Genomic DNA, 144,179 nt, shown 5'->3' on the forward strand with positions numbered 1-144,179 from the left:
AGAATTGATTTTAAAATACTGCTGCTGGTTTTTAAAGCATCACATGGGTTAGACTCAAAATACATTAACGATCTCCTGCCAAACTATCAACCATCCAGGAGTCTTAGGTCCTCTGGGATGTGTCTGTTTTCTGTCCCAAGAGTGAAAACTAAAAAAGGAGAAGCTGTTTAGCTTTTATGCACCCACTACCTGGAATACACTCCCAGAGTCCTGCAGGTCGGCTACAACTCTTGCTAATTTTAAAACCAGACTGAAGACGTATCTTTTTATGGCTGCTTTTGATTGGGCTGTTCATATGTCACGCTTAAGTGTGGTTCTTATTAATGTTTTTCATACCTGTTGTGTTTGTCCCACTATCTTTGCTTCTTAATGGCTGTTTTTAAATGCCACATGATGTGTTTCTGCTGCATTTGCTTCTCAATGTTGTCTATTTTGTTTTGTAAAGCACTTTGAATTGCCATGTGCTGAATGGTGCTATATAAATAAACTTGCCTTGCCTTGAAGCCACTGGTTTTAACAATTTAACAAGCCAGCAAGCGTATAGGTTATTCAGAAAAGTAAACGTTTCATCAGATATACTTTACAATTCTACATTTTGCCTGAAACAACTACACAGAACTTTTATTCTGTAGTGTTTTGGGTTGCCTCTTTTGGCAAAAGTGTTTCGCTTAGGTACCAATGGCTCCAAGTGTAACATTTATTTTGAAGATCTTGGTTATAAATGGATTTATTTACTTATTCATCTCAACTTCGAAGAAATTATTGTTGAACACTTGGTGTTTGTCGGTCATAATGTTAATAATTAACGAAAACTTTCCTGACAAATGCTAACGACAGCTGGATTCAGCTAACTTTAGCCAAAGTGTAGCTTTGTTTTACCTGCCAACATAAATGTATGCATTGATGTATAACCATGTCTTGTAATGTATGATGTTACAATAAGCATATGTACTTTCAATTTGTGCCCTTTACTTCTCTACAGGATCTATTGAGAGAAGTAAAAGTAAAATATATTTTTTCAAAAACGTTCCTTTCCTTTTTTGTTTTAATTTCTTAGTAGCTACAGAAGTTGAACTAATATCTGAATAGGAATCAGGTTGAACTGCTCACTGCAAAAATGTAGCTAAACTAGATTAGTTAAATTTAATCCATCATCCCTAGCACAGCTCTCACAGTGCAGAGGCCTCCTTTAGGGCGTCTGCAATCATGACAGCCAAAAAAGAGGCGAGTTTGACATTCTTTGAGAGGAGGAGTGGACAAGCTTTGGTGGAAACATCACACCCTGCATTCCTGCACAGTGCTCGGGCTGTAGTCTGTTGTGCATGTAGCCCACATGTGTGGAGTTAAACTTCCTCGTCCTGCAGAAGAAGAAGGAGGATAAAGGGCGTGACGTCGCTGCCCGCAGAGAGGCCCGCACGGCTGCAATAGACCGGGGCAGAGAGGCAGGACACCAAGCGGAGACAGCCGCAGAGTACACACCGAGCACCGAACAACCGGCAACTTTGCAGAGGAGACACACAGCCATAATGCGGCACCGCCCGCCGACCCGCCAGCTAATGTGACCGTGCAGACACAGGGAGGAAGCGGCGGACACCACCACCACCTCTCCCCGGTTGCCTCGCATTGTCGCGGTTGTCTGGAGAGAGGAGGAGGGAGGGAGGGGGGGACATGTCCTCGCTAACCGTGGAGGAGGACCAGAAATGGTTACCGACACACGTCCAGGTGACGGTGCTGAGAGGCAGGGGCTTACGGGGCAAGGGCAAGCATGGCACCAGCGATGTGTACACCATCATCCAGCTGGGGAAGGAGAAATACTCGACCGGCGTGGTGGAGAAGACAACCGAGCCCGAGTGGAGGGAGGAGTGCTCGTTTGAGCTGCAGCCCGGCGTGCTGCAGGGCGGCGGGCGGAACGGAGGCTGTCCGGCCGGTGCAAACGAGCTGGTACTCATCGTGATGCACCGGGCACACATGGGGATGGACGTGTTCCTGGGACAGGCTGTGATCCAGCTGGATAAGGTCTTCCACGAGAGTAGATGCGTGAAAAACGAGTAAGTTTAGCTGCCATGAATGTCATAGTTGTGTGTGCATGCTTCTTTCTGGTTTCCCATGTTCATTGAACTCATCAGGGTGTTTCTGGTCAGTTTTGGCCTGTTTTTGAGTTGCTACTCAGTTTGTTTTCAGATATAAACACAGCTGGTGCTGCACCAGGGCCCTGCAGACACACCCTCCCTCCTCCCACAAACTATCTGACCACTATTCTCCTCGCACCAAACACCTTCTAGAAATATCTATCTCCCCTTCTGCAGGGTGTCCACGTTAGGTTGTTTTGTTTTAGGTTGTCGAAATGTTGTGTCCAAATAGCTGGGGCTTGACGTAGAGAAGCAGGGGGATTAATGCCTGTCCCAGTTCCAGGGATTATCTAACAGATTCATGATCCCAGAGCAGCAAGGTATTTTTAGCATAACATGTTGTTTGACAAAAGCCCCACCACCAAAGTAGAGAGGTGATGTGAAGTAAGATGTTTACATTGCAACATTTCAATGGACAATTTCACACACAATATGACCACTGGTAAATCAACTTGTCATGTAGTGTTACCTTGAATTAGTGACTGAAACTTTGTTTTTCTTGCACGCTTTCATGATGAATAAGAAATCAAAATGACAGAGACATTCTTAATGATTGTAAATAGGGGCTGTTTCTAACAACAGCAAAACTATATGTAAACAACTGTTTACAAACTCAAAACACAACTCGTGCTGAATAATCCAAGTCTCATTGAAGAGATACTTCTTTGTTGGTGAAGTATTTCCTTAAACATTTGTCAAATCTCAAAGGCAGTATCCAGCAGTTTATGATCAATATGAATAGTGTGGAAGTGTTTAGCAGTAAGGGACAGCTACGTTTTGGTGACACAACTCTCTATTGCTTCTCACAAATATTGTCACTATTCATTAGGCTTTATAGATTCATCGTTCGGTATATAAAACGTTAAACCATAGGAAAACATTTCAAAAGGTTTAATTGTAGGTTTGTTCATTTGTTAGCATTGAAACACGTTATGGATTTAGTAGAGAGAAGGAAAGCAGACCCGATGTTTACTGCTGATGTTTTAGATAGCTGAAACATTTCCTGCCATCAAACTACAATGAGATGTGGTGGCCTGTTGTTTACACTCTCTAAGACTAACCACAACATCTTGAAAAAGGGTAGATGGTGTTTTTTTGGGCTACTTTATCAGAAGTTTAATCATTTTTGTGTTGAAACTGACCTCAAAAAATGGTAGGCTTAGGCTAGCTGCCTTTTTTTAGCCTTTTCAGAAAGTTGCCATATTTAATATTACATTTTACACACAATAACTGTCATAATACAAACTGAACGTAAGACAACATAATTAAAATCCCAAGACCAAACAGCAATGACAGTATTTGTACAAGTGCCAGAGTATTTTCCGTCCAGCAGTCCAGGATGAGTCAGATTTGGTAGATGATCCAGGACATCCCCCGTCTTCTGACCCCTTATTCCTTTAGCACAGATTGAATATTTTGGCTTGACTTTGAACACAAACTTTCCTCTATTCCTCTTTAGTTTCCCTCTCCTTTATGGCAGCTTTCGCTCAGGTAGACATGTGAATATGAGCTGAAAGGAGAAGCAGTCTCCTGTTGGTCACCTGAAGGTCAGGTCAGTCTGGGATGTTGAACTGTCAGCAGTTTGTTGTCGTGGTACATTCAGAGTCTCCATGTGGTATTCAGTGAATCTGGGCTGGTCAACACTTCACCCAGTAAACACTGCTCATGTGTGTCCACCCAAAATATGGGTCATATTCCAGGTGAAACTGTTGTTTTTGTGCGACTTAAGGGTAGGGGCTACAGAACGAGATGTTAAAGAGAACCCTTTTAAGACACCAAATGTGGATGTGAAGATAAATATAATGGCTTCAGTTCCCTTTTGGAAATGGCTGCTGACAGTAGGGCTGGACAATATATCAATATCTTATCCATCGTAATATGAAACTTGATAGCGTGGTGTTGTCTTTTCTGGGTTTTAAAGGATGCCTTACACTCAAATAGTGTTTCTTTTTTTAATTCAGCACATAGATACTGCTGCTCTATCCACATATTAACAAAATATCTGATTTCTAGAAGGGGATACAAGCCATTTGACTTATCAGGGATTCCCAATCATGGTGTCACGAGCTGAGATCAAGAAATTGTTTACCATCTCAAGTGAAAAAAGGTTTGGGATTGTCTTTTTTCTTTTTGCATCTTTGAGATCTCACTTAGTTTTGTAGTATTTAAAAACAACGCTTTCACTTGAGGATGATTTATGGTTTTGGGCTATTCCCAGTAGCACCTTTTTAAGCAAGTAAAGCTGTGTGATTTGTTTGATCTTTCAGTATAGAGGTATAAAAGGTTCTTCAAGGCTGATATTTCGTTTAAGGTGAGCTTTGTTTGCATAGTGATAAAACCTCAAAGGAGGGAAGCAAAGTGGCAGTATAGTCTGATAATAAAAGTGCAATCAATTCACTGCTCAGACGCTTTTAAACCAAAAAAAAAAGCACCATCAAAAGACACTATATTTACAGATGACCACTATCTCTTTCCAGTATGTGTTTTACGGTGACGGAAGTGTCACATTTATTGTTGCAGAGGTGGAGAACAGTGCAAGGACTCCTTCTCTGCAGTTTCTAATAAAGCTCTTTAGAGGATGTTGGGGGCGTCACTGTGATGTACTTCTCTGGGTGGTACAAATGGAGATGCGTCAGGTTGAAATGGCTCTTTCTTCTGACTTGTTTTATTTTCTCATCAGTTTTCACACAGTGTTCCTCTGAATCAGCGTGTTCCAGGCAGTGGAAATGAGGGATGAGCTTTAAATGTAGCTCTGGTTATGTTGGAGAAGATGAGTTTCTTCTGCAGGTGATGAAGAAAAAGTGATGATTAAACTGGTGAGGTGGTGCCAGAGGTGAGGACTCAAGATGTGGATCTTGTGACTTTAGTCTCTTTAAAATGGAAAAACATCAGAGCAAAAGTGTAAGGAAGAATTTTAAACGGTGTGTTGATGTGCTCTAACATGAGTAGCATGCACAGCTAACTAGCCTATTACCTACAGTAGCTTAGTGTTACTTATAAAGGTGCATTATTACAAAACCGCATATTTGATGCACAGTATTTTCTCACTTTATAGAGGTTGCTATCAGAGTTTAAGCTAGCGTTAGCAGCTCTAGCTTTTTCTTATGTAAGCTAAGCAGACAGAATGGGTAGTTATAATAAAATAAAAGTCATATCCTTATTTCTTGTCTTCTTACATGTATAATAAAACAGCTAGAACAAGGCTGTTTATATACAATACTTCATATGCTGCAGTTTTCCTGGGACGTGTTGGTGGGACCGTCTTTATTAGTCACATACATGCACACAGCAGAGCACACACAGTGAAATTAGTCCTCTGCATTTAACCCATCCTAGTACTAGGAGCAGAGGGCAGCTATCGTGCAGCGCCCGGGGAGCAATGGGGAGGGGGGATTGGAGGTGTCCGGTGCCTTGCTCACCACAGCAGGGCCTAGGAGGTGAACTGGGACCTCTCCAAGTAGCAGTCCACTTTCCATATTTCAAGTCTGTTCGGGGACTTGAACCGGCGACCCTACGATTCCCAGTCCAAGCCCCTACTGACTGAGCCACTGCTGGACGTTAGCATGTTATGATGTATGGAGCCATGACGTGATTATGTTTGATCCCTTTTGCAATATCCTCTATTGTTTAACCTGCAAAAAACATTAAAAAAGTTAGCTAGACACAGTGTTCTCCACCAAATCATGGCGCTAACATTAGCTGGATACAGCTAAGAAAATATGCTAGCAACAGTAATCTTTAAATGTACTATACAAACTGTTTAAACATTTAATTTTGCATCCCATTTGATAATCGTTAGTTGCTGCATGACAGTGAAAAAGTCCAGTATTTACCCTAAAACAATATTCTGTAGCAGAGCGACTAAATAACCAGTGTTATTATTATGAGCATATATTAGGTCACTGTTAGCACAAATTAGCATTGAGAGCTGAAATAAACCTGACAAATGCTTTTATTGTAAACATGTCCCGACACGTTTTGATCTTAGTCGCCCATATGTTCAGTAAATGTGAGCAGAGCAGCTGCCCATGAGTGTGTGTGGCATGGGAGGATGCAGTGGCCGTGATGCATTTGCATGTTCTCCGGAAAGGTGGGTGTTGGGTGCATTCCCCCTGCAGGGTCTGTCAGGAGGCAGCTGCAGAAACACTGTACCACGTTTTAACAGAAAAAGAGGTTTGCTGAATTTTTAACTTCACGTTTCTTCCCTTAATAATCATGTTCTTCCCAAGAGATTAAGGTAACATTTCAGCTCTTTCTGCAGATCAGTGATTCTTCTGTGTTGGTCAGGTGGTTTTTGCAGTGCTGATATTTTAGATTTTAGATGTTAGATGTCCAGCCATTGCTTTTTATGTCATTGCTGCCTCAGTTTAACATACCCATAGTCACATTGTTTATCCGTAGGAAGCAAATCTCTGCTGTTGAGTGAATGTTACAGAGGCAGGCCCGAAAAACTAGACCTCCATCTGCTGATTGTGTGTGTGTATGTGTGTGTGTAATGTGCATCCAGACAAATCCCCTACTAAGAGCAGACAGACCTTCAGTAGCTGCTGCTGAGGGAGAATACGGTCTAATGGACATTAGATGTTATATAACAGCATGACCGAACAATCCTAGATGATAGAAATGTACCTCTGATTGTTGTAAACAGAAAGAGATTTATCGGATTAACTTAAGTAAAAAAACATTCCATAGGAAGCAGGATATACAGCAGGCTACATGTCGCATATATTGCTAGTGTCCGATATTTACAGACTCGTATAAAGGCTGTTTTGTTGCATCACAAATCTCCCATCTGCCTTTATGAGATGCATTAAATAACTGTTGTGGTTTTGGTAAAAGAAACGTAACCACTTTGGGCAAGAAGAGAGACGTGTTTCCAAATCTAGGTCACTGTGACACCATATCCTAAATTGTCTTTAGTTCCTGTCAGTGCTCAGTTCAGTTCAGGTTAGAGCACTTAGCTGCAGCTAGGTAATTAGCTAGCATGCTCATGTAGGAAGAGCAGCCAATGCTAGGGGATGCCAGGCCCTACTAGCTTCTTCAGGATTGAGGGGCAACTTTTAGCTGACAAGATAAACATTGTGTTGCATATGAGCAGTACAACTGAGTGTTTTAAATGGTATTGCGGGGGCAGAGTTGTACAGTAAGATATTGCTAACATTGCTGTCCAAAACTGCTCCAATAACTGTTTGCCAGTCTGAAAAGGTTGTATTTTTAAACTGTAAGTTGCTATCGAAATGATTTGTTTTGTGTTCATCTCCTAAAGGCTCTCAACAGGATTTAAAGCAATAAAGTGTTTAAATAGAGAAACAGCCAAAGTGCATTTAGTGTCACAAGGCTTCTTTGCTGACAGAAGCATCTGAACACAAAAGTGACTGGAATCTGCTTTTTGTAATGCAGAACTTGGCCTTGAACTTCACAAAAGATGTTCTCATGTATTATAAAAACTGCACAGTCCAATGGAGCAAACATTGTATTATATGTAGCAGCCTTTGTAAACACACAGAAAAGCAGCCTGCGATTTACTGTTGCTTTATACTGGGGTAAACATGGGTAATAGGTAGCATGGCATGTAAGGTCTCATTACACCAGTTAACATCAAGCAATAAAACATCCAACAGAGTGAATATTGACATAAACAAAAGGCAAAAGAGCAACATGAATGTGTATTAATGGGCAAATATTTATTTCACGTGTTGTTTTGTTATGACTGCGATTCATTTAAAGAATGTATTATTTTATATTATACTTTTGTATCTAGTGTCCTAGTAATAAAGGCGCATATCTGCTTAAAACTACATACAAATTGCAAACATGAGTTTAATTTACTACTAAACAAATGTATTTACAGTTATTGTGCATTTCTAGGGACCTGTTCCTTGGTCTGCTAACAATTGGTGGCGTTGGTTTATTTTTGTTTCAACTTTTCACTTTTCTCGAAAAAATGGCTTGGGGGTCCATGGTTTTAAGGCACAGGCTGGATTGTGTGAAAGTATTGGGAGGGAAGTTGGTGGTTAGGTTACAGCTCATCGCATCCAGATGTGGAATGTGGTGAGGGTCCCGTCTGCTACCTCTGCTGAAATCCAGGCCAAGTGACCATTATTACCCACAATGCTCCCGCTGGGATTAATTTATATCATTGATAGGGATGTAAAACAGGAAGTGTTCACCTGATAAGTCTAATGAAGTAGCACCTATCGCCTACCTTGCATGTGGTTGCCGTTGCTGCATACTAAGCCGATAATCTGCCTCTTATGGGCGTCGATGAGGGTCTGCAGCTGACTGGGTTGTATATTTTGCTGTCTGGTCAGCATCGTTGGCTTTAGTTGGACCTTGCTGTTGGCTGTTTTGCTGAATCAGCTCTCTGTATGACTGTACCTAATAAGGAACATGATGCTTCACACTTCAAGAGAATGTTTCTGTTTATTAAAGAGGACATGTTATGTATATTTCAGGTTCATATTAGTATTTAGTGTCTCTAATGTAACTCTTTATGTTTCTCAAACTGCCTGTCTCTTTTCACCCTCTGTCTGAAACCAGAGCCCAGTCTGAAACCGCTTAGAGATGTCCCGCCCCTTAGCCTATCATGTACAATGTGTTGGAGCGCTAGCCGATAGAAGTGCGAGTGTTAAGTAGTGATGTTACAGAAGTGAACAAAGAGTCCAATGGAGGCGTTCCAGGCAGAGGGGGGAGTGTGTGGGAGAGAAACTCCCTCTGGAGGGAACTTTTTAACCTTTGCCGACCATTTGCATGCACATTGCCTGTTAAAGTTAAACATTTTAGTACAATTCTTCTCATTATGTGTCAAATGATCTGCCTGTGACCTCTCATTTTACTTGATGAATTTGAAGACCAGTCATCTTTCTCGTCAGTCAATGTGCAATATTCCTTAAGGTCATGTGAACAATGTTTCTCAACAGTGGGTAAACACATCAGATAAAAATAGTTATGACAATAATAGATATGAAACAGCAAAAGAGTCACACCCAAAAAGCTTGCTTAATGTCACAATGTCTCAAGGCGTTTTAAGACGGGTTAGGTGACTTGCAAACATCGCAGCCCAGACTCGCTGAGATCAGTCTGGACTAAATCTTCATTTTGAATCTCATTAAAAAAAACATCCCTATCAGACTCAGCTGTATTTGTGTTCAGATCCAATGTTGGCATGCTAACAAAATAAACTAAGAGGTAAAGGGATACCTGCTAAGCATGATAGCATAATTATTAGCCTTTAGCTCAAAACAGTGCTAATTACAGGCCCATGGAGGCGTTAGCATGGCTGTATTTGTTTTGTTTCTAAATGTGACATGGATATCAGATTGCTGAAGCTCTCTTCTTCATTTGTTTGTCTTTTCTGAAGTTCAAATGAAGTAATTCACTCTCAGGGTCTCTGTAGAGGTCCTTTAGCCTCACAGCAACCTCTAAAGGAGAAGTGCTTCAGAGTGATAGATAACCTTAAATGCCGATATGTTTGGTGCACTCCTAACTCCCACTGTTGACACAGATCCTGCGCCCTTGGCACCAGTTTCATTTCAGACAGTCTCTTCTCTGTGGCTCTGATACCACCCAGACTCCTGGAGCCCCGCAGAGACACGCAGGATAAAATAGGTTGATAGCCTACTTCTACTTCTAGTCTGGTAATTTCAGCCCCGTCCTGCCTTGGAAGGAGGTTTCCAGGGATCGACCCGTTCCAGAGAAGGATTTGTAAGCCGAAACCTAGAATAAGCTTAGGGAAAATGTTCCTATCTACTCCTCGGTGGATGAGAGAGAGGGGTTAGATGAGGAGATGGTGTCACCCTGGGATGGGGTGGAGTGTTGTGATTTCCTGTTTTTGCAAGATGGGGAAGCAGATAGGCGGTCATGCTTTGCAGCTCTGGAATGGGAATGAAAATCTGTGCAGGCAAACACAACAGGCAGAACATTTGGATGTAAAAATAGTTTTTGTACTGGGACGTTCATCTAACTTTTTTGTGTGGATTCAAACCAAATATGCTTTCCAATGTGAGCAGAGCGGCCTCGTTGAACTGAACTGAGTGGGACGATAGGAAACTGGGTCCTCTTCTCTGACAGGCTGTTCTCTGCCTGTGTACGTGGGCTTCAAAATGTAGGCTGCTGATTTTCTCCGAGTTGCAGTTTCTGTATTTAGGCCTCATGTTACTTTCTCATGCGTCACATGACCCACCAGCACAGGTGTATGAATGTAAATGGGTGTGCACATTGTTTTGCATCGTCTTCTAAAACACAGAACAGAGTGTGTGTCAGGAAAATAGGTTTTGAAATGCTTAAAGTAAGCAGAAGCAAAGCTATTTGTATTAACAGTTTTAATGACTAAGTCAAATAAAAAAGCAAGATCAAATAACACAAATGCACCTACATTACAACTTCCCAGTTTTAGCTCCTTGATCTTCTACAAAACCCCCCAAAAAACCCACAGTTTTGTTTTGGAAGATTTTGTGCTCCTGAGGCCAACTTCCTTCATGAATATTGTGTCGGAGCCATCTATGTTTAATGTTAGCATACTGTATCATGTAGTGAAGTGAACTTCATATAACAACCGAAAAAATCTGTTGTCTTGTGTCTATGTCCAATCACTACCACCTAGCTGTGTATTAATGGCAACTGTAAAACATTGACAGACATTGGAAACATGAAATTCCCATTACACAGTCCCCTGTATTACAATGCCTGCATGGTCGACGGTCTGGTGACGGGTGTAGTACCTCTACGTCTACAAAAAGAAAAACCCTTACATAGTGCCCAGGTCCTGTGTTTGGAATTTGAGCCCCACCTTTGGCTGCAGGGAGTTGGCTGCCGAATCAGGAGAACCACTGATACTGTTGTTGAAGCATCGATGTGAAACTCGATTCCACACCTAACAGCGAGGTATGTGAGGAAGAAGCCCTGGTTTACAATTTTAGACACTTGAGAAAGAGCCTACTCATAAAGTCTTTATGTTTTCAACATGCCTCCGCCCTCTTGACGTAAAGAAGAAGGCACGCCATGCTCTGATTCAATTTGTTCACATACAGCTGGATAATCCGGTAACAGGATTAAACTACAAAGTAAACATCTGGATTATAATAACTCTGTGTGTGTGTGTGTGTGTGTGTGTGTGTGTGTGTGTGTGTGTGTGTGTGTGTGTGTGTGTGTGTGTGTGTGTGTGTGTGTGTGTGTGTGTGTGTGTGTGTGTGTGTGTGTGTGTGTGTGTGTGTGTGTGTGTGTGTGTGTGTGTGTGACATGGGATTAGTTAAAACAACTTTCCAGTGTCTGCATTTTTCTATTGTCCATTTATGACAGACGTAATATATGTTGTTCCTGTGGAGCTATAAAAAGCGTCGGCATTCCTCTCTTCCTCCTCTCGCACCTTCTTCTTATTTGCAGTTTGTTCTGAAAGAAGTTTGTCTGCTAATTGTTTTCACTGCCACTTGTCTTGGGTGTTAGCCTTGTTTTCAGGCCCTGCACTTGAGGTCGAAGGCAGGATGATGATGATGATTACATAACAGCCTGTGCTGTGAATTATACGACCAGTGTTTCTTTTTCCACTCTGCAGCCTACAATTACACCCGTGTTTATCCTAGAGAAGGAAAACTTTCCTGTTTCTTTTCCGGTGAAAACAAACAACTTGCATGTTGGAACCGAACGAAAAATGGAGATAAGGGCACTGAGTTTACAGGTCTAATGAATCCAGAACCTTTCAGATGAAGCTGTAATACAGGATTACTGCTGGAGGAGGAAGGAAGAGGAACATCAGTTGCATCTTTTGTCAATATGTTGCAAGTTTGTTGACCAATATCCAAAATAGGTTAAGACCACTCAACGTCTTTTTTGTTACTCTGAATGATTGTGCACTTATTTTGTTGGAAACATATCATTTTTAAAGCTAATTCAAGAACTAATTCTAAACTAACTTTCCAATAAAATGTAAAGGTTATTGTAGTACACATGTAGTTAGAGGTTATGCTAACAGTTTGCTAACATAGCATTCCAACAGTAGCACATTAGCATGCTAACTTGTAATGTTTTTGCTAATATGCTAAAAGTTTGATGCTAACTGTACATATTTTGCATGATAACAAAAACGTATATTCTCAGCACAAATTAAATATAATCATGATTTATTTTCATTGTATTGTTTTACATTTCAAATTTTCAACGAAATATTCTGGATTGATCGTTTTAGTCACTTATTTAAGCAGAAACAGTGAAAATATTAGATTGTTCATCTCGGAATCATAGGGCTTCCTGCTTTTCTTTGTCATAAATTATTTTAAGCTAACTAATGTTTGGTGTGAGGACCACCTGTTTGGCTGTTAGGTTTTTTTTGTTGCCTTTTCTAATTTCAAAGATTAAACGGTTATTCTTTAATCAATAATGAAGATTGTTTCCTTTGCCCTTTGTATAGAGAATATCTGACGCCTTTCATGTGCTTGGGTTTTCCCCCAGATTAGGGTTCATTTTTGCGGAGTTTATGCTTGGTCACACTGAAGGTTTACAGACAAAATGAGGAAATGTTGCAGATGTTTTCTAAGATAGCTGTGCAGTTAAAGAGTGAACTTCCTTTCTCAGGTCCTTCACACATGTGGGCTGGTTTCTTATCTTATTTCATGTTGCAGTTTTCAAGTCTAGTCTTTGAGTTTCGAAGCTTTTCTTTAGTTTCATATTTGGTTTTGTTGTTGACTTAACAGACCTTTTACCATTTCATCGAGCAAAAAGTATGTTTCTTTACATCTAACATCCTGTAATATATTTGTGCATTAACAATAAATTAACGTTATTTAATTGATTTAAAGGAAATCACAATAAAGTTTCATTATTGACCAAGTACGTAATTCATGACAAGGAGTCTGCCTTGGTGTATGGTGCATACATAACCCTATTATAAATAAACATAACTACAGGCAAAGTATGGCAGATATTTTGATATACATCTTAAAGATGTTTAAAAATAAGAATATTTTTTAATGTTCTATATTTTTTTATCTATATTCTCAAAATAGGGCAGGCCTGTATGTTTTAAATCATTTTATTTCACTCGAAATCCTGCTATTTTCACCATGTTATAAAGTTCTTAAAATGAGATACAACTTCATAATCTTATAATTTGTCAAGTATTTAATTCAGACAGGAGAATAAAATATTTATTGAATTACCAGAAATAATGCTATATATCGATATAAGGACCTATATTGTGGCCATTTTGCCAAAAACGTATACATTCGATATTATTTCCGTGAACCAATCCTACGATTTCAAAGAAGGAACTATTTACATATTGAGTTGTGCTATTTGGGCAGATATGTGTCACTCAGCCTCTCCTTTATGAACAATGGAGAAATGCAGTGTGGTCGAGGTGGGAGGTGAAAATAGCCAAGTAGCACAGGAAGTGAAAAAAATAAAAGCAGGTTGTGGTTTCAGACCAAGTTCTCGGTCTTGCTCCCTGTGCTGATAACTTTGTGTTGGCAGCATGCAGTCAAACACATGTTGACTAGGGGACTTTTTCTCACTCATTTTATTCTTTATAACAGAACAGATGAGACTTTCCCATGAGTCACGCTGTTACGCCCACAGGTGACAGCGTTTCTAAGAAGTGGTCCTTGGTGCCCGTCCAGAGTAGGAGTTGGGGGCAAACTGTTAGTTTTAAAGTAGGACACACACTCATTTCCAATAAGACATGAGCATTGTTAAACTCTATTGTTCTTGCTTACCCGGTCACTGAAAAACAAGAGGCCTCCCCAAGGTATTGTTGGATGTCTAGCCACACACAGTGTTCTGGTTTAGTAGGACACACACACACACACGCACACACACACGGACACACACACACACACACACACAGAACCGATTAGCCCCATTCATGGTAACAATTCACTAACATTAATTTCTCAACGCTAACACGGTTTTTTTGTGCACCCTACAATATATTCTTTATTTGCAAACATATTATTACATTTGTCATTTAATACTTTTCCCACGCTGTAAATGTTCTTTCACATCTACTTTTTTATTATTGAACTGTTATTGCCTTTGTCATCATAAAAGAATCTGTGTTGATTCTTTTCTAGATTAATTGTTCTGATAAATAAACTCTCAGAAAATAGTGAAAAAAGTCCAAAATGATGTCTTTAAATATCTTCTTTTGTCAGTCAAAAATGTAAAGATATTCAGTTGAATATGATATAGAATAGAGAAAGCAGGAACCCTCAGTTATTGTTTCACAATGACTTTCACCATATCTAAGTAGTTGGCGTTATTTTTATATTGATCTAATCTTTGCTGCTCTATCTCTCAGAGAACAAGAGAGAACCTTTTTCCATTTCAGCGATAGGTTTATACATGATTCACTAAAGCAAATTCCTTGTACGTAAACCTAATGTACTTCTGTTAAAGTGTTTTCTGGTAATCTCATGTGTGTGTATTTCTCTGTTTCAGGTGGTACAAGTTAAACTCTAAAACAGGGAAGAAGGAAAAAGAACGAGGAGAAATCCAAGCCACCGTGCAGTTCACCAGAAACAACCTGACGGCCAGCATGTACGACCTGGTCATGCAGGACAAGAGCGCCTCCACCTTCGGCAAGCTGAAAGAGCGCATCAAGGGCAAGAGGAGATCCAGCGAGGAGGACTCTTCCTCAGGGTGCTGCCGACCGGCTACGGCTCCCTGTATCGAATGAGGCAGCGACTGCCGAGTGATGGAGGCGGGGAGGAGGACTACGAGGACGACGAGGGAGGAGAGGCCCGGCGCAGCAAGATGAGGACTTTCTTCCTGAGGGGGAAGCTGAGGAAGTCCTCGGACACTCGCTCCAGCACGTCGCTTGGCTCAGAGAGCAGCGAGTCGTCCCGGGGAGGCAGCCTGAGCCCCACCGCCGGCATTAGCGTGGTGGTGTCCGACCTCTCCAACTCCCCCAGCAACAGCAGCAACCTGACTGCTGACAACAGTCCAGGTGAGGCTGGAGAGTATTTGACTTTTAAACTCATTATACAAATTCACAGACATCCTTCCTTAATTCAAGAAGACATATTATGCTCATTTTCAGGTTCATACTGTATTTGCATGTTATGCTTCTATTGTGACACACGCTTTAATGTTCAAACAGCTCTTTATTTGTCTCATACGGCCTGTGCTGCAGCACCTCTATTCACCCTGTGTCTGAAACCCAAGCCCAGTCTGCTCTGATTGGTTAGCTGGCCGGCTCTGTTGTGATAAGTCAACGATTTAGAGAAGTTCCGCCCATTAACCTATCACCTACAATGTGTTGGAGCGGAAAAATGTATAATGATGTCACTATGTTACAGAAGTGAACAAAGGAGTCCGGGGGGGGGGTGCACAAACACCTGTATACACACTACATCAAAGGGAAAAGCACAATAGGGACTATTTGATCAATTAGGGCTTGTAATCTAAACTAATAATAACACCTACTGTAAATGTACTGGTGATACTAATCCCTCCCTCTGTAAGTGTATCACCTCATTAAGCCTCCTGTTAAATTAGTTCATTAATTCCCTGCATTTTTATCCTCTCTCCTCCACCTCCTTTTTTGCAGAGCACACGGCGAACTCTCTGCAGTGTGAGTTTGGGGATGATGCCGGGGAGATCTCCATCGCGGTGCCTCCTCCGAAGGTGTGCGTTAACGGAGGCGATGCTTACAGCGCCGAGCCCCTGGACAAAGGCTTGGTAAACCCTGTGGATTCTCTAGGCCTGCCGTCGCTGCAAAAGTCTTTGCCTCTCTCCGTGTCTCTGCAGAACCTCAGGCCTGCCTCGGCCGCCCCAAAAAGCCCCATGGGAGATGGGCGGCGCTGGTCCTTTGACAAGCCCGACGAGGAGGAGAAGGCAGCCATAGCGGCGGCGCTGGAGAAAAGCGGCCCCATGCTGGGTGACGAGGAGGAGGGAGAGGGACAGGCTGCTCAACTCAAATCCTCCTCCTCCTCCTTCTCCACGGAGGAGTCAGGGAAAAAGCAGAGGAGGAACTTCTTTTCCCACGGGAGGGGGGAGTCTGCGGGGAAAGGGCAGATTCAGAGCAAGGATGAGTCTGAACAGGCCCCCGCCGTCGCCGAGGAGAAACACAAGGGATGGTTTGGATCAAAGGACTCAAACAGCAAACCCAGGTGAGATAAACACTCACTGATCACTGAGGAGAGGAATCACTACTATTATCTATTCTGTTTGATAAAGAGGGTCAAAATCTGCTGAACCACTATTCCCCTGTATCAGATGTTATTATGTGACCTGCATGACATTCATACTTAAACATACTTATTTATTTAAATCCAATAGTAGCTTATGTACAGACTTAGACTATTAGCTAATAAAAAATGGGAAAAACTGATAAATAAACTAACCAAATGAACAAATAACTATTGGTCAATAGCGCGCAGGGTGCGGTAGGCATGCTTCGTCACATGAAGAAGCCCGCAATTTTGGGTTTTTCCAATTCATGACCCAGTTTTTTTAATGCGTTCTGCAGAGAAGGGAGGCTGGCGTTGGTCACGGTTTGGAATGAGAGAATACAGGACAGAGTAACACGGCGAATGTCGCTCATATTTTAATTAAAAATGTTTAATTTTGGAAGACCTTAGTTAGGGCGCTTAACCTGTAAAGTGCTGCGGGAAACCCTGGTTTTGCGAAAATCATGACAACATTTTTACGTCAATATTATCAATTTTGCAATAATATGGGTTAAACTCCAAATCTATAATCAGAGAAGAAATAATATCTCACAAAAAGTTATACATTTATTAGTTTACTTTTCACTTCCTGTGAACCGACATGCCTCAGTCTCTGGTTACAGCTCATATCTGCAATGCAGATGGAGGAGGAGGGGGGGGTGCTCCTGTGAAATTAGCTCCATCAGCCGTTTGCATGGTTCAGTGATAATGTCAGTTTCAATGGAAGATGATGATGTGAACAATATTTGTTCTCTTTCAGGACGTGCTTGTGGGTGTTGATGTGTGTGTGAGGGTTTTGTCAATGCATTTGTAATGTGTGTGTGTGTGTGTGTGTGTGTGTGTGTGTGTGTGTCCCATCTAATTTTATTTCCACTTCTTACAGAAGCACATTCTTTAGTGGGTGATTTATCTGCCGCGTGTCCTGTACTGTACTGTCTCATAGGCCTGCAGCTAATGATTATTTTCAATATCGATCAATCTGCAGATCATTTTCTAGATCAATGGTGTATAAGTTGTCATAAAATAGTGAAAAATGTCCATCCGAGTTTCTTTAAGTCAAAGGTTATGTATTTAATAGGATATAAAACAGAGACAAACATTTAATCTCAGCATTTTCCTCCATTTTTGCATGAATTAATTACTTTGATGAATAGCAAATAATTTTTTTGTGGGTCAATTACTCCATTCATCGTTGTAGTTCCAGATTCATAAACACAATTCATCTTTAAACCACGTCTTACAGAACATTTAACAGCTATATGTTATTTATTGAGTTCCCTGACGAGGACCAAAAAGAAAGCCACCACAGTATCGTAATGTTTCTTTACACCGAGCGTAAACAAAAATATCGGACCTGCTGATTGAGGCGAAGTCAGCTATTCTGGGGTGTGTAGTACACACACTAGCTTCCTGCCAGCTCTGTATCTTTACATTTTCACAGCCCTCACAGTTATCATCACACCCAGCTGCATCAATTATTCGTTTAAAAAGCACTTACCTTTTATTAACGGGGCGACTAGCAGCAATTTAACACATAACATTTAAATAACCACTATATCTAATCGCATCTTCTTTTTTAGGGCGATTATTTTTTTTAAATATGACTACAGCCATTTGTGGCCTCATTTGAAAAAGGAAATAGCTTTCAAATATTAATAACAACGTTTGGTTCTGCTATAAAATGTCATGTCAGTCTCCAAGCTGGCAAAAAAAACTCAGTTAAAGGTATTTTGAAGACAATAAAGCAGCTAAACTGCATTAAAACAGTGTTGAAGGGAATAACGAGAACAATACGTCGTTAATAATTTGGGTTTAACATATTAGCCATTCTGTATCAATGATTGAGATGTGATTTGAACCATAAAAACCTTCCGCAGGCCTAATCACGAGGACTGTGTCCCCTTCCTTTCACAGCCTGGTGGTGTCACCTAAACTAGAGTCCAGCACTGACCCCCACCCACCTCCACTCCCAACCAGTCACCCCCCAGGTCCCCCTGTAGATCCTCTGGTTTCCCTGCATCACACTAACCCCTTCTCACAGAACACCTCACCTACCATGTCCCCCTGCAACCCTTTCTTCTCTCGCATCCAGCAAAACCCTTTCTATGACACCATGCTAGACGCTGAGCCCCTTAAACCTTTGCTGCCTCCTCTGCCTTATCTCTCCAGCGCCCGGCCTCCCATAGCTCAACTCTTTCCGCAGGCGAGTAACCCTAACCCCGCCCTGAACAACGAAAACCCAACCAGACAGGACTCCAGCTTTGGTACAGAGAGCAATGCCCAGAAACGGCCTCTTCCTCCACCTCCTACGTACGAAGAGCAACCGTTAAGCATGAAGATGTCCGACCCTTTTATGTCTGCCGGGGAGCTGGACCCTGAATGGGACGAATCCTTTGAAGCGTTCGCTGCTGGCAGGCTGCAGTCTCCCGAGGATCTGACCGCAGACTGCAAAACACAGCAAAACACACCCAGTGAGCAGCCACTGGAACACTGCAACGAAAAAGCAGCATTACAACCCATAACGGATCCTAACACTAACGTGAATGACGCACTACATACTCAACCTTGCACAGAATTTGTATTTGATGCACAGAAATCTAACGCTTATCCTCTTGACACATTTTCACAATTCCTCGAGACAATCCCAGAGAACACCAGCTTTGAGAATGACAATGTCACTCTAAATACTTCCACTAACTCGCCAGATGCTTTCACTGACCCTCATCAAGCTAACGTTGCTACTAATACAAATGATTTTACTCACACTAAGGTGCATCCCAGCCCCGGGCATGCCTCGTCCGTGAAGCTCAGCAGCAGCTCCCCAGATCCGACTTCTTCAGGTCTCGGCAGTTCTGCAGAAGAGGATTTCCTCTCTTGTGTCTCCTCTTATTCGGACAAATTCTCTGCATCATCCTCAGAGGAAATCGAGGCACAGAACTTTGAAAGCAGCATCCTCGGCTTTGAGAAATCCTCAGATTCATCTGTTGTAAGGAAACCCTCTGAATCTGAAGATGACGTTACTGACAGGTCCATTGATCTGGATTTAGGCGATGTGTCTCGGCAACATGTTATGAAGCGTGGGGATGGTGATGAACACACAGATTTAGACAGCATATTAGCACCAATGCCAACAGTGCTTACAAATCAGCAGCCTGCAACAGAGATAAGAAGTGAATCACCAATCTTTTCATACTTTTCAACAGAACTACACCCAAAATCCTCCATTTCTTTACAGCCTGACAATGAAAATGGAAAGATAAACAATGAGGAAGCCGAGAAACAGAACTTTGAAAGCAGCACCCTCAGCTCCTTTAAAGAAGAAGAATCTGTTGCCCCAGAATCAGAAGTCGACATTACTGACCAGTCCATCTGTCTTTCTTTAGATGATGTAGCTCAGCACGATGTTATTCAGCACAGCGATGGTGCTGAAAAGGCAGATTCAGATGGTAAAGAGGGCTCATTGGCACCAATGTCCCCACACGGAGAGGCAGGAAGTAAGGATGCAGATGCACAGTCACAAAACTTTGCTTACTTATCACCAGAACTGCTGCCAATATCCAACATTTATTTACAGCCTGACATTGAAAATGGAAAGACAGGCATCAACCAGGAGGAAGCTGAGAAACAGAACTTTGAAAGCAGCAACGTTGGTTTTTGTAAAGAAGAAGAATCTGTTGGAGGGAAGCGCTCAGAATCAGAGGTTGACATTACTAACAGATCCGATGATCAGTCATTAGCCCAACACCATGTTATTCAGCACGGAGAGGGTGGTGTAGAGGCAGATTTAGACATAATAGAGGGCTCATTGGTGCCATCGTCCCCAGAGGTAACACGTCAGCTGCCTGCAGGAGAGACAGGAAGTGAGGAAGCTGGCCTACAAACACCAAAGTCGTTACCAGAACTACAGACAAAGTCCAACATATTTTTACTGCCTGACAATGGAAAGAAAGGCAACAGCTCTGCAAAGGATTTTGTGCCCTTTATCTCTCCTTTTTCAGACAAATTCCCTGCATCCTCCTTGGAGGAAGCCCAAGAACAGAACTTTGAAAGCAGCATCCTCCGATTAAGTAAAGAAGAATCTGTTGTACACCCAGAAGAGTTTACCGACAGGTCCAATGATCGGTCTTTAGTTGATTTAGCTAGGACCACTGTTATTCAGCACGGGGATAGTGTTGAAAAGGCTTATTTAGACAGTATAGAGGGCTCATTGGCATCACTTTCTCCAGTGCTATCACATCAGCAGTCTGCAGGAGATACAGGAAGTGAGGATGCTTCAAGCTTTTCAAACTTGCTACCAGAACTACAGACAAAATCAGACATCTTTTTACAGACTGACAACGAAAAAGGGAAAGGCATCTGTGAAATCAACACATCTGTGGAGGATTTTTCTAAAGTGTTAATTGATTCCTCTGTGTCTGGAATAAACACTACGGATGTGATGACTCCAGATGATAAACTGTACTCCACACTAAATATCATAACCTCCTCCCCTGATGTGAGGCAGGGTTCATCTGACTCCCCCATAGAGAGCACTGGTTTACGAGGGCAGGATGACAGCCAGCGTTCAATTGTACCATTTGGGCTTTTTGGTGACTTCCTCAACACCGGTCCCAGCCAAGATTTCGATGACATCCTGTTGCACACTCCTGCATCTGATCAAAGCACCAGCAGCTTCCAAAGCCTTTATGTCAGCACCAACTCACAGGATTACCAGAGCTGTGTGTCTCAACGTTCCTCCAGCGGCTCAGAGCAAAACGAGACGCTGCACTCTGCAAACTCCACGCTGTGTGGCGATCTGATAGAGATTCAGACAACCCCTGATGCTGCTTTGGACCAAAAAGACTCCAGAAGCGAGCCATTTCACGGGGAAATTGACAATCTTGGAGGCTCTTTCTTCGGAGCCAAGGACACGACACCAACTCTTAAACCAAACTTCACGATAGATGATAACTTCGGTTTACTTCCTGCAGCATCAACAGACTTTTACATGAGCTCTAATCGAAAGAATCTCAATGACAAAGAAGCGGAAAGTCAGCATGTCGTCTTCGGTGACATATTCCCGAAATCCCCTCAGGCACAAAGTACTACACTACCCCGCTCACACTCTGAAGGCACACTGACACCTGCGTTTGAAGACCTCCTGCAGCCCTCCTTTGGGAGCGATCCCGGTGCGATACAGGTGTCCCCCTCTGCTCCTCCTCTTAGCCCTGACCACCCCTCTCTGATCTCCTTTGCTCCCTCTCTATCTCCTAAAAGTAGTAGCTCCTTTCCCCTCCCTTTTCTTGACAATGCTATGGCGAGATCACCACCCAGCGCGGCAATGCTTCAGGAGATGCAGCGGCAGCAGCAGGCAGCCAATCAGCAGAACAGGTGAGGTTGCACATGCTTGGGGAAAAAGGTGGAGAGGAAGCACTTTTTCCCACTTCGAGACATTCTTCTATCCTGTCGCGTTTTCAGTGTCCTTCTGCCGCTTCCGCCTGCTTCGTCTTCTGTACCGACGACTCTCAAGGGAATTCTCTTTTTGTGGTGTGACCTTCTCTTTTTTTATCACTTTAAGACACACACACACACACACACACACACACACACACACACACACACACACACACATATATACTGCTGGTGTTAACAGGACTCCTCTGCAGGTGTCTTATTGTTGTTGTGTGTCCTGGCTCTGCTGTAACAGGAGGGGAAACAGAGCCTCGGGCCAATTAGCAGTTATTATTTTACCCTGTTTCTTACCGCACACCCCCTCCTTCCCAACACACACACACACACACACACACACACACACACACACACACACACACACACCCCTCCCCACAGGGACATCTAAGGTTCTCACACAGACACTCATTTGCCTAAATCTCGACCAGAAAACCAGGTTTTGCAGGAGAGCAAAAAAAGGTGTTGTTGTGTCACTGATAGCATTTCCTTTTCTCCCCGGGGTAATAACACATTTTGCACAATTCTACATGTTTGATTGCACCAACGCATGCAATTAAATCTTTCAATTTTCACCAGTATTTCCTTTTTAATGAGGACCCTTACACATGCCTAACCTCCTTTTATTCTTCATTGCTAAAATTAACATTTTCTGGGGATTTTAAAAGGTTGATGTGTTGTGTAGCTTCTACGTTGGCCCGGAGGTCCAGAGGACAACATGTTGTGATCAAGTAATAGCTAAAATCCTATTACATGGAAGAAAAGATATATATGAAAAAGATTATGGTTGTTATAATGGGAGTCACTGCAGTATGTTGATGATTAGTCTGTAGGTGATAGATTTTCGGGTAAATATAGGTCACGTTTCCTGTGTTGTTATTGTAGAGGTGTTGATGTCATGTTTCCCTTAACTGGCCAGCAGGCAAAATGATTTAATTACATAATCTAAGAGCCATAGAGTTGCATCTTTCTAGCCAATGTAGGAGGGTTTGGTTTTATGAAAAACAACAAAAACAAACTCAATCTGCAAAAGAGGAATGTTCTTTCAGAAGCTAGGTTTGTGTTTTGTGTGATTTTCAGAATAAAAGCTTAGTTACAAACTTTTACTTGTGACAGCTCATCACGTTAGGGCCTCCTTGTTGAAATAAGTCACTTATTTTAACTAGAGTTAGGAAAACAATAGATGAGTTTCTCCTCCCTTTTTCTTATTTGAAGATAATTGGGCCTGATGAAGTGAAATAATCAGGTTTTCACAATAAAACTTGTAAGAGAATTCAGGAAATGTACAAAAAAAGATATATTTTATACATTAAATTAAAACTAGCCTTGTGTATTACCCACAGCCACAAGCAGGTGTAACTTATTTACGCAAAGTGGCACCAAAGAAGGATTTTAATGTGAACGCACAATCCATTCCCTGACTTTCCCTCTGGTACTTCAAAAGAAAAGTAACGTCTTTTTAGTTGAATGCATGTTTCTGTATAATTTCAAACGCATCTCTGTAAGATAGTTGGCTTTTTTTTTTTAGCTATGAATATCACCAACTTTGGACCTCCAGGATGACATCCAGATGTGTTTTTGAAACTTTACTAAAAATCCCCACAAATGTTTACGTATAAAGTGTGAAACCTTACTGTATACTGTATGTGTGCTGCTGCAGCCCCCACCCAGTGAAGCCCCTCACCACCACCACGTCGGGTGAGGAGAAGCGGACGGAGGGCCGGTCCGTGCTGGCCACCGGCCTCGAGAAGCTCAAGTCCTCCATCAACCCGGGGAGGAGCAGCCAGATCAGCGAGCACGGGACCAGCAAGAAGAAGGTACCGTTTCTAATTTTAACAAAAATACTGCAACACTGCCCTTCAGAGGCAAACAGGTTCCATGATCACAACTCTTTTATACATGTAATTACTTTTCTCAAGGACAATGGGAGTTTTGGGAACAGATCACTGTTTTATATTTTGAGGTATTTCTGGGCAGAGTTTCAAAAGCACTTAAAAGCTTACCTAACTCTGCGATTGCAATTCTTTCCCTTTTTCTTTCTTAGTAAATGTTGATTTTCAGGCCAGGCATCCTGATAGTGTAGAATTATATTCTTCTTTTTCCTAGCATTATACTTTATCCTTTAATTTTTCTTTAGATTTTACAATTAAAGATTACTTCGCCCTTGTCCCGTTTCTCTTCCCTGAATAAATAACGATAAAAGGGTTATATCTAAATACAACTATCAACCTTTCTTACACCTATGCAACTTAAATTAAGAGTGCACGTTATTAAGACGGGTTTAAAAAAAGAATGTATTAAACTATGGCTATATTTTCTTATACCTGTACTCCCTTATTTTCTCCAGTTTGCTTTTATAATGCTTACTTGTTTTGCAGTTACTGTTGGATACCATATTTGTGGCTGCAAAAACGAATTAACAGGAAATCCAATTAAAGGACATCACATTTTATATGTTTGTTAGCCTTTAACTCCCCTTCCCTGTCTGTCTATCTGTCTGTCTCCAGCCTGTGTCGGAGGGAGCGGGCTCGTACTACCACCTGAACCACAGTGAGCTGGTCGCCCTGCTGGTGCAGCGGGAGGCCGAGCTGGAGCGACAGAAGGCCGAGTTTCAACGTCAGAAAACTCTGCTAGCGAAGCGTGAAGTGGAGCTGAAGAAGTTGAAGCCGCAGGTCAAAGATCTGGAGGACTACATAGACACGCTGCTGGTGCGAATCATGGAGCAGAAGCCGACTCTCTTGCAAGTGCGCACCAAGTTAAAGTGACAAAACGTTTGCAGTTCACTCCACAACAGCTCTTAAGTCTTTTCACTGCTATGCTGTCCTTTTTGATACAAATATGTAGGCACTGAGAGACGTCTGGAGGGTGGCCGTGTTTCCCAGCCGGCATGCTTTTCTGTGCTGAAACTCGTAGAAGGCTTTCGGTTCGGGCGGTTCTGAATATAGCGGGTCCTCAGGTTGTTTTCAGGTTCACAAAGCAAGGTCACAGAGGAGAGCCCGGATGCTTCCACATTGGGATCCTGATTGTAAAAACAATGATTCCTCCCTTTTCCACCTCACCTCACTCCTATCACCTTACCACAAAATGTTTGAGAGAAATGGTAGCGTGTCAGTCCAAAACAGTGTATATCTACAAACCTCTCACACAGCTTTTCAAAGAATATTCTCCAAGAGAGTTGCAGTGCTGTAAGGAAAGGAGAGCCACTCTGATGGTTTTACATGTTTCAGACCATTAACTACAAATTGAATATTCTTTAAATCAAAACCTGACATTTCTGTAGCCCACCATCAGGTTTAGATTGATTTTATACCTTCAAGGCAGCCTCTAGTTTCACTTCATTTCATCGATGCATGAAACTCAACCTGCAGGGAAATTAAACTCGTCAAGAGAAAAATCCCCACAGTTTACATTTTGACGCATCTCTTTTTAATGCAGTTGTAAGAAGGGCCACATTTTTTTAATGGTCTTCCAAGAAGTACGATTAGATCGAACTATAATATAGGTCTTTGGCTAGTGTTATGTTCATTTTCAATTAAATTATCTGCAGATTATTTTCTTTATTAATGGATAAATAATTTGGTCTACATAATATCAGAGCCCAAGGTGACATCCTTTTGTCAAACCAACATTTGGAAATCCAAACATATTCAGTTTATTATAATGTAAAACATATACAAAAAAACACATCATCCTAATTTGGTGAGCTGGAAATTGAAAATGATCAACATTTTGAAAACTGGTTTGAACATAACTGTTACCCCTTGTTTCCAGTTTAATGCTAAGCTAAGCGAACCATATCTTGATCAATATCCATACTTGCAAAGAGATTTAAAATAGGTAACAATCATCTCTTCTAACTATCGGCAAGAATGGTAATAAGCGCATTTCCCTAAATGAAAAGCATATTTTTTAAATGAAAAAAAACTAATGGCTGCTAAGAAAGAAGATAAAAAACATTGACAGTCTTCAAACAGGCTTTGGAAAGTAGTATGCATATTTTAAAGAATGCCCTATAGTTTCTTAATAAAGTGAATTCATGCAAAACCACCAAATGGGATTCATCCGGCTGTGATTTGCTTCACTTCCACATGGTGCATATATGTTGTTTTGGATTGACACTCTACAAATGTTCCCTAATGAATACCGAGTGCTCCGACTAGTTTTTGAAACAACAAACCCAACGTGCACATCAATGGGAACTGACTGTAGCTTCTGAATGTTCAAAAGTGTTCTTAGCCAGCAAGTGAATGGTTTTATTTCCTACGCAGGATAAGTGCTGTTTATCTTTTGCTTGCTCCTTCTTCCAAATTCTTTTTCCTTCTTTCTGTTCTATCGGCATGTCTTGAAATTACCCATAATGCTCAGCCACATAAGCTAAACAGAATCTTGTATGGGTCACGGTGTTATCAGGTGAAGACAGTATCAAGATCAGCCATCAAAAGCTCCTATGATCTCATGCTCCTGCCTTCCCACGTGTGTTATCAACATGACGCCGCGGTTGAGGAAATGCCTGCGACATGCTGGCTCTTGACTCCCCTCCCTCGGTGTCACATCCGCTTCTGCACAAGCACGCAAATCGCTTTTGCTTTCAGGTGTTGCAAAGGGATATACAGTGCATTTTACAGCATATATGCCGTATTGAAATGCCAAATGCTGCCTTATTTTTGTTCTGTTTTGAAAATCTAGCACTTCATTTCGAGGCAGGTTTTGAAGAAGATAAGCCATCTGTTCACTGACTGTTCGTTTTTTTTGTTTTACTCCTGTTAATGCTTTGTTACAATAATGTTTAGATCACTGCACAATATTAAATTGTATGCATATGAATAGAAAATGAGCAGATTTTCTGTAAAATGCCAAAAAAAAGCCTTGAAACTAAATCTATAGAGCAGATTGAGACACCATAAAGTATTCTGATATGATGCCACTTTTAACAGCGTTTGTGGATGTTCTTGCACTACTTAATCGTCAGAACATTACTGTACCTGTCTGTTGATATCGGTATAGTTAGATCTACTTTACACCGTACTGCACTTTCTAATCGCTCTGTGACTTAAGCACTAGGCCAATTTGACACCACATCCTTGATTTTTGCCAGTGAGTTTGAAACATCCAAAAAAACATCCAAACACCGTCTCGTCATCTCAGTTCTGATGTGTGATCGCAATATGAAGTGTGTAGATGACTGTAGAGACATATTAAAAATGTGACTCGGCACTTGTGAAGTGCAAGAATAAACGTCCTCTTCCCACGTCTTCCATTTTTATTTAAGTTTAAACTGATTGTATTTTTGTCCTTTGAGTGTGTAGCCGGTGGGATGTTCTTAAGGTAGTATGTGAGATTGGAAAGTTTACAATTCGTGATGCAATTCTGTTTCACAAATTTTGTATATTTAATAAAGAATATTTTGTGTTTCTTGCTCACCGTATGTTTCGTTGTAAATCTTTCTTTGGGGTGTATTTGTGTGTGTTTTTCCACTGAGCTGATTACAATCACTCTTGGTGTACTGGGTGCTTCTCTGTTTATTTAAGATAACTAGCTCCCTTTTCTATTAGGCTGTAATTTGGTAAAAATCAAATCAAAAAGTAGCTGTTTGTTTACTTTTTGTCTGTCTTTTGGTTTTAGGAATAACTTGAATAACATATCCTACACTGTAGAGATATTTATTTTCAGTTCTTCAGTGAGGAAAACCAAGAAAATAAATCTTTAAAAGTAATGTAAAAACAATGATTCAAGTCTAATTCTTTAATTTCCTTTAAAAATAAATGAGTAGTGGAGCCGTGATGTACTGAAAAATAATATAAAACAAAATATTTGATGATTACTTTTACAAAACCGCCACTAGAGGGCTATGTTATACCCTATACACTGAAAAACCTTCCTTCAGTTCTCTCATTTTATTATTTGCTGTACTTTAAACTCTGTTGCTCAAACGTTCACCGCGTTAACTTCCTTTTTAAGTCACTGTAAACAAAGCATGTGTCCTGGGAAGTGTAGTCCGCTAACAAACGGTTCAAACCACATGCTGACTGAGAAAAGCAACCCAGAAAAACTACATTACCCGTCATGCAACACGTCCACTGAACAGCTGAATATTAACCGCTCAGCCCTGCAGCAGCTGGTTTATGAAGTGTTTGTTGAAACTGTTTTAATTATTATCGTAAAGAAGAAGAAAAGGACACACCTGTGTGTTGTAACTGCAGCATGTCTGAATATGTGACATTTCAACATGGCAAGTCTCGTTTCGACCAGGTACTTTTATTTTCAATACGATAATAGTTTACCACAGTTATTCTACTTTGTTTGTGCTCCTGGCATTCAAAGCTCGTGTTAGTTGAACGTTTGTTTATCTCGGCATTAACATACTTGCACATTTTTGAGTGTAAAATAATAGTTTTCCTAGCTAAGTTGCATTGTCAACATTAGCAAACATAGTGTTTTTTAGTTTTAGACATTCATGCTTATTACATGAATTATTATGTTGTATTAAACTCTATTATAGCTCTTGTGATAACACTTGCGCTTCGTCCATATTATAGTGTATTGGTCAGGTCATCTAAGTTGAAAAGTCAGCAGTGATCCCGAATAACCTTTGACACGTGAACGCAGCGCGAGGAGTAACGCGATCATCACAATTATAAAATACAGTTAGCTAGGAAGCTAAAGTGATAGCTCGCAATTTTGCTAGCCAACAACTAAGCTAACATTTTGTTACCCTATATCTTATTCTCTATGAGCATATGCAGTGTGTAAATTGTAATTGGAGATCTGAAGTACTGCACTTGCAACTTTGAGAAACGTGGCCACACTAACATGTAACTTATCATTTTGAGCAGATTTTTTGTTGGTGATTTTTGTTGTGTTTTAGCAGTATACTGATAGCAAAGGGAAGGCAGAACTGAGTCAATTTCATTATGAAATTCACTAATGCATATTACTTTTTTTCCTCATGTTGTGCAGCCCTAAATGAAAGCACTAAATTCAGACCAAAATAATGTAATCGTGAGTTATGTGAACAAATACCTGGTAGGAAATCTCACAGAATACAGAGCAACACCAACTAATGCAGGAAAGATGAATCTCCTCTAGTGCACTGCTACTCATTTCTCGTTGCACTTGTGAATAATTGAATTTAAGAGATTTAAAAACCACTCCCCCATGCCGTGTTTTACCAACCATCCATATGTTCAGGAAGTCACAGAGCGCAGCAGTGAGTCAGATACCAGATTTTCCTCTAAATTAGCAGTGAGTGTAATTAAACTGAAGTTGAAGAGCGACGGTAGCCTTTCGACGCTGCGTGGTGTGTTCCTGTATCTCCGAAATGATTCCTTATGCTCAGTTATGAATAAATGAGAGAAAGGTCTTTCCTGGCACATTCACAATTATAGAAATTAATTGCAAATGGTGTGAGTGGATTCGAGGTCCCTAAAAGATGCAGATAGGAAACAGTTTGTCGGAGGGATTAATGAGGAGGCTCCACCTGGTGTGTTCAAACATCTGGCACACTGCAATGTTTACTGAGACACAGCTGGAACATCTCTGCCTCTGGCTGCATTAAGGAACAACCCAGAATCAGATTTGTCCGCCTTCATTTGAGCAAAAGTTTAGCTTCATTTTACATGTACAGTAGACAGAAGATTTGATGTATTTTCTAATCGAGACCTATATATTGATTACACATTAGAATGCAAACAATAAGTGAGATAATGATTGTATGATCTATTTTCTTCTTCCCTTAGAACACGTTTTTTGGGCGGTTCAGACACTTCCTGGATGTGATCGACCCCAGCACACTCTTCGTTTCAGAGGTATACACACTGAGATGACACAAACTACATGTCCTTTTTAATGGCACTGGGTATCCATTGGAGTCTAAGGAATTTATCTTTGTCTAAGTACTGCTTTTGTTGCCTTTTAAGTATCTTTTTGTTTTGCATTTTCTTTCAATTGTAACACGACAGAAGCAGTTCTTCTTTAAACGTGTGCAAATCCACACATTTAGGAGCATTGTTCATAAAATGACACCCCTTTCACCCTTTTCTGTTTTTATTTGACTTTTCATTTAAAGGAATACTTCCCCCACAAAGCGAAATAGGGGGAAAAAAGGAAATACTTGATGATTGAAGTAAAAGCAGATGCGAAACACATGCATTTCATTAAGAGTTTTTATTCAATTTGTTGTTCTACGTAGAAGCATGCGAGAAAAAGTCATTCTGGTATTATTTCTCCCGGTCCTTGTTGTGTTTTGGTCATCAGTGCTCCGGTGCCTCTGGGTAATGAAGCTGTTAGCGGGCTCTTTGGTGACAGTAATAGCGGCAGTAGCTCCTGGGATGTGATGAGGTGTGGACATGTGGGGCAGCTGTGAGGGGTGGAGAGTGTGTATACACACACACACACACACACACACACACACACACACACACACACACACACACACACACACACACACACACACACACACACACACACACACACACACACATACACTATGCACCATGCTGGGCCAGGCGTAGCCTCAACTTGCCCTTAATGACGAGAGTGGAACAAGGATGGCCTTGATTTTGCATGCAATCACACACACATGACCTCATACGTGCACAGGAAAAAGTGTACACCTTACACTATCACACACACACATGAGAAACACAAGAAATGTTCACACACACCGGCAAGCTCATTAGAACAAATTGGGCCACATGACCTTGTATTTTGCTCCGCATTAGACACTGATCACACCACAGAAAGCTGCTCATTACTCTTTAGGAAACTCATTTGTCAACTGAAAATCAGCATGAGAGTTTTAGTGAAGCACAATTATCCTGCGCGTTGAACTGTGTGGCTTGGAAAGTGGAATCCACATCCAGGGTAGGTTGTCCTCATTTAACTTTGTATTTTACTGATTTGTCATCAATTTGTTTGAATTAGAAACGTCTGCAGGAGTCTGTGGAGCTGCTCGACCGTTTTAAACAAGGAACTCTGCCTGCAGGAGTTACAGATGCTCAGGTACACACACAAAAAACTGAGTTCACATTGAAATCTTCACGGTGGGTTAAAAAACAGGTGATGTGAAGCTTTCAGAGGTAAAAAAAAGCAAGTATAGCTAGGAAAAGGATGTTCACAATAGCTCCGATAATATCTGTCATATCTTCTATATAGTGATGTGAATGTTGCCATCTTCTGTTTTACATTTGATATATTTAATACTCCAGGTACATACATTCAGCAGTTTAGAGGTGCACTCTTTCTGCTATGTAAATGAAGAAAAGCTTAAATGTTTAAAGATAAGATTAAAATAATTAAAATGAAGGTAAATAGTCAGTAAGTAACCTATAGAACTACTTGTGAGGCTGTTGAGTCCATCATCATCATCACCATCATCATCATCATCATCATCTCATTGAAAGTATTTGTCTCTCTTCAGCTTTGGCAGGCTCAAAAAATAAAGCAGGTAAGATTTACTGTCTTTTTTTATTTACTTTTTGTCTCTAACACTGTCTTTTATCATCTCTAGTTATGGTATGGTTTCAGTGCATTTCAAACCAAACAGACTCCAGTCTTTACACTTTAGCGCAACACTTTTAGCGACAAAACAGAAAAGATTGAGCTTCTTCCTGTGTGTTTAATGTATATACAACAATTTGTTTTAGGTAAGTTCATTGTGTTTAGTTTCCAACAGTTCAAACTTTCCCTCATACAATCCTCTCTTCCTAGTTCATTTGATCTGAACTAACCTGACTCACTCTGTACTCATTATCCGGGTCATTACAATTCCTCTTACAGGCCATCATCCACCCTGACACGGGGGAGAAGATCCTCATGCCCTTTCGGATGTCAGGTACGGCGGCTTGGTGTGGAAGTCTAAAGGGAAGTGGGATGGAGGGGCTTGTTATGTGGTCCAACATGGAGGCGTCGTTCTCTCTGGGAAACTGTCATGACTCCACGGGGTTCTTCAGGTTGTCTCAGGCCAGAAAAAGGTCACACTCAGCTGGGCGCTGATTAAAACCTCTCTCCCACGGTGACGGAGAAGTTCTCGGGCTTCTCTGAAGGAGCAAGTCTTTTGGTTCAGGCTCAAAGCACCATTTTAGCAAAGCGACCTTGAAGTAGGGGAGGGGTTGGGTGGACAAATGAGGGAGGAGGAGATAGTGGCGAATAAAATGTGAGGACCAAAGTATGTCAGACGAATGGGGGCATCCACAATAAGGATATTAAATACAAACTCTGTTTTTGTGTTGTTAGATTAAAACTCTAAATCTGGACGCTGCATAGCACAAACTTACTGTCTCTCTTTTAACAGGTTTCATCCCATTTGGCACACCAGTGGTAAGACTTTCTTTCATAGATTGTTTTGAATTGATCCATAATTTTGAATATGATCGTCCAATATGTCATTCAGGCTCTGTTTTCTGATAATCCATTTGTACTTTTTAATTCTAAGTTATTATCTTTGTGCAGGTTGTTGGCCTCCTTCTCCCAAATCAAACCTTGGTGTCCACTATCTTCTGGCAGGTAAATACCTACATCATCATCATCTGAAAAGCCCAGACTTAAATAATATAATCAAGACGTCTTTTAGTTTCATGTAATTCATTTTATAAATAGGCAGGCTCTCCTGCTGCAGTCCTGGCAAGATGAAATAAAAGTAATGAAGTGACAGGTGGAGAACAACAAACACCTGACAGGAAGACGCAACAGTAGACAACAATGGAACAATAATTACATTAAGAAAGAATATATGATAAAATATCCACTCTTGAATTGTCGAGCTTATGCTAAACACAGTATGCAAAAGGTCACCATTTTGAAGTTATCAAGAGCACTGTTCTTTTTATTTATAGAAACCAATAAGTATCAGTGGTAATCTGAAAAGGAGACGAACCTCTGTGTCTTTCATCCAATCCGTGATAGGAACTTTTCCTGTTTGTCTTTTGCTGTTGTATTTTGCACTTTAAGTCCACTTTAATATCTGTACATTTACTAAAAATGAACTCACTCCTTCATCTATTCCTCCCTTCTTCCTTTACAGTGGTTAAACCAGAGTCACAATGCCTGTGTGAACTACAGCAACCGCAACGCCTCCAAGGTACCGTATTAGTTAACTGTCTCAGGCCCATTTAGACTGATACTGTACAAACTATATAACAATGTGTGCAACACGTTGCATAAAACGCTTTCACATTTTAACCTCACTTATTCTCCACTTCAGCCGGCTCCTGCCTCCAAATTCTTCCAGGGATACCTCGGAGCGGTGACCAGCGCGGTCTCCATCGCTGTGAGATCCCACAATGCCTGCCTCCATCTTAACACACATAATAGAATTCAAGTAGTAGAGAAGCAATATTTGTTAAAAGCATATTTTGTTGAAGATCATTCCCAAGTGCGTTTATTTGAGGGGATTGATCTGCATTTTTCTTGTTGTTCTGACTGGCTATCATCATTTTTTGCACTTAGTCGCTTTAGATAAAATGTCAGCTTAATTAAACAAATGTAATTTAATTAAGTAATGGTCATTAATCTGGGCTTCTGTCTGTTTAAAGGTTTACTGGTGGTCTCCGATCCTTATGTGAAACACTAAAGCATTTGAATTGTTATGACAGGTAAATGATCAAGTGGTCAAATGTAGAATATCAGCCTAACCCTCTGAATACCAGCCATCATAATACCCTTATTAGTTGAACTCTTTGAACTCCTACCTTTAGGTCTTTTAAAGACTCACATGTCAAAAGCCTATGACACACGTTCACACACCTGCCTCACACAGCCTTCAGTGTGGACACAGGGCTCAAACCGAGCCAATTACTGATCCCGCTGGGCGCTCATCCGGCTGCTGCCCTCAGGCTCCTCCACGGCAGCGAGCACAGAACAAAGTCGCAGGGTGTCTGGAGGGCGGAACAACGGCCGGGTAGGGGGGCAGGAGCTCTCCAATTAAAGGTCCGCTCTGCTGATGACCCCCCGCCAGGCTGAGGAGAGCCGGGGTGTGTTATCTGAGAGCACATAGCACATAGTAGTGTGGTGAAATACAGTCGTATTTTTGGTTGTTTGCGCACAGAGCCAGGTGTTCACGTGACTTTTCTCCAGAGCTGTACAACTTTGAGTGCTCAATCCAAATTGTAGGAAGCGTGATATTTGTATAGGGCCAAATATGTGTCAGGTGCTGCAGAGATTTCCTGTCTTACTCATCATTTATATATATTATATACATATTTTTATAAGGTACAGATCCTCATAGGCTGAGAATTGAATATATAAATCATCTTTTAATTGAATCCCATAGAAACGACATGTGGTGACAAACCAAAACATTGTCCAAATTGATAATAACAAGCATATGCTAACTCAAACCGCTCAAAATGAGCTTCTTATTCTATTATATACTCGTGTGATGCAAATATAGTCTGTTTTGATTGATTTTTTCTCTTGAAACTACCAGGAATAGATAACATGCTTTTTTATTACACATATCATTGTTGAGGAATAAAATCACCAAGAATATTGTGTGTGTGTGTGTGTGTGTGCGTGTGTGTGTGCGTGTTATTGTCTCTCTCTTTTGGTTTCCCTTCAGGTCGGGTTGAACGCGTTGATCCAGAAATCGAGCCGCTTCAGCCCGACCACCAGGCTCCTGGTGCAGAGGTTCATCCCCTTCCCAGCAGTGGGTGAGTTCAAAGAGCTCAGTGAACCAACTATGGGATGGATAGGGGTTAGGCACAGCACTCCAAAGAGGCCTTTTAAAGAAAATCTAAATAGTTTGGAAGTTTATAAAAGAGGTCCAATGCAGTCTTATATCAAACATGTACAGAGCATTCAATCAGATTGTTATTTATTGGACACGTGTACAAGCTTTTTGTATGTTTGACGAGTTTGCAATGTACATTATACCGAGTCTTGTACTCACTGGCGAGAGTAGGACATCGTTTCCAGACTTTAGTAGGTGTACTGCCAGGTTTAAATAGAAAATATATATCTGTGCATTTTCTGTTATCTGATGACTAATTGTCACACATTTTGGTACAGCATGAACCGACTCTTATCCTTTTAACATTAATAACCCCTTATGTCACCATCATAAATGGCTTTCCTTTTAAGTCAAACCACATCTGATTTGTTTCTGGTCCTCCCAGTGCGTTTCTCTCTGCGGGTTACGGACGTGTTGTGAGCTCTCTCCCTCAGACGTGTGTGGAGCCACAAAGCTGATTTTCATGCCACTCTCCCCCGCAAACACACACACCCAGGGGGAAAGGCTGATGTCCCAGAATGCTGCTGGCTCATAATTAAATTGGTTGCCCCTCACTCTCCCCCCTCCCCTTATACCGTGGCGGCTCTTTTAATTAAATCAACAGGTTTCTACAGCGCAGCCTTTGCCTTGTAATTGGCTGCTTGTTCGCACTCTGCTGCGGCAAACAAATTGGATAATTACCCCTAAAGTGGCGTCTATGGCAAGGCCTCATTTACCTGATTTATGTTTGCTCATTGTTGTTGCTGCCGTTGTTATGCTTGGCCCATATATAAGGTAATTAAAATGGCTAATTGAAGCGAGCGAATGTAAAGTGCTGTTTGAATTTTCACCTGCTTCATTTTGTTTGCTTACTTAAGGCTACATTTATTTGTAATAACCTAATCAATCAGCGGCCTGTCATTCAATTAGATTATGAAGACTTTGACTGGAGGGAAAATCTGGCCAAAAAAAACATATTGGGATAATTAATTTGCTGTCTTTTTGAAAATATTCATCAATATTTAATTATTATTAATTATCAAGTAATTATGTGAAAAGTTCTATAATGCACTGCCACCACTAGTTATTAGGTGACAATTAGAAAGTACACAAATGTAATTATTTCACATAATTACAAATTACAGCCACATATTTCAGTATTGGGCTGTGCAGACTTTCCAATAATCGATTCTATAATTACTTTGATGCGTTTTATTAATTCACTTTCAAACGTTTTTTGGAGAATTTGATCCGCTTGCTGTGTTTTTCTTATTTCTTGCCAAATTCCCATTATCTGTCCCTCTCTTAATTGGTCTGGATAATAAAAATCCCTTGTAGGTAAAAGAGCTATTTGCTCAGTCAATTGAATTCCCCTCACAAAGCGCCCTGCGTGCCCCGCAGCCGCCAGTGAAGATAACTCTGAACGCTGTTGTCTTAAATTAAAAAGGCTCGCGGCGCCACCACTAAACTCTCTAAAATGACCTTTTCTCATTCCTATTAGAGTCAAGGAGAAAGGTCTGTCTATATTAACATACATTTGTGTTCATTTTGGCTTTCGTGAATAAATCACAGGGTAACAACTCGACAAACACACACACACACACACACACACACACACACACACACACACACACACACACACACACACACACACACACACACACACACACACAAGCGTAGCATTAAGTTCTGTGGATTATGACATGTTCTTTATTTGGGTTTTTTAGTCAATAATGCATTCCTGAATTCAGTTTCCAATTATTACATTATTAATATTTAATAGCATTAAAGTCCAAATGGATGGATGGATCATCAAAGGGGCCCTACTATGCTATTTTGGGCTTTCCCTTTCCCTGTGTGTTATAAAGTTTTGTGTGCATGTAAATGGTCTGCAAAGGCTAAAATCCCAAAGTCCCCTCCAGATGGAGTTTCTCTCCCACACACTGCTTGGTTGAGTTTCCTTTAAAGATATCATTTCTAAAGAAGTCAACAATTATTCAAGATGGAGTCCCTCATCCTTGCAGTGCCTACCCTAGTGAACTGAACCTCATCCTGCTGCAGTGTCTCTTCACAGGCTGCCTGACCTTTAACACCAGAGACACAGTGATGACAAGACAATTCATTTCATTTTTGAACTACTAGATATCTCGAATCCATAGGTGTCTGATACTTCTTTCCATTTGTAAAAGCCTTCTCGCCTCCCTACAGCGAGTGCAAACGTCTGCAACGTGGTTCTCATGAGACACTCGGAGCTGTCGGAGGGTATCAGCGTGCTCGACGACGACGGGAATGTGGTGGGAACTTCAAAAGTGGCAGCCAAACACGTATGTCGCTTTTCATCCAATGTCAACTCTTCATGTACAGCTTTGTTTGGAATTCTTTTAAATAGTTGATTATTCTTTCTGGCTTTCTTTATGTCTTTTTTTTTTTGTGACAGGCACTTTTAGAAACAGCTCTGACCAGAGTGGTAATGCCGATGCCAATTCTGATGCTCCCTCCCATCATCATGAGTGCACTGGAGAAGTAAGACACAGCATTATTTGATCATGTTTTATGAATTTCGCCTTTTTTCCATGAGCTTCTCCTAAGAGGCTCTATGATGCCCATTTTGATATTGCATTACAAAAATAATCTGCTTATTGCGCTGAATAATTATACTTCTAAGCACACGTAACTATTCATGATGCTTTCAAATAAAAAATCTTGATTTAACTATAATCATACTTTATAAATCTAGCTGAGTCAGCGTCATTTTGCAAGTGTAATATAATTCCAATAATCACAGTAATAATGCATGTAAATGTGATAACTCATTTAAAGTATTCATTGTTTGCTTTAAGTGAAGTAAGTGTTAAATATCTATAGGATTACAACTGGGGGATTACAAAATAAAAGCGCTAGTGATACTTGACCGGGTATAAAATGCGTATTATCGCTGATTAAATCATGATTTAGAAGTGAATTATCAGCAAAGACTTCACTCCGATTCCTCCACCCTCAGACCTTCCCTTGAAATCAATGAACCTTCTCCCTCCCTGGGATTGCCAGCGTTGTGTGATGCGACTGTAATGATGTCTTAATGATGCAATGTGTTCATACGGATGTTTGGTGATCGATGGCCTGGCTGAGGAATGCGGCCATCTTTGTAAATCCCTGACAGCACTTGTCCCGACCGCTGCGAGCAAGCGGGCGGCCCAGGTGTGTTTGGGATTCCTGGCAGCTGCATGACTGCACGGGAAAAGAGAGTGAGAGAGGGAGTGTGTGTGAGAGTGAGCAGAGGGTGCGAGGTGGACTGAGGCTCAGCTATCCTCTGTCAGCTCGCCTTCACTGGCTCTCAATGGAGCGAGAACAAGGGGACAGAGCCGGGTCCCTGCGAGGCCCCTCCATGATGGATTACTCCGCTGAGAGCAGGTTTTGGTGACAGCAGGTTCTGTCCTGCACGTGCTTCGCTAGCAGTGAGAGGATACAGAACAATACGTGTTTTCAAAACCTATTGCATTTGTTTTTGTGAGTCTTAGGCTGCATCTACCCGTGCTGAGTATCCTTTGGCTTATACTGTGATGTGTAGAAAAGCTGAAGATACAGTACAAGAAAAACCATCTCATTTTTTTGCAACCAGAAGTACAACCAATTACTGGAGGTCTTAGGCGGTCAACATGTTCAAGAACTAAAAGCAGACGAAAGATTAAGTTACAAAATGAACATTTGTACATACTGTATTGAATAAGAAGTCGGGCATTTCCCTTTAGACTTCAATACAATCTGACCTCTTTTTGTGACCAGTGAAACCGCCTGTTGGTAATCAGAAAGAATGCAGGTTCAAGACACCTCCGTATTAGCTTCACTTTCTCACTGAGGTTTCGGCTGGATCTTGCTTTGTTCTCTTTACAGATTTCTCCAAATATTCCCCAATTTGGTCAACTTGATTAAAGTGTATCTTACAGTCGATTTGTGGTAATGTCAGAAACATTTTGTTTTGAAACAAAGGATCATTGAATTACATTCACACTGTACATTTTAACATGTATATTTTATTTAATATTCCACTCCAATGCCCTGCTTTATATTGGTTTAACTGAAAATTAGCCCTTCATTGGATTTTTTGATCTCCACAGTCAACTGCATATATATTTTTTGTTTTACTCCAATGTTGGTTTATTTCTGTTTATTTTGAGATGTTTATATTTTAGAAATTGTTAATTTTTATTTCTACTCTTTTTCTAATTATGTGCAATGCCTTGTTTTGTTTCATGCTGCTGCAAGGTAAAGAAATCCCAGTTTGGGATCAGTAATGAACATCTTATCTTATCTTTTCTTAATAGAACAAATCCCAAGAACAAAAGCTGTATTTTGAAATGTTCAGAAAAAAACAAATCCGCACAACAGCTACAGAATAAAAACAAAAAGCTTCTTCCGCTGCTGACACTGAAACGCCTTCTGGCATTTTATCTAATTCCGCTATGTGTTCATGTTCATCATCACCCCCACCTCCTTCCCGAGGTGTTTGTTTAGTGTTGAAATTAGAAACCCACTTTACAGTTTATTTGTTCCTGTTAACATACCTCTGTATACACAGAGCAGCAGGCGCAGCAGGACTAGAAAGTAGCTCAACAAAAGGTGTTCATTCAGAATGCACAACATGCTGTATTCTTCTCATTTTTTTCGGACCATGCAAACAGACTCACACTGAGCAAATGTATATTTCATTAAAATGATCCTAAGTAAAACCTACAGGACTACTGAGGCTTTTTGAATTCATAAAAGTAGTGTTTTGTCCCCGACATTAAGTAGCAACATGACGTCAGAATCAGAAATACTTTATTCATCCAAAACTGGGAACCTTTTTCGTTACAGCAGCAAAATACAATATGAAACATAACAAAAACAATTGAAATATACAGGAGAAATAGTGCAATGAAATGGAACATTAAATCAAACACAATATAAACGAACATTTTCTAATTTATATGTTTTAATTATCACTCTCGCTTCAATTGTTTGTGCGTTCTTGCTTCTGTGAAATGTTTGAGTCAAAATGCACTCCAAATATATATTTTTGGAAGTACAGCTGCTACCATAGACTGTGTATACATAAAGCCTGCAGCTAATGGTACACAATTGTAAAGAAATACATCTCTAATGTCTCACTAATACATTTCTCTTGTGTTGTTCTTTTGCATAACTAGGGCTAAAGACGGGCAATAGCAATAGGCTGAGTCAAATGATTCCTAAGGGACATCCATGAGGTCGTCCCCAAAATATTTTCTGTCTTTTAAAGGTCTTTGGCTGAAAAACAATTGTGAACCTCCGACATATTGTTGTTTCTGTGTTTGGCACAACACGAGTCATCAGGGATATTCTATTAATTGGTCTTCTCGCTGCGACAGGGAGTCTGCGTCACGCTGTCAGAGGTTCATGAAAACAGTTCATCCCGGGGTTAAGACCTCACCTAGAATATAACCCACTATCCAGTCATTGAAAATGCGTCGGTCATTTTGGATCAGTTCCCTTTTTTCAAGTAATTCTAAGGTTTTTAAACTTGTCCAGAATCTCTTCTCGTTACTCTCACAACTTTTTCTCCCATTGACTTTTCTCTTTGTAACCCGAGTGCTAAGATGTGTGTGTGTGTGTGTGTGTGTGTGTGTGTGTGTGTGTGTGTGTGTGTGTGTGTGTGTGTGTGTGTGTGTGTGTGTGTGTGTGTGTGTGTGTGTGTGTGTGTGTGTGTGTGTGTGTGTGTGTGTGTGTGTGTAGCCTAATTAAAGCATGGAAGCCATATGTGTTAATGAGCTCCCTCATTAGGCGGCAGCTCTCCTCGTTAGGGGGAGAGGCGTCGCTGGTGGACGAGAGAGGGAGCGGCTCTTTCTCAAGCTCCTGCTGAGTTCACTGTCCCACACTGAAGAGGGGATTATCCTACGGAGGGCAGCCAGGAGAAATATGGGCTGAGGCGAGAAAATATATTTCTGGAGATAGGGCTTTAAAACGTCCTTTAAAACAAAGTGTGTTTTGTGAAGATTAACAAAGGGGTTTCAAACTGTTACATTTGTCTTAGATAATATAGGTTAACACAACAAACCAATCACCATTTATACTTTTAAACAAAGGACAATAAAAGCAAAGATTAAATGTAAACATGGATTTAAATAGCCTCAATAGTTACTAAAAAACCTTTACAGCTGATGCCAGATTAAAGCTTTCACTGAAGCATCACTTTCAAATACAATAAAACAGGAAAATGAAGACATGCTATTTAATCTTTAATTGAACAGCTTCAAATAAAACTTCCTGTTCACCTTCTGGTCGTCAGGAAACACTTCACACTTCGAAATTGAGCCTCTACACAGGTGCCATCTTTCTTACTCTAGGTTGATGATCAAATGAAGACATTATTGGCTCTGATTTGAGTGGATTTCATGTTCATAAAACACAGGACTTTGATTTGGAGATTGAGTGTGAATATTTCTGTGTCTTGGCTTAAATGTAAGGCACCATTTTGGTTGATTTGTCACTTCCTTAGAAGATGTTTTCTGCCAGTAATTGACCATATCTGACGGCAAATTGCCACTGCTTTTAAGATGTTTGTGGTATAGCTAAACAAATCCAGTATTAAATGTCTCTCACTGCTGTCACTTAAACCATGCAATGAGTTGGTTATTGTGTCTCTCTTTATATGAATGCTGAGTTGAATAAAGTGGTCATGTTTTCCCCCTCTGTGTGCCTCCAGGCTTCCTCTCCTGCAGAGACAGCGGCGGCTCGTTCTGCCCGTCCACAGCCTGGTTTGCCTCGCCGCCTTCGGCCTCGCTCTGCCTCTCGCCATCAGCCTCTTCCCACAGATGTCACAGGTGGGTGATCCCAAAATAACTTTATCCTCTGCTACTGCAGAAAAGCTTTCTTTTGCTTAACTTATAACTGTTATTTTATTTGTTTGACTTCTTCAGATGTTTTATAGCGCTTATCTCAAAGACACTTTACAATTAAAACAATCCATCAAGATATGAAAAAACAAGATGCAATGAAATCGACTGGAAATAAAAAAACGATCAAAAGGAAAGCAGCTAAATTGGCAAAGTCTTGAGGTTGGGGGGGAAGGAGTTTATCAGGAGAAGTGGGTTTCAAGGGCTTGTTGAAGGATGATTCTGTGTTTTACTGTCTGATATGAGGAGGTTTCTGGAGGGAGGGTGCAGCAGCCGAGAACAATCATTATCCCAATGTCTGCCATGACTGATGTTGATGACCGGAGTCTCCTGACCTCTTTATCGTCCCCCATTGAGTTTTACAGAGGCTCTGCTAATGAGGCGTAGCCCTCCGAGGCTTAACCTGCTCTGTTATGATCTGCCCACAGTCTCTACTGCCTCCATTCATCGAAGCCATGCAGGTTGAGATCTAACTTGAGCCTTATTGCCTCAGTATGTGTCACTCTACTCATTAAATGCCGTTTTGTTTTTCACTCCATGTCTCAATTTTTTTGTCTCGTCTCTGCCAAATGACTCGCTGACACAAGACAAGCAGCCCTGGCTATAAAATGTTTAGGATTTAATTACCACTGGAAATATCTCAGACAGCCATATGGCACGAAAACTTCAGACATATGTGTCGCTGACAGTCCTGTGAAAAGCTGCCTCCCGCTCCACGAAAAGGGCCTGTTTTTTCTCTCACAAGTCCCTTTTTTTTTTTTTTGCACTTTCGCTAAGATATCAGGTGAAAAAAAGCTCCCTAAAAAGCAACATGAATGCCCTGCTCCCCTGGACCCCCTGCCTACTCAATTTGTCCCACTTCCCCATTTCACACCTACCAAGATGTCTGATTAGAATTCTGCCTCCAACTCCAACAGCCATCTGTCTCTGGTTCAAATATTAGGAGACGCGAACCTCAAATTAGACTTTCATCTGCCAAATTGGCTCGTTTTACACATTAGCTGTAAATACAGAACATTTGAAGCCTTTAAGAATTATTTAGGAACAAATGAAACTGTTACAGATCGTATGTAGATAAGTATGGATACATGTACACATACTGTATGTTAGCAATTTGCAGTACGTCCTACTGCTTTTTGAACGCGTTTGTATTTGCACTGATGACCTTTTTTCTTTCTGCTTTGATTCCCACAGATCAGCGTCAATCAGCTCGAGCCAGAGATCGCCATGGCAACAGATTGTAAGATTGTGACATACAATAAAGGCCTGTGATTGATCTTCTCTGCCAGACGTCTAAAGATAGGAATACAAGTACAAGAAGACCGAATTATGCTAAAATCTTGGCTGCGTTATCCTGTGGAGAGTAAGCATATGTTTGCAGAGAGGACACGCGTTGTCAACACCAAAACAATGTATAAGAAATAACATATATCGACACCTTTTAGGAAGTACTATCCCCTGTTATAACATGCACACCTACCAACAAAATAACATCAAGTGACTGAGCCACAAAAAAGATTTATGGATCAACTCAAATAGTAACTATCAAAACTATTTTCTTTAAGCTTGCCTGGTTTATTTTAGTTTTTCCTGTGAAAGACAATACATTTTGAGGTTCACTTTAACATGTTTGAGGAAGAATTAGTGGATTAGATAGTGATGGACAAAATACTCTAAGTAAAAGTATTAACACCACAGTGAGAAACGCTCTTCCTGCCCTCACAGTTTGACTTAAGTGAAATTAAAGATAGTAAATAATTATACACAATGGCTCATTTCATAATGAATATTATATAAATCATCTTCATGACATTAATGTGGAAGCCGGTAAAGGAGGGGGATATTTTTTGTAATGATATACTGCCGGGTCACTCGTTGACTTCACCAAGGGATCAATACGTTGTTTCTTGACCTATAATAGTTTAGTCCAAATGATTTGTTGATTATACTTTGTAAAATTGATCAGAATCTGAATCATGCACCAGTGCGCAGGAGTGAAGTACAAGTGTTTGGTGATGATTGTAGCTGCGATCTGTATCGTGAATGTAAATACTGTAGATGAAATCAGAAAAATGACTGAATTGTATTTCCTGTGACATAATTAGTTCTCGTTTATGATGATATCACCAACCGTGTCTTGCCTTTTTATACAAAGCTAACGGCAGTCTAACAACCTGGTGTCAGAGGTTGCATGTCAGGAGGAAAGATCTCAAATATTGCTCAAGAAAAGAGAAGACTCCAATATACAAACTTCATTTTGTTGTTTTCTTATTTCTTTACTTGGAGAATCATTTTGCAACCAATCACATTTTCCCCGTGACCCCTTAGGGCTGCTGACCCCTATGTTGGGAACCACTGATTTAATGGATTTAAAAAAAATCAGCCAACAGGAAAAGTTTCTCTGCCTGATTTTGTTACAGTATCTGAAAACCTGTCCTGTAAACTCAAACTGTGAACTGCATTATGTTTTATAACATATGTCTCCTTGAAATCATCCAATGACAATGTGATTGTTGTTCCAGCACATGCATTGAAAACAGTGTCATGTAGTGGAAACAACAGTTGGCTTTAGTTTCATGCCAAGTTAAATGATTCATGTAATTATATATATCTGTTTGTAATCACACAGAGTTAATACTGTATATACACATACAAGTCTTAATGTAAAATATGGAGATTTGTATTCCATATTGTTTATTTTTAAATCTCTATTGTAAAGTGCTGCTTTGTGAATGTACTTGATTTATATAAACTTCCTGTCTACAAGTGTTATCTTTTGTCATGATCTATGTGATGTGTGAGGGAACGCAGCACCTTGACAAGCAGCCACATGCAGGATCAGCGGAGGATGCTGGTTGTAACTCGGGTAAGACAAATGCAAACAAAACACAAATAATTATGATGGCTTTTATGTTTGTAATCACATGTGGTTTTGCCCATAGAAATGTAATGTCATGCTGTACGCTTGATGGAAATGTTACCTGATGGCTGTTTCCTCTGACTATATCTAAACAATTAATTTATAGTGAGTTTGCCTTATTTGCACCTTCCTTCATAAGTTTTGAACAAAGCTTCTCATTTAAAAATGACATACCTTCAGGTTTTGCTTAGAAAACATCTGATCTTAAGCGCATCATCCTAGCTGGGCTCACGGCCGCCAAAAAGATGGTTGTTACGCGATGGAAACCCTCACAGATACTTAACATCAGACAGTGGATTCTTACCTTTTTAGATGTGGTATATTTGGAATTGTCAACTGCTTGTATTCATGGAGCTACTGAAAAAGCTCTGTCCATTTGGCAGACAGCAGCTGAATCTTTTGACAGGCTTAGTGGGGTAACCTTATAACCTTAACTATCATTTTATGAATCCTTCTTTCCCCTGAAGTTTGTGTGTGTGTGTGTGTGTCTGTGTCTGTGTGTCTGTGTGTGTCTATATCATTTCCATTGTGTTTTGGATGCATCCCTTTGCATACAGGCAGGCGTGCATGGGGCTGCTTTTTTGTTTTCATTTTAATTTTCCCTTTTCTTTCTTTATCACACGTTATTGTTCTGTGTTAGTTTTGGTTTGGTTAGATTAGTTTGGGTGGGTTGGGTGGGGGGTCACTATTTCTATTTGCGTCATGTAGTTGTGCTATTTTATTGAAATTTGGATGCATATTTTTGTGACAAATGGCCGACCTTACACTTTTCATGCCCACTCAACATTGTATTGTATTTTTGTATTTTGATGTGCAATTGCTTAATAAAAATTTGGTCACAAAAAAAAAACATCTGATCTTTAGCACACATCATAAATATCAGATAAATAATAGATAACTAAAGAAACTCCAGTCACACTTCTTAGTGCGTAAAGTGACTAAACTGCATGCAGTTTAAAACCAGCAATGAAATAAAGTGTCATTTGTTGCTTACAGTAAAGAGGCTTTTTCCATCCTAAACAGTAAACCGGTAATCAAACAGTAATGATCAAACCAGTTCTTGTCTTCAGGACGGCAGCAGTCTGATGCACTGCCGCTTCACCCCCCACCCTGCATCTCTCTGGAGAAGCTCTTTGTTTTTCTCTGCTCTCTCGTCTCTCTGCTGACTCAGGCGACAGGAGACGCAGCGTTTAGGGAGACAGGCGTGATTTTCCACCCTAATTGTTTTCCTAACAGGCGAATGAGAGGTGCGGCTCTCTGTAATCGTGCTGACCTTTTACCTAACGGACACCTGATTGGCCTTGAACACACCTCCCACTCGACTATAAGGAGCTGGGCGATATGGAGATAATGAAATATCACAACATTTCTGATCAAATACCTCGATGTTGATGCTGCGACGATAATGTGCGGTTGACTATTGGGTGCTTTCACAATGTATTACTTGAGAAATAATCAAGGATATAATGGGTTAAAGCAAACAACGGAACAGTCTGGTAGTTTGAAAGTGACATTACTTTACTGCAATGCATCCTTTAAAAACAGCAAAAGACATTCTTGAAAAATTGATATAATATTGACTTATTTCCAAGCCTTAATATGTTTCAGTGCTTTCAAGTCACTGTAACTGCTCTACTTAAAATCCACCGTTGTTGGTGTTTATGAACTTCTTTTGCTGTGTATTTGCAGCTGCAGGGAGTATAGGATGTCCTGGGAACTCAAAACAAGGCCCCTCTTACAACTGCAGATGTTTGCAAGACTACTGCAGTTTACCTCCCCTGTCTCCCCCTTCCTCTTTACTCTCTCTCCGTGTTTCTTAGCTTACAAAACAAGACATCAGGGTCAGACTTTAGGGCTCATCTCTGAAGCCTCGGGGTCATTAGGAGGAGATTCCTTCCGTTTCTTTTGACAGGTGATTACTGAGGCAGTTTGGTGAAAGAGCCGCCGCACAATAGTAACTACTTTCCCTCTTTCTTTCTTTTTCCAGAGGCTGCACCCTGTGGATGGGAACTTTTTTCGGTATCCCCCACCCCCTTCTGCTGGAATTCAGAGGAAATGCCGGTAACACACCTGACACCTGTGCAACTGTCCTGCACCTTTCTGACACCTTGGTCTCCATCAATGAGTCCCAACCTAGGAAACAGTGCTGTGAAACATATTTGTACCCAGTGGTGGAATGCAAAAAAGTACATTTACACAAGTACTGTGAGTATAACTTGAAGTTCTTATACTTTACTTTAAAATGTCAATTCAATCATTCTTTCTGTTCTTCTCCAATACATTTTGGATGCATGATTTTGTACTTTTTACTCTGCTAGCTTCACATTTTTGACTGCTTTGGCTATGTAGATCATTAATATAACATATAAATCAATTAATGATGGTGTATTAGAATAGGTTATAAGCTACCAACCAATATATGAATAAATAATAGCTAGCCACACCTTAACAAGCTGCAATGTTAAAGTGATAAACACCTAATACCGCCTTTCATCCGTTTTGGAGAGGAGAATTTGGCTGATAATTCTGCTCGCAGTACAAACCTCTTAAGCATCTGCATCTTAACAGGGAAAAGAACTGAGCTAACGTTAGCGGCTCTCCAAAGCCCCTCTATCCTATGTTTGCCTAACTGTATGAGGGAAACAGAAGCTAACTATGATAACAGAAATAGACACCATATTGTGCATTTAGGTAAAATATTTGAGTACTTCTTCCACCAATATTTCTCCTCTTATTTTTACTTTAGGTGTATCTTTTAGGTCTAGTTTAAAGCATAAAACAACCTAAACATAGAAAACCCTTCTTGCATTGCATTGATCACAACTTAATGTGCCATAATAGCATCTGCAGGTTTTTTGTTCCAATCAAACACTGCAGCAGCATGTTTCACACTGATTTGCACCTGCACCTTCATCCGCAGAGGAGGAACTAATGAGTGAAATACGCAGCTGTAATCTGGTAGAACAAAACAGTGCAGTGTTCTCCAGGCTGTTGACACAATGTACAAAGTGAGAGCTGAATTACACAACAACATTACATGTCTCATGAGAGAATAGCTTTATTTCTAAAACATCTTTTGTGTACTCACATGTTCTGGTTGAAAAGTCTGTTCTTATATATGTTCTGTACTACACTTTAATGAAATCTGCAGACATTCAATAAATGGAGAAGTCAGCCATCACACCACAAGTGACAAATGTGCCATGTAGCACGAAGCTGTGAACCTGCTTGTTATTGTATGGCACAACTCGTTCCTAACACCCAAGCTCTCTGCAGCTTCTCGTCTGTCGCAAAGTCACGCACAGCTGGTCGCAAATCGCCTTTTTGGTGCAGAAATGTTTATTAGGGAAGCAGAGCCGAGCGCGGGAACGGGCGTCAGCAGTGACAATGAAATTACGCTGCAAATTGGGATCTTCGTTGAGTATTTTGCTCCTCTGGAAAGCCTGTTTTCCAGCTCACTTGGTGGATTAAAACATTTTCCTGTCATTGAGTAGAAATTTAAATTAAGTCGGTACACAGGTGGCGGATTTAATGGGCTGAGCAATGAGGTGTTAATGACCTAAGCAGGTGGTAGAAACAGCCTTAATGAAACAAATAGCCTCTTTCAAAAACAACCTTTATACGTGGACTATGTACAATATTTAAAAAACAGACTATGATAGATGTTGTTGCTCTTCATCTTTGGCCGTCTTACCAAAGATTATCCTCATTCAGAGACATTCAGGATGGATGTCATAAAATAAGATGTTTGTTCTTCTCCCGTCTCACCGCGATGAAGACATGTGCGGTGATTTAGTCGTTTTTCTAATGTCTCTAGTTATACTTAATAATATTACATAATAAATAGTGTTGGTCCTCTGGTTTTTAGGGCAGCATTGTTGAGGTTTTAGTCCTCTGAGGTCACGTCTATGTCCTCAGAGCTGGGCTGCTTGGTGGCGATGCGCCATCTGTTGATGTGGTGGCTCCCCTTCTTCTTCTGCTGGCTGTCCGGGCCCTCCTCCTCCAGCTTCTGTCGCTTGTACTTAGTCCGCCTGTTCTGGAACCACACCTTCACCTGTTCAGAAAACAAACAGTGTTACTGATCATATTGCACTTTATTTTTTAAAGGGAGACACCCTAAATCCATAGGGTAAATGAATATCTAATAGATTACAGCAGGACTGTTTATGTTTAAATGTGCAAATAAGCATTGTCTTATGAATATGTGTTGCATACATTTCCAGAACTGAGTATGAAAATTGGACAGCCCAGGTCCAGTTTTATTTTTTCATTTTGTTGACAGACTAGAGTAAAAAGAGAAGAGTGTCTGTTAACAGCTATGCATAAAATGATTTCCATAGCCCTGTTTTTTAGAATAAAATAAGATGCATGCTTTTCTTTAGTACATTGAAATGAGTTGAATTGCCTCGAGGTAAACTGTCGACATAGCGATGACAAACAATTGACAATGAATCAGAGAAAAAGCAGCAAATGATTGTGTTGATGGGCTTTAACTTTGCTTTAAAAATGTACATTTTATATCACTCAAATTATTAATGAATTGAGTAATTATTTGAATTCAACCTGTGATTTTCTAACGATTGAAAGTTAAAATGTCAATGGTTTGATTTTCCTTCCAACATTTAATTACTGCAAACCAGAACCTTAACATTACAACTCCAACGAGTAAAACAACTACTAAACACAAAAAAGCTTTTCTCCATTTAAATGAAACCAATTTATACTTTTGGATTTTGCCAACTCAATCGTCCCTTTTTGCAAAACAAGCATTTCTCTTTGCATTCATAATCAAGCATGGCATTAATGCATGGGAGCGCTCGACGGACAAAACATCTTTCTGACTGACTACAGTTGCTGGTATGACCTTGGAAAACGAAGCCGGATGCATTTTTTAAATAGCAACACAAGCGCTCAAATGCTTCCTTCTCTATTACCTCTTGACTGACTTACAAGCTTCAGGCTAATTCTAGTTGTCACTGAAACATTCAAACAGACTGGATGTAATGTGTTCTTTCCTAGAGCTGTGTGTGACTGTATTTGTTTATTTATTTTAAGTGGAGGCAGTGCAAAAGTTGTAGTGCAAGTGTTAGCAACAGAAAAGTTGTAACAGTATTTTTGCTGCTTTTTATTTTAGCATCCATTAGTTATTCTTCTGACTTATTGTATAATAATACTCATTTAATATAATCCCACAACTTGTCCACATGTGGGGTAAATTTAAAGTAATAGCAGATCAAAACATTTAAGTAGGTTAATTAATATTCAGTTCAATGTCCTTATAATTAACATAATGCAATTTGTGCTTAATTGCAAGCCTCTTATTGACTGAAACACACCCTGCAAGCAGCATTTATCCACATAGCTGACTCAGGAAACCTCTAGTTGTATTGCCTATTAGGCCTAATTGACATCGAGACATTGTGGACTCATTTGAACTTAACCATCTATAATATTTACACACTTTTGCTGGAAGAAGGTCATTATTTCAATTTATTTGCACTAATTTATATATATTTTTTAAGTTTACAATACAGCCATAACCAATGATTTCACACTGAAAATCCTTACAATTGTAGTAGACTTTAATATTTGGCAAAATATTAACCTTCATCAACAAATAATGGTCTAAATGATCTGTATATTTAACAGTTTTAAACATACAGTAGGTTAGACATAAAGATAGAAACAATAATGTTGCTGCTTTAAGTTTTACTATAGCCTGTAACATTACAGTGTCGCCAGTTCACATCATTTATTCTATTTTAAAATACGTATTTTCAGTGATTCTTTAATTAATTAATTAAGAAATATTCGTTTTCATTTTATTGTAGTCTATAATGACGTTGTTCGTTTTAAATATCGCGATATTTTACGAGCAGCAAGAACACTTACGTTGGGGTCAAACGGGAAAATGTGTTGCCATAGAAATGACTGCTTTCAGTAAACTAACGTGAAATTAGTTAAAAATGATAAAGAATGACTTGAGTGCTTTAAGGTGATTTTTAATATTTGAAAGTTGTAATTAGCCGTGTTTCAAAAACATACTTAGAGGGAAAATCCATTTAATCGGAGATTGTTAGCATTAGCACACCTGTGTTTCAGACAGCTGATGTAAGGATAGCATTAGCACACCTGTGTTTCAGACAGCTGATATAAGGATAGCATTAGCTAACCCGTGTTTCAAACAGCTGTTAGTGTTAGCATAGCATTAGCTCACCTGTGTTTCAGATAGACTCAAGCTGTTTGCTAGCTGCTTCCTCTCGGCTCCGACGACGTAGTGGTTCTTCTCGAAGGCTCTCTCCAGGCGGAGGAGCTGGGACGGGGAGAAGGCTGTCCGGATGCGCTTAGGTTTCCTGGCGAAAGGACCGTGGAGGAGCAGGCTGTCCTGGGACACATCGTTACCTGACAGCAGGGAGGAAGAGAACAACACGGGCCGTCAGTCGGGGCTGGCTAAGGTAACTTTATTATCATTACACCTCATTTTATCTAGGTAGGCAGGTAGGCTGTCAGTGTGCTGACGACGATATTAATAAAAAACAGTGTGTGTTAATGGGTCTATTCTACTGCAAAGTGAGACCAAATGATGCTGTCATTATGTTAAATAAGTTCTGTAGCAAAACCTCGAATATATAAAGATTTCAATATTATTAATTTAGTATTTTACCAAAATGTAATAATATAAATTAAATGATGAAACAAATACATTTATTAATAAATAACACAATAACGAGGAAATCTGAAATGTTCTGCTACATAAATGATGGCCTATTGGTGACAGTTTTATGTCCAATTCATTTTTTATAAATGATCAGCTGTTTTTAGAAGGGGACACCTATGTTTCCATGTCAATTTGTATTTTTATTGCTTTAATTTTGTACATTAGACCTATTGGAAAATCATACATTTTTAGTGTGTAATTTTACGCATATTATAAACTAATGTAAACATGGATACGGAGAACATTTTCAGATAGGCTCAATGATGAAACGTTATGATGCTAACGCCGATAGTTTTTAAACACACTGTAAAGAGTTTAATAAACTATAATCAGACACATAGGAGGCCGTAAGGTTTTCAATTGTGTTGTATTTTTAGAGAAATCAAACCTTAAATGCATGGTCTATAAAACTAATTTCCAATCATTTGTTATTCTAATGATTTCATTGAATTTGCTGACGGCAAACAAAATAAGGTGTTTGATCACTTGGTGTGATTATTTTGACAGAGAATTGTGTTAAAATCCCATTTAGTTATCCCCGTTTCACACTTCCCAATATTGTGTCAGGAAGTTGTAATCGAAAACGAAAATATTATAAAATGAGATGTTTATTTTAGTAAAACACTTGGATTTTGGCACATCGCAAAATCGTTCTGTCATTGGTTTTGTTATATGCTAATAACTATTGTGTTTTCTTGTATCCTAATAGCCCCATAAGGTAATTATAGGATATTAACAAGTGAGCATATAATATAATTATGCACATTAAATCATGTTCATTTGAATGCTTTTCATCATTCTGTCTATTATAAAATACAATTTCTACAAGGAACTTTTTGAATGCAATAAAAGGCAATATGAAAATAAAAGTTGTCGAAAACAAACTATGAGATAATACAGGATCATTTATTGGGTTTACAGCTCGTGCACATTTGTTGATCTGAGGTTAAGTAAATCACTGCAGGCTGTGTTCAAATCCTTTGCTTCTAAAAACCTGTGCAGGCTTTTTCTATTCCGATTATATTTAAATTACTCTCCTCGATTTTTATCAATTTTGTCTCTACAGCCTGGCTGTTGTGTTGGATTTTTGGAATGAAATGAGCCTAACCTCAGGCGAGATTTCTTGTGTGGAAAAATCTACATCAGAGCTTATCTTCTCCAGGCTGCGGCTTCCTGAGAGAGTAGCTGCAGGGCGACTGAGAGTGGAAATATGAGAGCAGCCTGCTAACGCCGTGGCCTTGTTGGTTTTATGGCTATCTGTGCAGGCAAGTTATTGTACAACAAGATACGTTTCAATGTTGACAGCTCTGTACAAGTATGTACCTCTCAAAATAGAATATTAAAGTGATTTTATAACCAGAAATCGTGGTCTAATTAAAGCATTTCCACGCAGTAAACACATGCACACACATAAACCAGATTTTTTTGGGATGCTAATTCATGCATAAATAATTGCACCCATGGAAAAATCTTGTATATTTTTTAGGTGGGATAAAATATTGCGTATCTCACCTTGAAATCTGTGTCCGAAAAACCTGTTCCGTAGCACCCAGGGGTAGAAGTTGAGCGGGTCTCGGTGTTGCGTCCCGAAGAAGTGCGGATGCTGCAGGTGGTGCGATCCTCCGAGCTGGTGAGGGGCCACGGTGAGGGAGGGGTGGTTCACCGACTCCGGGAACACCAGCTCCGGGCTCTGGTAGAGGTGCCGGCCTGGTTGAGCCTGGTAACTGTTCATTAAGGTATCTGTCGTCGGGTTAGAGTAACTTAAAGCCGTGGGCCGGATGGGGTCCTCGGATATAAGAGGATTCTCCTTTGCGACCAGAGACTCTATCGTGAAGCAGCGCTTTCCTGCAGACGAAAACATCTTCTCGGAGTTGAAATAGAAAACCAAGAAGAAAATAATCAGGTTCTTCCTCTCGCTAGAAAATAAGTGTCAAAGATGCACCATGACCGTCAAAACATGCAGGATGTTATTAAAGCTCGTCCAGTGGAGATGCTGCAAAACTCAACAGTGCTGCAAATTGCCCTGATCCATGAAGTCTGCGCACTCTGAGGGATTCTGTGCGCCAACTAAAGCGCCTGCAACCTTCAATGTGTCTTGACGCTGCGCAGGGGGGACGCTGATTGGACCAGAGCACCTGCCAATACTTCTGCTCTCTTCAAGTACCTGCTCTATAGATCACACAGGACCCGGCAGCTTAGTTACAGAGACACGCTGAGAAAACATGCATGCCACAATTAATGGCTCATTGTGGATCGTTTTTCTTCAGGGAGGGTGGAGACATTTCCACTCGATTTGGTGCAGTTTTAATCATACAGGAATTCTCTGGAACTTATATCTATTACGTTTGTCAAGAAAATTAAAATTCTGTGGGATTTATAATTGGAAATTCGACAGTGCAGTGCGTAGTATTAACAACGTATAGATTTGTTTTACTCTCATTATCAGGTTAAATCTGTGCCGAACATAACCTTTAGCTGTCTGACATAGTCTTTAAAACACAAGCTGTAAAGGTCACATTCACATGCAATTTCAATTAATAGTGTTCTAAAACATCGTGCTACTGAATCAGTGATATTAAACTCTCCACTGAATTTGATTTGATTGCAAAGTCCCAGCAAAAAGCACAATTTACTGCCTTTTGTTGACATTTTTCATTCGATATTTCTAAATAGTTTTCCTCATTAGGCTTCACGTTGAACTAAATGTGCTCTATTTCAAGGTAAACTTTCCGCCTTCCTAATAAATACGTTTTTTAATGCAACAAAATAATTAAAATAATAATGTTCTAGAATAATATATGTTTATTTATTTAATGAATTGATACGTCCTTTTAGTTGATGATGTTGTGGTTCTTTGTGGGTAATGCAGCAAGGTGTTAAACTGACGCATTAAATCAGAACACATTATTTTGGTTCTGATTATTTTATGTTTTCACATGTTATTAAAATACCAACAATGATGCCTGGAGATACTGCGTTCATGAGATAATACAGAAAGAGTTTTCGATGTTTTGGGGTTTTAAGGGAGAATAACACCCAAAAAAGACGCCCAGTTGGTCCTCTGAGAACAATCAGCATGAGCTCACTGTGAGAGGCAGCCTGTAATTGTGTTTGCAGCTCACCGGCTTCCTTAGTTCTCCCTCACGATCCGCTTCATGGTGCACTAACCAAGTTAATAATTCTCTTCCTAATACACTCGTTTGCTTGGAGGTTGCATTAGAAAATCATTACCGATGGAAATTATGAGGTAAAACAAGTGGTTGATTGGGCTTTTAGAGCTAAAGGCTCCTAAAGACGGAAGCAGGTGACTGGGTCTGTCTCCAAAAAGCTCCAACATTTTATCCCCCAGTGAATTTTGTGTGTGTTTCATATTCAAATCTTTATTTATTTACTGGGTGAGGCCTGAACTCTTTGATACAGTTTTACTGGAAATATATTTCCTTACCTGCATGACTCCACTAGCCAGGTGTGTAACAACCTGTTTTAATCGTATTAAAGTCCTTTTTTCAACCAATGTTTTGCTGATTAAGATTGCCGAATTTATGTACATACCAAAACAATAGCAGTTTTATGTTTATTAGTTATTTTGCGTCCGATATATTGCTTTAATCTACATTTTCCGTTTAGACGTATTATGTTTCGTTGTAAGCTTACGGGAGAAATATAAAGGTCACATAACTACTACTTAAAACAAAATGTCGTATTGAAACCTTCTTTGTGCAACTGCAGGAACTTGTGGGCTGAAAGAGCCGGTTGCGTTTAATGAGAAACCCTGCGCGCCTTTACGCACTGACCCTGATCGCTGCTGGTTAATAGATGTCCAAATCGCTCTGCATTAACAAAAACAAACCAGAGCAGTCTACCTTTGTTCCGTACCTACTGTTTATTTTACCCCCAGGGTCCGGGGGAGAGTCTTGAGCAAAGAGAGGAAACTGAGCAGTGCGTCAACCTTCAGTGGAAATACTTTTATAGGTTATTAGTGAAATTCCTCTAGTTTAATATCCCAAAGATATTTAACTGCGCGTGTGACAGTAACGCGAGTTGAGAGCTGAATATCCTTCATGTCAATGACATAATGTCCTATGTGGTTATACCATGTAATGCATTGTCCATTTAAGTAAACTAAAATATAGAGTATAAAGAGAGACGTGCAGTGCTTCATAGTGCCACTATTTATACCTGACAGATTTATAAGCATTTAAATAACTATTTCTCAAGTGTTATTTCATCTTAGCTTTTGCATGTTTTCCCATAAACGTGTATTATCTTGGGAAGAAATCTACAGAGAAATATTAAACAGACTGATTCCACCAAATGATGTGGTTGTAAATTATGAAAAAGTAAATTCATTTCACCAGTATGATCCAGTCACAATACTACACTAAACTAAAATAAAGTCAGAGTTCTGCTGGCTTTTCTTTTTTAACAATTTAAGGAATTATAAAGCGTTACAAATGGCCTCCATTTAAACTCAAAGGACCGAACACTTACTGTAGAAAGTGTCTTCTGTACATCTTTAAAAGTTTACTCTCATAAATATACATTTTCAATAATAACATTGTCCAAACATTTTCGCATGAAAAATCATAATTGTTCAAAGATATTCTACTTGTTAACTGTCTCAAATATCCAGGATGTATTTTTTGGGGGGGGGTCATGGTAATAGAGGAACAAAGACGCAGAGAAGACAGATGGCTCAATTTAACAAGTGCTGCCCTCTAGTGGCCTGCACAGGATACGGGTTTGAAAAAAATGTGACTTTTGCAGAGACTTGCCTTGAAAAATGAATAAATAGTATAACTTTAGTACGAGTGAGTTTTAACCATTTACTGTACTGTATGACGGTTTTACCACAGACATATTAAAACAATGTTTAAAATGTATTATGGAAAAGAAAATGCTAAAACGAAATATACCAAAGGATCTTAAAACGTGACTATGCAAAATGTTTATCTTGTATTCCCAATGATGGAGGCCTGTAGCAAGGTATTTGATAACTAACAATCAAATAAACGTTTTGTAGAAAATAAAATCATCATGTCTAGCATCATACCTCCAATGAGGTTCTCTCTCCTCAGTCTCCTGATTCACGGTGGTGTTGTTCTTAGAGCAATGCTTCCATCCAGTGGTTAAAAGGAGTCGGAGCAGGTTTGTGAAACGTAAGATTTCCTCGAGAGGTCAACTGGAGCCTGGGACCTAAGCAGGTTTTCAGTTCCCAGAAGGCCCAACCCGTTGTTGTTTCAGTTGAAAAGTTATATGTCCCTGATTAGACAAAAGTACAAACCTTAGAGGTTAAACGTTTTTTGTCTTACATGTTGTAATGAACCCATGTGAACTCAACATAGGGAAATCGTTCATTCATAAAAATAAAAAAATACAATACATATCATTATCTTCATGTCAATGTTAAATTATTCAACGTAACCAAAGAAAGAAATTAAGCTCTCCAGAAAAAATAAGAAATAAAAAAGCCACATATTCTACAAAGTAAAGGGAGGTGTTAATAAACCAAACTATCCACATTAATTTAAGTGATACCTAAACGTTGAATCTCGAATTGTATTCAACAATTCTCCACATTCAATTCCCTCCTTCATTGTGTGATAGGATCAACTTTAGACATATCTTTAATATATGAGACATCATTGAAAAATAAATTGACTCGTAGATAATGATTCGCTCTTCCTCTTCCTGGTGATTTGGAGGATGTAGATAAAAGCGTCAGAGACCAGCCAAAGTTTCCATTCTCACCTCCTGCGTTCATTAATAAACTAATTGGCCATTTTGTTTCACATTAGCGTTGTGTGTTCAGCTAATCTGCCCCACTTAAATACTTGAAAAATTTCACCCCATTATAACGAGATGGGAAAAGTAGCACGTCGCTGCGTTTGTGCCACCTGCACGAGAAGTGCGGTCGTTTAGCCACCTGTACCGGGCTGCCCTGCTGCACAGCATAAACAAACAAGACACTCTCAAACCTGCCAGGAGAGAGAAAAAACACGTGTTCATATCCAGACAAAAGCATGTATCGCTTTTTTAATTAGCTTTATCCATGTATTCCGTATCTAAAAGTCGATTTTCCTCTTTATCCTGCATGTTGCTGCTGCTATGTTGTGCGTAAATAGCATACGTTGGATACATAGGCATTAATAAATCCAGCGGATCCTTCTTTCAATTCCGCTCTTTCACTTGTCTTCACGGTGTTCTCTATCGCCGCACAGGAACTGCTATTTCCTGAGAGAAAGCAGCCAGTCTTCCACACATCGGGAGGATGAGGAGCTCCTGTTGTCAGTGCCCGTGTGTGTCAGAAGTCATTGTGCGCCTCAAATGCGGCCCTTTCACCACGAGACAAAGGACAGCTTCTACTTCAAACGCTTGTAATGAAAGCTAATGACTATTAGATGGAGTAGAAGGGCCCCTCGCCTTTGCAAATAAAATGCAAAGGAGGATATATATATATTTTTTACAGTCGAGCTACCCTAATTCAAATGAAGTGCACTCTGCTATTGGAGCTGCAGGTTATTGCTCTCCATGAGAACTTTCACACCTAACTCCCGAGCTGAGTCATGTGACCAAGGGTATTTAAATTCAGGGCGGAGAAATGTTTTAGGATGGTGATATTAAGACTCTGTTTTGTCTGTTATCATTTCATGTGAGTTTGGTAGATGGATTCATTAAGCTGGACTGATAATTATAGTTTTAATAGTTAGTAATGTCCCAGAGCCAGCCCAAGGTGATGTTTTCAACGTAGCTTTTTTTGCTCAACCAACAGACTCTTCTTTGTTTTAAAATCACTATTGTATAAAGATATATATTCAAATTAAATAAACAAAAGTTATCTTATAGAATAATATCATGTGAGGAGATCCACCCAGACCCACCATGAGCAAGCTCTTGGAAAAACTCCTTTTAAACGAAAAACCTCAAAATATTGCAGATCAAATTTCATCCCCTGAACTAACTGTTTCAGCTTGAGAAGATACAGTAGAGGCTATAACGACGTAATATATTCTGATAACGCAGTGTGGATAAACCTAAGACAAACAGTTGCAAAGGGAATAAGAGCAACAAGTCAGGAGGCAATGAAGATGTGACAGTTTCTTTTCATAAGGAGCATCAGAGCCTGCAGAGAGTCTTAAGAAGCCCAGGCAGCGCCGGCATGTTTCCAGCCGTTAAGGTGCCCTGTGCTAATTGGGACGATGAGCCCCGGTGACCCCCGCTCTCCTCCCCCCACCTCCCCAGGACTCTCCAGGTTTTCCCAGGCCTCTGACTGCTTCTTTCTTTCCCTCAATGGGATTACGTTGGGCTGTGGAGAGCGGAGGGGAGGGGGAGCTCTGATTCCCGGCTGATCACATCAGAAACGGCTCTCTGGGGTTTTTACACAAATTCTGCTCTAATCACATCGAGCAGAGACACCAGGAGAGGCGGGGGGGCTGCGGACCAGAGAAAGAGATCAGCCCTGTTACTGTTTATTAAACTTCTCTCTTTGATACTGTTACCAGACCTCTTAAAGCTCCTCTGCTGCAAACATCCAGGGTGTGCTGGGGTTATATGTGTCTTTGAAGCGTTTACATATTGAAAACAGGGCCCCTAGATGTCAAATGTTCACAACCATTTCTACATAAGAGGATAAGGGCCACATGTGAAATTCTTTTTGGCATCTGATCAAAAGTTTAAAATGTTTTGTTCAATTCTGTTCTTTTTCCACAGAATCTTTTTTTCTTCAGATCTCAAAGGTTTTTGGGACATTTGGCCCGGTTCCTCTTCCGTATCTGAATCACCTGTAAGTGAAATAGCAGCCTGTTGTATAAGTATTCACACGTTTTGAATTTAATAACCTGTTAACATAATTTAGGGATTAAAAGTGTTGGAAACCAGTATGTGTTCCCTGTTGGATGTCTTTGTTTAATTTGCTGGAGTTATCCACAGGACAGGTCTTTCAGCTTCACCTCCCCAATTAGCTGCTCTGATGGACTCATTTGCTGCATCCCAATCCTTTCTGCACGCTGTCTTCCCTCGTGTTTCATCCCTCATGTCTGCCAGGCAGGCTTCGGCACACAGCGGGACTCCCTTTCCACCTGGAAGCAAAGACGTGGAGTTTCTATAGAGCAGAGACAGGACACCTGCCGAGGGGGGGGTAGGCATGTGTGTGAGAACAGGCGTAGTGACCGTTTAAACAGATTAGACAGTGAGACGCAGCTCTCTCCTGCCCCGAGACAGACTGACCCCTACCACCCCGGGTTACACATATCCACAACTAATCCCAGAGCTGGTTATTTATTTGCTTAGCTTAAAGCAGAGGGGAACCTGAGTCCATCCCCAGATTTTAACTTGGATCAAACCAGGGAGGAAATGTCTCGCCATGTCTCTGCCATCTTACCTCCGGGCGCGGGGGGGAGGTGAGAGGAGCAATAAGGAGAGGTCAAAGGGCATGGGGATGGTTGTATTGGGATACATTAGGGAGGAGGTTTTCTCTCAGATAAAAAAAAGTGTCAAAATAACCCCATTTTTCTCCTCTTGAAATTGCTAATGAAACTTTGATGTTGGTGCTCTTTTGGTATAGGGAACACTAAAGGTCCAATGAAATCTTTTTTTAAACATTTGCTCACGAGGTGATTTGAGGCTAATAAAGCCATTATATTGATTTAGTGATGTCACTCTATAGCGGGACCCGACTGGTCCAGGTGAGGATTTAAGCTAAGGCTCTGTGTACAGAAACATCATTATTTAGGGAAAAGTGTGCAGGAGTCTTCATTTCACCAAACATGTTCATCATCCAGCTCTTCCTATAGTAAGGTATAAGCATTGTCTATGTGTTTTGAATCTCACAAAGAGAAAAGCATCTGATAAGGAGGTTTTTTCAACATTTTTGCAGGAGGAGTAACTTGGAGGTTTCCTCTTTTTTCTTACGTAGCTTTGGATAGAACTCAATAAGTTCCTTTGATGTTGATACAGACCTGTTTATCTTTTCTAATTTAAAAAAGGTTTATAATGTTATTCTAACAGTGCTTGAAATGTAAATGCACGAAATTAGGCTATCAAGACTAAATGAGTCACAATCCAAGTGAACATTTAGAAAAACCTTGGGTCTCATTAGGACTTAATTTATGTTATTTGCTCTCATTTTATTTGGCAGTAGCAAAATAAATTGTCATCCTGTTTTGGTTAAATTTGTCTAACAAATAGACGGTGTAAAATGTCACAGAAAACGGTCATAAACCTCGGTTTAGAAATACGTGTGTTAATAGTTTTCAGTTCAGCTATGATGCACTTGCAAATACTAAATGAGGATTGAGAAGTTTGCGGCATAGCAAATCCCCATGTGTGAAATATTTGGCTAAATAAGAAGGAATGAACCGGACAAGGTTTTGATTTATGTCATAAAATATATTTCTGAAAAATGTCATTTAAATGTACAAATACATTTCAAGTGAACTTATCAAAGAGCAAGACAATTAAATATATAACTATACATCTAATAAATATTCATAGTAGGAGACACAGGCCTCCTTTCTCAGCAGTATGTACAAAAGTCTTCATCTCATATAGTCCAGTGTTGTTCGGTCAGCAGTGGTCAGTGGAGTCATCAGACACCACGTCCAGGTCGGAGAACTCCTCATCCTCATCTCCTTCATCTCCGTGGCCCTGAGACCCGGGGCTTTTGGGCGGAGCTGCCAGACCCAGTTTGGCCAGCTTTGCCTGCTGCTGCTCCAGACTCTGTTTGCGCCACTTGATGCGTCTGTTCTGGAACCACACTTTGACCTGGAGACAGGAAAAAACATCCATTTTAGAAATATGCTAGAAACGTTTGGAAGTATGAGTTTGAGGCTATATTTTAAACCCCTACATTTAGATTTGTCAGTCTATTTTTTCTCACCTGAGCTTCTGTGAGCTGTAGAGCGGAAGCAAGGAGGAACCTCTCGGATCCGACCATGTACTGCTGCCGGGCAAACTCCTTCTCCAGCCGGGAGAGCTGCTCGCTAGTGAAGCTGGTGCGCATGCGTTTCGACTTCCCACCTTTGGTTTTGAACGAGTGAAGCCCTGTGTTCACTTTGGACATAGAAGCTGCAAAGAAGAGAAGACCCATTTAATCATACTGTCCCATTGAAGAAGTCTAAATAACAACAATGTTTAGATAGTCATAGTTATAAATACAAAACACTCTTGTTTACCTTGTGCGTAAAATGCTCCCCGACACGATGACTGGTAGGTGAAAGGTGGGCAGCAGTATACTGAATATCCGGGCTGTGACTGGAGCGCTGAGTGCAACATGTTGGGAGAGTAACCGTAAGCTGCTGCTGCCATCGGTAAGCCTACGTGTCCATTAAAGGGCAGAACCGCTGGTTGATATTTCTCTCCGCACTGAGTGGGGCTAGCCCTGCAGTGGCTGGTGTCCTCCGGCTTGGCGAGCAAAGCATCGATAGTGAACGATTTCCCACTCTGAGGCTTCGTTATCGATGCGCACTGGTTCCCTTGGTACTGCGGGTACAGCGATGCTGGTGCGTAATTACGCATAGGGTATCCATAAACTCCCATTGGTCTGTTCGGCACCTGCATTCTGTCAGATGTTTAAGAAAAAAGTAGAAAAATCTCGAAGCTCTTGGCAGTAGGTGATGTTGCTCCGGGTGAAGCAGGAGAGTGAATGCTGCTTCTCCGCGGAGACCCCTCATTTATACTCCGGCCGGACACAGAGGTGTCAACAGCCCCCCATCGGTCCTTTGTCTTTCTAAGTAGCAGATGAGAGAAACGAACATCCCGACAACGTATCCAATTAATTGGTGGAGTAGTACAAGCTGGGATTGTCAAACATCCTAACCCTTTGAATGACAAGGCTTTTGAAGAGTGCTGGGGGCAGGGACCTCAGGAGATTTACTGGGCTACAAATTCTTGCATGGATCTTAAATCCAAATGTAATCATTACCGCTGGGAAAGCCTTGATGTTACCAAATCATCTTATTTGAAGCCTTTTAAGTCCCGGCTGGCCCACAGATGCTTTAAGCAGCGTAACAAGTCGATTGGAGGTTGACTTTACAGAGAATCTACTGTTGCATATTTTAATCTTCCAAACTTTTTTTCCAACCCCTTAAATTTAGGAATATTCAAGACTTTAATTTGCGTTTATCACAAGTAGCTGTAAATCAAGAATCACTCCTGTATGTAAACAGTCCATGATCTTTTTCCTGTATAAAATGAATGCACTCTATTTCCAGAGTGTGCTTTCTAACAGCAGCGGTGTTGCTGTTAAAATTGGAAAAGTGCCTTTGCGTAATTGAGGCGTCAAATTCGGCAGGTCGGGTGTGGTGACAGAGTGGTGCTGCTGGTTTTACCCAACTGCACTCAGCTAATCTCAGACACTGCGTTAATCCACAGGTTGATCCATCCCATCCGTTCAATGTCAGACTAGGAAAGGCTTCTGTTAAATCCTAAAACAATCCAAATTGGTTTGAATCCTTAATTCTAAGCAGGGTGGTTTAATTTATTTCGTTTAATCACAAATTATCTTGTGGATTAAAGAAAGTCAAATCGTAAATACAAAGAGACCTTCTGATATATTTTGCACCGGAAACTGTCTATCCACAATGTGCTTTGTTTTATCGGTTTCTCATTAAAGGTTTGAAGATGAAGCGCTTTCTTTGAAGGCAGTGATTTGCTTTCTTACACTGCCTTAGCACAAAGGCTTCCTCTCTTTCAACTTGGATTATTGCCAGCTCTGCAAACTTTCCCGGCTCATTTCCATCATTTGAAGGTGGCAGAGGGTTTCTCCGCAGCCTTAAGTAACTGTTAAAACACATTTAAACACCGATGCGAGCCGCTGCTTCCCTTTGACCTCGCAGCGTTTTATTTATTCTGTTTCACTGACACTAGAATGTCTAATGAAGAGAGCAAACACAGACTTTCTCGACCTGGCCTGAACAATAAGGACGCTTCTTCTGATGCCTCTCCGCGCGGACCACCCACCCATATGACCGACCCCTGTGTGCTCCCGTGCACTGCAGAAACCCAAATCACTTCATTCAAAATTGGTTCATTAAGTCTTTATTCGACATAAAAGATCCAATTTGCATCAAACGGTTTCAGATGTTTCTCAGAATCAGCTTAATAAAAAAGGTTTTAAAAAAAAAGGTTTAATCTATTTAGGAAATACGATAAAATAATCAGAACAAGTGGAAATATCCTTTCATTTGAAAAGAAAACGCTTTTCAGATTGAATATGTCATATTAAATACAGTTCTCTGTACCTGTTGCAGAGTAAAAATATGAGTCATTTTTTTAATATATATACAAAACAATTGAACTATTTTGATAATTATTTATTCTTCTAGAAAAGGGCACACAATCTGATTTGGAAAAATGCATTTATTATGGGAGCCAAAGGAATATCTCTTGGTTTTAAGTTGGAAAGATAAGACAACACATAGGAAAGTATCACCTTTCTTTGGGGAACCTATTGACATTGTTTTACTTTTTTCTGGACATTTTATTGGCTAAACAAGTCATCCCTAAGGAACTTGATCATTTGTTGCATCTGTAATTGTCACGTTAAGAGGCAAAATGAATTGTGATTTGCAGCCAGGTGCTTCTCCAATATTCTCTACACATCCCTCTCTGACATCAGCAGTGAACCTCTGTCCTGCAGTGATGCTGCAGTGAAGGCAACATGTCCTCTTGTGTATTGGAGCCAGACAAGGAATACACGCACCTTTGTCCCAGAGAATGTTCTTTTCATAGTCATGGCCTGAGAGGAGAAAGAAGCTGAAGGGCTGCTCTCTAATAGCTCTATGGGCCATCCTTCACAAATGAGGCTCTCAGCACAAGCTTGAAACTCCTCATCAGCTCTCATTCATTCAGAATGTGCTGTTGGTGGCACAATGCAAACCGGCTGCTCATTTTGTCTCAACTTTTAAGGACTGAGTTTTTTTTTCTTTTGGAAATGGTGAATGACAGGAGACACTTTTAAACATTTTACATGCAATTATTTCCACCTTCCAATTCTCACCTTTAAAACAAAAATGATGAAGTCCTTCAGTAAATGAGAAAAACATATATATTAGATGGTTGGCTGTTGGTAACAAACGCTTGAATACTGTGTTTTCTTAAGACCACATATGTTTAGCTTTACTTAAACATTTGCATAAAAACAACTTAGTTTAATTTAGAAGTGCCATGACGGCTGTACTGTTGCTCACAATAAAACCCAACTCTCATACGCTCTGAAAGGTGTCTTTTAATGACTGTTGAGACAACCATTACGCTTAACCTTCTACTTTAACAAGAGACTACACATGTCTGTTAATGTAATGCAATATTTCCCTGGCAAAATTGGCAAAAGTTTCCCAAGAAATATGCATTTTTTGGTTGTGTGTAAAAGAAATGTGTTCATGCAAAGAATGAGGTTAAACCTTCTACTGTTATATATCGCAAAGTGCAAACAAATGTGAGCAACATATTGTGAGATTTAAAGATCGAAGTCATGATCCCCTGAAAAACGATAAATATATGATGCATGACAGATTAGTTGGATCCGACAGAAATCAAGATGACAGAAAGGAGAAACTCTGCCGCTCTGTTCGGTTTCACCTTCCAGCTCAGTTCACACATGATTGAATGAAACAAAAGCATGGAGAAACACTGTCATCATTATTATTATTGAGGTGAAAGGGGATCCTTTTCTCACCTGCCCGATACATTTAACAGCCACTGTAATCTGGGCCTTTCCTGTCCACGCACATCCATTGCTAATGACTTTATGAAGCCATTCACAGGACGATCCAGGGCCGCCTGCCTCTGGCACCTTGCTGCTGGGGCTGAGGGCTCATTACAGGGGCCTGCTGGGCCTTGGCCCTCACCTTGACTATGAATGGGAGTGCAGTAAAAGGCCAGGTATGCTCTGTCTGGCTCTAATACACATCCTGGCTCTGCTGGGAGCGGATAGACATAGGTAGTGTCTTTTGTCAGCAGCAAGAGGAGAAAGATGTGATGTGAAGTTACTACCAAAACACCTGCTCTGAAGCTGCTGGAGAAACACACCATCTATTTCTTTAGATAATTCTACCACTTCATTCATGTTTTGCTATTGAAGTGGTAAAGTTGCTGAGAAATTGAAGGTGAGTAATGTGGCAAAAGAAAAAAAGGCATTCTAACAACTCTAGTGATTGTTCAATTTAGGTTCAAGGTTCATTTAACCTCATCTTGAGTACTCAACATCCATCCTTCTGTCTGGGTAGCCATTGCACATCAATGGGGCACAACAAAAAACATGCACACCCGTTTGCAAAAGCCCAACTTTAAACAACAATATTTTAATGAGGCTTGCATCCTTAATCTATATTCTACTATAGTTTACTAAGCAAACACCTAGAACTTGAATATTTTAAACTAAAGGCATAAAAGTGCAGAACAGTGAAGTCCATATTTTATACTCAAACTACAAAAGTAGTTTGCAAAGTAACAATTCCAACTGTATTAACACCAAGTGCCACGAACAGTGCAAGGACAGAAGTAGTGATAATAGTGAGAACGTGTATCTCTTTATCAGTCATTACATTAACACCATCAGCTAAATGCTTAAAATGTGAAATTAACTGACTAATTCCAGCGTTGATGCGGCCTCTCTTTGCAGTGTCACTATGCAGAGTGTGTGTGTTTTTCATTTACACGTGTGGCAGAAGGGAGGACCTCCAGTCCCTGCAGCTTGGTTCTCCTGCTAAGCAAGCATTAGCATTAGCATTAGCATTGACACCAGCACTGTGAAGGGCTACTGTACGAGCTGCTCTCCTACGGGCTAATGGTGGCCATTTAAGACATCCATTCAGAGAAATGACCGTCCATGTCATTACCAACTTAATGAGGGATTAACTTTCTCCCTGAACGGTATCTGTTTACTGACAGGACGGTCCTGTCCTGGGAATGGAGGATGTGTGTATTGGATCTGTCTGACACTCCATACAGGCCACTACACCACTGAGCAGAGGGGAAACCTGCAGAAAAAGTAGCGTTTATGCTGTAAGAATGAACTGAAATAGGTGTTCATTTTTTGTAAATGTGTCATTTTGTTATGGGACGCACCAATATCGTGAACATAAGGAGACTAAACTGCTTTTTAATATTGAACAATTCAATAATCATCCTGTTTAACCTTACAGAAAACTTCAAACTGCTTCCCTCATGCTTCTTTGCTACAGCTTTATACTGAAAACACACTCTCAAGCGTGCACACTTGTCTATGCGTCTCTCTGCGTGTCCGGACACGTTCAAAGTGCATTAAACAAGGTTTCAGCCACAATGCTAGAGAAGACAACACAGGATGAGAAATTGAAATACAAATAATAATTTTGAGGGTGATTTATTCCTTAAATGACATTTGTTCAAAAGTTGAAAGTGTGCGCATGCTTACACGCTAAACTCAGACTGTGTAAATGCACACGTTCATGTTCCTGAATGCAGCAACAGTGGGAAGGAGAACAGCATCTACACACAGCTGCAACGCTTTATCAGACTGACCAGAAAACGTTTGAATCCTTTTCCAAGCAAAAAGACAGTTTCCAAATGTTGCTGTTATTTCCTTCCACCAAGTTCTATTAAAATGCTCATAGTTTTACCACTATCATGCAAGCAAACCAGAATAAAAGCATTTCACACTTTCAATTTGCATGATTTAAACAACCAGAAATTGTTTTGTGTGGCGTGAAGCCCAGAGTGCAAGGTGCACAGGAGGAGAGATGCAAACAGTTGACAGGTGGGCTGGCTGAAGTGTCTTACGTACCATACAGATATAAGAGAGTGGATTACATATTTTGATTTAACAGTTAAGAAAGCAACTAAGCACAATTTTATAACATTTTAAACTTAAAATCTATACATTTTAATGCAATTCAATGTCAACCGATCCCAGTTCCTCCAAGGTGTTGTGTCAAAACAGAAGTTGCCGTTGGTTTCTCGATAAATGCATAAAATGTAAATGTCCTGTAGACATTTCACATGTTTGCTGGTTTGTAAAGCTACTTTATGAAACCAATCCCTGCAGTGTTTTAGAGGGGCCCCTTCCCAGGTGCTTTGAGGGCTCTGGGGAGACCCCCCTCCCCTCTGCTCTCTTTAATGGAGGTGAGAATTGGCGGGTTGGACTTTAACACTTGACCTCTGTTTACACTTCCTGTGGGTGTCCGGGCCTCTCCATAAAGCGCTGCTAGCAGGACTCTCTGCATTGAAAGGAGAGAGCGGCGCTGCTCTGCTGCTCCTGGGCTGTGATTATCAGGACAGGCCATTTCCTCTCTTCACATTCTCTGTTTGCTTATATTACCGCCACACTTCCTCAACCCCCCACATTCACCTCCTCAGGCCTTTTATAGGAAAATGATCACAAAACCTGCATATTCAACATGGCTTCTCAGCTTCAGCCTGCTGCATGATGGCTGTTTCCAATCAGGAATGGAGAATGATTTTGCTTCCTGCATTTTCTGTAGTGTGTCCACTAGTGGTAATTCCTGAGTAATCCATACATTTTTAGTCTATAAAACGATTCAAAGTTTAAAAAATGTCATCACAGTTCCTGTAAAGCAAATTTCACACGCTCATTATTTTGTTATTTCCTGACAAACCGTCTGAAACCAAAGACAACTGAGAGCGGCAAATCCTATTTGGAAATGTACACTGGCTTTTTAAATTAAAAATATAACTTTAAACCTAAACAATTAATCAATTAACAACCATATACTTCATGTAAGTACCGAGTAGCTGTCTCAATTACACACAGTTACTTTACAATGTATTAGTTTTGAGTAAATGCAGAGACCTGTGTTAGCACCTGTTTAACACTTTCACTTTCTCCAACCCACATGTTTCTCATCACGTTTCAGTTTTTATGGGTAAAGACTTGTCTGATTTATTTCAAGAAAGACTTCTTGAAATAAATTGAACATGGGGTAAGAAGTTGAATACAAATGGTAATTTTTGGGGTGGATTCTTTCTGTTAAAAGGTTGCCTTCAATTACATTCATGCACTGATCAGTAATTTATATCCTGGGTATGCATATCCGTTAGAAGCTTTGTTCTGGTCACCTGGAATTGACAATGGAGGCCTGAAGAAGTTTTTCTTGTTGGAACATGATCCTAGAAAGTTTCTGAGCCCTCAGCTGTGTTTGTTGTGACATATGACCTCAACGTAGGATCAGACTAACCCAGTCTGCACTATGCTTGGTATATAACATTATACAAGTGTCCTTCTAAGGCAGGGAAGAGTAACAATATAAAACATATAATTTACATAACAGAAAAGTTAGATGGAAAATGCCATTTCTGGTCTCTTAGCCCTGAGCCCATTCATTCTTCCTGAAGTTTCATTTAAATTATATATTACTGAATAATGTCCTTTAAGAACGGGGTACTGTAATTATGCATTTCTTGGGGACGTTTTACACTGGTGAACTAATGGGGTTTTTAGGGAGTTTTTGGGGCAGCAGTAAAGTGAACGTGGGATTGGGTCGAAAATGATGAATTGTGTGTTCATATAATGAAGAAACTAAGTGGCTCATTGATGTGGTTTAATAGTTTCGGGGAAAAAGCTCAAATAGGAATGAGATATCAGACCTTCGTAAACACTTTGTTAATTTGTCTATTTGATGGGTGATATTACAAGTCACATACAAGTACAAATGTACTACAGTTTGTATCACTGCACTTTACTGACATGTAAAAACATTTAGTGTTCAAATAAATCAAGTTGATCTTCTACTTTTGGACTGAACCCGTAAAGTGTTCCTTTAATGGTTTTCTATTCAGAATGCATTTATTTAATTTGTGAGACTTTTCTTTAAATGTGAGCGTTCCTTGCATCCTGTGCTTGACTGCAGAGATAGAGGCCTGTGTGTCAGCGTTCCCTCCTCTCTGTATTGATGTAGGTTTACAGTTGTCACACCTCTGGTTGTAGTCCATTGTGTGTGTCCATGTAACATTGAGCTGAACAGTGGATCAAAGCAGCGTCTCCATAGAGAAACACCAAACAAAGACAGATATGCTCACAGTGTGGGCTGTGATGGACTCAATGATGACAGCCCACCTAAAGGCACATTACACCTCCTGTCCTTTCACTTATGCAACCAGTGAAGGTCATTGTGGCTAATTTAGTGTGTTTACAAGAGCTCACTGAACACTTCAAACAAGACCACACACACACACACACACACACACACACACACACACACACACACACACACACACACACACACACACACACACACACACACACACACACACACACACACACACACACACACACACACACACACACACACACACACACACACAAACACACTGCACATCTGTGGTGACATCTGGTGGGCGTGAGAGAAAAAGGCACTTTAGAAAAACAGTTCATTTTGTCATGTCTCACTCAAAGGTGCTCAAATATGTGTTAATAAAGTTAATAATTGTATTAATAATGAACAAAAAATGGAGCAGAAAAACATAGTAATTGCCCACTAATGAAGTTATGTTCCTGTGCTGGAAAGCCTGCAGGTTTTTTTGTTGCTCCACTATCATCATTTAACAGTTTAAAATGTCTGATTTGTTGCATTTAAAAAGTTGCTCTTCAACAAAATGTTCAATTTAAAGCATCTTTAAACTTCTTGTATGGGTCGTATTCACTTCATCTTACCATGTTTATTTGGACGTAATTGTATAATTTATCCAAACACATTTAAATGACCACTAAATCCGTGAGATTTCCCAGAGCAACACTGCTCCCATGTGGACATTGTACCAAACAACAACGCTTTTGCTAAACCAAGGCTGCATAATACTATATAGTTTATAGTTGTCTGCTGTAGTTTTGCACACTTACAGGCTTGACACTTTGTTGCATAATAAATCATTACTTGCTTCTGAGAACTAATACCTTTTTAAATGTATGTAGGCCTACTCTTTTTATTTCATTATATGTTGTATAAGTACAGTAAATATATATAGCTTTTTTTTGTTGAGCCAAGACAATGCAGTAATGAGCTTCTTGCTTTTTTCAAACTCGCAATCATCACTTAAGGGCGGTGGTGGCAAAGTCCATAGGGGGTTGGTCTGGGAACTGGAAGGTCACCAGTTCAAGTCCCCGAAAGACCAAGTGCCACCGTGGTGTCCCTGAGCAAGACACTGGTTACCTACACTGCTCCCCGGGCGCCGTACATAATGGCAGCCCACTGCTCCTAACACTAGGATGGGTCAAATGCAGAGACCGCATTTCGTTGTCCTAGTACTTGTACTCTGTGCAATGACAATAAAGTTGAATCTTCATCTTCATCTTAATAACCGCATAATTCCTGAAGAATCCTCTGGATGAGTTTCAGAGCTAACCACCATGTTTGTAGTCCAGAGTTAGTTGTAGTCCATGTTTTATTTAAACCTACCTGCAGTCCCAGAAATAACCAACAGGTGGCACCATGCTGTAAATAATTATCATCATCAAGCCTCTCCACTGCGGCTGCTGTCACATGTCACCTGAATGACTACAGAAGGGAAATAAAGTAATGGTAGGCATGTAGATTTTTGAAATAAATAAATGGCCAAAATAGGTTATGTCCATTTTCAAGGTAGGTTTTAGGAATTTATTTAGGGAGAAACTTTCCTTTTTTTTGTGTTCCTATTGGACATAAGTGTGAGGATTTTCATTTTGAGTTAATTTATAAACAAATTGTAAAGGGTTTACCAGATCATATTGAAAAACTAAAATGCTATGTTTAAAGGCAGCATACAGAAATGATTGAGGACTTTTATCCCTTTCATCCAAAGCAGCAGTATTTCAGGCCATGGGTTTGTGTGAGATATAATGATGAGGTCATTTAATGAGTGTCGTCTTAATGCCCCGAGGAAATATTCTTCTCTGACATTACATTTTCCGCTGCGGCTCTTTTGCATATTATATGTTAACCATGTCATCTGAAGGATGTCTGACCCCTGCAGGGAAGAACATCCCACCCTATTAATCCAGTATTAAAAAAGAATCAGTCAGTTGGGACGTTATATTCACAGGCTGCTAATTGTTGAGCTTATGGGCATTTAATACCGTTACCTTTGATACTCGTTGCATTTATTAACTTTTAATCCCTGACCTCATGCATGATTAATAACTCTCTGTCTGATCCTTTTCTCAAATGAGGCCCCGGCACAGCCTCTGACAGATGGACCAACTGCTGCCAACTGCTCTCTATGAAATATTCAGAATGTATGTAACACACACACACTCACACAGACTCTCACACACACACACGCACACACACTTACACACGCGTGCCCGTCACTCTTATTAGCAGTCAGACAAAGGGGAAGTCTCACTTCTTCTGCACAGGATGAAACTGTTCTCAGTTCATCAGACACAGTGATCATTAACATATGAAAAGCAAGCAGGTATACAATAGAGGAAACTACTTGCGGTCTGTGTATCAGACATTAAACTTCAACCATTAAATAATAATAAATCAAATTATCTTTATTGTTGAAAGAAAAATAAATGAAATGCTTGATTTCTTTTACTGAATTTCTTCTATTGAAACTCCAGTTAACACTTTCAGCAGGATGTTTTTTGCACTTTAAAGCAAGTGAAGTCATGATAGAACGATTTATCAAACCGTAATTCAGTTATACATTTTCACTTTAACCGCATCATGATTACTCTCTAGTTGTCAGCATAGTGAACCCGGGATTGATACCAAAGTTTTGTGTTAGAAATGTATCCTACGGGTCCCCAGCACATAGAAACTGCTGAATGCTAACTTGGATATGTTGGGCAATTTGCCCAATTGGCATACATTGCGTTATTTAAGATGAATGGCATTACAGCCAATGTAAACAGTTTAAAAATGACGTGGCTGGTTTTGACCGTTTTGGAGTGGTTCTGGCAGTTATTGACCAGCTGAATTTTCAGGATAAAAAATGGTAGTTTTAACCAGAAAGTGGCTACTTTCGTACTCTTGTCGGGCTGATTTTGACTACCATGAATAGTGCTGCAACCATTCAACAATTAAAATGATTATCTCTACTTTTGACAACCAAGTAATTTAGTAAGTAAATAAATAAATAGGCAATCTGTCCAATCCAAATGATCCAGAGCACCAAAATCTTCCAACTCGACCCAAAATGTATCAAAATCTGCCCACAGAGTACAAATATTAGCATTATCTGGTTAAAACGGCCATTTTTGATACTAGAAATGGATTCAGCATGCACAACAACCCCCAAAACCACTCCAAAACTGTCCAAATGAGCCAAGCCAATATTTATCTATTTTCTACATTCACTCTAATGGTAATGAATACTAATTAACACCAATTATGCCAATTGTGGACATTGCTCAACATATGCAAGTTAGAATCCGGCAGTTTCTATGTGCTTGGCACACGTATACTACATTTCTATCATAAAACTTTGGTGTATTCAACATTTCCGACTTCCCAATCGGATTTATGAGCTGGAAACTATAGATTAGATTAGCTTTGACTTTGTCGGTACAATGAGACTCAGATCCATTTAAAAACCTGTCTCTGATAACCTATAACACACATGTTACGCATTTACTCTCATGTATGCTTAAATACAAAATGAGCTTTGTTAAAGTGTGGTTAAAATATCAATCATTCATAATATACAAAGTTATGATGATTGACAAATACATTAACACTCAAAATGTCATTATTTACACTTTTAATTACCTTATAAAGGGTTTAACAAGTGCAAAGTGTGTGTTGCTTATAAATGCAAAATTATATAGGGGTGTTAAATAATGTGTCACTGGGAAATTGTTCTATCATTTTGATATAAAAACTCAATAAAGTTAAAGATATATATGATATTAATCTGTTAATTAAAGGCAATTTTGGCTTGAATCCTAAAACTGTGTATCTGTGTGTTGAAGGTGATCTTGCGTAAGGTTGCATCACCCCTCAGAGCTGGAGCCCCCGACACACACAGGCTGCATAGATTACAATCAGCTAATTAAAGGCTCTAAACTGCCGAGTATTCACACACAAATTCTCACACTGAGCCTGTGTGTGTTTCTCCGTTTGCTGCGGCAGGAATCAGCAGACGGACACTTAACGGGCCGCTCAACACAAATTCCCCAAACCCCTGTCTCACATTTGTTAATTTGAGGCAGAGCGAGCGGGGCGGAGATCCCCTACACATGTACATCTGAAGAGAGATGAAACAACACTGAAGCCGTTTGCAGAGCTTAAAATCTGCATTCATTCGGTGGGGGTTTGGGGGTCGTCCTGCAAGACCATTGTTCCATTCAAAATATGGGATGTCATGTCGCACAATTATAATTATCCTTGTACAAAAATGTGAAAAAGCAGGAGCAGATAATACACCGGAGAGCCTATAGGAAACATTTTGAGGAAAGACTTCACTGGGTACTAACTAAACCGTAAAGGAAAAGTAATTAAGTTCATTTTTATGAATCGATTTTAGAAGTAGGGCTAAACTTCTTGGCTTCTATTTGCCTCAAAAGGGACGTGGCTCAAGAGATATATTTGTAATAGTGCCATACTGTACATACTGTGAAGCTTTTATTTTCAATAATAAATATTATATATATTTATAATTTATTCAGATATTTTCAGTTTCAACAAAAAAAAGAAGAGTATAAGACTTTTGGTTTTGACAGTTTTTGATACTCTTTTTCCAGCACTTTGATATGCCTCTAAATCATCCCCATATCTTATGAAAATCAACTTAAAAGCCTTGTCAGGATGTGTCAGTGCACTCTATAAACCTCCTCCTCCTCTTTCCTCTCTTTGACCCCCACACACAGCCTCCCGTCTTCGTCCCCTCCTCATCTTTTGTCTGCCTTTCCCTCCAGAATTCCTGGCCAGAGGCTGGAGCCCGCTCCCCCTGCGTTGTTGTCCATCTGTTGGCTGCGGGCCTCCTCCACCGGCAGATGTTTGCTCCTTCTTCCCCGACCTGAGCCTGGAGGTGAGGAGGGGGTGGTAAGTGGTGACCTAAACCAGGGGAGAGTCTGCATTGACACCAGTGGGGACAATGAGAGGGAACAATGGTATGGCTGAACACCAGGGAGGTAGTGGATGACTGACCGTCTCCATGCAAACGCACCACACACTATCATCTGTAGGGAGGTGGAAGAAGTGCTCAGATCTTTAACTCGAGTTTCTCAAGTCATACCAAAGTGAGGAAATACTCAGTTACAAGAAAAAGTCTTGTATTTTTTATTTATTCAAGTAAAAGTAATAAAGTATCAAGATTTACTTCAAGAACCTAAACCAGAAGTGCCCATTATGCAGAAGTTTGCGCTAGAACAATTATCCTACATTGTCATCGTCTTGTATTTAATTCTAATTTCAAGATGCAAAGGTTTATTGTTGATTCACAACAGCTATAGCAAGTAATGTATTTCCTGTCAATCAATTATAATTCTCAGTTTACTTATCAATAAAACATTATTCTGTACCAGTCTAATTCTTAACCCATACACACAAACATATCTGATTTCGATGAAAAACCTATGCTGCATTCTGTGCTGTAAGCTTTGCATTTGTCCCCCCCTTATTAATTCATTTAATATTGTTTGCGCATGCCCTTTTATCTAATAGTGTTTTACTTCTTTTTGTCTTTATTTTCACTTTTGCTGTAACAATGTAAATTTCCCCTCCTTGGGACCAATAAAGGTATTCTGATTCTGATTCTATCCCGTTTGGTTTACTGTCAAAACACACTGTTTTGTCAACATATCTGCACAGCCTCAGTTTACACATGCTTATCTTGAAAAGCCTCTAATCAGAGAAGTCTGCTGGTGGGAAACCAGTAAATCCTGTGATAAAGCAGGGAAAACACTGGGAAAGTAATTTTTAGGTTTTAAATTGTACTTAAAGGAATAGTTTGGTAGTAGACATTCTCCTTAAATGTTGGATTGGAAGATAGATACTGCTCTATTTATTCAGGTGAAGCTACAGCCAGCAGGGGATTAGCTTAGTTTAGTAAAGAATACCTAAACCAGAGGGACAACAGACAAACAAAGATATAGAATTCATACTTATACCTCTAAGTTTTAACACATAACAAGTAACTGCATGTATCACATTTTCCAAATCTGTCCAAAAACAGAAATGTAAATCAAATATGAATTTCAAATGAAATTACAACGTAATCTAGTAGTCCAAACAAAATAAGGCAAGGGAAGTTTATTTAGAGCACATGTCAAGGCATTCAAACGTCTTTACAAAAAACCTAATATACATAATTACATAGTCCAAAAGAAACACATTATAAAATCAAATTGTAAATACAGTTTAAACTAAAAAGCCAAGAGAAGAGAGGAATAACAAGCTTTAATAGATTAGGATAGGATACACACTACACCACCACCATTTACTGTAACTATATCTTGAAACTTCATAGTTTTGACTTTGATTTGTTATTATATTGGGTTTTTTTGGATATTAGGGCTGGTCTCTATCTTGAAGTTTTAGTCGAGGTTGAAAGGTGCTTGACAGATTGGTATTTATTTACTCACAAGGGTCAGAAGGCTTAAAATAATGCCACTGTTATTGGCCAAACTTTCCTTGTTGTGAGAAAAAAGGTTTGTTTGTACTTTTATTTAGTGTAAAGCTCACATGGGTGTTACTAGGAAAGGTAGTCAGTCAGCCGCTGTTGGTCTGGAATTTAAGGATCACAGAAACATGCTCTTTAGCAAAACACATCGTAAATAGCTGTGAGAGAAACATATCATTATGCTGTTGAATGAAGTTGCAAGCTCTCTCCGATGTTAATGGCTCGAGTGCGACGCCATCCGGAGGTCTCCTCAGTCTATATGATGGTGAGGGTGCTCTGTGATGAAGCTGAGTCTGTGTTAATGGCCTGTTTGAACTAGTGTCAATGTTAATGCTGCGGCTGCTGAAACATCTCCAAATAAGACAAATGCAAATGAGCTGTAAGTGTCCACTCCACCGCTCATTGACCGTCCTCCCATCAGGACCCTGAACTTCTTCTTTTAAAGGTTTTCTGGCAGAAAAAGTACATGAAATGCAGTTTTCAAGGTGTGTGTGTGTGTGTGTGTGTGTGTGTGTGTGTGTGTGTGTGTGTGTGTGTGTGTGTGTGTGTGTGTGTGTGTGTGTGTGTGTGTGTGTGTGTGTGTGTGTGTGTGTGTGTGTGTGTGTGTGTGCGCGCACGTATAACCCTTCCTTCCTTGTAGCAACACCCTTTTCTCACTGCTGTAAGTAAGGTTCAGGTTGTTGAGTTTTGAGGCTGCCGGTGAGGGAGAATGCATTTTGAATTTCCCAATTACAGGTTTCCACAATCCAACACGACTACCTGCCAGCAGATAATCACTCACTCTGTGTTTGAGTGTGTTTGAGATAAATACAGATAAGAATGTGTTCAGTAATAAAACACTGCAGTAATTATCCATGAAGCACTTCTACAGCAGCATTTACAAACGTTATTTTGTTGCCTTCTGTGTGCAGATCTTTTGGGCTGATTAGTAAGAAGTGTGGTCTCCCTCGTTTTAAAGAAAGGACATTTTATCTCTATACTGGTATCCACAAACTCTGATGTCTAAAAAAGGAATAGTGTGTGATACTATCTTGTTGGTAGATGTTAGATTCTTGTTTATAAGTTATTCTGGTTGTCTAAACTTTACAGAGCCAAACCTGACATCTTCAAATGCATTTTTTTATCAGACAATACCCAAAAGGATTTAGTTTAAATGATATATGACAAGAAGGGGACTAAAAATCCTCTCATTTCAAAGGCTGGAATCAGAGAATAGTGAAATAGTTTAATTCTTTCTGCTGTAAAAAGGAAGGAAAGTATTATTTGATTATGAAAACAGTTAAAGAGCAATCTAATAGTCTTTTCCGGTCTGCTGTGAACTATGTTCTATGCCCAGAATGTCTTTATAAAAAATAAAATAATGACTCTGCACACTTATTGACAGAGAAAGCAGGCAACTCAGGAAGCACAATAATAAGAGAGGGAATTAAGAGACATAGGATCTGGAGTGTGGTCATTTAGTAAATGTATGAAACAGCAATCAAAACCTGAGTAAATATTGCTGTGTACTTTTGTATTTCATGGTAGCCCTGATGGATTTTCTACATCAATGGTTTTGACTTGTTACGTGTGTCTGTTGGTGAGAGCATGTGTAAAGAGGAAATTGTTGGCAGTGGGGAGTCGGTGCAGGTTTGGTGGGAACAGAAGGTGTTGGGAGGGTTGCAGAGGTTTTATTCAGGGAGAATCACGTCTCTCTCCCCCCGCTTGTCTCTTCTTTTCAGATCTGGGGTGGGGGGCCTGAATTCTCAGGCCTCAGCTCTTACCTCTCCAGGGAAGTTCATTAAACTTAATTTACATCCGTGATGCAAATCTCACAGATACTTTATCCCAACAAAGCCCATTCCAGTGAACAGTGGTTCTTCCATGGACCAGAGGTCAGCACTCCCCCGTGCTGACACCAGGTTGGCTAAAATGATACTGAAAGTGCTTCTCGTTGGAATACTAAAAGCACTGTTGTTGTGCTAAAATGGGTGCTGCCTGCCTGATAAGGTATCAGAATGTAAATTCCACATAACTGCACATTCAGCATTGCAAATACATCTAGGGCTGTGCAGGAGAAACCTGGACTTCTGGTGGGGGAATTTGAGCCAAATCAAACAGAGAGTTGAGAGAAAAGCTAAAGAACCACAAACACAAACGTCACATAAACCTGAGGCAGAATATACTGAGATCCTTTACTGGTTACATCTGTCTGGTTTTGTTGGTTGGGTTGCCTCAGCAGTCTGGTTGAACAAGTTACGTTCAGATGTTTCATGAAACATTTGTCCCTTGTTTCAGGAAAGCTTGTGATGTAAGCTTTCAAAATGGAGTCCTGAAGAGCCACACAGCATAAAATGAGGGCCTTATCCAGCAGACATGCATGTCTCTCAGTTGAGACATGAAGGACCACAGAAACAATTAAAGAACATATATATTATCTGTTACACAAGTACAGAGAAACTGAACTATTTGAAATGCAACAAATTCACAAGATTCCTTTTTCATAAAATCATAGCCACATGCTTAAGATACTAAAAACAAATACTAGAAGAAGCTGTGTGGGCTACTTTCTTCTTTCAATAAAACACAGGCCTATTGGGTTACACCTTTCTCAACATATTGACAGGAAGTAAAGTCCTATGTAAGAAATTGTATTAAAAATACATAACATAAAACGAGATTGATGCAGCTTCTCCTTATGTCCATACTGTCTTTCACAGCTAAACAATCATAGCGTCAGCCAAGTTTGTATTTCACTGATGTAACATACAGCCTTGTTGCCTCACCAGCAAACACATATTTGGCATTCTACATGATTTTAAAAAGGAAAATAGTGTGTGAGCTGTTTGTGCAAAAAGGGAGTAGGTTACATTGGTGAAATACTGATTTGTCTGAGTCACTTTGTGTGGGAGGTATATGAGCTTGGCGGCTAGGTATGTGAACACATCAAAATGTCCTTTACCTTAGTTTTGCAAAGATAAAAGGATGTATTAAAATCTATCTATAGTCTGGTATTTAAATACAGCTGCTTTTAAATCCTAAATTGCACTTTCATAGGTGATTAGTAAGTTCATTTAGTATTTTATTTGGAGAACATTTTAGTTTCATCAACCAATCAAAATGTATTTAAATAATGTTTTAATTTGTGGACATACAGATATGCAAGGCAACCATTTTGTAATTCATATTTTTGTTTTTCCTCTTTAAAAATAAATAATTCTATCAGCATCCCATTCAATCCTACTCTACTTTCAAATAAAATAACTAAAACCAAGTATATTTATCTGTAAAAATGTACCCGTTTAAAAGTGTAGGTGCATAATTTAGAGACCACAGTGACCACAATCAGAGAACAAAAGATATCTGAGAAAAAAGAAAAAAAAAGTGAAGCATTGCGATTATGTCACATCCTCCTTCTTCCTCCTCATCCGGTGCGAGGACAACAGCGGAGTCCCGTTCTGCGCTCTGATTGGTTTGCTGGATGTAACAACGACGCCGATTGGCTGAGAGATTGCCGCTCCTGAGCTTCTATTTTGAACATAAATACGAGCAGCCTCAGATTTTTTTCCTCAGAAACCAAGGGCTGTCAGAGAGGGAGTAAGTGGAGCTGCACCTCTCTGACACAAGCAACAACTATGCAGCTGTAGTAATTTAGCAAGACCAACTTTTTTTTACTTCGATTGGAACCATCGGATCGCAAAAAATGTTTTCCTAAATTGTTGCTACCTTACATGTTAGCGTCCGGGTTAGCTTGAAGTTTGGACCGTTTTGCTAATTCGTCACTTTTCGACCCAAAATTCAAACGTAATCTACCACAAAGCAATACATTCTGAAGGATTAGTACACATTGGACAGCTAAACATGGAGTCGGTAGATATATTCGGCTGCACCAGTCCTGTTAACATCGTTTTGAAACGAAGGCCCGACGGGATCCCCGGGCTTTCCTCGCTCTCTCTGCCCGAGATGAGCACAAAGAACGCGCACTGCAGGGACCTGTTCTCCCCTGGACCCGCCACCGTGCTGTCGCCTGTCACTAATTTGGCTCTGGACATGAACAAATGGACTGGACTTGCAAGGTATAATCATAATCATAATCATAATAATAATAATAATTAAAGCATTAGTTTTTACTTCGTCAACTTGCTTACGCTCTGTTCGGCTTCTTTGTTTTTGAAAGCCATTGACAAAACCTTCCTTGCATTGTCTGGTGTACTGTTACATTACTCATTTTGTATTTTCGTCTTTTCCCTTTTGCAGTTTATGTGATACCCCGAAAAGAAGAAAGCATGCATCCCTTGAAAAGATTCCCTCCTTTGCCTCTGACGTCTCATCTGATGCTGGTGAGACCCGTAACAATCTATTGTCTATGTTAATTGATGCTGTTAGAATTAATGCCTGAGGCCCTGAAGTGTATCATTTGCTCCACTTCAAGGTTTCAAGGTTTCAAGGTTTCAATAGTCATGCCCTTAAGATGTGGTCATGGGATTATTACTAATAGGTGGTTTTTAGTACAGAAAATCTGGAATGTTCTGTTTATTTTTCAAGTAAAGGTCAAACATTACCATGTTTTCCCAAATCTTAGTTTTCTCTGTCTTATGTGATAGTTCACACAACATTTTTACATTTTGAGATGCTGTTCGGAGAAAACAATTGATTTACGTTATTTAAAACTTCAGGGAATTCTGATTGTGATCAATATATCGATGAATCACTAATTAAGAATAAGCTACTTGTAGCCTTGTTCTGTTCAGTTGCACAAATTCACGACATTTTACAAATGAAAAAATCAAATCCATATTTGTGGATGACCTGGCTGAATATGCAAAATTCCCCAGCCACAGTTCTTATCCATCGGTATTCCTCTGGTTGTTGGTGCCAGTTACAACCTGATGTTTATATTGATTTTATACAAATCTCTTCCTTCAGGCCTCGGCATGGATCCCCCGAGTCCCATGGATGAGTTGGGAATGGACGACTCGTAAGTTGCACTGTCATTGTCATGTCTGCTCGAATCAATCAGCCTCAGAGTCGTACCCCTCTACTCACCCCATAACCAACCCCCCCTCAACTCCACCCTCTCCTCCGTCCACCCTGTGCCTGGGCTCAGCTGAGCCAGGCACCATTTCTCATCTGTAGGATTATTGTTTCTTCCGTTGGCTTAAAGGTGGCAGCTTCATTCGTTTTTTTTCTAAGAAGATTAGCAGATAACGATAAGTGAGCTGAACTTTCTTTAAGTTATCAAGGGAAGAAACAAAGGAGAAGCTTTACGTTTTCCTGGTTATCTTAACCAGTTTGTCGGCATACCCTCGCTTTGCTTATCTTGGGTGGCCCTTTATCTTGACTGAGTTGGGTGAGTCTCTGCAGACATCTGCCGCTGTCTGATGTGCAACTTCCTTTACAGCAGCATTTGGTCCTCAAGACCTCCTTCACCCCCTTAACAGCTGCTCTGTTGCTAGGCATATTCCAGGTTGGGGGAGGACATGCCCTGCGCTTGGGTTTAATGATAGCACCCCCTCTGGGTTTTGGCACACTCTCCCTATGCACTGTTATTTCAATAGGAATAGGGGGGCTGGAGCTTTTTCTGCGTCAGGGCCATTGAAATGAGGGCACCCTAGAGAACAACTGCCCCCCCCCCTCTGCCGGGTCTGCATTGAATGGGACACGCTCTCTCCTCTACAAACAAAGGGCTCTTGCAAATAAGAGGTTGGCGGCGTAGGCTCCATCAGGCATATGGTGGATTAGCAGATCTCTGCACCACTTCTCCTGCCCTCCTCCCCCATCACTCTGAGCCCTCCACTCATTTAGCATACAGGTGGGCATTTCTCCAATGCAAAGAGCACCTCTCTCCTACATGCATTCACCCAACTTCCTCTTGTCCAACCGTTCCTCTCTCTTTCTCAATAGACCTCCAGATTCTTTGTCTTTGTAGTTTATGAGCACAAGGTGTTTTCTAACGGCCAATGAAGGCCTTTCAGCCCCTCAGGTTTTATTTCAAAGACGTGTTACTTTTTCCTAGGTTGGAACTTGTTAGTCAATAATTCATTAGCTGATGAACATTAGAATTTCAGGATTACAAAACGATCAGCTCGCACTATTTATCATTTCATTTCCCATTATTGTAAAAGGATAGTTCATAGTATTGATAGTATTTCTGCTCTCCTATTCTTTCTTGTACAATATTTGTTTTATCCCAAACATTTAAAACTCATTTTGAATCATCTATCACGTTTTCTGTCACAGATTTGAAAAGGCCATTCAACAGTCGAGAAGAGTCATCAATGAGTAAGTTGCTTTCTTGTATTGAACTTTCTCTCCTCAAAATAAAACAGCCTCTCTGTCTTTGGATTAGATTTTTATTGACTGAAATTCCTTCATCTACCTTTTGCAATAACAGCAGGATGCCAATTCGAAGAATCAACTCTTTGCCGGTGAGTAGATTTATTATTATGTTTGCCTTCAGCCCTGCATGACTTCTTTGAATCAGTCATAAGTTTGGTTGATCGTCATTGACAGATGCTGTAAAAAAGTATCCTCTTTTTGTCTTAATCTGGCTTTCAGGCATTTATCTAGGTCTAATATTCCCCTATTATATTATATCACAATTAACAAACATTCAACTAGCAGCTGAGTTTGAGTAACATGACTATCTTGAGGGCAGTTTTTCCTCTTTAATGACTAAGAGTCATCCTCCAGTCTAAATCTACTACAGTTCGGCTTGTTCATGTTTGCTGAGCCTTTTCTAACTCGACTCCCTCTCTCTCCCCCCCCTCCCTCAGCTGCAGCTCCAGAGTTTCAGTCCATCAATGAAGGGACAGGAAACAGATTCTCACCGCTATGGAATATTCGGACAACAACCCTCCCAAATGACCTCTTCCTCCGCCTCCCAGCGCGACAACAAGGAGAACATGCCGGAGGTAAACAGTGATGCTGTTCTACAGTAGCAACCACAGAAGCTGAGCAATGCTCCCACAGCTGATTTGTTGCCATGGCGAAGGCATCGCATCATTCGTCTTAAGAGCCGACCATTACTAGCATTTTATGATGACACTTAAAATACATTATTAGACTAATGTGTTAATATCGAGTGTTTAGGGAGTTTTACCCGAGCGCTGGACTGTCAGTGATGGTTTTTATTACTTTATAAGATGGAAAGATACTTAATTGATCCCAAATTGGGAAATGATTTAACATTTTGGTGGATGCTTCAGAGAAGTTCTTACTTAAAAGAGTTGGCGCTGTAAAAAGGCTTCTTAAAGTGTTAAGCTTGGATTTTACTAAATGATGTTCCCCCTTTTTTTTTTGCAGGAGTGCTTTGAATTCAAGAAACCCACCAAGCCTGTGTCCCGGTGTCGTGTGCGCTCCTTCAGCAACGGTCAGGCGTTCTCCCGCCGTCCCAGCTCCGCACCGGCTCTCATGGTACGTGACTGTGAAGAACCCCTCTCTAAATGTAGTGCTCATAGCAGGAGTTATAGGATGCTAACACTCCTTATCATCTTCTCCCCTCATCCAGTTTTCCTCACCTCCTCCGATCCAGCAGCTTGACTTTTATGACACTAGCCCGATGTTCCTGAGGGGTACCTCCCCTCTCAATGACGACGAGGATGACGGCTTCCTTGACGTAATAGATGACAACATGGAGGTGAGGCACCTGCACCTGTCTGCACTGACAGATTTTCTGCCACTTAAGAAATATTCAGAATGAATTTTTTACTTGGGATGTTTCAAAACATCACCCTTTTTTTAATTGCTCTGTTTTAGCTTCCTTAATTTCACTAAATACTGATCTATTTGTCACCTTGTCCCAACTAGGACAACTCCAGGATGCCGATGGGAATGGCCTGCTTGCTCACTGCCCCGCTGGTGACCGACAGTTCAGGAGAAGACTCTGTAAGTTGGTCTGCCATGTGTTACTATCTGTTTCTGGTATGTTTTATTTGGAGGAGCCTTGGACATAACAATCTTAATGCCGACGTGTGCGCTGTAGCTGTCAAAAAACCCTTTGTCTGAATCTTACGTTTTCATTTTTGCTTTCCTCCAGCCTGTGATTCGTTGCCGGCCCCGGAGCCTGTTCCGCTCCCCCTCCATGCCCAGTCCCCTCCCGTCGCGCCCCTGTGCGAAGCGCCCCGACTGTCCGGCGGACGACAACACGCCGGTCCGGGTGAAGAGGCGCCGCAGCCTGGCGGGAACCCAGGTCACCTCCCCGGAGCGCAACTCCGAATCACCGAGAGTGGTGAGTCCTCACGAGAGCATCAGCATTCACTCCTGGAATAATGACTTTGAAGAGTTAGCCCAGTGTTAAAATGACATCCACATGAACCCTCGTCATAATGTAGCACCAATCTTCTCAAAAAAATCTCCATGCTCTTTCCTCTGACCCTCTGAGAAACAGTTCCTGAAACACTTGCTGAGGCCGACTGGCTTTTGTTTCTGCCTGTACAGACACTCTTTAATTGGCTCGTTTTCTGCTTGGCTGCCTCCCTAAATGTTTCCTCCTCTTCTTCAGGGCTGCTCTGTGCTCCAGAGGTCCAAGTCTTGCTGCCAGGCGGATATCGAGAAGCTGCTGGACAGCGACGACATCTCTAGTGACCTGATAGGAGATTTCACCAAGGTAATGAAGTCACCGCTGTGTTCCTAACACTGATAACTTGATGGTGTGAAATCGCTCGTCTAATCCAGTTCCTTATTTTGTCTTTCAGTCTTTTGTGCTACCCACAGTGGGAGGCAAACATCAAGACCTCAAGTACATCACCCCTGACACAGTGAGTACAGGCGCTAAGAGAAAACCTATCAGTGTGTTTTTCTAGAGGAAGCTATGGTCCTGATTTTTATATATATTAACGTGTGTTCTCTGTGTCCCTCAGATGGTGTCAGCTATCTCCGGTCAGTTTAATCATCTAGTGGAGCGTGTCATCGTCATGGACTGCCGCTACCCGTACGAGTTTGAGGGAGGACACATAAAGGTGAGCGACGATATCAAAACGTGTTCAGTTTTAAAGGCATAGAACAACCAGCTTGTTTTGACACTGACAGTTACCGAGAGCAATGGAAATACTTCCGTTTCATCGGTTATTGTTTGTTCAATAGATTCTAGTTTTTAGAGGTTTTTTGTACTTAAGGCACACTTCTGATTTGTTACATTTTCTAAGACCCACTCCATTCGAATCAGAGTCTTTTTGCCTCTGACGCTTCCCTTACTATGAATTGAACGGTTGGTTTTGTCTCCTCTCATCCAGGAAGCTTTGAACCTGCACCAGGAGTTTCAGGTGGAGGATTTCCTCCTGAAAACGCCTATCGTCTCGTGCTGCCCGGACAAGCGCGTCGTCATCATATTCCACTGCGAGTTCTCGTCGGAGCGCGGCCCTCGGATGTGCCGCTTCGTCAGGGAACGAGACCGCGCCGCCAACGAGTATCCAAACCTCCACTACCCTGAGCTCTACATCCTCAAGGGCGGATACAAAGACTTCTTCCCTCATAACCAGGTCAGTTCCCGCTCTGGGTTCCTCTGAAGCTCACATTTAGCTTTAACTGGTCACAGATCCTTCTAACCACAGGGTCCGATCAGTAGCTTTTGAAGAGATTTTAAATAATTTGGCGGGAAATAAGGATGACTTTGAGGTTTTAAGTTATCCCTTAGCTGTAAATGCTTGAAGTCAAATCTCCACTTCACTGTCTATCATTTAGTGAGCACTTCTCCGACCTGGTGACAGTTTTATGTAACCGTGTTCTCCTCCTCTTCCTCTGCAGGCACAGTGTGAACCACAGGCCTACAGGCCGATGCACCACGAGGACTTCAAGGAGGACCTGAGGAAGTTTCGCCTCAAGAGTCGCACCTGGGCCGGGGAGCGCAGCAAGAGAGACATGTACAGCCGCCTGAAGAATCTGTGAGCGCCTCGTCGACCTACTAAGAAACACACTGCCCCCCCCCCCCCCTCCCCCAAACCAGGAAATACCTTTGGGGATTGTGCCAACAGAAGGGGTTCTAATACCCAACAATTTCCCTGTAACTCTAGAAAAGTTAGTTATTTATGCAGATTTAAAGCGGGGAAAGGCGTGACACGCTGAGGTGCACAGATTTCTTTAAGAACTAATGTAACCTTTTTTTTAAAAACCACTTGGACCTACTGTTTTTTAAAAAATGTGTTTTATTATTTTGTACAATAACACAACCCACACTGCCTAGTCTGAATTTCTTTTAGACTCCTCACCGGATATTTTCTTCCGTCATCTCCCACTTTATTGAAGCACTTAATTTAAATACCATGAAATGGTGAGGTGCTGTTTTGATACTTTTAATTTTCTAAGTTTTACCCCCAATTTTTGTATTGATTTTTTTAAAGAATGCCTTTCTCTAGGCATCCCAAAAAGCAAATTTGATATTTTACGACAACTTGTACAGATTTTAATCTAGATTTTTTTTTTTTTTTCTAATTTTCTGATCATTTTTTCTGTCAGAAGATACCAAAGCAAACACACTACCTGTTAACTTTGCAGTGAGATTTACCTGATGCTGCAGGTCAGCAAGTGATAGGAGTTCTTGTCCTAAGATCTTTCTTTGTTTTGCTTTGATTCTTTTAACATTTCCAGTGATTAAAATGTCTTCCCCTCTGCAGAGGTTATGATGAGTTTATTGTGAACGTGGCGGTTTGAACATTTTGGTACAGGCTTGCGGGGGAGCTGCCGAAATAAAAAGCCAACGTGTGTTCAAATGTGACGTAAAGTATCTCTGTTCTTTTTTTGAGTGTCCTGACATGCTAACGTTACATCAGGAATATGGCTTTATGGATAAACCTCGCTTACCATTATGAAACGATAGCTTGCTGGCTTTTTGCTAAAATACCGTAATGCAATTCCAAACCTATGCTACTAAATTATTTACGAACTTACATTTTGAAAAGATCCCTCTTATGCGAATTTCCAGGTTCATATTTTTATTTTGTACCTCTACTGGGACATGTCTCCATGCTTTAATGTTCAAAAAGCTCTTTTTTTGTCTCATACTGCCTGTGCTGCAGCACCTCTTTTCACCCTCTGTCTGAAACCAGAGCCCGGTCTGCTCTGATTGGTATGCTGGCAGGCTCCGTGATTGGTCAACTGCCCCCTAGCGTATCACGCACAATGTGTTTGGCGTGCTAGCCAATAGTAGCGCGAGTGTTAAAGTGATGTCATTATGTTACGTAAGTTAACTAAGGAGTCAAATGGAGGCGTTTCAGGCAGGAGAGAAACTCCCTCTGGAGGAACTTAAGGATTTTAGCCTTTGCAGACCATTTACATACACACTAATACAGGAAAGGGATAATCCAAAAAGCATAACAGGACTTCTTTAAAGTTCGGATCACCTAAACTATTGCGTGTTTATGAATGGAAGAGAGGAGCGGACATTTTCCTAGAGAGTATGGGTATATTTGGGTATTAGTTTGTATTTAATAAGCAGAAATGCCAAACGGAGCGTCGGTAAGCTTCATTGTGAGGACATGTTTAACTGTCGTTGAAACTCGGTATATAACAAAAATAAATAAATGCTTTTCAGCCTGCTTCACATATCAGTCCATGTTCCTAATTTAAGGCTTTTAAAATGTAATTTAAAGTGAAGTTGTAATGCATTGGGTGTGCAGGATTCGTTAAAATCAAACTACAGTTTCCACTTTTAAACTCTAGACAAAGCACATGTTTTCCAGTGGTTCCTGTTTTTCAAATCTTCCCTCTCTAGCTGACCTTGGGAGTGGCCTCTCTTCTGCAGCACGTGCCTGTACACACACGCACACACATTCCTGTATGCAGAGGGAGGTTCTTTGTGTCGACAGCGCCTGGCCGACAGCCGTGTCCTGACAGGAGGATAGGAATCAGCCACCTCGTGCTGTAAACACGTGGTGGTTGGTGAAGTGGTCGTAAAGAAACTCCTTCCCTTCTGGCACTTAACCAAAGTTTGAAATCAGGCAGTTTCCCAGCACCCATGTGGGTTAGGACGGGGAGTCTTTGTTTGCATTCCTGGGATCCAAAGACAAATTTACAGCCAACAGTTTCCAGCTGACACAAGTGTCCGTTGGTAGTCTTGTGCAGTTCAACTGAAGATACTTTAACTCTTGAAATAGGATAGAAACTAAGGGGGGGCAAAGGAAGAGGAAAATGTGTCTGTTTCAGTGATCTTTACATGTATTTGTCAGAGGGGTTTTTTCATTCATGTTTGGCAGCCACCTTTGAGTAAGACAATTAAAGGGCCAGTTGCTGAGCCTCGCACCTTCACATCAGGCAACACTTGTAAGATTCTTTTCAAATTTCCCCCCTTCACAGTGACAAGAAGTGGGCCTCCACAGTAGGTTTCAAAGTGAAGATGAGGACATGGCTTTCCCCTTATGTAAACCCAGACACAAGAGGATCTGTCCAATGGGCCAGAGGTTTAACAAAAAAAGAAAATGTATATTTACACTTTTTTAGACCTAGATGTTTGTTAGTTTGTCATTACATGGTGTTGGAAGGTATAAAGCTGAATGTGTTAAAAGGTCATGCTATATTGGTCCCTGTTTCCAGTCCCTATGCTAGGTTAAGCTAACCAGATGCTTTTCATTGAACACACAGATATGAACATTTCTATTAAGCTTTGTATGCGAATATAAGCATTTTTAACCAGATATTAACCATTCCTGAACTGCACTTCAATATTATGACTTCTAGCCTTTTTAAATCTGCTGATGACCTGCGATGAGGGTTTTTTAGGCTGCCACTGGTGTAAGTGATGGTTATCAGTGGGGACAAACGTGTTCAAACACAGTGAGATAAAACAAAATGTTCTAAATAAGTTCTTCTCCCTTACGAAAGGAAATACAAATCTGTCCATCAAAACTGACACAACTTCTCATTCACTGCAACAGTGCCTACAAAACAACCCCACCCTTCCTCTCACCACCTCTTCTCTGTGAATCCACCTCTTAACCCTGGGGTCCCGCATCTAGCTGCAGAGGTGAACCAAAGGTGGTTTTTACACGGAAATTGACAGTCAACTGACAACCCGGCTTGTCAAATGTGGATCTAACAACCTTTGAAGGTGATGAAACACAGAGCATTAACACTGTGGTTTCAAAGGAAGGGTGGGGGCTGAGTTTTAAAGATTTTTTAAAAAAGTTTGTTGAGGATTAGAAACTCGTGTGTTATTTCTGCACATCCTCTGCAGACTGAGATTATTCCTCCATATGTTCAGGATGTTCTCACTCCCCCCTGCAGAGAATACAGACAAGACCAAAAGTGATGTTAGCTCCATGTTGTTGTCTTTAGCTTCCTTTGTTTCAAACTCGCGGCCCTTGATACGATTGGTCTTGACAGCGCTGCCCTTCACCCACTTCCTGTTGTTTGTCTTATTCAGCTGTTTTGTTTCATCAGAAGGGGAAATGTGACTCAGAGATAAAAAAAAACAAACCCCACTGAAACCTGTTTTACTTGTGGTTTTCATGAAATCACTCGCTTCACATCCTCTATGCTCGCTTCTTGAAAAGTTAACTTTTTATTGAAAGGCTAATCCTCTATGTGCAGTTAATAAATATATGAGTTTTACATTGACAGTTGAATCTGTCTTCACTTTCACTTTGAATCTTTACTCTGATTTTGGTTAATAATTACTGCAGTGATCCTGCTCATTCACTCCTTTATTATAGAAGAGACCGCTTTGGGTTAATCATTACTCAAAGCGTGGGCGCTGCAGAGATACTTCTGCTCCACAGCTTTTACATGCAGCCTTCACACAACCACACTAAACATAAAGTGTGTGCTTAGTAAATAGGAATTAATGTAAAAGCAGGATTGTACTGTTATGGTCGGGTAAAGTGGAGCCCATTAGAAGCGTCATGTACCACTATTTTGTATTATATTGTCCATTATTTACTACTACTTTAAAAAATCTATATGTAATGTATATCTGTTCTTACAGTAAATATCTACATATTTGTTTGCATTGAGATCTTGATTTTTAAAGTAATAAATAAATTAAGCTGTGAGTTAATTGTAGTGAATTAAAAAGTCCAATATTTAGTGGAAGGGGCATGCAAAGAGTATACCCAAGTGAAGTACAAACACCTGAAAAGTATATTTAAGTATAGTATTTAGTGTACGCACTTAGTTACATTCCACCACTGCCATGAAGCAGATGGTAATGTCCCTGTTTTAATGAAGATTAAACTGATTAAATTGGTGTTAAAAAGTCAAAGGATCAACAAAGTGGTTCAGAATCAATATCTGGGGGTCATAACTGTTTTGACAACATTTCATAGAAAATGATCCAGTAGTTGCTGATATATTTTATATTGGTACAAAGTGGTGATATTAAACCTGATGTCAGGTGTTGCTGCTGTCGTTTACAGCTGCAAAAATGACAGCAGCAGAGCAGAATACCAGGTTTTATTGAATCTGAAAAGATTAACACTTTCAAACAACTTGCTCCATCACATCCTGGGGAGTCTGAGCTGCAGGTCTGTAAAGGGCCGAGGGTGGGAAGGTTAACAGGGCGGAGACAATGATAACAAAGCCGAGTGACACACACACACACACACACACACACACACACACACACACACACACACACACACACACACACACACACACACACACACACACACACACACACACACACACACACACACACACACACACACACACACTCAAACAGACACACTCAAACAGACACACTCTGAGCAGGGCCTCTAAAGAAGCATGACCAGCAGCAGCTGCTGGATTAACAGCTGTCTCTGTTTGTCTGCTGAGACCCTGAAACACTTTGTGATCAAACATCGCTGCAGCTGCCTCTCAGTCATGCCTCATCTAATGCAATGCTCAGTTTGGGTATTTTAGTTCTTTCTTATTCAGTTGAGGGTGATCCACGCTCAGAATTTCATGCTTTATATAATATATATCAGAATTAAAATCATAAATATTGTTTCACTACTGTATATATTGTAGTATACATGTATTGTGTACAATAAAAATATGTTTTTTATTAATTTATTTTATTTTATTAAGTCATTGATCATGCTTATTTATTCTAGTATTCTACGATAACAGATGGAATATCTTTATTGTTCTCATGGTCATACACAATATGCAATTATGAAGCTTTTATTATTTATTTTCTGGCATTGAAAACGAGGTAATTTATCAAGACGTTTATATGACATGAATATAACAAAATATAATATAATATAATATAATATAACATAATATAATATAATATAATATAATATAATATAACATAATATAATATAATATAATATAATATAACATAATATAATATAACATAATATAATATATATATAATATAATATAATGCTAACATAACATAATAATATAATATAATATATAATATAATATAATATAATATAATATAATATAATATAATATAATATAATATAATATAATATATATATATAATATAATATAATATAATATAATATAATATAATGTAATATCATATAATATCATATAATATCATATAATATAATATAATATATATATAATATAATATAATATAATATAATATAATATAACATAATATAATATATATATATATATATATAATATAATATAACATAATATAATATAATATAATATAATATAATATATATATATATAATATAATATAATATAATATAATATAATATAATGTAATATCATATAATATCATATAATATCATATAATATAATATATAATATATATATAATATAATATAATATAATATAATATAATATAATATAACATAATATAATATAATATAATATAATATAATATAATATAATATAATATAATATATATATAATATAATATAATATAATATCATATAATATAATATACTTTGAGCTCCATCTGGTGGTTTACGCAACACACAACAACGGTAGCCGAGAGAGATCACCTGACTAACGCGGAAGTGAGAATCAGCAGCAACAACATGACCCAGGCACAGTAAACACTGCTTTGAAACTTAAGTATATTTTTGTTGCTTCTTCGGCAACATGGTTCGGTGTTTCCTCATCAACACAGTCTGCCCGGTCAGTGCTCTCGGTGCTGGGGAGAGCCGGGTGCTTTACTGCCGGGTCTTCGGTCCAGATGAGAGCATCTTCACCGACCAGAACCGGGAGCTCAGCCCGGAGGAGAGGCGGGTTCTGCAGAGGGAGAAGATCGCGGTGGTAGCACGGTGAGCCGGGTTCCAGTTCTAAAATAAATCTGTAAAATGAGGAACATTTAGCCGCATTTCCAGACTTGTGTTATTAAAATTCCTCTGGATAAACAGGCTGTTCCTGAACTGGACGAGTAGGGCAAACCTCTTATTGCCTTTATAATTTTAAATGGATTTGAATAAAATTGGGTATTTCATGAAAACTCTTGGATTTATTGATCATGTCATGTGACCCAGTGACAACAAATGAATGCAACAGGATATAACTACACTGGACTTCTCTACTTTTTTGGATTTTAGTTGTTTATTTTGTTTTATATGAATATTTTAAATACAAATCAGCAGTTTCATCCTTCAAAACATTTGGATATACGACTCTTTATCAATGCATCAGTGTACAAGTAGGACAAAACAATATAATGTCTCTAAAATGAACGTGGTTTATATTGACAAGGCTTAGATTTTTCCAATAGCGTCCATACCATTTGACCTATTGACTTAAATAGGTACTAAGTGTAGTTATTTGATTCAGCCTTGTCAATTTGATGATTGTCTTCGTTTATCCAAAGTAATGAAATTCCCGTCAAGTCCAGTGTGTCAAGAGGATACCCCTTCCCACAATTTTTACCTGTGTTTATAATACTAAACTTTCCATGACTACTAATAGACACTGTTGATCCAAGAGTAACAGCACCGTCTTCCTGTTTCGCTCTTCATTGCATCCACTCTTCTTTCTGCTTCCTGCTGATTTCCTGATGGCATATCACAGGCGGAGGTGGAGGCTGTCATTCGTCTCATTTGTTTTCAGTAAATACGGATTTATTTTGGAGCTCTTGTGTAGTTTTCTCTTCTCCTACATGACAACCTGTGATTATCGCTGTCAGAATAAAACACCTGCTCTCTGTGCAGCGGAGACACAAATGACAATACTGTTCCACTGCTGCATGTCAAGCTATGACAACAACGCCATTCAATAATATTCCTTTAAAGCATGAAGGAACAATAGAACTTTGAAACAATCTGTGAAATGCCTCAGTTATACTAAGATATAAATATGATATACTCATGTGGTGTCATTGTTCAAATGTTGCATTTAACACAGCTTAAATGTATCTGCCTACATATATGATTTGCTTGCTTTTAATCATTACTACTCTCTGATAGTTTAAGAATGTGAATGTGTTTTCTTTTCAACAATGAAAAAATCCTACAAACAACAAAAGTGAAATAAAAGGATTGATCAACAAATCACGGTGATGAACATTAGTTAGTTACTTGTTTAAGTAAAGGTAATCAAAATGATTCAGAATATAGTCTTTAATCTTGAAATAGTGTTTGTTAATCGCCCTTTCCTATAATTATCTTCCTCTCTTTATATGTAAACATTATAAACGGTAAGAAATACACATCAACAACAATTCTCACTTTCTTTTATTTATAAAAGCCAGCCCTTTTATGCTTTTTATACAAAAAGAAGCAATAACAAAGAATCAAAAGCTGACCTTTCAGGCACAATAGTAGAGCATATATAAGAGTGTGTATGAGAGATAAAACAGTCTCTATATTTTGTTCAAGTTGTCTCTATTTCTGCTGCTCTGTGTGTCAGGCAGGTGCGCAGTGCTGTGTCTCTCTCCCGGGAGGCTGCCGGCCGGCTGCTGGTGGAGGCAGTTCCCGGGGAGGAGGCGCTGGCGCTGCAGGAGGCCGACAGCGGGGTGCTGCGTCTCAGAGCGGGAGACCCTTTCCCGGAGGAGATGAGTGCTCTGTGGCTGGGAGTCCAGAGTCTGGGCTTCACGCTGGTCTGCGAGCCCCACGAGAACCTCCTGCTGGCCGAGGGGACGCTGCGCACCCTGACCCGACACTGCCTGGAGCAGCTGCACATGCTGGGGCAGGGCAGCGAGGTGAGACACTGGTTTTCATTTCCAACAAGATGCTCCTGCATGGGTTACACATTCAGGAGACTCTGCACCAAATTGATGAAGGAGCATTATGTAATACTAATGTAAACAGCAGCTCCAGTTTGGATGAAGGTTAAATATCTGCAGTTTTTATTTACCGAAAATCATGTAATGACTGTAAGTTGAAACTGTGCTCAGAGCACATCACTTACAAACCCGGATTAAGATTTGATCAAGACTTGATCTGGATGGAGAAAAAGTAATTAAATAGTCTTTCTCTTTTTATCTATGTAAAAAAACTCCAGGTTTCAAATCATCAAGTGCTCTGGTTTTGATGTTGAATTGCCCTGATTGCACTAAATGAAGTAAAAGCTGTGTAATTGCTTTTTTCTGTTATCGCAAATGAGCAGAGGTTTCTTAACTTTGACTGTGTTTTCCACAGTGTACAGTTTAATGTGGAAAGGGTATTTAAAAGCAAACGGGCAAGAGTAATGAAGCAAGAACACAAGACCTTCCCTCTCTTCTACTTCCTTTTCTTTTTACTTGTGTTACTTTGTGAAGAAAGATGCAAATGGAAGGGAAACTATTGCCTCATTCCACATGACAAGTATGATTTGCAACCGTCCTTCAATCAAATATGAATAAAGATGGAAAAACAGGGGACAGCCGTGCAGGTGATATTACCTGCTGTAAGTACCTGCCATCTTTAAACATCTCCCTCCTCTCCCTGCAGGTCCTACTGAGGAGCAACCGCATCGACGCTCTGCTCAGCCGCCTGCTTCCTCACGGTCAGCTCCTCTTCCTCAACCACCGCTTCGCCCAGAGCCTGGAGAAGGAGGTGTCCGCTTACATGGCAAAGTGACCCACAAATACCCACTGTAAGACTTCCTGTTTGAGCTCATTACTGCTGGTTGTTCTCCACTGGTGACATCTCTGCAGCAGTAGAAGAAGAGCGGACTGCTGGCAGCTGATTGGTGGTGAACACACAGCGAGGTAAATATCTGCCTCAGCCACTTGCAGCTCAGTGTTGACTGTTTACTGTGTGGGAGGCTTCAGTTCAAATCCTGTTTGTCAAATTGAAGAGTTGAGAGGAAAATGTGGCAGATTAAAGAGTGCAGCTCAAGAGGCCGGTTAAAACGTCCTCGTCAACATCACAGAGGCTGTTATCTGATTCACCCTGCTCTGTGTGACACTGTGTGACCTTCAGGAGCAGACTGAAGAAGCCTGGGAGGATAAACGATTCTCTAAGTGCTTTATTGCATCAGTGTGGTTTCTACTGCACCTTTTTTAAAAAGAAGGATAAACCATTTAACCTGCTGTTAATGCAGTGCATAGTGGGATTCATCTCATAGCAACAAACAGCAGGAATGGAGCAACAAGATAAGACATTGACACAGCTTTTTCTCCTGGAAGAAATCTGATCTTTTTCATAAATGACTAACTTTTAAATTATATTATAAATCTCATATAGTAACAGAGAAATGGAGCAAAGAAACATCATTTAGAACTTAAAATGCATTATTATTGAGACATGGACACAGCTTTTGTTCCTGGAAAGTAGGAGGAAACCCATTATTTATAAAGTAACTTTGCAGTCCAAATAATGATTCATTGCACGGCAGAAATGGAGCAAAGAAAAAAACTGTTGACCCAAAAATATACAATATTTTTTTGATGTATGTACCTATTGTTCTTGTAAAGTAATAGGGAACTAGGTATTTGGTGACATACATAGTGTTATTCATGTAAGAGTAACATACAGCATGAATGGAGCAAACAATTACAACATTTTGAACCAAAGAAGTCATTATTATAGAAATGTTCAGGCTGTAAAAATGCAGGAAGTGAAATGAAATGTTTAAAAAAAACAAGATTAAAGATGTGCAGAGATGTCAGCATGCAAAATAGGACAACAATAAAACAGTAAATTAAAAACTGCAATGGAAACTTCCAGACACAATAATTACAAATGCATCCCTGTACCTTGTGAACATCTGTTGTGCCTCCGACTGCCCCCCTCCCATGAAGCCAGACTCTCCTCCTCCCCCTCCTCCCCCCTGAATCTATCTGGGTACCAGCATCAATTGCTTTGATTTGCTCATTTTTTTTCTCCCAAATTAATAAATAAAACTAATTTTAAGCATTACCCAAGGCGCATTCTTTGATAGTTGTGTACTTGGCAATCAAGGACAAGCGGTGCGTTTTCCAAAAAACGAGGCACCGGGGATTGCATATTAAAGTTGATGGGACACACAAGAAGAAGATTTAGAGGTTGTGTATATCTCATGGGGAATAGAAATAACCACCTGCAAACTGAACAACAACTCAATCAATACCGAATGTTTCGCTGAACGACCAGCAGAGGGCGCTGTTGTTCCTGTGGGTTTGAATGTGCAGTGAAGGACATTTGGAGGAAACTAACTAGTATTCTGGAAAAAAAAAGTTTGAAAAGGCATTTAAATGCAACCTTCTAATCTTATATAAACAAATAAATGAAATTATGATTATTATTAATATCTTTTGTAATATTTGTAAAGTAAAAAGTGTCTTTGAGCACCTGAAAAAGCGCTTGATAAATAAAATGTATTATTAATACAATCATTATTAATAGGAGTCTAAAACGTGGCATTATGATTCACTGTGTTGCAAAAATAAGAATATAATTTTGTGTATATTGGGTTTTGGGGCGTTTTTTTTTCTGGGGATATATACGGTTTGGGGTTCAAGAGTATTAGAGTATCATTTCGGCAGTGGCTCAGTCAGTAGGGGCTTGGACTGGGAATCGGAGGGTTCAAGTCCTCCAACATACTTGAAATATGGAATGTGTACATCTATTTGTAGAGGTCCCATTTCACCTCCTGGGCCCTGCTGTGGTGCCCTTGAGCAACGCACCGGACAACCTCAACCCATTGGCCTTGCACACCACTGCTCCTAGTACTAGGATGGGTTAAATGCAGAGGACAAACTCCACTGTGTGTGACCAATAAAGAGGGTTTCTTCTTCTTCTTCTTCTTCTTCTTCTTCTTCTTCTTCTTCTTCTTCTTCTTCTTCTTCTTCTTCTTCTTCTTCTTCTTCTCATTTTGTTACATTTATGAACTACTTAGGAACTATTTACCACGTTTTACTATTTTTAATGCACTTTATGTATATTATATTTTACTTTTAGTCGTAGTCCTCTCCACTAGGGGGCAGTGTTCAGCTGCAGGCAGATAATAGGAGACAAATTATGACACCGAAAAATCCACAAGGCAACAGCATCCTGAATTCTGCAGCTTCTTTGAGACAAAATAAGCTGCTCGACATCAAATAGACAGCACTGAGATTGTTTCCATGTGTGTTCATAATTACAATAATTAGCAACGCACAGGATGTTGATCTTTGCCTACCAACAGCTGTTTGATAAAATGCATGAGTTAATGTTAAGTGGAGCTTATCTGCTGTGTATGTGAGTGAGTACGTTTTGCTTTTATCCCCCTTTGATTGTAAGGTCGATCCATAATCACGCAGCATGGTTTGTGGGCAAGATTATCAATAAGGACATGTATCTGTGCATACAAAAATATCTCCCTTTAATTGTTCAAAGACCTCACTGGAAAATGCAGTGATGCTACAAAATGAACACTTTTAGTAGTCTTCTATTTAGCAAGAGGACACTGAGGTTAAAGTCAAAAGATTACATTTATTAATAAAATATATTGTATTTATCCTGGAGAGGAATTGGATTTATTAACAGTTGCTAAACTTTATAATAAAATACTTATATGAAATAAAAAAAATTAAAAAATTGAAATGCAAAAAAGACAGAAAATAGAATAAAATATTAAAAGTGACAACAATACAAAATGTAAACATATGTTTTAAAAGTGTAAACAGTAGTGCGTTAATAATATAATGATAGTGATATTTTATTCATTAGGAATTGGATTTCTTCACAGTGGCCAAGGTTTAGAAAAAAATGAATATGATAACATAAAATATTCAAAAAATAAAGTAAATACCGATAATAAATTTTTAAAAATATATAAATATACAATAGTGCAATAAAAATACCTCTATAATTTATTTATTAGGAATTGGATTTCTTAAAAGTTGCTACATTTTATAGTAAAATAAATGATATAAAAAGTAAAATAAATATAAAATGTAAATAACAACAATAATTCTGCAAAAATCTGTCTTTTGAAATACATACAATAATAAAATAGTGATATTAAAGGTGAAAACTAGATTATTGGGTACAATGCAGTAACCATACTAAGTGATATAACTATTGCACAGTTTAATACAAGTTTCAAGTGAGTGCTTATAATGTTGCAGACACTTACATTATATAATTTTTCCATTCCTGTCCAACACTGCAGGTGACGAGGCTCAGCAGCTGTATTAACATGTAGTTCAGAATAAAGACGTGAACACTCTTAGGCATTAGTAGCGCTCATAGAGAGGAATAAATTGGAAGCCATTACCTGAAGTACATACTATTCCCAAGGCAACAACATCTTTGCAGAGTGGTTTTTAGCAGCCCAACGTTTAAAAAAGAAGCAGATGGAGAGTCGGGGCAGTTTCTCCAGGGAGCCACAGGTCAAACCGCACGAGGCAGCAGTGCCACTGGATCAAAGGCAAAGTCCTGCTTGCTGCTTTGTACATGAGCTACAATCAGGGATGTATCACTGAGCAGGTCTGTGAGGAGCAGGCTCAGGGGTCAAAAGTGTCAGGGGCCCCGCTGAACTTCACCTACAATATGTTACTGGTAGTGACAGTTTTAGACCATCAGGGGATAGAGAATTACAAAAAAGAAACATAAAACGACTACAAAGAGATGGAAAATGACCATGAAAAGGGACAAAACAGCCACAAAGAGATACAAAAGGACTACTTGAAGACTCAAAATACCTACAAAGACACACAAAATTACCACAAAGACATAAAACAACCACAAAGACCAAAATTACCCATAAAAGGACAAAAACTACGACCACATTTCTCCAAAATACCTACATATAGACACAAAGCAACTCCCAAAATAAATGATTTACTAGACAAAAAATAACTATGAGGCACAAAACACAAATAAATCAACCAGAAATAGACAAAAAATGACCACAGAGAGAAACAATTGTTACATAAAGATGCAAAATACCTACAAAGAGACACAAAACAGGTTCGAAAAGACTCAACTTACCCACAAAAAGTCAAAAACAACCACAAAAATTCAGAAAATACCTACAATGACACACAAAGGAACTCCAGAAGAACCAATTATAACTATTCAACTACAAGGACACATAAAATGAGACAAAACCACTGCATAAAGGGACTATAACCTGTCACATACTGTATGTCTTGGTCCTATACTGTATGTAAGAGAGAGAGGGGTCTTTTGCGTGTCTGAGCCCACATCACCTGATACTGTTATTGTAGATAAGGTGGAGGCATTGTCCAGCGCTGGTTTTATTCCACATCAACATATAAACCTGCAACCTTCAGGGCCCTAAACTCTCTCCTGCTCCCTCCCTTTATATTCTCCATCCTCTGTGCTGGCTGACATTGTCACAGCCTGTCTCAGCCACTCACTCCATCTTTTCTTCTACCTTCGTTTTGTTCTCTCCCTCCTCCCGGCCTGAAGCTGCAACAAAAGATTCCTCATTGAATTTCGAGAGTAGCCATTGAATATGCCAACTCCTAGAGTTTAAGGATTTTCCTCTTAATATTTTTTCTCCTGCCTCATTAGATGTCTCCCTGACTATTGTATGGCTCATGGCGAGAGCACTGTGGAGAAAATGGGCTCAGCTCCAGCCAGCGATACAAAATGAATTTCAATATGAGTTGACGACTTATTCACTTTAGCCACTGTCAGGGCATGCAGCGTGAAATACCTGAACGTCACGGCTTCCATTCATATACATTAGGCATCATTTCTATTTCCTTTCATGCGCACATTCCTAGAATTTCAAACGTTCCTCTCACAGGCGAAATCTAAGTGGAGTTTCTGAGAGAGTGGAGGAGGAGGAATGATCAGGGATAGCAAGTAAACGCCGTCATATCAGGTGTCACAACAGATCAACGTGATCAGGAGATTTTATACATTTCCTCCCTGCATGTGTAGGAGGGAGATTGTATGTTTGAAACACAGTGTGTAGGCGCTGACATGCTAAACCAGAAATGATTGGCTTTGATCATCATTTTCTCATGTTCGTTGTTAGACATAAAATCACTACAGACAAAAAGACTCAAAATATTTACAGAGGCCCAAAAGAAACTACAAAAAAACCCCTCCAAAAACATACAGAGAAAATACTAAAAAAAGGCTTTTAATACCTGGAAAGAGACATAAAATGACAACTAAGAGACCCAAAATGACTATACAAATGTCTAATAAGAGATAAAAGATACAAATGCCTAAAAAAGAAACTCACACTAACACAAAGGACTCCAATTCCCTTCAAAAAGGGAGAAGATAAATACAGTAAGGTTGAAAATACTGTCAGGAGACACAAAATGCACTCAAAATACATCAAAAGTCATAAAAGATAACTATAAAAACACTCCAAATATACAAAATAACCACAAGAGACACAAAATGACAAAAACAGATTTCAAATATCTTAAGAGACAAAAAACCTATAAATGGAGATTATGCAGAATGTAGGCGTTGATATGAAAAACCTGGATTACTTGAATAATGGCTTTGATCATCATGTTCGTTTGTTGACATCATTCAGCCTACTGCCACACACACACACACACACACACGCATGCACGCACACACACACACACACACACACACACACACACACAGTTGTCATTTCGCCCCCAGCCTCATGCTTCTATCAGAAAGTCGTTCTCTTTTTGCGTCTTAAATCGTGTTAGATTTGCAATTTCAAGCCATTTTATTTTACGTTATTTCCTCAGCCCTCTGGAAACAACGTTTATTTTACCACATTTGTGTTGTGCAGTTAGGCAAAGTGCAATATATGCCTAAGTATAAAGGAGCAGGAAAAGGAAATAATTAAGTAAAGTACCTCGAAATTGTACACTTCTATAAATGTACTTAGTTACTTTCCCTCTCTGGCGCCTGCTTTCTTCAGGTAAAGCTGGCAGAGTGATACCATACCATCACACCACTTCAAACAACTCACTTAATTAAAAAAAATACAAGTCAATTATTTCTTAATTAAGCTCGTTCTGCAGTCCTCTGTAGGTTTGTTGCTCATTATCAATAAAGAGGCGGCGCGCTGTGCGGGAAAACAGTCGACTAAACCAAAAACTTCAGAAAGAAACAAACACAAGGACTTTCCCCCCCCCATATTGATTATTTGATCTGTAAATAAGCTAAGTGATAAATAAGTCTAGACTGAAAAAGGCCGAACGCTCCTCCTGTCTCAGAGGGGATCAAACAGCAAACAGGACGCCATCTGCCTCTGCACCCGAGGAAGTCTTGTGGTTTCCTCCAGTATTTCAATAATATAAAGATCCTCCACTTCAGGAACAATACTGCTAACGCACTGAAAGAATACTCTGATGTTCACTTCAGTAAAGAGTATTCAGATCCTTTGATCAAGTAAAAGTACCAACACATTCATGTTCAAATATTCCAGTATTAGTCAAAGTCCTACATTCAAAGTCTTAAGTCATAGTTCAGAAGTGTTATCAGCAAAATGTACTTAATGTACTAAAATAATAATACTTATTGTGCAGCAAATGGCCTCCATGAGTGATATATGATTACATATAAACATCAGATTGTCAAATAGCATTTAACTACTGTAGACAAACTGATGATTTTTAAGACTTTCTTAATTTTCTAAAGCAGTACAATAAAGGCAGTGCAGTAATCACAGGTTATTTCACTTTTAAATGCAGTGGAGTAGAAGAATAAGGTAGCTGTAAATGGAACTCAAGCACTGGAAAATTGCACTATTGGTAAGTATAATCAACAAAGTATAGCTTAGTGTTCAATGTAGAAAAACCCAATTCATCAAAATCAAAACAATATATATAAAAGTAGTAATTCTAAGTCCTGATCTGCTGCAAACAAAGTAAACGATGCAGAGGAGAAACATATATATTTTTGATAGAACAAAGTAACTTATAGCTAAATTGAGTCAAGTGAAAAGTGCAATATTTTGCTATGAATTGAAGTGGAATAGATAAAAGTGCAACCCTAGTAAATGTGTTTAAGTATTACTGTTATTTCCATTGTTTTTCCAATTAAAGATAAATGGATACTTCCTCAAAAATACTGCGACAGGTGGCTTTTAACACAGGGATATTTTCAACTACAAGGTCATTATTAAAATTCATATTATTATCCTGCAGGAACCCTCTGCTTCTTTATGGCTGGCAGGTGATCATTAATAGCAATCTTTTCCCATTAATTAAAATAATTGGACAGAGGTTATGGCTTGTTTGCATTGTAACTCATCATCCAGGATCGTAATCTTAACAGCTCGGAGAAAACGTGATAGTATCCAGTACGGAGTACCAGCAGTAAAACGTTACGACCTCCGCAATAAATTTACATCCGACAAAGGCTGACTGTTTTATGGTGAAATTACAGTCAGATTGTGTGTCGCTGTATTTTACTCTCTCAGCTTAATGGGTTATATTTCTCCTCCCTGCCCCTCCTAACATCCTCCAGAACTGTAGGAGGAGGAGGAGGAGGAGGAGAGGAGTTTTAAACAGAAGGGGGCTTTAAGGCAGTGTGTTCAAGCTATTTATAATATGTCTTATGGAGCTGAAGAAGTGCATACTATTTAGAGAAATGAACTCTGAATATTTGTGATCAGATTTTGATATTCTCAACGATCAAAGTGGTAAAATATACGAGACAGAACTCTGGAATTCTCTAAGGTTAAAGTGATACATTTCTGAGAAAATAATGATGCATCGCTAAGATATTGTAGCCATATATTTCAGTGAAGAACTCAGAAATGATCTGAGATTGATTGTCACAAAGTTTTTACGTTTACAAACAAACTCTTATATTCTCTGAGATTATAAAGTCATACATTGTTTGAAAACCTCAGAAATGTAAGCCATTAAAGTCACATATATACAATAATATACTATCAAATGTAATATATAATCCCTGTGTTAAGTAGTTATTTCATCTATAACAATAAAACAACGATGTATGAAAAAAATCACGAATGTTGTCTGAGTGTAAAATGGTCATTTAAGAGAATTAAACTCAGAAAATTCTCCAGAAAAAAAACTGTAAAACTGTAATTCACAGGTTGGATCCACCTCAACACATCCCAGATTTATAAAGGAAGTCCCTCATTATTTTTCCTCTATATGTAACTCCCTCCCCTCTCTCCTTAATGTTTTTTCCCCTGACCAATTGCTGTGAAAAGCCATCGAAATACGTTGATTAAAGAAATGATATCATCTTTAACAACATGGAATTTTACGTTGAACCCTTTCAACTTCTTCCCCATTGATGGCCATTATCCCCTCGCTGTTTTTCACTGATGTAGGAAGCTAGCGATCTATGAATAATGAACATTTAATCACCATCCCTGTCATTTATCTACTCCAATCACTGAGAGATGTGGAAGATGTCCCCAGCTACTCACTAAATGTGTTTGGTTACAGGCGATATGAATATACGGATGCTGTGTTTTATGTTTGCAGGGATACTGAACCATACAGTAAATATGCAGTAAAACGGGCTTAAAAGCTCCAAAGATCTGCAGAGTTTTTGAAAAATATCAGTGAGTTTGTCATAAAAGTGACACCTTCCATATTTCTTATAGTCGTTTGCCTCAGCGTGAATACTAAAACACGATTAATAGAGCTTAAAATTCTACCTTTATTAGATTTAAAGACACTTTTTAATGTTTGATGTATTGGGCTTATAAATATTTCTTAGGCTCAAAGTCTTTAAGTCACAAGATCACTATTGATATTCAGGCTGCTGCCAGTCATTTGCGCATAAAAATCAGTCAATTTGCACACCCTCGAAATATGAGTAATTAGTTTTTGCCCTTATGCCATGTTTACCACAGCTCATTAACAGTTTGAATTGAACCACACATAGCGCTCATGGCACATGCGAGCCCAGAGTGGAAAACACTGAGCAAAAGAGCCTCATTACAGCTGCTTTCCAAATTAAATGGAGAAGATCTATTATTCATTTGTGGAGAATCCCCTGTGAGTGAGGCCCAGCAGGAAAACAGGAAGTGTGTGAGTTTTTTCCTCAGCCAGACACTTAACAATTGTCCAGCAGTGGCTCAGTCAGTAGGGGCTTGGACTGGGAATCGTAGGGTCGCCGGTTCAAGTCCCCGAACAGACGTGAAATATGGAAAGTGGACCGCTACTTGGAGAGGTCCCAGTTCACGTCCTAGGCCCTGCTGTGGTGCCCTTGAGCAAGGCACCGGACACCTCCAATCCCCCCCCCCGATTGCTGCACGATAGCTGCCCACTGCTCCTAGTACTAGGATGGGTTAAATGCAGAGGACCAATTTCACTGTGTGTGCTCTGCTGTGTGCATGTATGTGACAAATGAAGAGGGTTTCATCCTCCCATTCTATCTATCTGCAGTTTGGACCCAGGAGAACAGAAATGCAATAAATAGATTGCAGGATGTCCAGGTGGCCTTAGTACATGCTGTCTATTTATACTTTATATTTAAATATCTCCCGTGTCCACACACACTTTCAGTAGCATGATGTGGAAAACAAGCTTTATACCAATGCAAGAAATCATCATAACCTCTGATTTAAAAGCAAAGCAGCATTTTGTTTGATCTGCTTTAAATGTACCTCGGGTATATATCACAATGCCCAACATCCCACAATCTATCGTACACTGATAATTTGTTTAATTAGTTGTAGAAATAAATATCAAATTGTAAAGACATTTTGCAAGATCGCACTGTTTTCATCACCAAAGGTTTGCATGAATGTTGTGATTTGCCACACAAAAGTAAGTAAAAGCACAGATTCTACTGTGTAGAAGTGCTTTAAATACTAAGTTACAAGTAAGAGTCCTTTATTTAAAATTGTTCTTCAGTAAAAGGAAAAAAATACCAACAAAAAATACTTAAATGACCCAAAGGAAAAGTACTTATTCTGCACGATGGCCACTTTTGGTATCATATTAATGATTCAAGCAGCAGTTAGAGGAACAGACACATAGACAAACACACTTTACTATAATTGTGCACATAAACACATATTGTGTGACATTATGATTGTGTCTGATTAGATGTGAGGATCTGATTACTCAATAACACATTCAATTATTTGATTTACTTTTGGTAACAATCACATTAATGTTTTCTAGTAGAAAAGTCTTGAATAGAAAGAGGGAGCAAACCTGTGTCAAGTCGTGACCTTTTGCAATGTTTTCTGCATTATCTCTGACAAATAAATAAACAATAGTATACATTTTTTGATTATTCAACACTATTGGTTAAATGTCACGACTCATACTGTTATCTTGGGTGTTATGGAGCGTTTTCACACCTCACTGGGCATTTCGAGCTACTTAACTGGAGATAATTAGGACATTTTGACTGTACAAACTGACAAGACGTGCCTGAATGCACCATTAGTTTCGGTCTCTAGAGTCAGATAGGGAGAAGGTGCAGGTCACACAATGCCTTTAAGCTTCCCTTGAGGGCCACTTTATTCAGAGCATCTGGCCCCAGAATTTGCACACAGCCACAAACATATGAGCAAACGTGTTGTGTGCAGCAATGCATTGTAAATACGTGTTTGTTTATGTTTTACGTAATAAACCCACCCGACTCTTTCCACATTAAAGACCTTTTCACCCTTGTGGTGCGTGTGATCTGCTGAAGACCGTGTTTGCACAACGAGTCCTCCTTTGTGCATAGTAATACAGTTTTAAAAAGGGAATTGCAATTAGAGTAGGGAAAGTGGGTCACTCCTGATGTGCAGCAGAAAGCACTATGCGCTTGTCATGTCATCTCTCACTAAGCTGCAGTCAGTCAGGATCCCCGGTGTCAGCGGCGTCAGTGTATTCAGGTTGAATCCATTTTCAAAAGCAACTTGTCCAATTTTCTCCTTACTGGTCATTACCTTTCACAGTGAGAGCCTCCAATATGTTTGATGGCAGCTGTCGTGTCTTATGGCGCCCGATGAATGCATTCATATTTATATTTGTTGTTTATGTTAATGCCATAATGTTGCATGTGTTCCTACATTATATATTTATACATATTCACATCTGTTTATACAACGTTTTCAGTCATATCTCCCTATTTTCCTTCTACTGCACATTATTGTATTTTAAACTATCTTTGTCTTATCTAGTTTGACATATTTCACCTTTATCCGGATTTTATTTCAAATGTTTGCATCGTTGGCGGATCCCGGGATTTTAGGTTTTCGCTGTAGCTGATGTGTCGATAAAGCCTGAGATTGACTTATGATAAATATTCTCATCAGGGCGACTTGTAATATTATGAAACATGATGTAGAGGTTTCATAATATTACAATATAAGTATTACATGTATTTTCTTATTCTGTATAAATCATGGATGTCTGGTTATTTGAAGATACACAGCAGCAGACCTTTTGATTTCTAATGGCAGCTTAATTGTGTGTGGGTTGCTTGCATTTGTGCAGTGGTGGGAGGTAAGAAGTACTTTTTCTCAAGTATTAAATCTGAAGTGCTATCTTGACATACTAGTTTTTAACTGGAGAATTTCCAACTTTATACTTCTACTTTAAAAGTAAAGAGGGAACATGAATGAATCCATGACATATTATACTGTATGATGCATCTACAAATCAAAGTATATCAAACCGACTCAACATTGCCAAACGTCAAGATTAAAATGCTCTTAAATGTATTTGTTGATTGTGATGAATACGGAATAATTCCCGGACAATATAATACTGTGAAACACAATATGCTGCATTGTGAGGACTTTGTACTTTTGATTCTTTAACTACATTTTTGCTGATTACGTACTATTTTGAAAAGATGACTTTCCCCTTCTCGTACAATATTTTGAGACCACAGTACTTCTCCTTTTACCAAGGATGTGAGTTATTTTTTCCATAACTATGTTTGTATCACCTGTGAGAAAGCATCTGAAATATTTTTGAAAATACCTGCACTTTATGTGAACACATTATGGATCCTGCCTTTGACAGATGCCTTTTTTCAGAGCGGGCCAGAATCCAGCCTCTGTTTCATAATACAATTTATTCTAAAGCACCAAGGTGAATTTATAGGGGGGTTTATAGGAGCCCATCATTTCTATCATGGAGAAACTCTTACGACCCCACTTTATTCCTTTAATGTCTGCCTCATTATTATTCAAGAAAGAAGAAAAGTCTACATTTTAAAACTTGAAGAAATGTTTGTGTTGTATTTACTTAGGAATTGGAAACATCTTTGATAGAATGTAAGGAAACTGATCATAAAAAATAAAAAAATCACACATTTTCCTCCTGCTTCTTCTATGTTTTAGTCAACACTTTGAAGATTTCCTGCCTTGTCCTGATCCCAAATCAATTTTGTAATAATAATAAAGAATCTGATGGATCGTTCAATCCAACAAAACCTCAGGATGCTGTAGATAAAGGGTGAAAAACAACACAGTGCATTAAAACAGACCCATATACACCAAAGAACTGTTTGGTTATAATAGAATAAATTAAATGTAACACAAATTCGGATATTTCAGATTCAATGCAGTCACTATTATCAAAATGACAATCCTTGAATGATGGACAGGTGAGCCATTGTTTCCCCTCACATTCACATTTTCTCTAACAGCGGGGATGGATTTAGAATTCATGCAAACAATGTTGGCGCCATCCATCATCCCCAAATTACCTTTCCCTGGCTACTGAAGACAGCCATATTTGATAGCTCATTGCTCTTTACTTTCAGTCCTAATGAGAAATATTTCTGTCCACGGCTTTGAAAAGCGTCAGTGCTCATTATAGTCGCTTTTTCAAAGCTGTACCACCTGATGGTGATGTGTTTTCAAAAACCGGAGCTTTGCTGAATGGCTCTAGAAAGTAAAAAAAAAGTAGACAGGTGATACACACTAAATGTAAATTCCCAAGGGTTCCTGTTTCAAGTGCTTTCAATGATATCAATGGCTTTTTTAAAGTCTCCAATTATAGTCAGTAGCTTAATCATTTACATGCGCACTGAGGCGGCTTCTTCCTTTTTTGTTGTTGCTCTTTCTTTGTCCAGCTCAGTCAGTAGGGGCTTGGACTGGGAATCGTAGGGTCGCCGGTTCAAGTCCCCGAACAGACTTGCAAATATGGAAGGTGGACTGCTACTTGGAGAGGTCCCAGTTCACCTCCTAGGCCCTGCTGTGGTGCCCTTGAGCAAGGCACCGGACACCTCCAATCCCCCCGTCCCCATTGCTCCCCGGGCGCTGCACAATAGCTGCCCACTGCTCCTAGTACTAGGATGGGTTAAATGCAGAGGACCAATTTCACTGTGTGTGCTCTGCTGTGTGCATGTATGTGACAATAAAGAGGGTTTCATCCTCCAATTCTATCTATCTCTATCTATCATATTGTGTTCAGTCTGCTTAAATGCATCTTACAACCTTGCATTGAACCATTTGCATTTCAAAGCACCTTTTCATCAGAAAGGTGATTGATCTTGGTGTATCTTGCTTATTATCTCAAATAAAAATGCTTGTATTGTTAAAGTATTAATTACCTTAAGAGATATTTGTCAAAATGTATAGAAACAGATTCAAACCAACCCAGAAAATGGTGAAAAAGGTATATTTAGTCATTATATTTCATAATTTTGGTGTCTAGCCGGGGCCTTGACATAACATTTCATCATGTTTTTGCTTTGGTAAGCTCTAATTTTGTCTCATATAGCTATATCGGTATAGAGGGACATTAACAAGGGAGACGGTTTAGTGCTATGATTTGCACTGGGACTTTCCCATATTAAAATTTTCCTTTAAAATCCCTAAAAACTCACCCGTTTAATCATCTTCACTCAGCAACATGGGCTGCAGCAATAACTTTCCTCCCTACCTCCCTAATGAGATGCCCTATTTGCTCATATTAAAAACGTTGGTTCCTATGATTCAACACTTGGGGGTAAGTCCCATGTGATAATGCACTAAATAAATAAATAATAATACCTCCCTCATTACTGTAGTGCGCTTTGGTCATGATGATTTGTGTCAAACTGTTTTCTATGAACAATCATAGCAAAAGTCCCTTTGAAATGTATGGCCTCATGGAGGAAGTGAAATACAAACACATTTCCTCTTGCTTTTATTCATATCCCCAGTTTGTTTCTATTATAAAATAACTCATTCATTTAAGGATTTGCACAATGTTTTCCTACTTCTGCTCATATTTCAGATAAGAGAATATTTTACGAGTGGTTCAGAACACTGTTACTAAGATAAGAAAGTACTTAAGATGTCCAGTCAGTCCACGCATTGTTTGTCCAACACATGTTTTTTATTAGCAAAACAGAATAAAATGCATGAATATCAAGAAATCAATGCTTGTTTTTTGTTATGGTTGGATAATTATCTTGGATTTTTAATGACGGATTTGAAATGTTTTGAAATGTATTTAAATGTCATTTTATAATGTGTTTCTGTTCTACATCTTTATGTTTGTAATGTTTTTTGTGAATTGCCTTGTGTTGAACTGTGCGATATAAATAAACGTGCCTTCTTGGAGTCTTTATTTGGTGCTTATAATAAACATTAGTTTTTTTCATTATTGAGTGCACATATATAGGAGCAGAATTTAACTGTTAAAACATGTATTTATCTGAAGTTAATGAAATAATTAAGAGAACATATTTAAGAAAAGTTATATATCGCTACTCATATCTTCAAAGAGTAATCACATAAAAAAAACCCTGTAATAAATGATTGAAACCTAGTTATTTAGGCATTATTTATGCATATACACGTTTAAAAAAGTTTGAGTTTATTTTGATTTTATTATTTTGTACCTGTTCATCTGTCATAAAACTAAATCATTTAATTTGTATTTCTTACTGTATATTGTAAAATGTATTTCATGAATTATATTATTATTTTTAAATTCTTTGTCAATAAAGTTTAAAAAAACTTGTTGAAAACGTAAAAAGTTCCGGTAGCTCGTTTGTTGCCATGGCAGCTGTTCCCACAGGTGTGTCCGGTGGCTTTGATTGAATTAGCTGAATTGAACTGTGTGGAATGGTGCTGCTGGTTGGAATAAATGCGTTTCTGTACCAGTCCACGATGTCAGGAACTAATTCTGGATTTAAAGATGTCATCGCAAGGAGAAAGGAGCTTTTAATGACGAAATGCGAGTTAACTGCACCTGCCTTATTAGCGTCATTAGCTACAAGGCCGGTGAATTGGACTCTTGATCCCGGAGCAACGTGCAATAAAACGGGCAAGAGTAGCTGGACTGTGAGGATATCTGTGGATGTAACTTTAACGGCTGTCGTTGCACAAACCGGCAGGATAAATCTGCATTTCAGGGACCAGAAGGTACGTTTATTTTCCTACACCTGTCTCTATACAGTCACGCTAACAAGGTATGCTAGGTATCCTCTACTGCTGAAGCCTGTGGGTTGTTATGCTACTTCATTATTTGGAATATTATAATAACTTGCACTCATGCATATTATGTATGTTAATGCATCTCATAATTGGGAAAGGCATACTTGTTTGTTTCCGCATGAAGTACTTCCGGTTTAGCGCTCTATTGTGGCATGGGAGTGTATTAGTTTGGGCATCTTTAAAAACAACGGTAATACGATAAAAGACAATCCAATACCATTGCAAAACAAACAATACAAAGTTAATGCTAAAAATAAGAACACAATTGTGTTCAATGTATAAATCATAGCATGTTTTTGAATAATAATAAACCCAATCCTCCATTTATCAGTCGACAAAGCTATTGGATCATTTTGGAGGGGCTCTACACATTTGTTTATCTGTGGGCTCTCCCAATATTGAGACCTCTGGCTTTAGCCCTTTGGCTGAACAAGTATTAGACAGAGTACCACAAGTGTGAGGTCGTGGTCTAGCCCTTAATATGACAAGCGGGGTTCCTCAAGGTTCCATCTTGGGGCCTCTTCTCTTTAACAAATGTACATGCTTCCACTGGCTCAGATAATGAAAAGCAACACACTTTTTTTTTTACCATAGCTATGCAGATGATACACAAATTTACATTACCATTTCACCAGGAGACTATGCTCCAATTAAAACACTGAGTAAGTGCATTGAACAAATCAATGACTGGATGAGTCAGAACTGTTTCCTATTAAACAAAGACAAAACCGAGGTAATTGTTTTTGGATCAAAGGAGCAACGACAAAAAGTCAGTGCTGAGCTTCAGTCAGCAATGTTCAAAACCACAGCTAACGCCAGAAACCTAGGTGTAGTCATGGACTCTGACCATTAGAAAGCTGCAGCTGATTCAGAACGCTGCTGCGCGAATCCTCACTAACACTAAGAGAGTGGATCATAACACATCACTCCAGTTCTGAAGTCTTTACACTGAGAGAGTGGATTACATCACTCCAGTTCTGAAGTCTTTACACTGAGTGGATCACATCACTCCAGTTCTGAAGTCTTTACACTGAGAGAGTGGATCACATCACTCCAGTTCGGAAGTCTTTACACTGAGAGAGTGGATCACATCACTCCAGTTCTGAAGTCTTTACACTGAGAGTGGATCACATCACTCCAGTTCGGAAGTCTTTACACTGAGAGAGTGGATCACATCACTCCAGTTCTGAAGTCTTTACACTGAGAGAGTGGATCACATCACTCCAGTTCTGAAGTCTTTACACTGAGAGAGTGGATCACATCACTCCAGTTCTGAAGTCTTTACACTGAGAGAGTGGATCACATCACTCCAGTTCTGAGGTCTTTACACTGAGAGAGTGGATCACATCACTCCAGTTCTGAGGTCTTTACACTGAGAGAGTGGATCACATCACTCCAGTTCTGAAGTCTTACACTGAGAGAGTGGATCACATCACTCCAGTTCTGAAGTGAACACTGGCTTCCTGTCTGTCAGAGAATTGATTTCAAAGTTCTGCTGCTGGTTTATAAAGCATTGAATGGTTTAGGCCCAAAATACATTTCTGATATCCTGCTACATTGTGAACCATCCAGAACTCTCAGGTCTTCTGGGACGGGTCAGCTTCCGACCCCAGAATTAGAACTAAACAAGGAGAAGCAGCGTTCGGTTATTAGAACCCGGAATGCTGCAGGTCGCTGCAACTCTTACTACTTTTAAATCCAGGCTGAAGACATTTCTTTGTGCCGCTGCTTTTAATTGAACTGTTCTTATCTGACATTGCACTGTGACTTTTAATAATTTATATTATACCTGTTGTGTTTCTTTCATTATCTTTGCTCTTAAATGACTGTTTTCAAAAGCCTTTTTATAATGTGTTCTACTGCACTATTTCTAAACGCTCTTAACGTCTTTCATTTTTGTAAAGCACTTTGAACTGCGTTGTGTTGAAAGGTGCTATATGAATAAACTTGCCTTGCCTTGTGCCTGATGCTGAATTAAGCAATGTAATGTAGCACAGTACAAAAGATAATGGAACTCATACTTTTCCTATCCCACTGCCATTTAGAGGTGCCATAGTGAGCTTGTTTCCAGTGCAGCTTCATAATAAAAACATTATTCAGCTGGTACATTCCTAAGCAGTCACAACACCAGAACGCAACACCTATCCAACTGACATCAATCCCACTGATTCCAGATAACGGCACACATGCCATTACTCGACCCTCCTTCACCCGAGAGAGGGCCACAATTAGCCAACAAAACGCAATCTCAATCAATTTCAATTTCACCTTTTGTAGAGATGATTGCGAATACAAGGGGTTAATTATCCCTCTGCAGTATTGATTGGTGTTTCTCCTCGCCTGTTAATTAGGGTGACTGATTGGGCTCCAGGATTGGAGTGAGAGATAAATGATAAGCAACAGTGGAGGAGACCATGGAGTAAATCCTTAATGTTACTCAACAATTTCAAACCTCCTCTGTTGCTTTCTCTGCGCCTCTGTAACTTCCTCTCATAAATCTGTGCTTTTAGCTGAATAATGGCGAGGCTCCTCTTTCAATCATCGTTTTTTCTCTCCTAGTTATGTCTGACGAATCTAGCTTGATGGAAGCATTTTCTGTCACTCCGATGAAACTTCGCATATCCCATGCTATTTACGTGTGACAGGTAGATGCGCTGCGATTCATACTTTGTTTCTTATGTATTTTTCATCATGTGCTGTACGCAGACGAAGGCATAAAAGGTTCTCCTCTACTCTGAAAGAAGATACCACTTCAAGCTGTCTAGTTGTTATGTTGCATTGATGGGCGCATGATATGGAATGAATAAAACCCAGCCGCAGAAACACTCATATCCTTTGGTGGGAGCTTTTCCATGAAGGCCTGCTGCTTGGCTATGCTTGGCTGCACAGGTGACAGTGTGGCTTCACTGTGAAAGTGAAGCAGGCAGCGCTGCAAGGCAAGCCTAATTGAAATCCCCTCCTATGCGAGACCGAGGAGATGGAGCTGTAAAAGGGCCTGTAATTACTGAGGCCACTAATGAGAGATAATTAGGTCATATGGCAATGTCTCTATCGGGGCTCTGCAAGAGATGTGGTTAGGAATAAAAAAGGTGGGCAAACTATGAACTCCTGCTGCTAATCACCATTATGCACCCCCATTACAAATTAACAGTTCATCAGGAGTACATTTTTTCATCACCACAGACTGAATACTTCCTGTCGCACACCTGGGATGGGTTCGAGGGAATTCTGCAGCTTTTTGGTTCCCCTAAAGCTGATGGGGCCTTAAAGAGCCCAGCCTCAAAAAGCTGCCTGTCGGTTATTATCACTATTTAAATGACATTTTCATTCACCTTTCCATAACATGGCAATAGTGCTTAGATCTTTCCTTAAGTAATTCTACACTTTTCTTTTCCAAATTTGAGCATTGCAAACGTACCTCTAAATAATGTATTCAGGGTTAAATAAAATAGTAGAAAGAATATTTTCTTAAAGGTGTTATCTCAAATACCTGTCCTAGATGGCAAGAAATCATGCCTAGCTGCAAAGGAATATACAAATGAGTAGGTTAAAGTCAAAATTCTGATTTTAAAATATGCACTTAGTACAGAAGTATTGTGTAAGTTAGCTAATGAGCATATTCTTTATTGATTACTCTGCCTATTACACATTTAGTCTGTAAAATGTCAGGATATAGTGACAAATATTCATACAAGCTTTCTTGTAGGTATTTTATTCCATCTTCAAATGGCAAGTTTTGTCCAACTAACAATCAAAAACAAACAAAAAGCGAACTTGTAATGAATGTAAAATAGGCAAAGGCATGTTTTATCTTTATGTAGCGCCCTGCAGAGACAATCATTTTTCTATCTACTGAAACCGCTGCAACTGTATTTTGGTTACTTTAAAATTAGTGCCTGCAATTTTCTTCTCCACTGTCTCTGAAAATCCCAGTGAATTTTTAGCCACTCTGCATAAGTGGAGCAACAAATTAGTATGTAACACACACATACTGGCACACAGTGTTTAAACAGTTTAATGTCTTTTGGTCTACATTTATTCCCCTTGTTGTTCTTAATCGGCTCTGTTTCTGAAAAGCCCTAAGAAATAGAATTAGATTTAATTCTGATATTGGTGAAATGATTGTGGGTATTTTGTGGGAGGTCAAGCTTCATGTTGGTGTGACGGCGAGACTAACACAGAAGACGCTGCTCTGATCACGGTCAGGGAAGCGTGATTATGTCGGGCCGCTGCACATGAATGATTGCTCCTCACACACCGTGCATCTCGTTTAAAGACTTTATACAGCAGTCCCTCTACAGCTGTTTGTATCGATGTTGCTATTCATGTTTCTCCTGCTGTTCAGGGAAACGTTTGTACATTGTTTGGTTTACCATCTCTCTTGCAGGGCTAACGTGAGAGTCGATTTTTCTTGGATTTGTTTTGTGAGCAGTGCTCAGTTTGTGGAAAACATTGATTTGTTCTTTGGTATTTTTCTCAGGGCTTAGCTCAGTGTTGGAGGATAAAGTTTCTCCATAGCTTATTCTGTGTGCTGTAGCTTAGAGGGTGGTGAATGCATGATAGTGCGTATGGATGATCAAACACACACACACACACACACACACACACACACGGTTGACTGCACACATTTCTTCAGATTTAACTGGGGTAAAGCGTTTTATTAAACAGGCCGGCAGATTCAGCCTTGAGTCTTTTTTTATTGGAGAAACAGAAAACCAAAGTGGAGGAGTCATAGGTCCGGCTTTGGAAAGCCCTAATGGGCTTCTTCACAGCTCTTCAGCATAATGACCTCTTCAGCTCGCCAACCATTTAAGTGATCTCCAGTTAATTGGGCTGGAACCTCAATCATGTCGACGGTTTCCCCCATCTGACCCTGCTCTCTTTTTGTCCATTAGCAGTATTTTTATTCAACAGTGTTCTGAGCACCTTCAGAGAAAATAATTTGCAGTGGTAGAGTAGAGTATATTGTCAAAGTGTGTATAATTTGCTCCAGTGCCGAAGGAACATTTTTAATATTTTATTTTCTCAAAGTGTCGAGCTCCTTGCCTCCATTTGTTTCCATAAAACGTTATAAATCGTAAAGTCTTGGGCTGTGTTTGAAATCACACTACATACTCTATCAATATGTAATGCATACTGTGTACTAAGTAAAAGATTAAGTATGATTTCACCAGCAAACCATTCACACGGTAGTGTACTACATGCAATGCATTATGGGGCAGTTAATTATGTGCAGTGAACACAAGCTGAACAAACATTCTTGTCCATGTCTGTAGTCTGGGCGTTTCTTACATACTTTAACACATTAGAACCTCATACCGAGTATAGGGCTGGACAATATGATGATGTACATCTTCAAATTGATAAAGAATTGCTTTTATTTGACTTTGTTTCTATCATGATGAAGGCTAGTATATAAATGTGTTTTTTTTATGTCCTTAAATGTGAACTTTAAACAAGTTCTTTAAAGGTCCCCTATTATGCAAAATGCACTTTCTGCTGTCTTTTATACATAAATATGTGTCCCCGGTGTGTAAGGAGACTCACAAAGTGTCAGAAAATACAACCCTCTCTCGTCACAAACAAGCTGATCCAGATTTGCTCCTGGTAACGTCCCGCCCACGTGACACGTCCCAAACTATCGTCCGCAATATACAGTCAGCGAGCTGAATCCCCTCCGCAGCACGTCTGTGTCTCTGTGCAGGATGTCTGCTGGAGGGACTTAGAGGTGTTGTTTATATAATACATATAATGTCTCTGTTCTAGTGGTAAACACTGAGAAGTGATTGAGAAATAATGCTTGATGTGGTTCGGAACATCATATGGCGTTTAATCACGGCAGCGTTTAGCTGAGTTTCTCCGTTAGAAACTTCTCTCTTCAGACAGAGAGAGCATGAAGCTCCAAAGGGGCGTGGCCAGCTTCAGCTCAGCTCAAATCAAATCCCAGAATAATCACTTTTGGAAACGGGGCTGAAACAGAGGGATAGCAGACATGCTAAAATCAATGATTTGTTTGGTATTTTGAGCAAAACATGCCAGAGACATGCTTTTTTTTAATGTCTGAGACCTATATTATATGCCATAAAAGAGCATAATAGGAGACCTTTAAAATTAGATAGCCTGTGAATTTTTAACGTAAGATCATACAAACATATAGGTTATACCGTGACCTTTATTGGGATGAATGATTTCTGCCATGTCGTCCAACCCTACGTAGTATGAATGTTATGTTGACCTTTGTTTTGTTAGCACTATGAAACCTGTGCATGTCTTATACACTTAAGTTTTTTCTTTGAAATAAACAAATATACTGGCTGTTTGTTTCTAACCTGTGTGACAGACAGCTTGTTCTCCTCCCTGTTGCACTCGGGCTTAAAGTCTCAGGAATGAAGTTGATGAGTTGAATGTTATCTAATGTTTTGCCAATCCTCTGCTCCTTGAGTTGTATTTATATTTATGACAGGCAGCAGGGAAAACAGCCGAGGAGAGAATCCCTCCCTCAGCCTTGGCACGAAAACCGTCTTGTGGGTCTCGCATGTGACAAATAGACGGTGGCATCTGTGGGCTGAAGGCCTCTGCGACACGGTGACTGGGGACGACTACTAGTGGTAAACTGATGAATATTCATCACAGGACCCTATCTAGCCCCATCAGCTCCACGCCGGCTGTTCTGTGTCCTCAGATAGGGACAGAAAGGCAGAGCGTGCCCGTGAAAATATGATGATGGGCGACGAGAGTCAGGGCAGATGAGGAAAACAAGCAGATTGAGGGAAAGAGAGGAGTTGGCTTTGAGAGATGCTTTGACTGGAAGAAAGAGACAACTTCGGAGTATATGGACTGTGAGAAAGAGGAGAGCGTGGTAAAGTGAGATTGAAGTAGGGAAAAGGATTGCTTTAGAAAGATAACTAGACAGTGTCAGAGAAAAGGGAACAGAAGTGTAGGAGGGTCGAGATGGAAAAATGGCAAATGGTGTGAAAACGTGGGGGGGGAATCAGAGAGAGAATTAGGAGGGCAGGGATTGCTTTGGAAAGTGAATTAAAGGGGAGAGAGAAAGTGGAGAAGTATGCGGGAAAGAAGAAAGATTTCATATGGACGAGCAGACGTTGTCAGAGGTGAGAAACGCGTGGAAATGTTGCATCGGTGGGAAGAATGATTTAGTCCCAGATTTATTCCCCTCCTTCTCCTCCTCCCCATCTCTTCCTGCACGCTGGTTTCTTGCGCACCTGTGGATAGACTGCTGCTCTCTGGTCGAGGGATAAGTAAACAAGGCTGTTGCTCGCAGATGGTATACTGCCTGAGATGGATTGTCTGAGAATGCAGACACAGACACAGACACAGACACAGACATCAAAGCACAGCAGCATGGACAAATCTAAACCTCATTGTTAAAATCACAACTAGTCTATTCATTTGTTAGTGGTATTGTATGGTATGGTATTCAGCATTTGACACTCATTTTGAATGTGAGCAGCCTATAAAATAGCCATTATTATAGGAATGTATACAGGATGAATGCAGATGATATAAAAAATAGTCGTCTGACCTTAATGAGAAAAAGGCAAATTCCATTGGTTTGTGCACTTGGCCCCTTCTGACCCACATCTATAAGGCTGATACTGAAAACACCCATTTCATAAGCTGATATCATTTAAACCATAGTGCACATAAGGTGACGCTGGGTCGAAACGGAGTGTGTAGAAGAAAAGGAAGAAATTAGATGATAAACTCAGTTCATAACACTGCGATCCTGCGTCAGTGTGGCTGAGCATTCAAGGTTTTCTTTGGTTATACCGCAACTCATTACCTCCACACTTCCTTTTAGCACGTCTGCCTGTACTGTCCGTGTTGTTTGCGTGAAAAATGTGTAATCATGCAATGTGGGAAGCTATGAGAAGGAGCAGGTACTGCACACAGGGTCTCGAACAGACATCTCTAAATCACAGGAGAACGTGCAAAGAAACAAATAAAAAAGTAGTCATCAACCTTACATTTTTCATTTGTCAGCGAGGCACGAGCGTGACTGGTTGCTCCCCACATGAAAAGGAGAAATATGAATGCAGGCAACTGCAAGCTTTGTCACTCCGCCATCTCACGCGTTGGACAGCCCTGCGCGGCGGGGGCGGGGCGGGGGGGGGGGGGGGGGGAGTTCATTATCCCTAATGTATTCTAATGCACCAAAGTGCCAGATTTCATCACAGCAGAATATTTATACCCAGATTTTGTGAGCATTTGTATGGATTGAAGATGCTTTACTGCATGAGCTGTATGCTGTAACTGTACATATGCTTGTATATTTCAGTATGCAGCGTCTTCCCCTGTGATCGGCTGGCAGTTTAATGATACATGCACTTTGATGGATGTCTTCTAGTTTCCTCCGGCACTCTACTGTATATAAGTATAGGTTCACGGCTTGGTAGTTTAAAGAATTCCGACACATGTGGCACTTTAACAATGAACTATAGGGCCCCGGCCGTGGCGCAACTGGCTGGACCACCTGCACCGTACGCCGGCGACCCGGGTTCGATTCCCAACCCGTGGTCCTTTCCAGATCCCACCCCGACGCTCTCTCTCACCTTCCTGTCACTCTCCACTGTCCTATCCGATTAAAGGCAAAAAGCCCCCAAAAAATTACTTTAAAAAAAACAATGAACTATAGGAACTGTAAGAATCTGACTTCTATGGGTTGAGGTGATGTGTTGATTGCATTTGGCATTTATGTTCATACTAGCGAGTGCAATGACAGAGAGAAGATGAATGTAGAAGATTAACAGCTGACATTTTCATCCCACCACCATCTCACCTGTTCAGTTTCTGGGTTCAAAGGAGGATTTGGCTTTCTTACATCTTGAGTTATATTTGACAACCATATCTATCTGATAACCAAGTCAAATTTAAGATCTAAAAAAATACAATACTCTGACGTGACATGAAGCACAAGCAGTCAAAAAAGCAACTCTTCAGGTTAGCCAAACTTATTGAGGTGAGGAAAAAAGGCTACCTGACAAATAACTATTATAAACATTCATCACAATCACAGACTAAACTCAGATTAATCTCACTGTTTTTAATTTAAGAAAATTGCTTCTTGATGTTTTTGAGTAACCGTCGAAAACCCAAAGGTGTTCAGTGTACTTTCCTAAAGAAACAAAATAAATGGGGTTGGAATATGTTAGTTTTCCAACTGAGCAACATCAGTTTGAATAAATCTGTAAATGTGTTTTTTTTCTACTAAAATGTATAGCTAAGGTACCACTTCAAATCCAGTGTTTAACAGAGATGCGCTCATAATTTGAGAATTCTTTCTTCCTGAAACGGCAAGAGACCAAAACAACCAATTTGTCGACTGATCTAGTTCTTGTCCTCTTCTTAAAATGATCAGATTTCAGTCAAAGTAATGGCATCTGTTTGACAAAGCATGCCACTGCTCTGTTGGGTTTTCACAATGAAGGCTTGAGATTGCATTCCTGTTGCTGAAGCAAAGGTATCTCAAAGTCTGGAACGAAATTGGGAAACTGGGAGAATATTTTATCTTTAATGTTGAAAACCACGGCACAACTTTTTCACACTGAACGCTGTCAGGTTTTTGTCCTGAATCCCCCTGCCTTTGACTTTGAAGATAAGACGGCCCCACTCGTTCCCCAGAGCCTTCATATGAAATGGGTGTTATGCCTCGGGAGATTTGTATGATTTGCGCAGGTATATATGCCATGATACAAATCCCATCCTCTAATCCAGAGTGAGTCAATATAGCACCCAAACCTTTCGCTTTTATCATTATTTTTCCATCTTGTTGCCCAGGTATCTTTCTGTATTACATCACATATCTGATCCCAGTGAGATATATGATATGAGGTAAGATCCCAGTAACAACTGTCACATTATCCCAAAAGAGTCTGACTCAGAGCTTCATAATGAATTCCTGTTCAGTATAAGTTCACGCGCTGTAAAGTTGCCCCGCCATGAGCAATGAATCGATAAAGAAACGCAACTCTCTGATATTTAACCTCCACATCAGTGAGATGAGAGGCAGAATATCTTTGGAGCGTGATGTTTATGTATTATATATCTCTGATCACTGCAGATTTCATACATCACAGCTGGTGGTTTCATTTTTCATTGGTTGCTTCTCTCCTGCGCCTCTATGCTCCTCTTGATCTAACAAGGAGGGATGGAAATACCATGGTGGCCCATAACTTTTTCCTCATGTGACGCAAATGAGTGTTTTCCTCCTAGCGATTTGACCTGACATTTTGGGAAATGTTTTGGGGTGTTTTTGCATTAACACAGACAACACAGTGAGCTGTGGCTAGCTTAGCTTAGCCTGAAGGAGGAGTTTAGCTTAGTCTAAAGGGAGATATCCACTGCAAATCGAAGTACTTTAAGATCTTTTAATAAAACATATTCATATTGCATCTTTCATGGCACTCAAGGTCACCTTTCATCGCATAAAATCAAGCAATAAAAATAACAAGTAATGACTAGTAAAGAACATTAATGAAATCTCTATATAAAAGAAGCAAGGATAGCTTAAAAGTATTCCAATTATGAAAAGATGAAATACTTGAGGTTAAAGTGATTAAAAAAAAGAAGCCTTTTAAGTATTTTTGTTTGTAGATTTAAGTTAATTGTATTATAAGTACCCGTGTATTATTCATATTTTGATTCCAACAAGCAAGAGCCAAAGATATTTATCATATAATGAAATCACACAGAGACCCTTAACCTCTGATCTGAAGCACATGGGTAAACATCATGATGCACATGCTCCTTGTACGTGAGCACTCATTGGAATAATACATGTTGACAACAAGAGGCTAATCACCTGGCTCCCAACCCACCATTTTTGCGCTGACTGCAGCTTGATGGAGTCAACTTAAGCACGGAGTACCACAGGAAGCCAAGTAAAAGCACCAACTTGAGTGGCATCCTGCCAAACGCCTCAGTTCAGTCAACACTCAACATCCGTGCTATAGCTGAAGTATGTCAGTTTCAAGCAGGACGTACAGGTGTGCAGTAGAGGAAGTAACAAACAGATGTTTATTTTTAGCTTGTGTGCCTACCCTGACAGTGAATAAGTTAGCAGATGTTGGTTGCAGATTTCAAAATCAGATACTGTAGCAGCAGTGATTCAGAATCAAGTGGCTTGCAGAGTGAACTCACACACGGAGATCAAACCTCTCTTCACTGTGTACCTGAAACGAGACAGGTGTTCTGCTCTCCTGCATTCAGACAGCTCAATTTCACAGGGAGGGCCCCACAGCACTCACCTGTTGTTGTTTTTTAATTTCAGCAGCTTCGTGATGCCCTATGGGTGCTGAGAACATGGGAGGCTGTGAAGTGACAGTTTTTCCACATGGTAAAAGTGGGAAAACTGTTTATTTATTATTATAAAATCAATGCCAGGCTGTCACCGAACACCGTGGATGATGTGTGCTGTGAACATAATGCGGCTCAATCTGTAAACACATTTTCCTTGATGTGTTAAGGTGTTATACACACAGAGACATTAATATGTACTTAAGTAAGTATTCATTGTATATGTTATAATATAAACATGCTTTAATGTTGTAGCTGGTAAATGTAAAAGCGATTTAACTTATGACACAGTAAAGAGTAAAACATTTTTTGACAGTCTGTAACCGGCCAATTTTAGCATTTCTGCTCGATAAATGACTTTAAATGATTAATAAATGAATTTTCTGTCATGACACTTATTGATAATCAATAGTGTGTTGTTTGCAGGAGAGCCATCAAAGGATTAATGCAGCACATCCAATCATGTCCAGACTGTACTACACATAGAAATCCATTATGTTGGAGGCATTTGCTGTAACCTACAGCTTACCACAGTGAATCCGTCTAAAATGAAATGCCTTCCTGTCTGAAAACATGAAACATGGGCACATTTTTAGTTCTCGTGCAGAAGGCTTTTGATCCTGTAGCTTCCAGGCAGCGGCTGGTATTTACTGTACGTGTCTCTGGTGTTTTCTGATCTGTGTGAGCTGTTCTTTGCTCCCTCTGTTGTACAAACCGGGCTGTTTTGCTGATAAAGGAACTTTCTCCCTGTGGAAATAATAAGGTATTACCAGAGCTGCTATTTTCTTATTCATATGCATTTTGGCTTTGTTCACATTCGGTTTACTGTGGTGCTTTTTACGCTCTCTGCATTTGCACTGTATGACTCATTCTTTTATTTTCATTAATAATGCCTATGTTGCTTCAGTTGTTCCTGGAGGCATCATTTTTACAGACTGATCCTAATTTAACTTGGCATAGTTATTTTGTTTTCAACTCATAAGGAAATATATGGATAATGCCATTCATTTTTACACAATTGATTTATTGTTGGAAGCTCCAGTGTGGGCACATTTTGGGTTAATGTCTTTAGTATATTTATGTATTGTTTTGTTCATATGATTGTACGTCTTTGGTCCATCCTATTGTCTGAATATTCTTAAGAATTAAACGTAAATAGTGCTTTAAAAGGATGTAATTCTTTTTCATTACATCAGTGGCATAGAAAATAACAATAATATAATTGATCTCTTTAAATTCTTTTGGACACCATATTGTCCAACATCTTTTAACAACTATTAGTATGAGATCTAGCCTACTGCTACGGCTACTTCTGCTTCTACAGTTGCTACTGTTGCTATTGTAACCCAAGTCAGCATTTCCTAATCTTAACTGTCTGAAATGCAGCTGCAGTGTTGTCCCAAAATACCGAATCAGTTATGAAGGAACACTGCAGGGACTTTTAGAGCCCCTGTAAGGACATACTGCAAGTAAAACAAGATCAAAGTCATGCTATGATTAAGCCTTATTAAATGTTTGGATCGCCTCCAGATTGCAGCCCTCTTGGAATCCGACCGACACCTGTCCACTGGCAACAGAACAATTTGGCGATGAGCATCAGCAGTGGAGAGCATCAAATCCTTTGAAACAGATTCCTACAGCCTGAGGGTTTGCAGATAACATGCTCTCACACACCCCGGCTGAATACATATTTCCTTGTTTTTTTTTCTTTCTCCTCTTGAAGATAAATGGTTCTTGATATTGTGCCACTAAACTCAAATCCAATCATGGGCTTTGTATAAGGAGCTGCTGTTCCCGGTCCATTAGAGCATTCATTCTGGTCCTGATAACAGGCCATTTGACTCCAATAGGACTTTAGATCAAACTGTACAATTTACAACCGCTTCATCCCTGTGGTGGAAAGTTATTAAGTACTCAACTACTGTAGCCGGATAAAGTACAATTCAGAGTCCTGCTATATCAACTAATTATGATCTAATATTATCGTTTAAGATAACCAGCAGTGTACAACGAGAATACAATGGCTACACCAGCTGTAACATTAAAATGATGAACGCGCAATGCACCATTAACTGCAATTTACAGATCAAATATAGATATATTATCTTGCATAATGTCAATGAATTACCTTTTAGTATTTTAAGTTCACTTTGAAGCTTATTCTTTTATACTTTTAGCAGTGTGTTCTTTTGCAGTTTGGTATTTCTACATTTGCTTAAGCTAACTATCCCAACACTTCTATCATCACTGCACTATTAAACACATGAGGCTATTTCCCCGATCAGAGAGGAAGGAAATCCTTTTGGCAGGATCTTTTAGTTTTTGTTTTATCTAGTGATGACATTTCTGGTTCTTTCAGAGCATTTAGTCTTTTCAAAATAATGAAACTGAGAAAACCCCACAATAATTAACAAATTCAGGTCAAAATTTGATTATTAACACAGTAATCTGTCTGTTTTATTGTCACGTTTTAATTACTGTGACGAACCCTGGCTGATCTGATCTGTGTGGGTGAGAATATAAATGAGTTTAAATGGATGTACTAGCAGGTACTTATCTTGGAAAACAGTTATAGAAGCTTTATTCTCACTCATATTGGTTATAGAGAATCAGACCTTGAGCTCATAGGCCCAACTTTTACTTAGTCTGATGAAGTGAATGAACGCCTGAGATGTTGAAAGGAAACTAACTAAGAGAGGACGATGTATTTGTAGTGTAGAGTTCAGCAGCGTTTTTCTTTCTACAGTCTTCTCCTACACCGTGTGCTCAGGAGTGCTGAAGCGTTAGTGTTTGAAGCACTCCTGACGACGTTTTTAGACCAAAGGCCAAAACCGTTGCGGTTGTATAATTTATTCTCAATTTACCTGAATGTTCATAACTCTGTTCCTCACACATGGATATTATAGGTGCCATAGAATGGAAAACTGTATTTACCTTGGTATAGTTGAATAAGGAGAGTTCGGTACATTGAACTGACATACCGTGAACCTCAAACACCATTGTTTCCTCCTTCACGTGCAAATCATGAATATGCATATCACAGCGGTAGAACGGGCGAATTACAACAATCCCTTTGTGTTACGTAACACACGGTAGTCCAGCCCCAACATTTGCATACACCGGCTACTGCAAACACTAACGCTAACCCTGACCACTCCGTAACGTTGCTCTCCAATCTCCGACCAACTGGCTGTTCTTCAAATTCCTCGGTTCCCTCCTCCGATAAAGGCTCAAACATGTAAGGTTGGATGCCAATAGCCTCCATGGTTCATCTCTCACAGTTTTGTGAACTTCACTTACTTCTGTGGGCTCTGAGGCAGCCATGGATTGCTCCTTGTAAACCAGCCAATCAGAGCAGACTCTTCATAATTATTGAAATGAGCCCCAAATAAGGCAATTCAGCTCGTTACATTCCAGGACCAAATCATAGGGTTGTAAATGGGCTTGTTAAACCACATCTGGACATTTTTTGGATCAACCAAAGTTATATACCTTCTTTGTAGACATCAGAGAACAATTTAAAATACCAGATGGATGCTCTCTATGGCACCTTTTAAGGTAACTGCTGCGTCTTAAATCAAACACCTCCTTTAGTACACCAAGGTTTTGGAGAAACTGTATCCAAAAATCCAAAGAGTGTGTCAAATAGAATCAATTAAACTGTGATTTCTGAATTAGATTGTGTCCTTTTTTTCTGTAGAGGAAATAAAGAAACTGTAACTCTGGGTTTATTTGTTGTTTGATGTGCAATATATGACTCAGCAGCTTTAAGATATGAAGAAACCATTCATTTCCACTTCACTGTAATGCATTATCTTCACCGGAAAGTGGGCGAAAAGTGGCACAACTGCTCTATACTTTCCCTGGTATCATGATGTACATTATCAAACTTACAGTGGGTGAATTCAACCAGATATCGATCTCTAGTCTACACGGATTGTTGTTGCTAGCTAGCTGGGTATCATTTGCGGTAGCCATGACAGACTGCTCAATTAACCCTGAAAATAAAGTTTGCTTCTTTTCGACACCAGTAGTTTGTTTATTAGATACAAAACAGACACATGTATATCTTTTATCGTTCTGTTGCTGTGTTTACCGGAGCAGTCGCAATAGCATCAGCTCACTTAACTTCCGTCACTTGTTTTTGAAGTTGTATTATATCTCTGCTGTTGTTTTGTTCCTCTCTATTTTCTTGTACTGTTTCTTTGCAGGATGTTTCTTTCTTTCTTTGAGGCTGTATGTGTTTCTTTTCTGTGCTAGTATCTCTCCTCTGCTAAGCGTCACTTCAAACAGAGATTGTGTTCCATGGGCTCTGTGATGCCTTGGGACTCTGGGTCTGTGCCCAGTTTTCCCTTTCAGTAATCACACAGCAAGACATACTAAACGTGTCACCGCTCATTTTCTGTGATGTGTCTGTAAAGAATTAACAACCCTAAATGGCATGCATGTTCACTGCTTTGGCCTTTGAGGATTCAACTACTCATTCCATGTACATCATTGAAATTCAGCTCAGGTAGTTGTGTAAATGTTTAAGCCATTAGCTCCCAGCCTCCTCAATTATGCACCGTTATCATAATTAAGAGATTCTTTCAAACGTCTTTTGTGTCTTCTAGTGGACGGAAGAACCTCTAATGCATTGTAGCACATCTCTCAATCAGGTGGTAGGAAAGCATCTCATTTTCTCTCCTTCTATAGCTGGTCTTCAATGTGAGAAGACAAATACTCATTTCAAGTTTTCACTGCGAGTTCAATATTGATTGTATTTGGAAAAATGGAACTTTCAGAGTTTAGACTGTTAGACTGTGGGCCTCCCCGCAGACATAGCGCCCACCCCATCTTAGTTCACTTGCTCGGTTACACTACATTCCTGGATGCCTATAGGATTTTGATTACATTATTTAATCCCACAGACTCTCAACAATTGAGCCAAAAAGCGTTATATTGCTGTTTGACTTCAGACTACAACAAATACATTAAAAACAAATCTGTCCTATAAGGCATTTATAAGTTTAGACTCTTGGAAAACAATAACATTCCCCTACACTACTGTATCTCTGAACTGTCTTAACAACATCACTCATATTTGGTAACTGCTGTTATATTTTCAACTTCCATTCGCTGAGCACCCTTGGTGAGGCGTATACACTCTTGAATAAAGTGTAATTATGAGGAGTTTAGTTATATTTCATTTAAAGAATAAAAGTTATTATGAAAATGAATAAAGAAGTAACATTTCATAATAATGAGTTGTCATTTCTTCAGTTAAAACCTGTCTGGGCTTCCTTATTAGCCTTCTAGCGGAGCGACTCACTTGGTTATGGGTGTGGATGATATTTAGATTTGACTGAACCATGGCCTATAGTCCCTTTACCTAACATTTCCAGCATCAGTACTGCTGAAGCTGTGCTCAAGCAGAATCCTCGTAATTGTGGACTTTCTCTAAACGTCTGTATGGTGTAATGATAGAAGGACTTTTGCAGCCACCAGAGGCCGGTAGTGGACCTGTTCGGATTTTTTTCTTGTACATTTATTGAGCAAAAGTGCAGCAATATCTCAGTGAGCATATACTAAAAATGTCTGCCATGAAACCATCTGCATGCTTCATAAAGGCAGCCAGAAAGTTATTACATGTCCTGTTGCTAACTTTCTCCCCCTTGCTCCCTGTGAGCATGGAGGAGAATCTTTGTGGGATTTTTGACCTTTGATGACTTCAGCATGCCGCTAGCTCCATATGTGATTACTGAGAGCTAGTTATCCTTGAATACTGGGTGTTAAATCTCTTTTCTCTGGTGCCCCATGTTGTGTTTTCCGGCAAAGGATTTTAATCGGAGGGAGAGCAGGATGATGGATAAGGTCTATTCCCAGGATCCCCTGCCCAAGGAACGTATCATCAGTGTCAGACTTTGATAGCAACTCAACGTGATGGGTGTCAAAGGCTAAAGCAGCCGAGGGAGGATGGAGGTGTGGGATCAGAGCAATAATGGCGTCCTCCTCATGACTGAGTCTGCCCGCGGCTCATCATGGCCTCTCTCTGTGGCCGAACTCTATACACCGTTAAAGAGGAGGTGTCATTTTTAATACTCCTTTGTGTCTGCTAAAATTAAACCAAGAATTTGACACTTTCATCCAGACAGACCCACAAGCAAAAAGTTTAGTGTCTCGCCAAAGGACCCTGACAGGCCACATAGCTGCTGATGTGATGGATGCACACTGACTGTAACAGACTAAGCTGAACCTCTTATATAGGACAGACCCTGTGATAAATGCACCACCTGCTGTGCTATTTTAGAGTAGATTTTTTTTCATGCTCTCCTTAGTAGGTATGCCTAATTCTGCATAGAGATTTCTGGTGTGAAACACTTCCAACTGTTTGAATTTTTACAGCATACTAAATTTGATCTCCTTCCTTAGCTCTGTAGTAAAATGCTCAGAGCTTATCACTAGCGGCTCCTCTTTAAGTCAGTCATAAACAAACATATCTTATTCAATTTGTCATATTGCCTTCTGCAATACAAGCGCTGTGTTCCATTTAGCACACTTTACTTCTTTTTAACTCGTCAGAATGTGTCGATGTGAAATCAACCCAACTTTAGCTATAAAACACAAGCTATCTAGTTTTTTTGCACTCGGCACCAGTGTTGATATTGTTAAACAAATACGATTATAACAAATATTTGTAGCATAAGAAGGCTGAGAAGACTTATACATTACATTGCAAAGCTAACATTTATGACAACACAAACTAAAATGCTCTTACTGTTTGTTGACTGATCAATATTTGCAAAATTATCTCAAATTAAAAATACACATTTTGTCAAAAGACAACGTAATAAGCAGGTCAGACTTAAAACTGCTCATCATCAATTAGCTTAGTGTGTTAGCTAACTTAAGCTAAGTAAGCTACAGAGAAGCAATATCCACATACGCAAGCATGTAAAGAGCAGCTTCTTTTGGGTAAAATGTGGTTTAATTGCGGACAAAGTTCATGCATGAACATTGAAACCTATTTTTAGTAACAGCAATTGTTCTTCCCGTCCAACCTGTGAACACTCCTCCTTATCTGAATCTTATGCGAGTGATAAGGAAGAAAATGTACTGACCTCATTCTGGGAAAAGAAAAGCTTTTCTGATTTAAGTCAAAGCTGGTATAAGTATTCCCGCAATCTGAGTTACTTAAATCAATCATCTTCAGAGGTCTTCTTTGTACTTAATTCCCTTTTTTACATGACAATTTCTCCATCAGTTCAAAAAGGAAACACTGTCTGGGGAAACAAAGAGGGAACTTTATCTTATAATGACTGGTATAACTTTGTGAGATGGCCACTTAACTCTGACTGCTGAAGCCTCACATGAACTCCAGCTTTGCACCTTTGGTAAAACCATTGACATATTGTATTGTAGCCCAGAATATAAGATTTGGAGATCTATTTCTAATCATCCTTGAATTTGGAAACCGTAGAATAACCAAACTCACCAAACAAGTACATTTATTTACCTATTAAAAAAAATCCCTTTTAAGTAAGTTTTTAGCAGTTACTTCAGCTACTCAATGGACCTTGTGGTTGAGTTGTTTTCAGCCAAATGTGGTGTTTTCTTCAATTGTTTGAGTTTCAGATACTGGTTCATTGGCCTCATCATTCCTAATTGACTATAAAATATTTCAGTTCTATTTGTTAAATAAGTTTAGATAAAAATGTCAGTGTTTATTTGAATGCAGTCTGATACCTAAACAGAGAAAGTTCAACAAGTGGTCTGATGCTACGTATGACATCCAGAGAATAAACTAATCAGCTCCTATTTGATTTGTTAACAAGTACCAAAATGGGCGTTTGTGAAATACAGATGTTCATAACATGTACCTAGAGGGGGAGAAGAGAAACCATAAATCTCATTATCCTTCAGAGTCTGTTTCAGTTTGCCTTTCAACTGCTCCGATAATGATTACATTTGTGTTGCCTTTGGGAGGAGAACCACATGGGATGGACAGTTGTTTGTCTGAATGTTTTTTGAGAAATGGCCAAAAATGAACAGCTCATACATACAGCCTTGCCTTTGCGAAGGTTTTGTGAAACGTAAGAGGTTTACATTATTTTCAATGTTGCAGAGATTTTACTTAAACATTTTCTGAAGGTGAAATGTTTGGCTCATTGGGTTTATTTCTAAACCTATAAAGTAATCTGTGCACGCTATCATGACGTAAATGAAAATCACTGATATTGTTGTTTTTCGGACACATTTCAGCCTTTATTTAACCAGAATTATAGAGTTATATATGTTTCAGATGACAAACCCGTATTCAAATATCTCCTTTTGTGATTGCGACGGGGTATGCCACTTGTCAGAGATTAAAAAACATCACTGTCTATTGTTATCCCCGCTTGTTTCTATCAATCTTTATCAGTCTTACGGCTCCTATGAACACTGCCAGGCCTAAATAGCAATTTGCCAGTTTGATCAGTTAAGAGCTTTTGACAGCGGTGTCATTGAGCAACTTTGCGGAGATGCAGCACGGATCACTCCGGTGCCCTCATTGATACTGTACTCTGTCGGTGGGATTAGCTTCAAATCCTCTCCCTCTCTAAAATCCTCTGACGGGAGAGCAGTCATTGAACCTGCTGTAACGGAGCTCTCTTCTATTTTTATTCCTTCTGCTCTTAGTCAGCCTTGGTGCGAAAAACATCAAAGCACATTTGTAGTGGAGCAAAAAGGAAAACCAAACCTCTCATTTCTAACTGGTTCACAGCTGAATTAATTATTCGTTCAGATTAGCGTTCTCCAACACGAACAACAGGAAGATAGAACCAGACACACACAAACACGTACACAAATTCTCACAAAGTGCTTCAGAAAAGTGAAGGGCAGATAATGAGAGCGCTCGCCATGTTTTCAGTCTGCTTAAAAGCTCTCACCTTTTCAAAAAAAGCCCAAAGACCACAATGCGGGGGTTTACTGCTCAGTCCAACTCCGAGGTGTTTTTAAGCAGATTAGTGTGTGTTTTGACGCAGATAAGCAAACAGATTACCAGACTTTCTCTGCAGTGGAGTTAGGAGTTCAGGTCCATGTGTAATTGGGCTCTGTGTAAGACAAACAACATCAAACATAATCGCAATCGCATTTAAATGAAACAATGCAAAGTGCTACAGATGGAGTTAATGGGGTAGTTTATCAGTGACATATATAAACTGGATTAGGGCACATAATATGGATGAGTCATCCAGGTCATGGATGAGTTTTGTCTGGAGCAGAATCCTGTTTTATAAACACTAATGAACTTTATCAACAAAAAAGTCTCTTGAATATTAAGTGTGTGGCTGCTCAGTTACCACTTACTGCTGCTTGACTTTAAATGCTTTCTACTGACAGTCAAACACACGTATACACTCTTAGTTTTTGTTTTGTTTGTATATTATAAAACGACAGTGCTTTTCGGTTAGAGGAATTCTGTAGTTAGCCAATTAAAAGAGGTGATTTTGCCACCACTCAGACATCGGTCCAAATCGGCATTGAGTTTGAAAGAGACACTGTATGGATAATAAGACAAACCCGTAACCACCTAAACATTTGATTTGGCCTCCATGCTGATTTGTAATGTTTAGCTGTCATTTCCGGCACGTTTGTGACATCAAACATGATTAAAAAACAATCCAGAATGGCATTCTTGTCTACTGGAAATGGGAAAGTAGTAAATCATTTGAAAAAAGTCTCCATGCATGTGGGAGTTCTAATTTAACAAGTGTTCAGTGGACCTGCGTCATGCACTTTTCTGCTGTATGGATGAAATATCAGAAAGTGACAGAAGGATTTTTTAAAGAATAAAATTAAAAGTCATCCCGACTCAACACATCTCTACACTGTAGCAGCATTCCTGGAGGAATATCGTGCTGGTTTGAATAAATGGTTCTAAATGAGGTACTAAAAGGGGATCCTTGTTCAAACATAATGCTTTTTAGGGCAGTGTGGTACTGGAGATGGTTGCTGGCTACTTTGTGCAGCTATATTTAGAATGAAGAAATTGCTGTAGTTCAATATTTATGTTTACATATCTCCCTTTCACACACTCATGATGTTATTCCAGTGAGTGCCAACAATTCATTTCCTTCTGTTTCACTCTCACGCATTCCTCATTCAGAAGCTTCTGAAATAAATGGAAAACGTTGCATGCCAAAGACGAAGAGTCACGTCAATCTCCTCATAATTCACACAAAAAGAATATCATTGTGCGACGCCACGAATCATTCCCAAAGACGTAAATGTAAAACATAGAAAAATACTATTACAACCGTATAGTTACCAGCCTGACACACTGCCCACCACAACTGTCACGTGGAATGATTTGCAAATGAAATGCAAACAAGTGGGACAGGAAACACGAGAAAAATAGATGACACTTGCGTCCTCCAATGAATAATTTCCGCACAACAGAGCAGCGCCCCCTGCAGGGCTCAGTGGTATTACTGACACGCCCCATAAAGGCGGACAGAGATTAAGAACACAACGGTCGGAGGTTCAGCACACTGTGGAGGCTCCCTTACTGAAGTTCATCCATCACCTAACACTCACACACACTCAAACGCACTCACACCTGACTCCTATAGTGAGTATATAAGGTATTACGGGGGAAGTGAAGGGACTTTTCCTCCAACTTTTGACTTTTTGATTGGATTTTATGTTCAAATCTACAAATGCAAGAGGAGGCCCTGTAAACACAATTGTATTCAAATAGTGAAATATAACAAGGGTGTTACAGGGAGTTGTAACACTCACCAGCTTGGAGAAGGCAACCTGCTGTTGCTTTGAACAAAAAATAAAGCATCTTGTGGTTATTATTCTGCCTCTCTGCAACCTGCTGGCCACGTGACACAACACTACCTGCCGGCGCAAAAACATGCCCAGATGTGAGGCTTTCACATCAGTGAGAGGGAGGAAAACGCAGGCCTTCTGCTTCCAAATATGGCAGAACAGATGTTTCTGTGCTGCCCAAAGATGTCATTGCGTACACATGTACCGAGACCCTGCCGGAGTTTGTTTCTTATCAGCTGTTTGCCCAATAATTAGCCTGCCTGTCATGCAGACGTCTGATGTGAGGACTGGCCTGCATCCATCTCACCGTGTCCTCCGCTGTCTGTCCGTCTCGGTCTGTCCCGGCTTTGATCATGTTCGGCTTTGGAGTGAGTCAGATATAAACACGCACCAATGCACATCCCACACAGACCCTGCACTTACACACACGCTGAACACACACGCATGTAGGAAGCTTAAAGTCATGTGTTAATACTTTTACGCTTCATTGCTCTGCCTCCTAACATGTGTATTTCCACCTGAATCCAGGCTGCCAGGGATGTATATACTTCATGTTGCCTGCTGTTACATGTCAACTTTTTCTAATATAATCCCTCAAGCATATGTCATGTCTCATCACAGCCCAAACCGAGAATATGCTACACTTTCAACGAGACACATTTCTAAATGCCTCTTGGAAAATTACAAAATGGCTGATTTCGATCCTACTATATTGGATACTGTTAGCTTTGATACAAATATTTAGTCTTCACACCAGTGCTATATAAAATGTCCTTGATGAGACAATGGATTTTGGATTTTAAGCGTTCAACTGACCTCCAACATCAACATCCCCGAAAATAGAAATTGGTGAGAAATCTTTCATTATGTGAGGCGAGCAGTACATGTCATTGCATCATCTAGCAGCCATCATATGAAACGTTTGGAAGGAATATCTTTTTATCTAACCTTTTTAATTAAAAAACTCAACTAATTGACTCATCTGGTCCAAGTGGTGGAAGAACAACCAAATAATAATCCACCTATTGTCGTTACATTTTCATCCACATTTTCCTTAATCCATGTTGCCGTTCAGTACGTTTTTTTTTTCCGAAGGATCTTTTTTTAAAGGTCCCCTATTATGCAAAATGTACTTTTTGCTGTCTTTTATACCTGTACCCGGTGTGTAAGGAGACTCACAAAGTGTCAGAAACACCCTCTCTCTTTTCGTCCTTACCCACATCTCTAAAAACGGGGGTACAAACGAGCTGATCCAGATTTGCTGCCGATATGATGTCATAACTGAAATGTGGGCTGGCTTTACATTGAACTCCTGGCAATGTCATGACACGTCTCAACCTATTCTCGCAAGCTGAATCCCCTCCGCAGCACCTCTGTGTGTGTGTCTGTTTCTCTGTGCAGGATGTCTGCAGGAGGGACTTACAGTTGTTGTGTATATAATACATATAATGTCTCTGTTCTAGTGGTAAACACTGAGAAGTGTTTCAGAAATAATGCTTGCATATGGCGTTTAATCACGGCAGCGTTTAGCTGAGTTTCTCCGTTAGAAACTTCTCTGTTCAGAGAGATCATGAAGCTCCAAAGGGGCGTGGCCAGCTTCAGCTCAGCTCAAATTTAAAGCGTCACAGAATCAGCACTTTCGAAAACGGGGCTGAAACAGAGGGATAGCGTACCTGCTAATATCAATGATCGGTTTGGTATTTTGAGCAAAACAAGTCAGACATGTTTTTTTTAAATATATTTGAGACCTATAATATATGCCATAAAAGAGCATAATAGGAGACCTTTAAACCAGATTTTTCTTAACTGGAAAAAAGTCGTAAATATTTCAGATAGCTGTGTTCATTCAGAACAACATCGCTCATATTAAGAAGCTCTTTTATAAACCTTAAAGGATTTTGAAACGTCTTCCAAAAACACAATCCAATTAAAGGTTTTATCTTTGGTATTTTAAATGAAAAATAGTCCTGTTTTAAATCCCCATTTAGACATTTAGATTTACATTCACATTTTTGAAGCGTCCTATTCCTATTAAGGCAGACACTTTCTGCTTTAAGGCTTTGGTGTAAACGCAGACGTCCTCCACCATGAGAAGTGGCCATGCAAGCCCACGGGGAAGTTCCCTTTCTGTGCATCAGTGGAGCAGCGGAAATCCTCTTGAAAGGGTTCTTGGCAGGTGTCGGGCTGCTGTGGAGAAACCAGAGCGAGAGATTGACTCTGTGCGAAGGTTTAGGCTCGCTCGCTCCTTCTATCCTAAAGGCGGCGTCTGCCATGCTAATGAGAGTCAGCCCGTGGTGAGATGATGTTCAGAGTGTGAAAGCTGCCTGGGAGTCCATGACTCACTTAAAACCTTTTTAAAAATTAAAAGCTGATAACTGCTCTTCATGTACAGCAACATTGCACTTTAAGGCATGAATAAACCTCTGAAGGCCTGCTTAGTACTTATTCTCTCAACATGTTTTTTTACACACCTTTTAAAATGACTGCCATTATTCCAATGATCAGGATTATAGTCCACATGTAGTATTGATCAAAGACTTGGACACATCTGTTGCAGAAATGGTCAATTCTTGTGATTCACAGGGCTCGAGGTGATAGAGTTCTCAAAAAAAGGCACAGACTTTTTTTTTTGTCTAGGCTTAAGTATTTCTTTCTTAATTGGGATTCAGAAATGTACTTTGCCACATAAATGTTTATGAAATCTGTTGTTTTAACTTTGGGTGTTGGTCATTTAAATCATTATTGATACATATTAATGGCATTTGGTGGTTTAGAACTTTTAGAGCCCATCTTTATGTAACCCAGATTTACTATATACGATCTTTTTCCACTCTGTCATCCATTAGAGCGGCAGGATTTGCAGAGCAAGAGAGAAACAAATATAAAAATAATAGCACTTTGAGTTCTCTCTATAATTGGAAAAAAGGCTGTTTGAAAACACTTTACACTTACATTGTGTCTTCACTGCCATGCATCACTTTTCATAGATGGTTAAACTCGGAGTCATGAGACCCAACACCTGTCAGTGATGATGCAAAACGATGAGGATTCATAATTATCTGAGAGCTGCTTGACTGCTCGCTGTTGCATAAAGTACTGAGTGCATAATATATAGGGAATAGTGAATATTAATCACGTTTGGGCCAATAAATGTTTGTTGTTTAATTAAATATGGTAGGTTTGAGTGTTGTGCTGGTAACATGAGGCTGATTACTGTCAGAGTGACACAAGCGCTGTCACACTGTGCGTGCTTTACAAATGAAACCAGACCATGTTTGACAGAAGCATCTCTGGGCAAATATCAAAGCGTGTGTGTTGGTACCAAGTTGTGGTGTGTGTGTGTGTGTGTGTGTGTGTGTGTGTGTTGTGTGCATGCTTGAATATGTGGTCATCGGCAGTAAACAAAAGGCGCATCATTAGCACACCGATCACTACTCTGTTCCTCTCAGCGCTCGTCTTGGGTGATATTGAACTGTTGCTCCACACTGGAAACTGTTATGAGCTGTGACAAATTGTCAAGTTAAAAGTCAGACAGCCGGCGTGGGTGTGCACTCTTTGCACCAAACAACGTTATCTTATCTGTCTGAACAGGACATACCTGACAACAGCTATTTAGTTTGGGCTGTTGGAGCTCTCGCTCTGCGTTATGTGATAAAAATGTGTTTGCAGATTGTGCGAGGCAGGGGACTGTTTTAATCAGTCCACCTACTGGTAATGGATATCTCCAGTGAACAATAATCAAACTTAAACCATTAAAAACACAAACAGCAGAATGCAAAAACAAGAAAACCTTTTCTCCTTTATGGGCGAAACAATTGTGTCCTCTTCCTATATTACATCCAATGGTTGCATGTGCCAACGCAGTGATGTCATTGTGAGAAATGACAGCCTCCTCTTTCATTTCAAAGTGTGAATGCAGTTCTGATGGAGCCTTATTGAGCATGTGTAATGTCCCCCGCCATCATGCTAAGGTGACAAAACGTTTGTCCTGCTGCCAGATTAGAAAATGAACCAGGAGCGTTCAGGAGAAAACAAGTATAAAATCTACCTCTAAGCTAACCTGCACGTCATGCCCTTTCAAGAGAGTCTGATCCTTCCAGCAGTGCGGCCTGTAAGTTAAGGACGCAACACAACAAAGAGAGAAGGGACTAATCCAATAACCTCAGCTGAACTTTCTCATCTCCAGGCAGTTGGAAACCACCATGCACTCACTATCAGCTGCTGAACAGGGACTTGGGGTTTTTTTTGCCACAAAATTGGCTAGGGCAGAGAGTGGGAAATTGTTTGTATGAAAGAGGGTGCTTGTCTGTGTACATGCACAAGTGTGTGTTGTTTTGTGGTTATCTGTGTGTGGCTTGTTTCCCTGTGCCGTCACGTATGAGTGTGTACTCCTGTGCTCTCGGATGAGGCATAATGAGAAAGTGTGAAATTGTTAGTACAGTATGAATCAGACACTGACGCTTTGTGTGAGTGTGCATCACTGCTCTCTGTAGGTGTACGTCTGTGTGATTATGCGTGCTTATCTGCAAGTAAAACCTTTTAGACAACCACCTTTCACTCTTTACTTTCATGTGACTGTGTGTTTTGTGCCGCGTGTTGGGGAGGCTTCCTGCTTTGATTTGTGTGATGCTCGATCCTCTTCCGATAACAAACTACAGCCTCTCAGAGAGCCCAGCCTGCAGCTGCTCGCTCTCTCACCCTGTCCTCCATCTTCCACCCTTCTTCCCCTTCGCACTCACCAGCTTTTATGGAGGCAATAAATAACCTCACACTGTCTCCGTGTTTAACTTGGTTTTAGAGGCCTTTGGAGCAGCCTGCGTCTGGCAACGGCACAAAACGTAGGTTCATCGGGGGGGCTTCAACGATTCAAATAGAACAAAAATGCACCTGTTGTTGTTCATGTTGGTCGGATTAATCAAATTGGCTATCATTTTAAAGCATTGTTCTTACAGCAATATAAAATAGATACAAGAAAGGAATTGGGACCTGTTTTCCTTCCTCACACTGGCCTTGATTTAGCAACCTATCATTTTAAGTGAGGTTGTAACAACATGCAGTTATTTTCAATCAACCTGTGTTTTGTTTATTTGGCCAATTAATTTCGATGTTGAAACAAGTAAATAACCCTCTCATTGTCAGAGTCCCGAAAAAGAAGTCATCAAACAATATTTTTTGGGTGCTTTGTCAATTAAGATGTTTTCAAACGAGACAAATCTTCATGTTTGAGAGTCTGGAACCTGATCCTTGTTTGGCTTTTCTGCTGGTTGATTTAATTTAGGTCAAAACTAAACTTAGGTTCAGTCGGTAAACTCAAAACAAAATGCATTAGCTATTTCTTTCAGCTCTTATTTTAAGCTAGGCTAAATTCATCTCTGTATTCTTATTCTCAGTGGAAGTTTTTGGTATGATAACAAGAAATAACCTTTAATAAATCTTTGTTCGAAGTAAAGTTGTCGCTTCCAAAGGTGGTTCTTTTTCCCATCCAGTAGATGAAGGCTTTGGGTTGGGGAAGTCATTATCTTATTCACACCGTGCACTGTTTTTGCTTTTGAAATGTTTTCCCAAACTTTCTCGTCTTGCTTGCGCGTTAACTTTTTAAAGTGCTAAATGAATTCTGTTTCTTTTAATCCCTCCACATGCTGTAAGACGTTAATGAATTAAGAAAGGAAATATCTGAAGTTCCCTCGTGGTTGCCCTATAATAACCCCCTAAAGGTTCCTCGAAGACCTTTAACTCTGGGAGACTACATTAAGCGAGGCTAAATTACAGAGTGTTTCTGAGAGGGACAGCTTCTTAAGTGGATGAAAAGGGATTCGGAGAGATCAGAGGCGACTCCCATTAATTGTGATCTATGTGTGTTTTAGCAAGGATTAACCAGGCAGATGAAGGAAGCAGCATTTACCTGTGCGGCCATTTTAAAGCCCTAATGGATCTGAAAGGCAAATACAATTACCTCACTGAAAGGCCAGGAGGAGAGGGGAAACATGCCTTTCTAATATTATAACGCACTTTGCTCAAGACTAGACAAACGTCAGGGAACTTCACATCACCTAAAGTCTTTTTAGTAGTTCAACATTACAGATATATTTTAGAAATCTCTCTACAGGAGCCAGTGAACAATACAGGATATTGTTATTAAAGCCTGCTCATAACCGTATGGAACAATGGATTCACCAATCATTTTTTGGTCCTACATCTGCTGTCGTTTTGCAAAATGATGAAAAGGAGGGTCTTGTTTACGGACATCACCGTATATGCTTCTGAAGCTGTTTTAGTCCACAGCTCTTCAAAAATCCTCCCCATGAGTCATTTTGACTTGATAGCTTCTGACTTGTTTTGTTTACTTTTGGCAACTTTAACACTATACCTGTCTCACCCACACACATTGAGACATGGAGGATTTTGGTGCGGGACTATCACCTTGTCTGAAACAATATGAAATGCATTTAAAATCCAGTGCCATCCACCCTCCTCCTCCTCCTCCTGTTCTTGTTCAGAGCGGTGGCAGTAACGTAGGCGGCTAATTATTTTCTCTCCCTCTTCAGAATCACTTGATTGCATGTCTTTGAGTTGTGAAAGCGGCTGAAAGGAAATGTGCTGTCATATCCACATCACAAATGTTATTATTCCGCACACAGACACAGGTTGACATTTTCTAATTAAACGTTTCCTTAAGCTGTGTACATCTCCCTGGGAAGTCTGCAAGAAGCAGACGCCCTCACTGCCAAGATGAAAGAACTCATTATTTTCCCTTGCCCACTATCGTCCTCGTGTTTCTCCCCTTTTTATCCAGATAACAGAACTATTCCATTTAATCAATGCTGCCTGCTGGAGTACAGCCACGGTCAAGAAAATGCACCTCAACAACTAAGCATAAAATTCAATTCTGCCCCCCCCCCCCCAAACAAACACGCAGAGCAGCGGTGCATTCATCATTGCTGTTTCTGGTTTGACAACTCGCTCTGTTTTAGTATTACAATCATAAGCTCTGAATTGGATAAGGGCAGCAGGAGAGGTTGAAAAATGGAAACACAATGGATTTGGCCCGCCACCAACAGAAAAAAAAACCCTTTCCTGTGCGCCTGGAAATGATAGCACTGCACAGAAGTTGCAAGGAGTCTGAGATTATATTCTAATCCTCCACTCGCACTGTAGTGGCTGTGTTTGAATGGAGCCCATGGGCATTGTTAGAAAAAACCTTAATATGGAAATGACTTGACCGAGCAAAAAAGAAGAGGAGGACAGTCGGGCATCTTTGTTTTTCTTCTTAGAAACATCTACATTTCTTTTACTGGATTGCTGTGATCAACTCCACATCAAAAAACCAGATGTACCAAACGTTACTTGATGTATGAAACATGTGATGGTGTCTACGCTGCTCACAGGATTCAGTTTGAAACTCCATCTGATATCCCACTGACGGGCTGGCAATCCTCAATCAAAAGCCGTGAGCATTACTCTGCATTATCTGTCGCTGCAAACTGTGCAGCTCCTTTTTGTTCACGGTGAAAAGTTTTTCATTTTTCTTGGAGGGAAAAAAAGACTTCCATAGTTTTTGTACACGGCAGCTAGCATTTGAGTTTCCAGATAGGTCGCCTTTGAATCGGTTTCTCTTGGCAGGAACAGCAGGGTGTTGGAAGTTTGCTTTGCAACAGAAAGCTGCTACTGCAAACATTTTGGTTGGCATAGGCAAATATTATCTTAAAGAGCTTAAGAAAGGAAGATTGGTGAGCAGAGTCCTGGAAAATGCTTTGACGGGAACATCACTGACGATGTGTTCAGAGGAATCGATAGATGTGCACAGAAAAATGTTGTTAACAGCCTGTATCACGGTTAATTTCTGTCCAGAGAATTTCCCTTCAACTTTTTATATTCCACCCTCTCGTCAAAGAGAATGATAAAAGTCTGGTTATTGACAGATTATCACACAGTTTAGCTTGCATATATTGATGTTTGGGGGTAGAAGAACCAGTAGCCTAAAGGCTGACATATTATTGCCTTTAATGAATCTGGCCCCAAGGGGTTTTACATTTTGACACTCCTCCTAACCCCTTCGGATAAAATCTAAATTTTAGGGGAATGGGCACCATTAAAAGCATGCTAAATCGCCATTCTAGTATGCAATGTACCCTTCAAGGTGCAACGGAATCCCTGGTTTACTTTTATAAAAATGTGACAATTCCCCGGCACATTCTGGACTCATGCAGAGCCTCTCTTTATCTATTATTTCTAAATGCAGTTGATATGAGCACAGTTCTACTTAATCAAAACTCTTGTGTTTCATGTCTGTATGTTCAGATTGGCTGAAATTACTCAACAATTGAGTGAAATGTTTTTGCAGCAAATTGCTCCAATCAGCCTCCAAGGGTTTTCAAGTGCCTCCACGAGCCTACGCTGCAGCTACCACTGCTGACCATGTTGTTAAGTTAACCAAATCAGAAATAACTTACTTAAAATCTCATTTGTTCTTTTCATCTATAACAATGTCTTGCTTTGTGGCCCCCCCTCTGTGACTCTGTTCAACTTCAAGAGTGTGACGCAGGTGCATCATGAGGTAGGAAGCCATATACAGGATTTGAACCACAAATGTACAATTATGTCCCTACTTGGAATGGAAAAAAAGACGTCTACTTTAAGTGTTGTTCCTCAGTACAAGAGGTTTCATTTTGGGTAGTACACTTGTGCAACCATTCAGGTAATGCTGTGACAAAAACATTTAAATTAAAAATACAAAAGTCAAAAATACAAAGGAAAAACTGGTTCTCTTACCGCTTAGGGTAGCTCTTAGCTTTTTTCACCAAGCTTCTGCTGATATCAGCGCTTTAACCATCCAACCACTGTAAGGATACCTTTTTGCCTCCTCTTCTCTCTTCTGTGTAAACTGCCTGCAGGACAGAATACATTTTGTCATGCGACTGGTTTTCCTGATGGAATCGTTCCTCAAACATGATTTTGTTTAATTGAGTTGCCTTTTACCTGCAACTCCAGTTCACCAAGATATTCCCGCTCTGACCTCTGTATACTTTAGTCTGTAGGCACTCTTTATACTGAGGTAGGTGTCATTCAAACTGTCAGGTCATGCACTTTAATAAAGAAAAGGATACAGAGGCTTAGGCTGACAATAGATACCATGCAGTACACTCAAGACCATTCGGTGAATACGTACCTTGTAAACACCGGTATATTCATTGTGATTCAACTGAAAGGAAGTCTAGTTTATCCACTTTTCACCTGTTGCCTAATTCACAGCATTATTTTTCTAACCAATCGTAATGAGATTTTATTCACTGATCACATGAGACGATGAGAGAAATGCCTCACAGATGCATAACGGTTACTTGGAGTTGAATGGGCCTTCTGACGAGCATTGTTAAATCACAACATGGCTTAGAGAAGACCTTCAAGCGGCAGACTGCAGATGCCACCCTGCCTGTTTCCATGTAGCTCTCTGCTGTGGCTGTGAGTTTAAGCAGCATGGCAGGCAAACATGATCCAAATGGTTCACGGAGGCAGGGATTGAATTGCTTAAATTAAAGCTCAGGGCAAAGTCTAAATGAAAACAGCAATGAACCATGGGCCTTTAAGACATTACCTTTTACAGGCAAATGGTTATTTGGTTTGTTTAAAGGCACTTTAATAGAGATATACCCTCTGTGCACTCGAAGGTATTTAGACTTACACACTAAATCAACTGACTGCCTATTATTATAAAGGGGTCCTTCACCAACTTCAACATTAAGCTTAAGTTATATTGTCACGAGGATTAATGCATAGCAAGTTGTTTTATGTCTCTGGCTCTGAATATGGCTTCCCAACATTTGAAACCCAGATGCTAGTGCCTCCGCAGCTTTGAGAAACAACACTTATGACTCTTGATAGCAACAATTGTTAATAATACCAGTTTTTTGTTTTTGTTTCGGTATGACGTTGGTCAAGGTTCAACCTAACTTGGCTTGTAGAACTGATTTACACATAACATGCAAGTTCTGATAGAATGTGATGCAATTGATGGCCTACATTTTTTTAGCCAACTGTTTTTATAATCAAAATGTAGCTTTAGTCCTTTTTTAAGGAAGAAAAAATAATACAAATGTGGCGATTCCAGCTTTCACAAGACCTTTTTGTCACTCATGATAGAATACTCCATATATTTGCTGTTTGGGCCGTTCAATGGGCAGATATTTGGTTTCGTTGACTTGGGTTTTATGAGAGAAAGATTTTGGTGAGTAATAATGAAAATAGTCTGAAACTGAAACTTACTTGCTAACTTCCTGCCCCCTTGTTGTCAAATATTGCTTATTGCAGCCTTAGGTGTGCAAATGTACTCTGTGGGGGGGAAAGAAGTAGCAAGAAAATGTATGAAGTAATTTAGCTGCACTGCCTCTACGCTTGGTGCAGTGTTTCTCCATGACCGATCCATCTTAACGGCGGTAAATATATACATCAGTCTCCCGTGGCGAGCTGTGGTGGGGTTACATTTGTAATTGTGTTGCTCATTTTATGTGGATGTGGGTGTGTGCTCATGTATGTTTGTGCATGTCTGTGTCCTGCAGACCCCCCACGGTTCTGGATACTCTATTAATGAGACTGTGCTGCTTCAAAGCCATATTCATAGAGTAATGTTCATGCAGGTATCAGGAGATCTGACTGACAAGAAACTGCCTGACTGTGGTAATAAGTGTCTTCCTATTTGGAATAATGCTTAATACTAAAAACGACTGGAATGATTCATACTTGCCAGCACGGACCGCCAAGCTCCCACTCACCACAGCGTGAATACAGGCTGCAGCAGCACATTGAGAAATGTTATGGTTTTTACTCTGTTGTGACTTTGTGTGTGTGTGTGTGTGTGGGGAGGAAAGGCAATGAAAAAAGGCCTCACACAGAGGCTGGATAATAAAATTACCCCTGGAGAAATTAGCACATTATGTTCTCAAATTATAATTCATAACGTTCTTTTTAAGGCTTGTTAGCGCCATGGTTGGCTGTTTTAAGAAAAAAGGGCCCCACGGAGAGTGCAGAGTATTGAGTATTAAAGGGTTTACATGCAGGCAGTTGGCACAGATGCACCTCAGAAAGATGTGGCAGCTACTTATCCATTTGTCTCGGTGCTCAGCCCATCTGAACTTGCAAACCATTCACATAGAAAGTGTGGTACTCCATATATGTGGAAGTACTATTGACTGCAGAAGAAGTGTGACATAATTGAGGTCGAGTCATGTCCCAGAACAAATAATGATTATGCACTCATCATTGAGTCATAAATGTGTTAATGGACAAAATAAGTAGACAAAGCTCACTCCCACTGCCTTTGAGTTCTTCTACATTAATGCATTTATAGAGCGTTTTCACATTCCAATTATAATAAATAATATGGTTTAATTTAAAGGAGAAACCAGACCTTGAATAATGAATGGGCTCCTGTCGATCAAAAGCACACCTCTGAGTTGTGGTGTAACTTTCCATCCACCTTTTGTGTGTGTGTGTGTGTGTGTGTGTGTGTGTGTGTGTGTGTGTGTGTGTGTGTGTGTGTGTGTGTGTGTGTGTGTGTGTGTGTGTGTGTGTGTGTGTGTGTGTGTGTGTGTGTGTGTGTGTGTGTGTGTGTGTGTGTGTGTGTGTGTGTGTGTGTGTGTGTGTGTGTGTGTGTGTGTGTGTGTGTGTGTGTTGGGAAAACCCTCCAATTTGTACTCCCTCAATGGCAACCAGATTGTGTTGGTCTACTTTCTGGCTTGCTAGATATTTAATTCCTAAACCCTTTTGATGACTGAGATTTAATTCAGCCAAATATTCAGCTGTTTATTTTGGCCTTCAGTATAGTTTTGCCTCCCAGGAGTTAACTTTGCGCATAACTGCAACTACGGTACACTTATAACCATCTTTTATAACCATAAGAACATAGTACAGTTTTGCAAATTGCCATCTTATTTTTTGTACACAGAAATGATACGAGAGGA

At 39.8% G+C, this 144,179-nt stretch overlaps 6 protein-coding genes across 7 annotated transcripts; 4 read left to right on the forward strand and 2 right to left on the reverse strand.

Moving 5' to 3' along the window:
• Positions 1-1,257: 1,257 nt before the first annotated feature.
• rab11fip5a (RAB11 family interacting protein 5a (class I)) lies at positions 1,258-27,161 on the forward strand. Its single transcript, XM_063908712.1, is given in 7 exon segments — positions 1,258-2,048; positions 14,559-14,755; positions 14,758-15,066; positions 15,670-16,231; positions 18,206-21,661; positions 23,397-23,553; positions 24,244-27,161. Coding segments are annotated over 7 exon segments (5,319 nt in total). The 5' UTR covers positions 1,258-1,668; the 3' UTR covers positions 24,502-27,161.
• Positions 27,162-27,801: 640 nt separating this feature from the next.
• Positions 27,802-44,125, forward strand: sfxn5a (sideroflexin 5a). 2 transcript variants are annotated; one of them, XM_063909505.1, is made up of 14 exons: positions 27,802-27,985; positions 29,473-29,541; positions 30,659-30,736; positions 31,155-31,181; positions 31,514-31,568; positions 32,028-32,053; positions 32,186-32,239; positions 32,757-32,813; positions 32,937-33,002; positions 34,293-34,383; positions 36,632-36,766; positions 36,880-36,965; positions 41,164-41,281; positions 42,548-44,125. In XM_063909505.1, the coding sequence occupies exons 1-14, from the start codon at positions 27,938-27,940 to the stop codon at positions 42,595-42,597; spliced, it is 960 nt and encodes a 319-aa protein (XP_063765575.1). In that variant the 5' UTR covers positions 27,802-27,937; the 3' UTR covers positions 42,598-44,125. The 2 variants fall into 2 exon arrangements, with proteins under 2 accessions (XP_063765575.1, XP_063765574.1); XM_063909504.1 differs by having other exon boundaries at positions 36,651-36,766.
• A 3,188-nt stretch (positions 44,126-47,313) lies between these two features.
• On the reverse strand, positions 47,314-53,025 carry emx1 (empty spiracles homeobox 1). The gene is made up of 3 exons (XM_063909165.1): positions 52,504-53,025; positions 50,491-50,675; positions 47,314-48,327 (listed from the first exon to the last, which is right to left on the reverse strand). The coding sequence occupies exons 1-3, from the start codon at positions 52,850-52,852 to the stop codon at positions 48,160-48,162; spliced, it is 702 nt and encodes a 233-aa protein (XP_063765235.1). The 5' UTR covers positions 52,853-53,025; the 3' UTR covers positions 47,314-48,159.
• A 7,530-nt stretch (positions 53,026-60,555) lies between these two features.
• On the reverse strand, positions 60,556-61,548 carry noto (notochord homeobox). Its single transcript, XM_063908147.1, has 3 exons — positions 61,164-61,548; positions 60,869-61,056; positions 60,556-60,753 (listed from the first exon to the last, which is right to left on the reverse strand). The coding sequence occupies exons 1-3, from the start codon at positions 61,546-61,548 to the stop codon at positions 60,556-60,558; spliced, it is 771 nt and encodes a 256-aa protein (XP_063764217.1).
• Positions 61,549-79,074: 17,526 nt separating this feature from the next.
• On the forward strand, positions 79,075-86,224 carry cdc25b (cell division cycle 25B). The gene is made up of 15 exons (XM_063909541.1): positions 79,075-79,589; positions 79,771-79,853; positions 80,440-80,491; positions 81,754-81,795; positions 81,908-81,941; positions 82,290-82,427; positions 82,819-82,929; positions 83,024-83,152; positions 83,323-83,400; positions 83,552-83,743; positions 84,017-84,121; positions 84,210-84,272; positions 84,375-84,473; positions 84,747-84,992; positions 85,258-86,224. Exons 1-15 carry the CDS (start codon positions 79,375-79,377, stop codon positions 85,396-85,398), a joined length of 1,728 nt encoding a protein of 575 aa, XP_063765611.1. The 5' UTR covers positions 79,075-79,374; the 3' UTR covers positions 85,399-86,224.
• A 5,163-nt stretch (positions 86,225-91,387) lies between these two features.
• Positions 91,388-95,705, forward strand: ap5s1 (adaptor related protein complex 5 subunit sigma 1). Its single transcript, XM_063907985.1, has 3 exons — positions 91,388-91,682; positions 93,271-93,562; positions 94,293-95,705. Exons 1-3 carry the CDS (start codon positions 91,501-91,503, stop codon positions 94,419-94,421), a joined length of 603 nt encoding a protein of 200 aa, XP_063764055.1. The 5' UTR covers positions 91,388-91,500; the 3' UTR covers positions 94,422-95,705.
• Positions 95,706-144,179: the final 48,474 nt, after the last annotated feature.

Source organism: Eleginops maclovinus, chromosome 19, assembly GCF_036324505.1.
Source record: "Eleginops maclovinus isolate JMC-PN-2008 ecotype Puerto Natales chromosome 19, JC_Emac_rtc_rv5, whole genome shotgun sequence".
NCBI lineage: Eukaryota > Metazoa > Chordata > Actinopteri > Perciformes > Eleginopidae > Eleginops > Eleginops maclovinus.

Coding starts and splice junctions, on each gene's coding strand:
- sfxn5a (XM_063909504.1), top strand. CDS start 27,938: ATGTCTGAATATGTGACATTTCAACATGGCAAGTCTCGTTTCGACCAG. Junction 30,737..31,154: donor CAGGAGTTACAGATGCTCAG/GTACACACACAA, acceptor GTCTCTCTTCAG/CTTTGGCAGGCTCAAAAAAT. Junction 32,814..32,936: donor GCAACCGCAACGCCTCCAAG/GTACCGTATTAG, acceptor TCTCCACTTCAG/CCGGCTCCTGCCTCCAAATT.
- emx1 (XM_063909165.1), bottom strand. CDS start 52,852: ATGTTTTCGTCTGCAGGAAAGCGCTGCTTCACGATAGAGTCTCTGGTC. Junction 50,676..52,503: donor TTTCGGACACAGATTTCAAG/GTGAGATACGCA, acceptor CCCTGCTGTCAG/GTAACGATGTGTCCCAGGAC. Junction 48,328..50,490: donor TGAGTCTATCTGAAACACAG/GTGAGCTAATGC, acceptor TTTTCTGAACAG/GTGAAGGTGTGGTTCCAGAA.
- noto (XM_063908147.1), bottom strand. CDS start 61,548: ATGCAGGTGCCGAACAGACCAATGGGAGTTTATGGATACCCTATGCGT. Junction 61,057..61,163: donor GGGAGCATTTTACGCACAAG/GTAAACAAGAGT, acceptor TCTTCTTTGCAG/CTTCTATGTCCAAAGTGAAC. Junction 60,754..60,868: donor TACAGCTCACAGAAGCTCAG/GTGAGAAAAAAT, acceptor TCCTGTCTCCAG/GTCAAAGTGTGGTTCCAGAA.
- cdc25b (XM_063909541.1), top strand. CDS start 79,375: ATGGAGTCGGTAGATATATTCGGCTGCACCAGTCCTGTTAACATCGTT. Junction 79,590..79,770: donor AAATGGACTGGACTTGCAAG/GTATAATCATAA, acceptor TCCCTTTTGCAG/TTTATGTGATACCCCGAAAA. Junction 80,492..81,753: donor GAGTTGGGAATGGACGACTC/GTAAGTTGCACT, acceptor TTTCTGTCACAG/ATTTGAAAAGGCCATTCAAC.
- ap5s1 (XM_063907985.1), top strand. CDS start 91,501: ATGGTTCGGTGTTTCCTCATCAACACAGTCTGCCCGGTCAGTGCTCTC. Junction 91,683..93,270: donor AAGATCGCGGTGGTAGCACG/GTGAGCCGGGTT, acceptor TCTGTGTGTCAG/GCAGGTGCGCAGTGCTGTGT. Junction 93,563..94,292: donor TGCTGGGGCAGGGCAGCGAG/GTGAGACACTGG, acceptor CTCTCCCTGCAG/GTCCTACTGAGGAGCAACCG.